At 44.2% G+C, this 141,614-nt stretch overlaps 1 long non-coding RNA gene and 1 other non-coding gene across 3 annotated transcripts; both read left to right on the top strand.

Annotated features, from left to right (window-relative positions):
- Positions 1–38,054: 38,054 nt before the first annotated feature.
- On the top strand, positions 38,055–111,469 carry LOC120384242. 2 transcript variants are annotated; one of them, XR_005588704.1, is made up of 5 exons: positions 38,055–38,115; positions 70,590–71,292; positions 76,455–78,922; positions 80,280–80,387; positions 111,439–111,469. It is a non-coding gene; the product is annotated as an uncharacterized LOC120384242 (long non-coding RNA). The 2 variants fall into 2 exon arrangements; XR_005588705.1 differs by lacking the exon at positions 111,439–111,469 and adding an exon at positions 83,499–83,784.
- Positions 111,470–125,983: 14,514 nt separating this feature from the next.
- Positions 125,984–126,077, top strand: TRNAR-UCU. Its single transcript has 2 exons — positions 125,984–126,020; positions 126,042–126,077. It is a non-coding gene; the product is annotated as a tRNA-Arg (tRNA).
- The last annotated feature ends 15,537 nt before the right edge of the window (positions 126,078–141,614 follow it).

Raw genomic sequence — 141,614 nt, 5'->3', positions numbered from 1 at the left:
CTATTCCCCTGTCAGACAAGCCACTTCTGCTGTGCTGATTTAGATGGAATAAATTAGTTGAAGGTATTAATAAAATCCCTTCACTGTCTAATGTCAAACAGTTTTAGACAAGAGTCAGGGGTTGGTATACAGAGACCTCAGCCTGCTGAGCATCAGGGCAAATACACCCTTTAAAACAGGGGTTGGCAACCTTTCAGAAGTGCTGTGCCGAGTCTTTGTTTATTCACTCTAATTTAAGGTTTTGCGTGCCGGTCATACATTTTAACGTTTTTAGAAGGTCTCTTTCTATAAGACTATAATATATAACTAAACTATTGTTGTATGTAAAGTAAATGAGGTTTTAAAAATGTTTAAGAGGCTTCATTTAAAATTAAATTAAAATGCAGAGCCCCCCGGACCGGTGGCCAGGAGCTGGGCAGTGAGAGTGCCACTGAAAATCAGCTCGTGTGCCACCTTCGGCACGCGTGCCACAGGTTGCCTACCCCTGCTTTAAAATCTCTTTAGCCTTTTATTAAGGACACAGGAAAGAAGGAAAAAACAGTTGAAATGTAAAGCATTAAATCAGATTGTCATTTCAACAACATCCAGCGTTAACTTTCCTTTTGGCTGGAAAGAGCATTTTATAAAGACCCCCCCCCCCCGATTTAGCAGTCTTGTAGGTGGTACTGAAGATGGTAATAACTATCCTTTTAGTGAAACGAGAAGAAGTTAGTTGAGATGGGCTGAAGTGGTTGTTAAAGTCCGATCCCGTTTCCTAGATGACCAAGACAGAGACACACGAAAGGGGAAAAAAGAGTACAGCAAAGATAGAAAATGCTGCTTCTGTCTCTGGTGCTGCCTCTCACTTGCAGTCTGACTGCTGGAAAGATACAGGCCCAGCACACAGTCTTATCAGCCACTCTGAGACCTGGCAAAATTGTACGAGGGCATTGATTTTAGCAGCCTCTTTGGTCACAGGGTTACAGCAGTGTTGCAAAATATACGGTGTTGGACTGTTAAGCCAAACTGTTATTAAACAGAAGGCAAAAGGAGAGGGATTGAGTAGAGAAGGAATAAGGTGGGGAAGGAAAAAGATACATTTTGTGTGTGTGACAAAGTCTCACATCCCAAGTGTTATTTGGGATTTAGCCAAGGCAGGTGGAGGTTGCTATGTCATCTGGGAGCCTCTCTCTGGGCTGGGCTGGTCAGCACATCTCTCAGGATCACAATGAAGACCCAATTGTGTTATGATGGATGCTAGGGTCCCAGGAGACAGTGGGTCTAGCAGCCATGGCGGTGAAGCTTGATCTTTCTAGTCCACTCGTCTCCCAGCCGGTAGTGGTTTTCAGGCAGCCCTGGTTCTCCTCCCAAGTCTCATTTTGAGGACCCCAAAGGGAGTGATGGGTGGAATGGTCCATCTGCTTATTATTTTGTTCACCACTTAATTTCCAAGATGCCAATTTTGCTCCATTGATTTCTGGTCCCACACCTCCTTTGTCTACCAAGCATGATCTTAACACAGTCCTTGAGTTATATCTGGAGGCCTTTTTGTTTGGACTAATTCAGTCTCTCTCTCTCCCTTTTGCACCTTTTCCATGAGCATTTATTATTATAGATTATTGGACCATTTCATAAACTTTTATCGCCTTTCCCACAATTGGGATTACAATTAGGGTAAATGTCTCCTCTCTGCAGCTGTTTCCCTCTCCCAAGCCTTGTCTATTTAGAAGGTAAATTCTCTGGAGCATGGACTGTTTCTTACGATGGACACTGGTGGCTCTGAGCAGGGGCTTCAAGGGACGACCATACGCCAAATAATAATCTAATCTTTAATTTGATGGTGGGTATTTCCAGTGGCAAAGTAATGTGATAGGGCTGGTTAGAGAATTAGTCATCTTGCAATAGTTTAAAAAGTGAAAAAATGAAGTTGAAAGCTGCAAACCTGTGGCCACTTCCCAAATCCCATCCAAAAGTAACAAGAGACACCTAAAAAGGCATTAAAAAGTAAAAGTCCTGGTGTTTAAAAAAAAATTTATTCAGAGAAAGAGGAAGTGTGCAGGAGCATATTTGGTTGTGTTTTGTCAAAAGCTCATGCCCCTCCATCACCCAAATGTTAATGAACGAACAATCACTGGGGCCAGTTCCTAGCAGGACCTCCACATCTCCGACCCTTGCAGGCACTTGGACTGGCCTCTGACTCCAGTGGCTTTGGGTGAGTGCATCTGCTCCAGGCTGCTGCAGTGTGGCTGGGACCAAGTCATTGCAACACCAATACTGAGGTTTCTGTGGCACTGCTGGTCAGAGAGCGGCCCAGGTGCTGTGGGAAAGGATGCACATGTGCTATAGAGTTGGCGTCTTCATGGAGAAACTTCCACCCCCGATCTGTTTAGCAGCCTGAACAGATGGGGTTGTGCACATGAATGGAAACTGTTGCTTAATAGTTTCACATGCTCCACCTCATGTGTGGCAGCTTCTAGGAGGCCACTTTTGGCTGAGGATGCCAGGTTCCCAGATGTGAACCAAAGTGACATTTTTCATGTTCCCTCCTTTCTTTATTTAATCCTCCCCAACCCCAATATTTAATAGCCACTTCCACATTTCCACTCACTATGATATAATAGGCCTGGCAACATCTGAATGCCTCCCTGCTGTATTGCTATGCTCAATACAGATGTATAAACCACATGGGAGTTGTCCCATCCCTGGCCACCCAGCCCCTTTTGCAGATGGACTTTGGTAAAAATAATACCCCACCGCACCCTGTTTGAAACCAGTTTCCATTTGGTTAAGGAGGGTCTCTTGTGCTGAGAGCAGCTGGTAACATGGAGAGCGGTTAAAAACAGGGAAACTGTTCGGGTTTCAAAAGATCCCCAACACAAGGAGAAATTGAAGTCAAACTCAAAGAGGGTTATAGTACATTTAACAATTTATTTCTATTCCTAGAGGGCCGAACATGCTCCCTGTATGGACTAGGGAGCAGACCCTGCGCAGACAAAATTTCCACTGCATGCAAGGCTGAGCTTTAGGGTTGGTATCAGAGTTTAAGTATAATGTATCAACACAGCATCTTTAAATGGAACATTGACCCTTTGGAGACTGCAGAGGTGATGCATTGTCATATACAACCATGACATCTTAAACAGTTGTTTGGCTGGCAAGGAGGAAAATGCCAAAATGTTGAGGATTAAAATGCCACTGGGCCAGGTCTAAACCAGCTTTGTTTCTTTGAAGTCAAGAATCCGGCCTCATGGTTATTGGGAGTATCACTGAGGACCTCCAACAAAATCCTGTCTTATTTGCAATACTCTGAGTTTCTGATCTGAAGGACCCAAATAGACATATAATATAAAAATACAGAATCAATTTTAGAAAGACAATTGAAATCAATGAATTCAGATTGATAGCTGCTCTAACTAGCTAGTAGATTTACCATGTGCACCAGCAGGTAACATTCACTTTATTATTTATTGGTTTCCTTAGTCTCCACCATCTTGAGACATTCTTGTCCATTAATGAAGCATAAATCTACAGCAGCCTCAGTGAAATTTATTGCTTGCAATAGTGTCTCAAGTCCTGAAATTCCACTTGCAATTAAATTCCTCACAAATCTCCCACCTCAGAAATAATTGCCTGTTTGTTCAACTAAACACCACAGGCTTGGTACCCCACTCCACCTGAGCTCTGCTGGGATGGAATGCAGAGAGATGGCTACAGGGCACTGGTTGTGGTTCATGGAGTCCAAGGCCAGAAGGTAGCCTGACCTCCTGTATAAGAGAACCGGGAACGTGCACAACACACAGTCTCTAAAAACTGCTTAAGGTAGGGCTCAAACTCTCAGTACAGGGATATAGCACAGGTTTAAAGACACAGAACATAATCTTGAGCCATCTAGCTATCATAACTCCCTGAGTCAAAGCTGAGGGGCCTTGGTGCATGTCAGGGTTGCACTGAGGCTGCTCTAACTTATGCCACTACTCCCTCAGTGTATGTGATACAAAGTGGCCTTAGCAGACTGGAGGATCCTGCCTGACAACTCAAAAAATGCATGTACATGTGGCAATGACCGGTAAAGCAAAGGTTCTGCTTGGCCATTAAAGATCTTTTTATAAGGATATGTGAGTTGCTTTGATATCTTCTATTGAAATTTCCTTTCCCTCCACTTGTATACAATGTGCTATGCACTGGTTGGTTGCCACCCTCTACCCCAGAAGTAGCTGCATTTCAGTGTCACTGCGCGTTGCTAGTTGGGGAGGCATTTGGGGGTCTCTGGAGAGGAAAAGACGAAGTATCAAAGGAAAACATTTGTTGGAATGTGTTCTCTTCTTCAGGGCTTAGGGGCACCTTCAATTCCAACTGATTTCAAAGCCTTTTTAGTAGGGGCTCAGCATTTCACAGGATCAGGTCCAATGTGCTTCAGGTTCTGCTGTCTCCCATTCTCTCATGCTCAGTTAATTCACGGGCCATGAGAAAGAAAGAGCATTTGAGAACTGACAAAACTCTCCATACATTCAAACAGCTTTAATGCAGAGCTCTCTTCACCGTCACAGAAAAGAGAACTATATCGCTTGATGGACAGCTTTGGGATGCTATCTAAATAGGGATGGGCAAACCTCCCAAAATGTGGAGGTGCAGTTGGGACAAGCACTCAGAAGTCTGGATGCTTAAGTGTGGATAACTGAGCTGAGACTCTCACAAAAACCTTAATTTGGTGCTCCAAATCTTTCAATTCCTCTTTAATGCTGGTTCCCAAATAGCCCAATAGCTCCCTGGTGCCTCAGCTGACAGCCCACTGAGAATTTGGTTTCAGCGGTAAGTAGCGTATGGGCTGATTTTACAAACACACAAATGTATAAATGGAGTTTAGAAACACAAGTGAATAAAACAAGTCTGACTTAGGAAAAGGTGAATATTAAAATAACCCCATCCTGGCTGGCTACATGTATGTACAATATCCCAGTGGCTGAAAACCTTGCCACAATGTCTGAAAGATGCCACAGAGGAGGCAAACCTCATGCCATCACCTTCAGGAATCATAGCTGGTTGGACCTCCAGGAGAGACATTCTGTATTATGATGGCACCTCAATATGTCAGAGGTACTTGCTGTTTGTCTGGGTGAGTCTGGTTGATTGTATGAGTTCTCCCATCAGCCCACATAGTCCCATCCAGGGGCCAGATTCTCCGGGAGGTTTAAGCAGATTTATGGCTGCTTTTGCATCACCTGCGTGGTATAAACAACTGGAATATACCAGTGAATTGGGCCCCATAAATTCAGATTTAATCCTGATATTGGCACTGATTTGCCATCTCATGACATCACTTTTATAACCATTTAACTCAGTTTCCTTCAGTGAAGTTGAACTGTCATTTGACTGGTGAAATTAGACCTGCTATTTCAAAGGGATTTGTGATTTCCCTCATTAGTGAAAATTGCAAGGCACAAAGACACTCAAAATGGTTCAAATCAGAGGTAGCTAAAATAGCCGCCATAATAGAAAAGAACAATAGAAAACAAAAGTTGTCTGTTTTCCTTCTATATCCTTTATACCAGGGGTCGGCAACCTTTCAGAAGCGGTGTGCCGAGTCTTCATTTATTCATTCTGATTTAAGGTTTCGCGTGCCAGTCATACATTTTAACATTTTTAGAAGGTCTCTCTCTATAAGTCTATAATATATAACTAAACTATTGTTGTATGTAAAGTAACTAAGGTTTTTAAAGAGTTTAAGAAGCTTCATTTAAAATTAAATTAAAATGTAGAGCCCTCAGACCAGTGGCCAGGACCCAGGCAGTGTGAGTGCCACTGAAAATCAGCTTGTGTGCCGCCTTTGGCACCCATGCCATAGGTTGCCTACCCCTGCTTTATACCCTCGAGGTTTTTTATTTCTTCAAACAAGGAGCAAGGCAATAAGGTTTTCTGCTGCGCTGTGCAAAAATAATTTAGAAAATGTCCTGTATTTATGCTGAAGCAGCTTGTGTTTGTTGGTTTCTTTGCATAATAAACACGAGTTGAAGAAAAAAACCTCGGAACTTCTGAAACAAAGGTCAACAGAAAAACTAGAGAAACTGGTTCCTTCTGAGCAAGGGTTATACTCTAGGTAAAGAGGTTTTGCACTGGTGGAACTGAGAGCAGAATTTAACTGTTGTCTTGCCATTTTAGCTTTTCCATACATTAGTCTTATTACATGGATCTGTAAATCTACTATATACCTGTTGGGAAGCTGCTGCACATGGTTAGGCATTGACCAATCAGGGCATGAAAGAAGTAGTCACAAGTAGTATTAGCATAGTCCTACCTTACTTGTTTGTTTACCTCTATGTAGGGTTGGATTCAATACAAATATACATACATTTGGTACAATATAGAAAAGTCCCAAGCTAAGCCATGAGAGATCTGATTACTTACCAGACCCCGGTAGCCAAAATTCATGTCAGCCCCCCCCAAAAACATGAGATTATTTTAAAAATCATGAGATTAAAAAAAAATACTTGGAGTCTGTGTAGGCTTTAAACCTTTAGGCTTCATGTTTTCCAGCTTTTTTCTGCAACCAGGATGGCTAAATTATACATATATCTATACTGGATGTGAAATGGAAGCTGAAATTCTCATATAATCACATGACTCTAAGAGCTGGGGATTTAGGAAAAACACTAACTACTGTGAGACTTGAGGTAAAATCACAAGTTGGTAACACTCCCCCCTGAGTTCATCACTCTGCTTTTTGAGCTTCTCATAAACTTTACAAGAAACCCAGCATTTTCTAGTTTCCCATTCTTTACCTTGCCAAGGAGAATATTTTCCTCAGATTATTTCCCCTCAGACTGACTGATGGGAGCCCTTGCACAGTGAAGAAACTGGACAACAGTCCTAAGAAATGACAAAGCATTAGTTAAGCCTGCTACCATGCACTTGACTTGTTTTCATTAAATCAAATCTTTGCAGCAACCCAGCAGTTATTTAGACATTTATTAACAATTATTTATTTCCTTCCTCATTGACTGTTTATGGTGCAATTTTCCAAAAAGTAGAGTTACTCAATAATAACCTCTGCAAAAATGCAATTATGAAATGTGAAGAAGTCTATTGCAAAGGCTGTATGAAATGAGCTGAAAAACCCTGGATTCCAGGCATGATGTCCTTGAAGTCAGTCCTCAATCAATCAATCAAATCTGCCATTGACTTCAGGAACTAGCTCAGAGAGCCTGATCTAAAGCCAAATGAAGGCAATGGAAAGATTCCCACTGACTGTAGAGGGCTTTGGAGTGGCTCAGAACGAAGACACCGAGTTAGTTATATTCAGTTACAGTAATTGCAAAGCAGATAATAGAAGCTATTGGGGAGGCAGTGTGATCTAGTAGGTAGGGTGCTCCATGTGGACTCAGGAGACCTGGAATCTATTCCCAGCTCTGTCATAGACTTGCTGTCTGACCTTGGGCAAATCACTTCACTTCTGGGTGCTTCTGCTTCCTCTCCCCACCCTTTGTCTGTCTTGACTGTTGGCACAAGGGCCTGTGGTTGTTAATGTAATCCAAATAGTGTCAATATTATTACTAAGCTTACTCATTTTTCGGAATCACACATGTAGATAAATAGTGGCATGGGATCAGAAGCCAGGGCTGAAAACCTGCCAGGTCTAACCATTTTGATGGCAGCTCTGCTTTCTTTACTGTATGCTGTGACAAAAGGTTATCATGCAAACCCCATGTCCAACCTGTATTGTATTTCTCTCAGTGTTATTTATACCTGTGAAACACAACCCTGATGGAGGCATATTTATTGCATAAAAAAAATTCTGCCTGAGTCTTTTAAGTACAGCAATTATTAGTCATCCAGTCTAGACTCCACCAGGTGTCAATTGCTAAAATAAATGAACAGGATTAATGAGGGCTATGTAGTTTATAAGCCCTCTAGGGCAGGGGCTGTGTTTTTGTTGTGTGTGTGTACAGTGCCTCGTACAATTGGATCCTGGTCCATGACTGTGGCTCCTGGTCACTACCGCAATAGAAACAAATAAATAACACTATTAATAATGATTACTGTGGAGGTGGGTTTCTCTGCCAACAGCCTGCAAGCTGGATTCGGCCCATGGGAGACTTCCACCAGCCCCCAAATGCATCTGCCCCACCAGCAGACCTGCTTTACAAAATGGTGTCCTCCATGCAAGCTCACAAAATGGCGTCCTCTGCACAGCGTGACCTTGCATGCACTGTATGTATGAGGTCATGCCACATGGAGGACGCCATTTTGTACAGCACATATTTCTGTATGTGGCCCATGAACGTGCCCCAAAACTAGCATCAATCCCACAGCACTGAAAAGGTTGGACCACCCATTCTAGGGTGCGATTTCTTTTCAAAAGCATTTAAGAGATTTAGGCCTTCAACTGCCATTGGTTTTCAATGAGAAATGGGTGCTGCCTTCCTCTAGGTGCTTTTCAAAATCGCTCCCATAAATGCTAATTTGGGTGCATTGAAGCCCACTTTAGGTTTCAAAGTGCCCATCTTTGGAGGCCTAAATGGAGATGCAGGGTCTAACTTTAGACATCCACATATGAATTCTGGGCTCCCAACTGGCTGTTAAAGCATACATTGTGTATTTCTCAGCAACATCTAGAACTCAATACATTTCCTAATAGTTTGATAGACCCTGGGCTTGTCTAGTTTATCACCATCATGTTTCAGTCACATTTGCTTCGAAGAATCAGCCACTTGAGTAATTCAAGGCAAATAGTTGATGAAGAGGGCTTGGCTGTAGTGCCCTCCTATAACATCACTGTCCATGCAACAGGTAATCCCTGTGCCATATGAGAATCTGGGGTGAAATCTTGACCCCACTGAAGTCAATGTGAGCTTTGTCATTGATGTCAATGGGACCAGAATTGACCCAATGGTCTTTATAAAAGGCTTCTGACATCACAAGGAAAACACTGAAAAACATGTTATTCAAAAACAACCCTTTCTCACACCCGCTGTGTTCTTGCTTCCCTCGGGTTTTGTCTATGAGGAACGTCTGTGTGAAAAGAGCATTTTTGTTCCTTAATGAAAATGTTCCTATCTGAAAACCTCCCCCAACCTCCTTCTCAGTCACGAGGGAGTACAAAACAAGAAATTACCCTTTAAAAATGGAATTTAAAGACTATTTCCCATTTCGGGGTGCACATTAAGACCATTAGACAGACCCCCCACCTTTCTAAAACCACTGGAACAAATCAAGGAATTGGAGGTGTTTCCGTACATTCATCGTGGCCTATTTTGGGCCTTCAACCATGACGTGATGCAGAAGAAACTGCATTTAAATAGTAAAGTTTTTTAGATTAAAAAAAATAAAACCACCTCCCACTAGGCAGAACAATTAGCTCAGTTTCACTTGGCACCCTATTCTGATACCCTTATGCTTACTTTGAATAGTTTCATGAACTTCAGTAGGACTACTCGGAGTAAAGTGCCGGTTGAAATGAGTAAGTGCTACTAGACCATCTCACCTTTAATTGTAGCTATTAAAGTTAACACCCAGCCCTCATGGAACAAGAAAACATTCTAGAAATATGTCTCTATTCTTTAGAATACCATAGCAGTGAGAGAAAAAAACATTGCCCTCTTGGGAAACATTTGTGGGCTGTCTTTGACAATAGCACTTAAACAAGGTGAAGACAGGAAGCACGCTAGAGAAGTGTGAGATAACAATGTGTGCTGCTCGAAGGTGGGGACAGCCCGTGATTAGTTCTGCTTGATTGGAGAAATCACCTAAAATATCAACTTTTCTGCAGTATTTTTGCTGTCTAGATCACTTAATTTTTATTTTCTGACTGGCTCCCTGATCAGGACTCAGTACTGCATGTTAAAGAGCCTTTCTCTGCTGTATTATCTGTTCAGTAGACCTAGTATAATATATGGGGGGTTATTAAGCATTAAGCACTGGTGATCTGAAATGCCGATTTATTTTTCCATACAAAGTTGGTGCCACACTTTAGGAAAGATGTGGACAAACTGGTGAGAGTCCAGAGGAGACTGACAAAAATGACGAAACCTTTAGAAAATTGGACCTATGAGGAAAAGTTAAAACAATGGGGCAAGTTTATTCTTGAGAAAAGAAGACTGAGGGCAGGGGCGGCTCTAGCAATTTTGCCGCCCCAAGCACGGCGGCACACCACGGGGGGCGCTCTGCCGGTCGCCGGTCCCGCGGCTCCGGTGGACCTCCTGCAGACTTGCCTGCAGAGGGTCCGCTGGTCCCGCGGCTCCGGTGGAGCATCCACTGGCATGCCTGCGGGAGGTCCACTGGAGCCGCCTGCCACCCTCCCGGCGACAGGCAGAGCGCCCCTCGCAGCATGTCGCCCCAAGCACGCGCTTGGCGCGCTGGGGTCTGGAGCCGGCCCTGACTAAGGGGGAACCTGGTAACTGTCTTCAGATATGTTATAAAGAGGATGATGATCAATTGTTCTTCCTGTCCACTGAAGGTAGGACAAGAAGTAATGGGCTTAATCTGCGGCAAAAGAGATTTAGCTTAGATGTTTGGTAAAACTTTCTAACGCTAAAGATAGTTAAGCACTGTGTAACGGGGGTCACACTGCACCCCTCCGGATTCAGCCCCTTGGCCCCTCTTCTCCGTAAATCAGGGACACTTCAGTCTGGTGCAAGACCCGTGTTCTTTATTCGTGATCAGTTTCCCACCGCCAGTTTCCAACTATAGACAGGCTTTACAACTGCTTGGCCTACCACAGGCCTGGCCAGCAACAGGCTAGGAGGCTCCTACTCCCTCTGAGCCTGACCTCCCGCCCTCAGTCTTCACCCCCCCTTTCTCTCACTTCCTTCCAGCCTTATACTCCTGCTACTGAGGCTGGCAGGTGTGGTCAGTTACTAGGCAAACATAGGGCGCTTCACCCAGCCCCAGTCCATGCTCCCTAATTGGGGCTGGAGTGGCAGGAGCTAACTGAGGCCTTCTCCAGCAGAACCCTGCCACACACTGGAACAGGTTGTCAAGCTGTCTGGAGTGGTTCATGAACGTGGGTGCCAACCTCGGGGCAGACTGTTACAAACCAGGGCCCAACCCCCAAACTGGTTGTGTGCTCTGTGCTTAGATTTCACCAACCAAGTATCAAGTGAACTCCTCAAACACTAACAGCTTTACCATGGAGTCACAGACAGTCCCCTTGGGCACTCCGGTCTATCTTGCCACCCAGGCAAGCCTGCCTTTGCAATAGATGGTCCAAAAATCACAGCAAGATTCAGGTTACTCCCAGTCCCAAAGGACCAGTCACTTATCCCAGGTCACTCAGACCCTAGATCTCTTATCAAAGACAATGCTTGTAGCCAATCCTGCAATAAACTAACTAAAGATTTATTAAGTAGGAAAAATAAAATGAGTGAAAGCAGGTAAACATACCCACACAAATGAGCTACAGGCTTAGGTTCCAAAAGATAATAGGATCTGCTGTAATATGCAAGCTCCATATGTTCTCTAGGGCTAACGCAAGCTAAGCTGCTTGGGGATCAAGGGATCTTAAGGGTAGAAACATTGCCCTTTCCAAATTCGAAGCATCACAGTGGTACAGATCCTTCTGGTCAGGGATTTTTATCCCCTTCCCCCAGAGTTCAAACTGTGATGGGAGGAGGGTTTGTGCACATCCCCTCTTCATGGGTGTAGGGGGAACAATCAACAAAGCTTTTTGTCCCTTGATGTTACACAATGATTCGTCTGGTGTCTATAGGCCTTCGTTTGTGGTACAAGAGGTGACACCTCTTGTGGTAAGCTAGTATCTCACACTGGGTAATGCTTCACTCCTGACTGGGGGTGGGTGGGAGGGGCTCCAGTTTCATAGCAAACACTTTTATAGGTACAGAGCAAACACTGAAATATTACCATATAACGTGAGATACAGATATTGCAAGTGAGATTAACGCAGGCAGCAACTCACAAGCATCTCATGAAGGCTGAACATGAAACACAGCTAATAGCTATTTGAACAATGCTAACACACGGGAGAGTCAGACTGGTCTCCAGCTGTGCATTTGTTAGTGTTCAGTGATGCCTCGGGGCTTTGGCATGAGCTGGCACCTAGTCTGTCAGCGTCACAAAGGTTACCAAGGGAGGCTGTGGAAGGCCTATCATTGCTGGTTTTTAAGAAGCACCTGCCAGCACAAGGGGATGAATTAGATGACCCTGAGGTCCCTTCCAGTCCTACATTTCAATAATTCTATATTTCCACCTAGTGCCCATTGCCGTGTGAGATTCAAGCAATTTAATGGGCAAATCCCAAGGTCCTTACTCCCTCCCTTGCAAAATACAGCAAGTGGTTATAGCATAAGGCAGATACTCTACAGCAGCCTGCAGCCTCGGCACGACGCATTTCAGCTTCTCCAGGTACACACACTATTGCCACTCTGAAGCTACTCAGGATAGAATTAAATAGGTCTTTTTTCTCCTATACAAGTGTCGAGCAAAAGGCTTCATAAGCCAGGGGTACCAAGGGTAAGCTGGGTCCCCCATATGGACAGGGAATATCAACACCATTTAATGTCCATATTAGTCCTGGTAGCAAATGTTTCGTCTCGCATTGCAGAAACCATGTCTAAGTTTCTAAAGATCCTGGCCTCCTGGACCTTTCCAGACACCCCCATTAATATTAGTGAACCTGCCATAGTCATCAAGCAGGCTTTGTTGCACCATGGAGAAATATCCCTGTTTATTAATTCTGAGGCCTGGTGTCTGAGGCAAAGACTAGGAACATGAGCTCCAGCTATGGCCCGGATATGATTTGGGAACCCCAGCCATGCAAACCCATCCTTAACATCCTGTGCATTGCCAAGCTTTATGACCTAGGGTATCAGCACCCTCTTTATGGTGGCACACACCTTCTTGACAGCAGCTCTGACAGTTGATCTACCAACTCCAAAGAACAGGTCATAGCAATTGTGGGTGGCGAGCTTCCAGATGGCAGTGGCCACGTGCTTCTCCATGCTAAGGAGATATCTCATACAAGGGTTCCTCCCTCCCCTGCATCACCCGGTGAGCTCTGCACAGATCTCTAGGAAAGCTGCCTTTGTCATCCTGAAATTCTATCGCCACCCCGATCCTCCCAGTTCTGCATTACTATCCTTTCCCACCTTTTCCCCACGCCCAGAAATGATGCTCCATTGGGTGAAATTGCTCCAGGAAAAGTTCATCCACCAGTAGCTGCTTGATTTCCTCCTCCTCCTTTTCTAAGCCGGGCGGCACAATGGCTGACCTCCACAGTCAAAAGCCATCTGGCTGTAGGACTGCAGATACAAGCGCAGCAGCCTCTGCTTATGAATGATGGCAGGCTCACAGGATACAGCAGTGTTCCCTGCGTGCGGGCTCACAGCAGCTTGGAAGTGGTGCTGGCTCACCAATAAAATAAAATTAAATTAAAAAGATGAATTATTGGATTTCAGGAGAGGAATCGTGGGATTTTGCTTGCTGACCCCAAATCCCAGAAATCCAGTGGCTTCCAGTAGGTATCCCACAACACACTGCGAGAAAAATCCCAGCATGCATAGAGCCAAGCAGCAGGACGATGCACCACAGGAAACTGGCTCAGAATGTTGAGCATTTATTGAAAAAAAAAAAAGCCCTCCGTAGCATGTGGATGCAACGATTCAAAGGGAAGTAGGTTAAAGCTAGCCCGTGGATGCACTTTGTATTTGTTATTTCCCAAAAGCTTCTAAACACAAACATACTACACAAAAACCTCCCCATGTCCATAGCCCCTTCGTTTTTACTCAGTCCTGACTCAGGCAAAGTTCCCATTCACTTCCCTGCCTTCCATTTGGACATCTCACACGCTTAAAATTCAGTGTATTCTAGAGTGTCTTGTCGTGTTGGGATGTCAGCAGCATTGTCTGCCAAGGATTGATGCTGGACTTCATTTGTCATGTTATCTCTCTATACTGTTCTCTTGGCTCCACAAAGATTAGACTGACTTTTGCGCTGTTTGTCCAGCCGTGTAATTCTGTGTCCAAATAAGTCACAAAGGTCTGTCTGTTTATTCATTTTGCTGTGGGATCTGAGTACCTGTGTAGTATGGTCATATGTTTAAATATACAACAAGGTTTTTGAATGAAGTAATAAAAAGCACTAACAAGGTCTGATAAACCTATTAAATCACTCACACCAAAACAGACAATATCATGTAACTTCTGTATAAATATGCATCCGACGAAGTGGGTATTCACCCACGAAAGCTCATGCTCCAAAACGTCTGTTAGTCTATAAAGTGCCACAAGACTCTTTGCTGTATAAACCAAGTGCATCTTGATACAAGAGCAAGTCCACCAATACCAAAGGGGATGCGGCTTTGCCTATTTACATGAACTATTGAGGAATATGGATGGCCCTCAGTATGCTTCTTTTAATACTTTTCATTTAGTGTGCGTTCCTCATGGTTATGCATTCACTAAACTGGATTAGTTCATCTGTTTACATCCAGCACTATTCCTTTGCAACTCAAGGGCTAGAAACATTTTTTAAGAAGCATGGAATCTTTCTGTAAAACTTTCTGAAACCCCCAGAAAACACCTTCCCAGGCCCATGATCCCAAGGGTGAGAAGCACTGACCAATACAATTGATGCTTCAGATAGCAAAGAAAATGATGCTTTTATAACTGCAATTTTTCTAACCTCTATCCATTCCTTGTAGAAGCTGGCATAAGAAGAATGCAAACTGTCCCCGACATTCAATCTGTATAACTCTTAATGAGAGCTAAGCCAAGCACTTATCGCTTCTTGTTCATGTTTATTTTTATCTGTTACATTCTGAATTAGATGATATAGAAGTATGTCCTAATCAGAGTTTTACTGATAGACACTATCAATGGGCTCTCCTTACCTTCCTTTTTCTGTGTGTACAAAACTACAACACATTTTGCAAAAAGGAAAGATGAACTTAAAAAAAAGTTATACAGTTCTTGAAACTTTGAGCTTAAAATACTTCCTAACGGTTTGTGGGAATGTTGTGAAAGAAAACATCTTGGCAGAAACAATAGGGAATTGCAGCATAGGAAACAACAACAACAACAACAAAAACACATGACATCTAACACAAGCCACAGCTAGTGAAATGCTTGGCAATCAAAGGCCATTTTGTTGGACTGACAAAGGGCAGTTCTCTTGCTTCGTAGGATTTTGCAAAGTGCCCAGTGTTGGCCTTTTTCTGCTTCCCGCGGGTTGTCTTCAATGGCAGCACAGTCAGATTAATGGTGACTGCTTTGGAAAGTCCTACTCTGTTATTAATGGAAACAGACAGTGGGTGGAATTTTCAAAAGCAGATGGCAAAATGCCCATTCATAGCCTTTCAGTTGAAAAATCCTACCCAGTTACCTTGTATTAATGTACTTTCCATATGTAAGGAACTAGAGATCACTTCTCAGCTCTGGAGGATCTGACACCAAGGTGCATTTTGGGATGGAAGCAGCCTGAGTTTCGCCTCAAGAGAGGTTATTTGTAAGGCTGTCAAGCAATTAAAAAAATTAATTGCAATTAATCGCGCTGCTAAACAACAATAGAATACCATTTATTTTAAATATTTTTGGATGTTTACTACATTTTCAAATATATTAATTTCAATTACAACACAGAATACAAAGTGTACAGTGCTCACTTTATATGTATTTTTGCTTACAAATATTTGCACTGTAAAAAACAAAAAAATGTATTTTTCAATTCATCTCATACAAGCACTGTAGTGCAATCTCTTTATCATGAAAGTTGAACCTACAAGTGTAGAATTATGTTTAAAAAAACTGCATTCAAAAATAAAACAATGTAAAACTTTACAGCCTACAAGTCCACTCAGTCCTACTTCTTGGACAGCCAGCCACTCAGACAAACAAGGTTGGTTACAATTTGCAGGAGATAATGCTGCCTGCTTCTTGTTTACAATGTCACCTGAAAGTGAGAACAGGTGTTTGTATGGCACTGTTGTAGCTGGCGTTGCAAGATAGTTTCCTTGCCAGGTGTGCTAAAGTTTCATATTTCCCTTCATGCTTCAACTACCATTCCAGAGGACATGCTTCCATGCTGATGATGGATTCTACTTGATAACAATCCAAAGCAGAGCGGACTGATGCATGTTCATTTTTATCATCTGAGTCAGATGCCACCAGCAGAAAGTTGATTTTCTTTTTTGGTGGTTTGGGTTCTGTAGTTTCCACATCAGAGTATTGCTCTTTTAAGAATTCTGAAAACATTCTCCACACCTCGTCTCTCAGATTTTGGAAGGCACTTCAGATTCTTAAACCTTGGGTTGAGTGCTGTACCTATTTTTAGAAATCTCACATTGGTACCTTCTTTGCGTTTTGTCAAATCTGCTGTGAAAGTGTTCTTAAAACGAACATGTGCTGGGTCATCATCCAAAATTGCTGTAAAATGAAACATATGCAGAATGCGGATAAAACAGAGCAGGATACATACAATTCTCCCCCAACAAGGAGTATAGTCACAAATTTAATTGACACGTTTTTTTAACAAGCCTCATCAGTATGGAAGCATGTCCTCTGGAATGGTGGCCGAAGCATGAAGGGGCATACGAATGTTTAGCATATCTGGCATGTAAATTTCTTGCAACGCCAGCTACAAAAGTGCCATGCGAACGCTTGTTCTCACTTTCAGCTGACATTGTAAATAAGACACAGGCAGCGGTACTGCCCGTCAATGTAAACACACTTGTTTGTCTTAGTGAAGTAGGACTGAGTGGACTTGTGGGCTGTAAAGTTTTACACAGTTTTGTTTTTGAATTCAGTTATGTAACCCCCCCCCCCCCCAAAATCTGCATTTGTAAATTACACTTTCATGATAAAGAGATTGTACTTCAGTACTTGTGTGAACTGAAGTGAAAAATACAATTTCTTTTGTTTATCATTTTTACAGTGCATATATTTGTAATAAAAATAATAATATAAAGTGAGCACTGTGAAATTTGTATTCTGTGCTGTAATTGAAATCAATGTTGAAAATGTAGAAAAACATCTAAAATATGTAATAAATTTCAATTGGTATTCTATTGTTATAAGTGCAATTCATTGTGATTAAATTTTTGAATCGTGATTAATTTTTTGAGTTAATCACGTGAGTTAACTGTGATTAATTGACAGCTCCAGTTATTTGTATATTCTCAAGTGCTTCTTACAAGAACTGAGCACGGGCACGTGTAGGGATATGCTTATGAATGCACACTTCTGTTGCTGCCACTACCACTGGGACCCAGATCTTGCTGGGGTAGGATGGGACAATACCCTGAGCACCAGGGGGAATGACTCAGACCTGGTCAATAAGAAGCCTCTTACTTTTTGCTCGACCACTGGCTATTACAGGCCTAATTCTTCCTTCACTTATAAAGGGCTTACATCAGCATGGCTCTGTTAGAATTACTCCCGATTTACACCAGTGTCAGTGAGATGAGGATCAGGCCCTGCCTCCAGTTTTGGGGTCACCAGCGGTGAAAAATCAGAGAACCCCAGCACTAGAGGACATTGCTCGTTGGAGAAAGTTTAGCAAAGTGAAAGCCACTTCCTCAAAATCGTTGCTGCTCTTTCACCATTGGAAATGATCAAGACCGAGCAAAAATAGATACATTCGTGATTTGTTACTGGGTAAAGAAATAAAGAAACAAATGCCATGGGACAAGGCAGAAGCAGCAGGCACGGCTCCTGCCATTGAACATAGGCCCGTAGGGCTGGAAGGGACTTCCTGGGTCATCGAATCCAGGCCAACTTTGTCCTTTAGCTTAAACGGCTCTTCTCCCTCCCTGGTGTTTACCCTCATGTGTTTCCTGAGAGCAATCAGATCCCTTCCTAGCCTTGTTTTGCTAGGCTAAACAAGCCAAGCTCTTTCAGTTGCCTTTTGTAAGACTGGTCTCCATTCCCCTGATCATCCCAGTAGCTCTTCTCTGCATCTGAAGGCCTGGTACCTGGTTGTTGACATGCAGCTCATTAGAAAAACAAACCGAATACAGTGGGTCCAATTCGGTATGGGTTCAACTCCTTGGAAAAAATTAGTCTTGGGGGCAGTTTTTTATACACCCTGGGAGTCATGCGAGCAGATCTCCAGGGAATACTGTATCACCCAGACTTCTGAATATTAGCACAAAAGGTAGCTAGAAGATACCCTTTCCTCGCAGATGTTACGGATGTGAAACAGCCTTTAAAGTGTGCCTTCAGCAGCTTTTTGAAAGTGGAAAGTCCTGAATGCTAAATATGATTAGCATGCATTGAGCAGGTGTTGCTCCTAATCTGCTTCCAAACAGAGTCCACGAGAACTGTGCAGAATCTATAGTCACCCCCATTCAGGCATTTAGCTTTATGAACAAAGGAACGAACAAGGATACAACATAAGCTTTTCCCCAGGCTTGGCTTCTCCTAGGGTTCCTCTCTCAGGACTACTCAGCCCACTCCCTAAATCCTCAATCTTTAAAGAGCTTCTCCCACTTCCCTTAAATCCAGGTGGGGGAATGAGCCAACAGAACCCACTTAACGTTTGTCAGCGTTATCAAAGGAGGGAGTATTCTAGGCAAACATGACCAGCCCTTTAAACCTGCCATTATCCCAATTCTAGCAGTGCTTGTGCTTTGTTAAATGTTGCAGTGTTATAACAACAGTATTTTACAGAAACACAGGTCCTTTTCATCTATAGATTTCAAAGCCCATTACACAGTATTATGTCCCATTTTGCAGAGAGGAAACTGAGGACAGAGCAGTGAAGTAATAATTAAATATTTTTTTTTCTAAAAATATCTGTACAGTGACATCAGCCATATGCACTAATAAATTAGGAACACAGAGATTGTCAGAATCAATCAGTTCAAGATCCATCTAGTCTAATAACCTCTCTCTGACAGTGGTCAGAACCAGATGCTTCCCAGGAAGGGATGAGAACCCCCCAGTAATCAGTTGTGGGGTAATCTGTCCTCCTCATTAGGTTTTATCTTCATTTCTAATAGTTAGAGACTGGCATAAGTCCTGAAGAACAAGATTTAATATCCCTACCACAATGTTTTTCTATCTTTAGTTATGATAACTCTGGATATTCTTGATATTCATATAAATATCTAATCCTTTTTTGAATATCATTAAATTCTAGGTCTGATGGACTTCCCATGGCAATGAGTTCCACAGTCTAATTATACATTGTTTGAAAGTATTTCTATTCATTGAGTTTGGTTTTCCCACCTTTTAATTTAATTGAATGTCTACTTAGTTCTTGTGCTATGAGGGAAAACAGAAGCGCCTGATCTCCCTTCTCTAGACCATTCATATACTTTTATTGTGCCCGCACTTATTCATCTTCTTTCTAAGGCAACAATCCCAACCTTTTCAATCTCTCTTCATTTTTGTCGCCCTTCTCTGAATCCCTTCTAAGTCTATAATATCCTTTTGGAGATGGGGTGACCAGTACCACAACTGGTATGCAGATGAGGCCGCACCACTGATTTAAATAAAGTCATTATAATATTCTCCATCCCATTCCTTATGCAGTCTAACATCTCATTTGATTTTTTGCCCACAACTTCCCACTGAACGGAGGTTTCCATTCAGCTGTCTACAATGACTCCCAGGTCCCTCTCTTGAGTTAATAAAGTTAAGGAAGAACTCTGTAAAATATATAAATAGCTTAAATTTTTCATTTCAAATTTTCATTTCTTTGCATTCACTGACATTGAACTTCCTCTGCATTCGTGGTCCTGACTGTCATCTACCTCGCTACTCACCCCATCCCTTTTCCAGATTATTAATAAATAAATAAATAAATAAATATTAGAAGGAGTCCAGTGGCATCTTAAAGACTAACTGATTTATCTGGCCAAATAAATCGGTTAGTCTTTAAGGTGCCCCTGGACTCTGTTGTTTTTGCGGATACAGGCTAACACGGCTACCCCCTGATAAATAAATATTAAACACCACCTACTACGATCCTTCAGGCATCCACTATAAATCTTTTGCCAAGAAGAAAAGTGACCATTTAATCCTATTCTTTGCTTCCTGTCTCCTGGCCAGCATTTGATCCATGATAATACTTAGCATGTCGCCCCATGCCAATGGAACTTCTTTAGCAGCTCTTGTGCAGGACCTTGTCAAAAGCCTTTTTGGAAGTCTAAATAATTAATACTAAAATCCCGACAAAGCAAAGCGGTTTAGCATGCAGCCCACAGCTGGCTAATTCTGCATTGCTTATGCCGAGAATATGTTTGATAGATGTCAGTATTACCGGCTGACAGTAGGGTATATGCAACCGGTGCAGTTAGCAGAGAGCAACAGCAGGAGAAAATAAGGACAAAACCAACTTCTGATCTGGTTTTAGGCCAAATTCTGTGGTTTTCCATTGAGCAAAACTCCCACTGAAGTGAATAGGAGTTTTGCTTGATCAAGAGCACAAAGTTTCACCCTTTTGCAACAATGGCAGTCAGCAGGCCTTTATTACCACAGAGGTGGCATCATTTCCAAAAAATTGCTTCTTTTTTTCTCATAATCATGAGGTTATCATGCTATTTGCTTTCATATTACAGGCGCTGGTAGACCTCTCCTAGCTTACTTTCATAGGAAGACAGACTTGCCAAATGTAGAGAAATGCCCTGCTTCTCTCACCCTTATTTAAGAACTTCATAGCAACAGAATCGTTAACCTCCTTTTGCTACGAATACCGAGAGAACGCATGCTTTACAAGGTACTTTCCGATGTTAAGGCTTCACCGGAAAGAAACCCAACCTGAATTAATACCGGACCTGAGTAGCAAGAAACAGCAACGATATTGCAGTGGGGAACATTTCTCTTTCATCAAAGTTCTTGCTACACTTTAACTTTATATAGATCATTGCAAATGCACTGATTGACTGGTTTCCTTTTTGTCATTTTAAAATACAGTTTTCTGTTATTCTCTTGAAATAACTGTCTTCCCCCGAGAGTTCTGGGGCCAAGTTGTAATCTCATTCATGCTGATATTCCTCCAGAGAAACTATTTATGTCCACTAGAAACTAGCCCCAGGGCATGCCATGAAACCAAAATTTTTCCCCAATGCACACACAGAGATCAGGGTCTCTCCTCCCAGCTCCAATGCACATGAGTTCCATGGCAACGTGATTTTGCTAATCTAGTGCATTTACAAATTAAGAAACCCAGCCTATTAGTAAGGCCAAGTTTTATTAAAGAATACAAGACACCAGAGAAAATTCAACTCCTCCTCTCCCCCGACGCAGGGATGCAGAGTGCTCACGAGAGCCATTCCTCAATCACTGTTCATCTTCAAGACCCGAAAGGGTTTAGAGACCCGAAAGGGGAGAATTACAAAAAGGCAAATAATCCAAAGCACCCGACAGAAGAGATGGGAGTGAATGAAAAGGAGCAAACCCCAGGGCTAAGGACGGGCCTGAGCCAGCCCTCGAGAACCGAAGGTGGAAGCAGAGCAGCAGTGGAGGTATCGGTGTTACAAAGCCGAGGGGCGGGCGGTGGGGAGTGGGCTAGGTGAGCCAGACAGAGCTGAGCCCAGGTCACGCTGAGACACTGCTGTGGGCAGTCACATGGCCTGCGGGCTTGGAGCGCAGCAACAACAGGAACAATCTGTAGGAGAGGAACTTGGGATGAGCCCAACTTCTCTAAAAGTATAAAAAGACCCTGGGCCACAACGCTGTCCAACTGCACGTCTCTCCTCCCCCTGCTGCTGCCCTGGGGCTCTGACCGTTGATGTGATCCTGACGTTGTGCAATAATCCCCTCTGCACTTGGCATCACCCTCTCCTGCCCCCCTTCCCTCACAGGGAAGGAAATACAACCACACCGATGCGCGAGGGCCCTCTGCAAGAAAACAAATGGTTGCTTGCTGCCCTTCTGGAGGCATCAGCCAAGCCCTGTCTGCATCACGCAGAGGGAGGAGTAGAGATGGAGGGGGAAATAAAAGACTGGGGGCAGATTCTTTTCAGGATACTGGGGGAAACTGCCTGGAATAAAGGTCGCTCCTCAGAACCAAAGGATGCCCATGTAGATTATAAACACTGCTGAGGAGCATGCAATTCCACCTCGCTAAATCAATAAAGGGGGCATTTCCTGCCCTGCAAGACAATAAAAGTGCTTCAGACTTTTTTCAGGAATCCACATAAATAGCACAGTCCCTGGAAAATAGTAACTCAGGAGGTGTAAACCCCAGGATCAGAGAAGAGCAAGTTTACTTTGGCAGGGGTTGGAAAATGAAATCAATACCCACAGTATTTCAGCAATTCTCCAGCTGCAGCCTGTGAGACAATCAGCAGTCAGTGCAGCCCTACCCACTTGGTTTGCAGAATGAATTACACCCCAATATAACACGACCTGATATAACACGAATTTGGATATAACACGGTAAAGCAGTGCTCCCGGGGGTGAGAGGGGGGGCAGGGCTGCGTACTCCAGCAGATCAAAGCAAGTTCAATATAACGGTAAGATTTTTTTGGCTCCCGAGGACAGTGTTATATCGGGGTAGAGATGTATTTTTAAGAGCTCAGCGTGGGGTGTTGAGAAAGCAAGGTGGGTCCACAAGAGGAACACAGCTCATTGTCAGATTACTACTGATTCTTCTGCAATTGGCGTATTTGGTGCCTCGCTGCTATGGTGATAGATAAATCGATAGAAAACATCACCCATGTACATGAAAGAACATTTGGAAGTTCACTTTAGCCTTTTGCTCAGTCAGGGGGACCTGTGGTGCACTAAGGCAGAATTAAGTTATAAAACTTACTATAATTAAACTAATGCTAAACTGAGATTCATTTAAATGATGAGGGCCAGACCCTCAGGTGGTGTTTAGTCCTTGTTGTTCCACTGACCACACTGGAACGACGTCAGTTTATTCCTGGTGAAGATCTGTATAAAAATTACACCTTCCTCAGAAGCATCAGAAGAAATAGTTCTTAAACAAATCTCTGTCATACGCTCAAATATTTGAAAGCCACTTACAGAGTCACTTCTTGAATCAGGTACTGTATTTGGCTTGGGAAGGCACTAGAGCTGCATAAACCTTCATAATGAAAGCAAAGTGTTTGTGTTACAAACCGAGAAAGGGTTTGGTATTTTTTGCTAACCTTTCAGCCTCTCTAGGCAGAGTTTCAAGGGAACTTATGTTGATGTCTGGGTTTGAGTGGGAAGCTCAGTGGTTAAACAATGTGATTTACATTCTGATTTTTGTAAGTGTAAAATTTAAGGTTAATGGCTGTTTCTTCCCAAATGTTTGATGTGTTCAGAAGGCTGCTCAAAAGTGGAATTTAAAGCGACGGTATGTGAAAGTGAAAACCTACATCTAGGCAGGGAGAAAAGGGGACTGTTTCTCAATAGCTGAGATTGTACAATACCAGTTTACTATGGTCTGGATAGCGGTTTCCAGAATTCTATCAAAAGGCCATTGGTGCTATCAGTTCGGAGGGTGAACAAACAAGGCTGGTGAATAAATATACACCTTAAAATGTGCAGGGGAATATGTACTTACAAAAATTGCCTAAGGCCACTGGTATTTATTGGTAAGGCAATTGCGGGCGGGGTGTTACAACACTTCTATTCATTCTAGTGACAGTGAGTCATCTAAAAAACTAGGAGAGATTCCAAGAAGTTTAGTTTACATCTATAAACAGACTCTTGTGATGGGTGAGAGAGAGGGAGGTGGATAGAAGATAGGACATAGGCTTGAGTTGTGTGGACTGAGAGCCGAACATCCTGAGTCTGAGGCTGGACTAGTCTCTCTCAGATGGTCTCTCCTGAAGTTGGGAGAAGAGTGAAAATGGCCAGGAAATAGAAAAGGTTATTCCTCGCTAATGAATGCATGTTTTGCTTAGAAATACTAGCCCATCCTGAGCAGTGGGGGCCATTCAGATATTTCTTGTGGGGACGGGGCAAATTCTAGTCCCTGTCAGCTCCCGTTGGGGACCTCATACCAGTCCCCACTTGCTCTCCTACTGCAGGGACCCCGGGTCTCCCTTGGCAGGAGAGTCTCTCCTCACTCATGAAGTGTGTGAGCTGGTGTTGCCAGGAGGGAAGTTCTTGGTGGACTCCCCTGCACTCTGCTGATGTTGGACATGGACAAACAACCTGTGCACCAGGTTGCATCACCATTTGACCCAGCGGTACTGATTGAGCACAGGAATGCTGCTTAAAAGTGGTAAGGCGTGACCCCCCCCCCCCCCCGGCCCAGCTCGGCAGCCTATGAAACTTTGAGCAAGTGCAAAAACCTTGTGGGGGGGTGTTTGCTCCCCGGCCCCCCATTCCTCCCTAATTGGCACCACTGATCCTGAGCGGATGGGCTGGGTGTTAGGCAGATGCATCCGACGAAGTGGGTATTCATCCACGAAAGCTCATGCTCCAATATGTCTGTTAGTCTATAAGGTGCCACAGGACTCTTTGCTGCATCTGGAGTACTGTGTCCAGTTTTGGGCCCCATACTACAAGAAGGATGTGGAAAAATTGGAAAGAGTCCAGCGGAGGGCAATAAAAATGATTAGGGGGCTGAAGTACGACTTATGAGGAGAGGCTGAGGGAACTGGGATTGTTTAGTGTGCAGAAGAGAAGAATGAGGTTTGATAGCTGCTTTCAGCTACCTGAAAGGGGGTTCCAAAGAGGATGGATCTAGACTGTTCTCAGTGGTGGCAGATGACAGAACAAGGAGTAATGTCTCAAGTTGCAGAGGGGGAGGTTTAGATTGGATAATAGGAAAAACTTTTTCACTAGGAGGGTGGTGAAGCATGGGAATGGGTTACCTAGGGAGGTGGTGGAATCTCCTTCCTTAGAGGTTTTTAAGGCCTGGCTTGACAAAGCCCTGGCTGGGATGATTTAGTTGGGTTTGGTCCTGCTTTGAGCAGGGGGTTGGACTATATGACCTCCTGAGGTCCCTTCCATCCCTGATATTCTATGATTCTAAAAAGTGAGTGGCGGTTCCTAAGACGTCACAATAACCCAGAACAGCAAAGGTTGATGGGAAAAGGTGCAAAAGCGAGACAGAAAAAAATGGTACAAACAAAAAGGCCTCTGGCTATAACTCATGGGCTGTGTTAAGCTCATGTCTGGTAAAAATGTGGAATTAAAAATCAGTGAATCAAAATTGGAAACTAGGCCTAGTTGGTGGACAAAATAATGAGGGAGAATGGGCTATTCCACCCCTCACTCCCTTTTGGGGTCCTTAAAGAAATGGACTTTGGGAGAAAAAATTGGCTACTGGTATGAGCTTCACCATCATGGCTGCCTTCCCCACTGTCTCCTGGAAGGTCTTTCTCCTGATCCTGAAATTCCTGACCAAGCCAGGCCAGAGAGGGGGCACCAGATGACATCACCACCTCCCCCAGCTCTGGCTGAATCCCAAACACCACCTGGGATGCCCGTCTTATGTTCTTTTCTTTCCCTCCCTTATTTCTTCTGTTTCCTAACTCTCTCCTTTCACTTCTAATAAGGGTCTGGCTTAGCCGGGCAAGCCTGCACATTTTGCAATAGTGCTGTGAGCCAGTGGCCAGAAACGCAGCTCAAAGCAATGCCCTCAATAGCCCGAGGCTGGTACAAGTTTGCCAGGTCAGACCATGTGCTGGCCATGTGTTTTTCCAGCAGTGAGGTTGCAGAGACAGAAGCTGCATTTTCTATCTTTACTGTTCTTTTCTCTTCCCTTGTGTGTGTGTGTGGCTTGTTTTGTCAACTTATGAAACTTTAACACCAACAGCAAGGACGACAGCTCCAGCCCACCTCAGCTAACATCTCCCCCCCTCCCCACAAAAGACAGTTATTACCATCAAAGAGACTGTCCATCAAGGGGGTGCTTTCTTCTAAAGCCTCTCTCCAATTAAAGGGAAAGGAAACAAGAGATTGTTGCTGAAACGAAAGCCTTATTTAATACTTCACATTTCAAACATCTGAACAGTTTTTCCTTCGTTTCCGTATCTTTAATAAAAGGTTAGAAGGATTTTTAATAGGGTGTTTGCCACGGTACTAAGCAAACCGAGGTCTCTGTACACGAAAACCCCAAACCTTGTTTCAAACTATTGAGAATTGGACGGTGACTGGGTTATGTTAACATCTTCGACTCTCTGGGCCCATATATTCCATCTGCATTAATACAACAAGGTCTCAGACTTGTCCAACTTGTGCAGGAGATAATGCCCACCGGCCAGTCCCTTTCTTCCCTGCCACAGCTTGGAATGCCCCACTTTGCAAGTTCTGCTAGATAGGAATTCCCTTTGTATAGGGCAAAATCCTCAGCTGTATTTTTAGCCCCAGCGGGACAGAGCAGAGCTGAGGATCTGGCATTCCATGTCTGAAGAGCGTGCATTCACACATGTGGCAAACACAGTGCAAAGCAAATAACTTCTCCTTGATCTAGGAAAGGGGAGATGTTTCCAAGAAGTGAACAAGGAATGTCATAAAACTGCAGCAGCTAGGGCACATTGTAGATATGTAACCTGCCTTCGTATTTACTTAATCTCCATAGTGGAGCACTATCTTATCGGGGTCAATGGGAGATGTACACATCGTTAATACATCGAGAGTGCTTTTCAACTTAGTGACTAAATCAGCAGAAACAAGGGTATGAGTTAAACATTAATCATGCTTATATAAAAATGCACTATTGAATATATACAGCAAAGGTCATCTTTATGGTCCTGTCCTTATAGGGTTTATCCATAATATGTTTTCAGGAAATAGGTGGGCGTCAGCTTAAAAGAGAAATCTGCCATTGCTGCTGAAATGTGAAATGGTCCTTCCTTTCCTGACCCCCCTACAGAGAGTTCCACTAGGGAGAGAAACTTCTAGTTTCTGCACAGGAGAACATGAATTGCCAGATTGGGCCAAACCCATAGTCCATCTAGCCCACTATTATGCCTTTGATAGTGGCTAGCACCCGTTGCTTCAGAGGAAGGTGCAAGAAACCCTATAGCAGGGGAACCAGCTCCCCATGGAGGTCTCATCCTACTCTCTAACTGGATTAAGCCTTGGAATATGAGGTTTTATTTCTCTCCCAATGTTCTTTTTGTTAGCATGGACTATGTGAACCCTGGATACTCCTGTTATCCATATAGCAGTCCAGTCCCTCTTTGAATCTTGTTAAACTCTTGGCCTCAGTGACACCATGTGGCAGTGAGTTCCACAGTCTTAATATGTGTTGTGTGAACAAAGGATTTCCTTTCATGAGGTTTGAATTTCCCGCCTTATAATTTCATTGAATGGCCTCTTGATCTCATATTATGAGACAGGAAGAACAGATGCGCCCAATCTGTCTTCTCTGTTCATTATTATATTGCCTTTCATTACGTTGGTTCTTATTGACCTTCTTCCTAACAATCCCAGTCTTTTCAACCTCTCCTTGTATAAGAATGTTCCGAGGCCTTTGATGGTTCTTGTAGCCTTTCTCTGAACTCCCTTTAGTTCTATAATATACTTGGGGAGGTAGGATGACCTGTACTGCACACAATATCCAGTTGACCCTGCACCACTGATTTATAGAATTTAGTTCCATATAATTCTCCACCCCCTTGCACGTTCAATTGGGTCCTATCTCTTGTTGTTACTGTAGCATCCCTTTAATGTGTGGATACAGAATGGGAGAAATTGTAAGGAGGAGGCTGCAGTGTGAGTTGCTTCATTTTCTCTAACTGCTGGATAGAAGGTCATACGTGGAAATCTTCGGCCAAGATTTTGAAAAATGGGTGGCTAATGCCTAATACCATGGATATTTCACTCCCCCCGCCTCCTGCTTCCCCCAACCAGAAGGTCTCTGAACAGAAAACTGAGTGGTAACCAGGGAGGAAAAGCTCTCTGTGCTGCTAGTTTCTTTTTCTTGCAAGTGAACCACATTTGCCAATTTGTTCCTGAAACCTGCTCTGATCTAATTCAGTACTGAAAGGTCGACTCCTACCTCCAATGGCTCTGTGATGCTGGCCTCAATCACCCACTGGTGACATTTTCAGACAAGTACCTTTGTGCTTTCTCCCAGCTGCCCTTCGCTTTTGGGACACATTCCCTGCAAACATCCACAAGGCCACCTCATTGCTGTCCTTCAAATCCCTCTTTAAAACTCTCCTTTGCCGTGGTGTCTACAGAAAACTTGATAGCAGCGAGGCTGCTGGTGTGCTGAGATCACAGCCTGTCATGCTGACCCAGATTGTCTCCTTGTCGCCTTGTGCTCCCCTAGTCTGTTTGTATCTACCTGTTGTCTCTAGGCTGATACTTTGATTGTAAGCTCTTTAGGGGTAAGGACTGTCTCTTTGTTCTGGGTGTGCACAACAGGGCCTGATCCAGGCTGGGGTTTCTAATGCCTATACTAATACAAATAACAACCTGAAGAGGATGCCATTAATGGTACTCTAAAGAAACAAAATAGTCTTTTTAGCATGATGGCTCCAGCCCAATCACATGGCCATTAAGAAAAACAGATGGGAAAGGAATAACAGAGACTGATTCTGATTCTCATGTTGGTTACACCAGTTGTACACCTGGGTAACTCCATTAGCTCCAATAGAGCTAAGCCTGATAGAAGCTAACTCAGGGCCCAGTGTATCCATTTCCTTGAAAATCTTCCCTAACATGTCTCATTTCTCACCTCTTCATACCTTTCTTGCTCTACCATCAGTCTTACAACCAAATCCTTTAATTTACCCTACATTGAGTGGGTCTCAAATTATGACTGGGCGGATGAATCGCATTGGGGTGTTGGGTTGGTCCATGAAAGGACCGCAAAGCGACCCAAAGACGGAAAAGGCTGGAGAGTCACTGGGCAAACCAGTTCAGGTAAAATAAGAGCGAAGGGAAACTTTGGTCCCAAGAAGGAGCCAAAGTGTTTGAATGACCCTTTTCCTTCCTCCAGTCATTTTTCATTTCCATGTTTCCGGTTTCCATCTGAGAATGGAATTAGAAGATCCAAAATACCATGATGGATTCAATTTCCCATGAGATTTTCAGTCCATTTTTATGGTAAGTCTCATAGAACCATCTGCATTGATGTCCTAATATAGACAGTGGGCCAAATTCTGCATCTGACTCCAATAGGGTTACTCTGGCATGACAGAGACTAGAATGTGGCCCACTCTCTTTATATCACTGCTTTCGATAATTCATTCCATATAACAGGTCAGATTCTCTGCTGAATCCAGCTGCTGTTGCAGATTAGAGTAATGCTTCTGTAATTATTCCATTGACAGGGCAACAGGGTGGGAAGGAGATGACTGTCAGGGTCTCAGTAATGATTCTCCTGTTCTCTGTCCCATCTGTCTTTTTTTTTCCTGTTGTTGTGCACCACCTAACATAACGGGGTGCTGATCCATCGCTGGGCCTCCGAGGTGCTACCCAAACAATAAAGAGTAACAACCATGGTCACGGGCGGCTCCAGGCCCCAGCACGCCAAACGCGTGCTTGGGGCGGCACACTGCGGGGGGCGCTCCGCCGGTCGCCGGGAGGGCGGCAGGCAGGCAGCCAGCCTTCGGCGGCATGCCTGCGGAGAGTCCGCTGGTCCCGCGGCTTCGGTGGAGCCTGCAGGAGGGCCACCGGAGCCACGGGACCGGCGACCGGCAGAGCGCCCCCTGCGGCATGCCACCGTGCTTGGGGCGGCGAAATGTCTAGAGCCGCCCCTGACCATGGTGCCATCAAACACTGTTCTCCTGAGCAGACTTAACAGAATGGACCAAAGGCTCCTAGCGTGTCTCTCTTTGTTACTAAACCTACCAGTGTAATGTCCCAGTCTGTCATTGCCTTTTGGCCTCATGGCTGCCCTAAATGCCATTAAATTTTACACAAACACAGTGGAGTGTCTTAGTCTGTCCTCAGTGACTCTATTGTTGAGGGAGTTGGTATAAGGTGGTATTGATTTGTGAAAGCAGGGATAACATTACGATAACCCACCGGGCAGAGTGAATGAAACCATTGCCTTAAAAGGAAAGGATGGAATACTGAGTGAAGAACTCAAACCTGATTGGTTGGACATTGATCCTTGACTGATTGGATGGAAATAACCCTGTCATTTTTATTCACCCCTCCTCCCTTCGCCACCCACCTCCCATTTGAGTTATTTATAGGAAAAATGTGGTTCATCATTGAAACCAAGGAATGATTTTTTTGGGGGGCCCCTTATTCTTCTTAGTTCCAGCTGCATGAAACTGAAGCAAGCACCCTTGCTGTGTGGGCAACAATGCTCAGCGCCCTCTCTCTTTTATATGAAAAGTTTCCTGGTGTCTTTTTTTTATGCACACCAGCGTCCTAGCAATGCCTTCTAGGGTATGAGTCTTCATAGGCAAAATGGAAAAACCTGGTCAGGGTTGGCAGTGATTCAGAATTGTTTGGTGGCTTTAATGATTTGGCAGGTCCCCAGCCAGTTCCATGTGAACATCTGCCTGCATTTCAAAGCCAGCAGAACAGAAACCTTTGTTGGCAAGCTCAGCAGAGATGCCCATCACTGAATGTGCCCTCCAGGTCAGTGTAGAGGCATTTTCCCTGCCTGTGCCACTTTGGTGGATTCAGTCTTTGGGGATGTGTATCGAGCATTTTTCACCAGCTCTAAATTACAACCACCACAAATGTAAAGCAGGTTTCCTGGGGCCACAGACAACCCTGTCACTTAGCCAGCTGTCTATGGTGCTTCGAATTCCTGTGAATCATAAAGGAGATTTCCTGTTTAATGATTAGCCTTGGAAATGTCATATTAGCACGAAGCATTTCCAATCAGAGCCCATGGAGACGTTAGATATGAGTCCCCTTTTCTTGTAAATGCCACTCCTCTTCAAACACCTTACACACCTTAAGTCTCTGGTGGAAGAAGTACTACAGTTCCCACGTGGTCAGGAGATGCTGCGCTAGAGCAGAGGTTCTCACCACAATTTTTTTGGTGGCCTCAGCATGTGGCCACCAACTCTTGCTGGTGGCCACTATGACAATTTTTCCTAAAATACTTAATTAATTTAGGAAAAATAAATAAATATGCGCACATATATATGTCCAAATCATAGTAATTTATTTAGGTAGAGTTTTCATTTGCAGACTCAATAATAATAATACTGTACAGTTATCTCTAGTCTTTACTGGACCTAAACAGAATAGAAACACAAATAAGGTGTTTTGTATGTTCTTGTCTTTTTCATTGTTGTTGTTTCTTTTGCTTTTCTGGTTGTGGTTTTTTCTTTTACACTTGCTAGCTAGCAAGTCTGCTTTTGTGAAATGTGTTATTTGTATGTTTGTTAATATCACGTTTCACAGCAGCGGACTGGTTAGGTAGCTCTGAGGCAGTGATGAGTGATATTAATAAACAAACATACCACTTTTCACAGCAGACTTACTCAGCGCTGGCAAGCTGGGGGGACAAATTAAGCCCTGGAAGGGGACGTGGGTAGGGAGACAGCGGGGGCCAGGGGTGATGGGGTGGATGGGTGAGGGGTTGGGGGTAGCAGCGGGAGCCAGGGGTGATGAAAAGGGTGGTGAGTCCAGAGGCTGGGAAAACAGAGTCTGCCACCATGCAGCCAAAACCCAGCGCCCAAAGCCCGATGGTTGGAGCCCGTGTCCGGAGCCTGCCGCCTGCCATCCCAGACCTGAAGCCTGAGCCCCACCACCCCCGGGATGGGGGTGAACTCACACCAGCTCTCTGCTGCTCTGGCGCTTGTGGCTGCAGAGCGGGGCAGGGCCCAACCCTTCCTTGCAGCCCAAGGGGAGGAACCGTGCTTTGCCCCCGCCCCCAGTCACTGCCCAGGAGGCTGTGGCCACAAGAAAAACCCCTGGTGGACACACGCGGCCACAGTGGCCGCATTTGAGAAACGCTGCTTTAGTGTACTGCCGTTGCTATTGAAACAAGGGCAACCTCCTGCCCTAGGCTTGCCAAAGCAGTCTGGCAGCAGGGCCGGGGGATTCTACCAAGAGAAGACCCTCTCTTGGAAAATCAGTCCTGTTGGTTCCAGAGCTGAAATGCCAGCCAGCCTGCATCCCTCTGCTGGGGAGTGAACATCGGCATTCATGGCCTCTCAAAAGAAGTGGGAATTATGCCCAATTGTGACCAAAGTGATCCCTCCCCAAATGAGGATGTGTTGATTCTCCAGGAGATATCAAGCTGATTGATCTGTTCGTTTCAGGAATGGCAGACACTCTGGAGACAGAATCGATGTGTTTCTCTGTGAGTGTCACACTCCTTCTCAAGGAGATGGCTGGACAGATACCCCAACACTGGATCCTAAAGTGATTCCCTTTAGTTCTCTCTCTCTCTTGGTTCCTCCCTTTATTCCTCTCTCTCTCTCCATCCCTCCATTTCAGTCTCTCGCCTTCCCTCCAGGAAATCTCAATTATTAGTTGTTTATAATTTGCATGCAGTGTTGTTGTGGTCGCCGTGTTGGTCCAGGATACTGGAGACACAAGGTGGGTGAAGTCATATCTCTTACTGGGCCAACATCCGTTGGTGAGAGGGAAAGTGTCTCTCTCTCATCAACAGAAGCTGGTCTAATAAAAGATATGACATCACCCACCTTCTCTCTCTATTTATTTGTTTATGGTAGTGCCCACTAGCTACTGGCTCACTTGCCCTGCACCATCTCTCCCGTCCGTCAGGGCCCCTCTTGCTTGCTCCTCTCCGGGTCCCCTTTGGCCTTCCCCTACCTCACTGCTCTTGCTTTTCTTCCTGAAGCAATTCATCTCCTCGTTACCACTGCAATTTCTCTGGGGGCAGCCACAGCAGAAATCCTGGGATGTGTTGGGACTGATCCCTTTGTCCCCAGGTGGAGGTGCCTGGCATCATAAGACCAGAGAGGAACCACATCGCTCTGTTCTTTAGTGTTATCTTTCTCCTCGTTGGCTCCGCTATGATGGGTCCAGCCTCCCTTGGTCCCACAAACACTTTCTAATCCATTCAAGAGTAGAGCTTGCTTGGAGCCTCCTTCCCGACATCTGAATTCATCCAGGTTATGTGTAAAGCGCTGGAGGTCCTTGGCTGGAAAGCTGGTAGAAATGCCAAATTTTATTACTCCCAGACAATGTGGATTTACTCACTGTGGATTCATGGAGATCAGTTGTTGTCTGTGCCCGGTGAAGGTAGGACAAGAAGTAATCGGCTTAAATTGGCAGCGAGGGCAATTTAGTTTAGATATTGGGAACCAAAGGTGCCAACTCTGTGGGTGCTCCGGGGCTGGAGCACCCATGGGAAAAAATAGTGGGTGCTCAGCATCCACCGGCAGCCCTGACAATCAGCTCTTCCCCTCCCCGTCCAGCACCTCCTGCCTGTCAGTGATCAGTTGTTCAGCGGCGTGCAGGAGGCACTGTGTGGGGGGGAGGGGTGTAGAGGGACGTGGTTGGGGGAGGGAGTGGAACAGGGTGGGAAGAGTTGGGGGGCAGAGTAGGGGTAGGAAGAGGTGGGGCAGGGGTGAACTGCACCTATAATTGGTTGTCAGTGACAAAATTTTGCTGAAGAGGAAACGACTTCGCCTCTCTTGACAGCTACCTAAAGACATTGTTATAACTCCAGCAAACAGGAAGCACTCAGCACCATTTTGGACACCGTATAAATAATATTAATGAGAATTAACAGTGCATGGTGGGATGATGAAACAGTAGGGAAAAAAATCAGGGATTCAGAAGGCATTTAAAAAAAGTCACTCAAAATCTAAATGTAGGGGCTACACTGATTTGCACCAGCTACATGTGAGCACAATTTGTACCTTCTCCTGTCTACCAAAATCTTAACAACAGTCAGGCTGCTGGTGTGCTGAGACCACCGCCTGTCACTTTGACCAAGACTGTATCATTGTTTCCTAGCACGCCCCACTGTCAGTCTGTATCCATCTGCTGTCTCAGGTCTTATGCGAAGATTGTAAGGTCTTTGGGGCAGGAAATCTTCTATTCTGGGGGTTTTAGCACCTAGGACAATGGGGCCTCGGTCCAATAATAACTAAAAATAATAACGCTTTAAATCCTGTGCTATGTGAACCGCTTGTAAAAACTGGGCAGCATCTTTCCCAGCAGTTAAATAATAATCAATCAAAGGCAATGAAAGGGCTGGTTGGCTTCTTTAGTCGGAAATCTACAACACTAGGAAAAATACAGCCGCTTTCTTCTGGGTGATGGCAGGGTTGCCAGCTCACCGTGACAGTACGCTACCTCCCATCTGCCCTGACACACCAACCCTGGATGACAAAGCAAAGCCAGGCGACAAGTATGCACGGTATCATGCAAATACGATTTGTTTTAAAGATTAAAAATACTTCACAGGTTGACCAGGACTCTGTTCCTTTATTTGCTTACATGGAGGCTATCTTTATAAGGGGCCTTTTTGCCAGATGCGGCTGTCGTTTCAGAATTTGCATAAACTGGATATATAGAGCGATATACAGTGTTAATTGTTGAATGGGTTCCAGGCTAAGATTTACTGCTCAGGATATTTATTGCCCCCTAGTGGTCATGTGTGTCTTTAGAAAAAAATAGCTCTGAAAGAAAAATACAGTATATCAAAGGCTGCTCATAAATAACAGCATTTAGGCAGGAAATGAAAGAGGGCATAAGCCCTCCGTCACTTATCAGTCCATCATCTCTTCATTATCGAATATGTGGGTTGGATTAGGGCTACCCTCTCAAATGTTGCTTTGCTAGGAACACTTCATGGCTATCCACAATATTATTTAATCACATTTGAGCACAACCTCAACTAATGTCCAAGGCTTCAGAATGAAACTCTGGCTGAACCTTATTACATGAGGGCACTGGACGATCCAGGTGCCACAGGAGCACTCAAAGAAGACAAGGCAGTTTGGGAGAAGCTAAATGAATTCGTTGCTTCAGTCTTCGCTGCAGAGCATGGGAGGGAGATTCCCACACCTGAGCCATTCTTTTTTAGGTGACAAATCTGAGTAACTGTCCCATATTGAGGTGACAATAGGGGAGGTTTTGGAACAAATTGATAAACTAAACAGTAATAAGTTACCAGGACCAGAGGATATTCACCCAAGGGTTCTGAAGAAACTCAAACTGTAGTATGTAACCTATCGCTTAAATCAGCCACTGTGCCAGATAACTGGCAGATAGCTAATGAAATGCTGATTTTTTAAAAAGGCTCCAGAAGCTATCCTGGCAATTAAAGGCCAATAATCACGCCTCACCAATCTATTAGAATTGTTTTAGGGTATCAACAAACATGTAGGCAAGGGTGATCCAGTTGATATACTGCACTTGGACTTTCAGAAAGCCTTTGACAAAGTCCCTCACCAAAGGCTCTTAAGCAAACTAGGCAGTCATGGGATAAAAGGGAAGGTCCTTTCATGGACCAGTAACTGGTTAAAAGATAGGAACCAAAAGGATAGGAATAAGTGGTCAGTTTTCACAGTGGAGAGAATTAAATAGTGGAGACCCCAAGGATCTGTACTGGGACCAGTGCTGTTCAACATATAAATGATCTGGAAAATGGGGTAAACAGTGAGGTGGCAAAGTTTGGAGACAATACATAATTACTCAGGATAGAAGTCCAAAGCAGACTGCGAAGCATTACAAAGGGATCTCACAAAACTGGGTGCCAGGGCAGGCCCGCTGACAGCAATTCCGGGCCCCAGGGCAGAACAGTCAATGGACCCCCATGAAAGGTCTGCCTGACATTTGGGTGGTGCTGTGCCTGTGCTGGCTGGTGACCAGAGAGTTGCCGGTTGCATTGCTGGGCACAATCTTCCGGCACGGCCAACTCTTCCACATGCCTGCCTGGCTGCCTTCACCGCCACTGGCACCACCCAACGCACGCCAAGGAGCCCTGCGGCCCACCGGGGAGATTTAAAAGGGCCCAGGGTTCTTGGCTGCCGCTACCACAGCAGTGGTGGTGGCCGGGGGCCTCTGGGCCCTTTTAAATTGCCCGGGCCCGTGGGCAATTTCCCCCTTTGCCCCCGCTGTGGACGGGCCTGTGCCTGTGCAACAAAATGGCCGATGAAATTCAATGTTGATAAATGCAAAGTAATGTACATTGAAAAACATAATCCCAACTATGCACATGAAACAATGAGATCCAAATTAGCTGTTACGACTCAAGAGAGAGATCTTGGAGTCATTGCGGATAGTTCTCTGAAAACATCCACTCAATGTGCAGCGGCAGTCACACAAGTGAACAGAATGCGAGGAGCCATTCGGAAAGGGATAGCTAATGAGACAGAAAATATCATAATGCCTCTGTTTAAATCCAGGGTACGCCCATGCCCTGACTAGGGCGTGCAGTTTTGATCGCCCCATCTCAAAAAAGATATTTTGGAATTGGAAAAATGTACAGAAAAAAAAGGAAACAAAAATGATGAGGGGTCTGGAACCGCTTCCATAGGAGGAGAGATTAAAGAGACTGGGACTGTTCAGCTTAGAAAAGAGACAACTAAGGAAGGATATGATAGAGGGCTATAAAATCGTGATTGGCTTGGAGAAAAGTGTTTTTTATCCCTTCACATAATACAAGAACTGGGGGCCGCCCTGTGAAATTAATAGGCAGTAGTTAAAACAAGCGTAAGGAAGTACTTCACACAGTGCATAGGCAACCTGAGGAACTCATTGCCAGGGTATGTCGTGAAGTTCAAAAGTGTAAGTGGGTTGAAAAAAGGATTAGGTGACCTGATGGAGGACAGGGCCATCAATGGCTATTAGCCAAGAGGGTCAGGGATGCAACCCCATGCTGTGGGTGTCCCTAAACCTCTGACTGTTAGAAGCTGGGACTGGACGACGGGATGGATCACTTGATAAATTGCGCTGTTCTGTTCATTCCCATTGAAGCATGTGGGACAGACCACCATGGGAAGACGGGATACTGGGCTAGGTTGACCTGATCCACTATCGCCATTTTTATGTTCTTATGTTCATGACTGATCAATAGGGCCCTACCAAATTCACGGCCATGAAAAACACATCACGGACCATGAAATCTGGTCTTCTCCTGTGAAATCTGTTTTTTTTTGCGTGCTTTTACCCTATATTATGCAGATTTCACAGGGGAGACCAGCATTTCTCAAATTGGGGGTCCTGACCTAAAAGGGAGTTGGAAGGGGGGGTCACAAAGTTATTTGAGGGGGGTTGTGGTACTGCCACCCTTCCTTCTGTGCTGCCTTCAGAGCTTTACTTCTGCATTGCTGCTGGCGGCGGCTCTGCCTTCAGAGCTGGGATCCTAGCCAGCAGCCACCGCTCTCCAGCAGCAGCGCAGAAGTAAGAGTAGCAGTACTGCAACCCCACCCTAGAATAACCTCACGAACCCCCTTCCCCACAACTCCTTTTTGGGTCAGGACCCCTACAATTATAACACTGTGAAATTTTAGATTTAAATATCTGAAATCATGAAATTGATGATTTTTAAAAGCCCATGACTGTGAAATTGACCAGAATGGACTGTGAATTTGGTAGGGCCCTACAAAGCCAGCCTTTAAACTATCCTTTCAGGAAACCTCAACGAAGTTCTAACGTAGAAGAGAACATTGTTTTGCCAGTCACTGATCCAGTTTCATCTATGCTGATTGTAGCATATCTAAGATAGGCAGTTTCCTTTTCCAGGGAAAGGTCTATTCATAACAGTCACTACAGCAGTTAACTGGCTACTGGTACATATGTTCAAATGTGTGTCATTGGCCCTATACTGCTAAAAGAGATTCTTCTTATGGTCAGGATATAGAAACCAATGCTTTTAGATTGCTGGAGCAGGAAGTTCTGGCTGAACTCTATCCTTTCTGTAGCTTTCAGTTTCTGAGTGCCCATAGCATGCAACACAATGACAAAAATAAAGTTCCTACATAAGCATAAATTTGTTACAGTGCTTAATATGTGTCTAATGCTAACCTATTCAACGATCTGCATTTCATTTTCTACTAATGAGTTTTTTCTCCAAGATACAACTAGCAAGAACTTAACATGGGCAACACCCTTCACTCAACTCATTTCTTAATTAAGAAACTTTAATAATATGGGAAAATCTGCTTCTCTACAGGAAACCTGCTCTGCAAATAGAATCACTCTCATTACCTATACCAAAACTTCAGTATTTATTTTTACACAAGAATCCCCCCCCTTCTTTCTCAACAACTGCCTAACCACTGTCAAAACTCTGCAAATAAGAATCACCCTTTTTATAAGCACCTTTCCCAGCATGCTTGTCTGGTGACCTGGCCCTTTAAATCTGGCCCAGAGAAACAGCTTCAGCCCTATAGTGGCTGTGTAGTGGTGGGTTGCTGGAGCTCTCTTCCAGCTGGTAAGTGTTTTTGCTATGGTTTCCATTGCTTTTGTCCTTGGGGAGTTCATGGACCTTCTAGTCTCCCTAATTTCTGTTCTAGGATTGCAAATGCTTGTAGAGAGGAAGGGTGAGGTTAAATGAATTTAAAGGAAAATAATTAAACTGCGAAGAGCCACATCCTGTCTTTGCTCTACCAGTGCTGCTTCTGTTGGTGGTATTGCGAGCGGTGCCTGGGGCCGCAGGTCAGTATAGGGCATTCAGTCTGAATGAATCATGTCCCACTTTACTCTGTTTTTTGTTATGTAGATGATGATGTAGAGCTCCTAAAGCCCAAATGTGTATTTATATATTGTGGTGGTGCTTCAGAAGTTGCATAATACAATTGGCCATTTCCATCACTACTGCCAGTAGCTACATCACAGATTAATTTGGCCCAGTATGTCTTACTGACAGAAAAATGGTATAAAACATCAGAAGTGTTGTTATAAATGCCTTGTCTCCCGCTTCTATGTACCGTGGGTGAAATGGACTAATGTAGTATCACTGTTTAGCATTTATATTCTGTTAACATGTAAAAATCACAGTCAGGATGGGCCCCACTGTGGTAGGTATTGTACAATATCAATCACCGCCTTCCAAGTGAGTGTTAGTTACTGAATGATTTTAGTGAAGTATTTTGGCCTAAGTCAGCTGGCCACTTACTTCCTGCTTTCTCAGTATAGGTTTCTGGAAACTAAACTTACTCACGGTTCAGTAACTTTTCAAATGCAATTTTTCAAAAAATTCACTCTAGTTTGTTAGAGTGGAGAATTGTAAGTGACAATTTGATCTGAAAATCTCTGATTTTCAAATCAGCATAAGCACAAATTCGGATCTGGGCTGCACCATGCTAAACTTGGAGTCACTCCAGTGAAGTCCACGGTTACAATGGAACTCAACTGAAAATCTGGTCCTCTGAGAACAAGTATGTCTGTAACAGCCAGGACATACTCAGCTCTCCAGTTAGGAGTCTCACACGCTTCTTTTGCAGCATTTACAGGACACCTCCCTCCTGTCTAACTATAATATTCTGCAACAATGGTCCCAAACTGTGCCGCTTCTAATGTTACTACAAAAGCTGGGGGCTAGTACTCTAGACTATTGTAGTATTTTGTGGTAGCAAGGTGATGTGCTTTGCTCAAGGGTCAGAATCTTCCAGCTCAGCATGGGGTGTTTGGGACCCCCTAACTCCTGCAGAAAAGCTTCCCTCTGAGATGGCAGCATTTCGTTTACCCTCTGTGTTTGTTCATTTTAAATTTGTATCGGCTTCCAAACCATTTCCTCTTTCTAAGAGACGCACGCTCTAAAACCAGAAGACGAGCAAAACTTGTCGGTGGGTTCTACAGAACTCTAACCACACTGGGGTGGGGGTGGGGGGGTGTAAGAGGAAAAAGCCCTTTAGTTATATAACAACCTCATGCTGTTATAAATACTTTTTTGTTGAAAGCTGGAGCCAGTTGCTCTGAGGGTGAGAGCCAATGGGAAATATATGCCTGCTGGGATGAGCTAGGATGGCACCTGCAGCATACATGTAAGTCGGACTGGCCATGACGTGAGGGTCGCTTTCAAAGGAGTCTTGGTGCATAAGGTCCCTCTGCAGCAAAAGCCCTTAAGGATGTGCTGAAGTGCCTGGCTGAACAGGGGTAGGTTTATGCACGTAGAATCGGGCCCCACAGGAGTGACACTGCACAAGAGGCAGAGCCGGTGTGTGCAAAACGAGGGTGTGAAAGAGTTTAGTGCTCATGAAAGTGCTCAGCTAAAACCCTAAAGCCTAATGCTGTGGGCAAGCCCTGTGCACGCTTCTACATGCACCTGCCAATCCATATCAATTCTGATGCGTAGCAACCATTCCAGTCCTTGTACGGCCTCCACAAGCAATGCATCTCAATCCTTAGCTGTACAACCCCCCGTCTTTCAGTCCTGAGCGCTGCTCCCTTCCCCAGAGTCCTGCCAATGCACTACAACCCTGAGGAGCAAATCCTGCTACTCCAGCTACTGGCCTTCACTCAACTCTGCCCAAATGCACCTCACTTCTCAGCTGAAGAAATCCATGCTGTTTCAATAGGAGATTTATCTGTGTTATCTATTTTAGGTACATATCTACCCCCTGTTACTGAGTGCCTTATAATGTATTTATCCTCACAGCGTCCCTGTGAGGTAGGGAAGTGTTATTGCCCCCATTTTACAGATGGGGAAACTGAGGCACAAAGCGGCTAAGTGACTTGCCCAAGGAGTGGCTGGCAAAGCCAGGAAGTGAAACTGGGTCTCTTTCTATGTCCCACACTAAGAATCTCTGTAAGAGATGAATCAAAGCTGCAGAATTTAGCCCTTGATTGCTCTTGAACCTAGATTGGCTGTTCCTGGGGGACAGGTAGAAACTCCTTCAAATAATCAATGTTATTTTTGATTGAACCAAGTCTTGTAGAAAGTCCTGCCTTGGGAATTTTTTCTGTCTGTGATTGAGCCACTCAAGAGTGCTGCCATCTCCTTATCTTGCAAAATGCCCTTACTTGGGTGTGAGCTTGCATTCAGGCAAGTTCATTTCCATCTACAGGACAGAAGGCATCAGTCTGGACAAAAATCTCTTTGCACTTTGCAGCGTGTTTATATTTAACACTGTTTGCAATGAATGAGCATTTCAACAGAGTGATTTTGGTGCATATTGTGTTGGATTGACCTGGAATTCAGAAAATGCAGTTCCAATGGGAGATCTTTGAATTTGAAAACTTCCTTGTATACTTTGAATCATATTTTCTTGTTCATGGCTACCTGCAAGTGACAAAACACCCACTGCTGCTGTATGTTTAGATGACATTTTGATGGTACCTTATTATCTGAAACTAGATATGTGATAAACATCAAAACCCTATTATTGCTGCTTCTGGGTGCGTCATTCTGTTGTATGTAAATACATATTTTGTTTTTAACTAACATGTGCACAATGATAGCTCAGTGGCTTGAGCATTGGCCTGCTAAACCCAGGGTTGAGTTCAATCCTTGAGGGGGCCATTTAGGGGTCTGGGACAAAAATCTGTCTGGGGATTGGTCCTGCTTTGAGCAGGGGGTTGGACTAGATGACCTCCTGAGGTCCCTTCCAACCCTGATATTCTATGATTCTATGACCCAGCACTTTACGTTCCACAACCCACTACTGGGTCGTGACCCACAGCTTGAAAACTACTGGATTAGCAGGAGTGTTGTAAGCAAAACACAAGAAGTAATTCTTCTGCTCTACTCCACACTGATTAGGCCTCAGCTGGAGTATTGTGTCCAGTTCTGAGCACCGCATTTCAGGAAAGATGTGGACAGATTGGAGAAAGTCCAGAGAAGAGCAACAAAAATGATTAAAGGTCTAGAAAACATGAATTATGAGGGAAGATTGAAAAAATTGGGTTTGTTTAGTCGGGAAAAGAGAAGACTGAGAGGGGACATAACAGTTTTCAAATACATGAAAGGTTGTTACAAGGAGGAGGGAGAAATATTGTTGATCTTAACCTTTGAGGTTAGGACAAGAAGCAATGGGCTTAAATTGCAGCAAGAGAGGATTAGGTTGGACATTAGGAAAAACTTCCTACCTATCACGGTGGTTAAGCACTGGAATAAATTATCTAGGGAGGTTGTGGAATCACCATCATTGGGGATTTTTAAGAGCAGGTTAGACAAACACCTGTCAGGGATGGTCTAGATAATTCTTAGTTCTGCCATGAGTGCAAGGGACTGGCCTAACTGACCTCTCTAGGTCTCTTCCAGTCCTATGATTCTATGATATTTCTATGATAATATCCTACAGGCATTGAATTCAGTGGCACAATTCTATTGACCTCAGTCAGACCATGACTTGGTCCTAACTTAACAATTGCTGTACGTTTTGCCAACTTGTATAGTTAATTTCAATATCTTGTCATTTTATGGGGACTTTGAAAAGGACACAAATGAACCCAAACAAGATAAGTGGCAAAATAACAAAATAAAAAAACCCTTCAAGTCTAAAGAGTAATCAGAAACTGCCTTTTCCTGTAAATCAGCCTACAGAAGTGACGCTGGTTTCAAAATCTTCTAACCTTTTGAGACTTCCTTAAACATTGAGTTTAAGCGTTCACAGGACTCAATTTTTTCCTTTTGGGGAAAATAAATAATGCACCCACTTGGGTAAAAATCCTCCTTTTTTGCAGACATTTTACAAAATATCTGAAAATACAGTATTTGCATGAAAAAGTACAATATAAATTAAGAAAAGATGCAACCTAGAGTAGTGGTCTGTTTAGAAAAGGCTTTTTTGAGACACACCCCTTTCCAACTCTTTATACCATATTCCTCAGGTTATTTACATATATAACAGTGGAGAGGCAGACTGTATATAGTTATATTATATCCTACTGTTTAACAGCCAATTATTCTAAATGCTTTATAAGCCACATGCATTTTCAGATTGTATTGAAAATTACTGCATTGTCAGCATCTGGACTAGATTTAATGGTGCTAATTTGAAGTCATTTGGTCAAGTGGTTACAAGGTCTCTCTCTCTCAGTATATTAAGGAAGAAATAAAAGGAGCCTTTTATCCCTCTTGTCCTGCTATCACACTGTATCTGATTGATCAAAGAGCATAAGAACGGCCATACTGGGTCAGACCAAAGGTCCATCCAGCCCAGTATTCTGTCCTCCGACAGTGGCCAGTGAAAGATGCCTCAGAGGGAATGAACAGAACAGGGGATCATCAAGTGATCCATCCCCTGTCGCCCATTTCCAGCTTCTGGCAAACAGAGGCTAGGGACACCATCCCTGCCCATCCTGGCTAATAGCCATTGGAGGACCTATCCTCCATTATTTAGCTAGTTCTTTTTTGAACCCTGTTATAGTCTTGGCCTTCACAACATCCTCTGGCAGAGAGTCATGTTCTTATAAATAGGCCTAATTGTTCTTAACAGAGCATGTATATCAGGGAGGAATTTACAGTAACTTTTCACTTTGTTCCTGAAAAATGTGACTTTAAGCTAAGCGATGTTAAGCGAATCCAATTTCCCCATAAGAATTAATGTAAATGAGGGAGTTAGGTTCCAGGGAAATTTTTTTCACCAGACAAAAGACTATATTTTACACACACACACACACACACACACATAAAAAATAAATTTTTAACAAACAATTTAATACTGGTACACAGTGATGATGATTGTCAAGATGGAGGAGTCAGAGGGTGGGATATTTCCCTTACTGCTAAATGATGAACTAGCAATTGGCTGAGCCCTCAAGGGTTAACTCTCTCTCTACACAAGGCAGCAGGAATGGAGGGAGATATGCACATTTCCCTTAAGTACACTGCCTTGTTAATTAGATCAGCTTGCTGAGACCGCAGCTGCTAAAAGCTCCCTCCTTCCTGAGCCCTGCTCTATGGAAGATGGGGTAAGCGGGGTGCAGGAGAAGGGGGGAGGGGGACACCATGACATTAGCCCCCCTCTTCCTTCCCTCCCCCCGCACAGGAAGCAGGAGTCTCGGTGAGCAGCTCCAAGGCAGAGGGCAGGAGCAGCACATGGCAGTTGGGGGAGGGACACAGCTGAACTGCAGGCAGCTGCTGCACAGGGAACTTAGGTGAGCGGGGAGCTGATAGGGGGCTGCTGGTCCACCCTAGTTCCAAGCCCCCACCAGCTAGCTGCAACGGGCTGCTCTTCCTGCAAGCAGCAGACAAAGCAGGCGGCTGCCAAACGACGTTAGAAGGGAGCATTGCACAACTTTAAACAAGCCACGAAACAATGTTAACCAGGACGACTTTAAGTGAGGAGTTACTGTATTAACAAAGGTACTTTTTGATTTTGTAGTGAGGTTATGAGCTTATTTTTAAGCAGATTATAGCCACCGATTTCTTTGCTCACAAACACTAAAAAACACTACTTTGTGGCTCTCAAAGCACTGTTCAGACAATAGTGAATTCAGCATCACAACAGCCATACAGAAAGATTATTCCTGTTTCACAAACAGGTAAACTGAGGCAAAGAAAGGTGAAATGACTTGGTCACGGTCACAGACTGAGTGAGTATCGGTTTGGAATAGAAATCAATTTCCTGGTCCTCTACGCCAGCCATTTGATGGCAAGATGTAGGGCTTGTTTTACTAACATTTTAAAATAGCCCAGATAATATAATTCACTTGGGCGTTACTTGCCAAAGCATTACCAAGGGGAATTCCTTTGGGTTCAAGGCGAAAGGGTTACTTGATAGGATACTCTTTGGAATTTGGCATGAATTTAACTAGCTCATTATTATTTCAAAAAGTTAATGTTTTATAATGGAGGGAATAGAAGATTTAAATAACAAAAATGATCCCACCTTTTTCTTCTGTTATTTTTACTAAGCAAACCTACCAAAAGAAGACAAATAAGATTAATAATGATGGGCCACATTTGGCTCTTATTTATACCTGTGTAATTCTGGCGTAACTCAACCGAGATCCAGATTGACTCTGGCATAACTGAGCAGAATTTGGCCCACTATTTATAAAAGAATGTTATCAAAGGGAAGAACTGGCAGGATTTCCTACTAAACAGACTGCTCCTGTAGATTGATAGTTAAATACAGCAGTGAAATGACAGCGCAGAGCACAACACACATGCAGTTTAACAGCCTCTCTTGAACAGGCACTGAAAGTTCAAAACCCGCTGGCCTCAGTTAGCAGCGTCCATGCAGCCTGCAATCTCCTAGGGGTTGCCTCCCTCTAGTGAGCATAACTGAGACTGACATGGGCACATCCAGCAGTCCAGACATCTTCCTCTCCACACTGTTCTGCTGTGTTAACTTGCTTGTTGCGCAGGGCCAACCGGGGGGGGGGAATGGGGCAATTTGCCCTGGGGGACCCCCATGAGAGATTTTCGGAGCCCCTGGAGCAGGGTCCTTCACTCACTCCAGGGGCCCCGGAAAACTCTCTTGGGGCCGGGCCCCCGGGGTTTCTTCCGCGGCAATTCGGCGGCGAGGGGTCCTTCCGCTCCGGGACCCGCTGCCGAAGTGCCCCGAAGACCCGTGGCAGAGGGTCCTTCTGCCCCGGGACCCACTGCTGGGCAGAATCCTTTGGGCGGCCCTGTTGTTGCGACCTTCTTATCAGACTAGGAATGGCCGCAACTTCATTTACCCAGCACAGAACTGTACAACCAACCAACTACTCGTTCTGAATGCTGTTCCCAGATGAACATGAGTAAGGTAGAGAACAAATGGGTTCAACAATCCAGAGTATTGGAAAGGTTGGAATGCAGGACTGACCGTCAGAAGGTATCTTTATAATCAACCAAATGAGGAGTTCTGAGCACTCCTAGATGCTGGAAAAGTTTGGAACCAGCTGCACAGATGGGACACGTCTCTAGCTGGAAAGAGCAGCATGCTTGATCTAGCTGGTGAGCAGAACTTTTCCACAACATCCCACTCCAAAGTTAAACACATGGGCACCTCCCCTCACCCACTCTCTATCAGAAAATTAGGGATGTGTCAAACCTGGAGCTTCCAGTATGACATTGGATGAATGTGGATTCAGATGTCCAGATCAGAACCTGCTCCTTTCGCTTTGGTTCCAGACCAGATCCAAAAAGGGAAAGGGACCTTCTCTTGGTTCCAGTTGCAGATGCGGTGGGAGGGTGTGTGGCTCCATTAAGGCAAAACACTGGTATGTGCTGCAAGAGCTGTTGGGATCCTCCGTGGAGAGGAGGGGTTGAGTGCATTGCTGGGCAGGCTGCATGGGCCGCTGGAAGCAAGTGGGGAACTTGGGTGTCTCTGCCACAGGATGTTAAATGCCCTGTGAGATGCTGGTGCAACGGCCTCGGGGCTGTTAGCAGGGTTTGAACGCCAGGCCTCTGCTATCTGAACTAATGGCCTTAGGGCCTGAGCCAAAGCACATTTGGAATCAGTGGGGGCCTTTACATTGACTTCAGTGGGCTTGGGACCAGGCCCTAAATCCATTAGCTGGAAGCAGCAGGAGGCAGCTATTCTCTGTGGCCCAGCTGCAGATGGGGCTGGGTAATGCCTTACCACTGTGCTGTGTGGGAGAGACTCATGGAAAGCAGGACAGTCAGGTGACATTTAGGACAGGTGGTACCTTCCACCTGCCTGTCTTTGCCCCCAAGTGTACAACACCCATACAGTAGCAGGATGATGTTAGAGAGAATGTCACTGCGTCTCCTGCTGATCAGCGGTTCCCAGCTGCAGGAGTTACCAACCATTCTTCTCATCCGCCAGATGAGTTACGGATGCAGTAAAAGGGGCTGCTATTGAATTCAGCTTGCCCCACACATCACAATTAAACACATCTGCAGCCAGGCTGGGGAAGGGAAGAGAAATCACCCTCTCTCTGTAGCCCTTGCAGTGTGTTTACCAACTTGCTGTAGCAGGAACTCAACAGTTTCTCCAGATTCTCTGCACGTGCTTCCATGTCATTGGCTCTGTCTAGCAGAGTTTAAAATATATCCTTTATCTGGAAATCTAACGCAGAGTCTGTCTTTCCTGGGAAAATAACTGTTCCAGTTCACAAGAAAACTGCTGTGGTCCACAAGGACGCTATGATTACACTGATACTCCAGACCGATGCTCCCTGTTGGTGGGCGGCTTCAAAATAGCACAGGCACATTGCAAATCATATACAAGCTGCAGGGGCTTGGAAAGAAATTCTATGAGGGTCAGCGGGGCTGACACACAAGCTGCAAATCTTCCAGCTGTGTCATGTCTGCAAACACTGCAAGCAAGAGAAACCACATGCATGGTGGGAAAGGGCATGCTGCCTACCTCCGTGGCTGGAGGGCCCTTGCAAATATAGCGTTGCAACTTTTAATGCCTCAAGTGACTCTGTGGAATAATGGCAGGTTTATGCTGGAAGTAAATACCTTTGTGGGAAGGGGAGCGTGTGGGTGGAAGATGGCAGGATGGAGTCTCAAAAGCTGCAGACAAGCCCAAGAAATGGACTGACAGGGAAACATCTACTGTCAAAAAACCCAGCTGATGGCAACAAACTGGAATATGTGCTTAATCCCACTTGAGTACTTACTGCATGATACATAAATACAAGCTAACTGCATCTGCTAGAAATGTGTGCCTGGAGGGAATGATGTAATAAATAATAGACACTCGTGTTGTGTGTATAAAGACTTTCATGCACATGTATGTATAATCTATTTAGCTATCGATAAAAATCTATGATGGGCAAAAACCAGAACCTGGCATCTTAAAACTCATTGGATTGCATGGCAGAATCTGTGTTTTCCTCAGAACAGAGCCCGTCACTGTTTGGTATTGACCCAAGCCAATATGAGTCTAGTTTCTTTTTGGATGCCGTAAAAATGTTACAAGAAAGCTCGTGGGATTTTGATACCATTGAAGCTGACCCTCAGACCTACATCTAATCCAGATGCAGATGTCTTAGACTGTAAGTTTCTTGGGGAAGAGATTGTGTCTTCGTATGTGTACAGCACAGTGGGGCCTTGATCCTGAGTGGGGCCTCTGGCTGCTACTGAAATATAAATATTTGATCATAATTTGGATCTAGATCCTGCCTCCATGCCCCCCTTGTGAATGTATGTATTTAAACTTGGGAGTGAATTCAGGGCTGACGAGAGGGGGCGGAAAAGCTGGTACAAATTACTGGGGCCCGGTGGTCCGGAAGGGGGCCCAGGGCTCGGCTTCCCCGGCTTTGTCGGCCCTGTTTAGTTGGTCCACCCTTGCTGGGGGGCCCGAACCCGCTCTCCCCAGTCCTGAGTGAATTTGGTGCTAACAGTGAGGCGCTGATAGCAAGGTGTGACCTGGAGTAATGCCATTAGGCGCAGGGAACGCTTGTCCTTGTTCCACTGCACTTCTGGCCCAGCCTGTGAGACCCTCTGCCTTTCCAGCTTTCCTGAGCAGACGCTCACCCATGCCAAAGTGTGCACCAAACTGATGTACTCCTTGGGCCTTAAACCAAGATTTCAACTAACGTCTCCCTGAACGAGATCCCAGGTCACATGTCCACTATGCCACCCCAGCATGATTTAATTTATTCACTGTATAACGATTCTCTGATTAATCTAAATTGTTTGTCTAGTGAGCTTTGATTTCAAAGCACTAGGAAAGCCTGTTCTTTCTTGCACTGGTTCTCAGTTTTCTCCCCTCTTGAAGATGCATATCTCCCTCCTGAGCTTAGATTTTTATATAGCACCTATTACACTGGTACCTAAGTGTTGATGAGTTGAGGCACAGATGTGCTGCAGCCACCAGTGACTGTGTGAGCCATATTAAACTCCCAGGGCTCAAGAGCTCTGGTAAGCCGATATCTAAAGTTATTTTGGGGACCATATAACAGCAAGGGGGCTGCTTTCACCAAAGGGTCCCTGACACACAGCAGAGACACAATACATCATCTGGGCAACTTTGATTCTGATAGCGATCTGCACAGCCGTTGCTTTCAGTTGACAGGGATGCAAAGGCTTTTATGGTTTGGCTTCCCCTAGATTATTGCCCCTCTGCCTCAGAGGGAATGGCAGAAGCTCCTATCAGTGCATGCAGTTGTGGGATGGAATGATCTTTGGTTGAGGAGTGTTCTCTCCCAGGCAGGAAATGAGCGGTGGGGGGAAATCAGTGGAGATTTTTCCTGAGAAAAATCCCTTGTTGATTGTATCTGACCCATTCTGTAACAGAGAGCAAAGGTTCCTTGTACCCCATTGCATTTGGAATGGGAGATAAAAGGATAAAATTAAGCAGGGGAAAATGCAGACTGAATATCAGGAAACATTTTGTACGTGCAAATGACTACAGCATAATCTTACTCTTCCGCAGCTGTAGTTTTCACTTGGGCTGGAGCAGAACAGCCCTGCCCACCTCAGAAATGGAATGAAGTGATCCAGTTTAGAATATGCAGATTGTGAATTCTTTGGAACAGGCACAATGGAGTCATGGGGCATAACTGGGGCTTTTAAGTGCTACGGTAACCTACTGGTGAATGTGTCTTACAGGTTCCCGCTCTGTGCTGATTCGCAGAGGATATGAAGTGTTATAGCCCCTATCTAAAGAGGCTGGGTTATTTAGCTCAAGGTGTTGCAGCTTGTGCTTTTTAGCTCAGGAGGTCCCCAGTTCAATCCCTGCTGTGTTGGCCAGGATGGCGATCGTCACACAACCCCAGTATGCAATAATACTTCCAGAGCCAAAACTTTGTTGGGTGTTAAAAATACACAACCACATTATTTCTAGATCAATCAGTTTGCGTGTGCAAATGGACCATTAGCTGAGCACTTTCCTGTTTTTTGTACACACAACATCTCCATGCACATGTAGGTTTTTTTTTTTTTTATGAGAAGTAAAGTTTAAGCAAATCCCTGGGACCAGACAACTTTGGGGAAAGTTTAGTTCGGGATCTTTGAGGCTTTGCTACCAGAACTCTCACCATGTTGGTGACCATCAATAAATATGAAATCCAGTAAAGACAAGTGCAAAGTACTTCACTTAGGAAGGAAAAATCACATGTGCAACTACAAAATGGAAGAATAATTGATTAGGTGGTAGAACTGCTGAAAAGGATCTGGGGTTATAGTGGATCACGAATTGAATACGAGTCAACAATGGGATGCGGTTGTGAAAAAGGCTAATATCCCCCGGGGCTTTGTTAACAGGAGTGTTGTATATAAAGTCTTGGGAGGTAACTGTTCTGCTCTACTTGGCATTAGTGAGGGCTCAGCTGGATTTATGTGTCCTGGTCTGGGTGCCACACTTAGGAAAAATGTGCACAAATTGGAGACAGTCCAGAGGAGAGCAACAAAAATAATAAAAAGTTTAGAAAACCTGACCTATGAGGAAAGGTTTAAAAAAACCTGGGCCTGCTTAGTGTTGAGAAAAGAAGACCGAGGGGGGGACCTGATAAGTCTTCAAATACGTTAAGGGCTGTTATAAATAGGATGGTCATCCATGTCCACTGAAGGTAGGACAAGTAGTTATGGGCTTAATCTGCAGCAAGGGAGACATAGGTTAGATATTGGGAACAATTTTCTAACTCTCAGGATAGTTAAGTTCTGGAAGAGGCTTCCGAGGGAGGTTGTGGAATCCCCGTTATTGGAGGTTGTTAAGAACAGGTTAGGCAAACACCTGTCAGGGATGGTCTAGGATTACTTATGTCCCGCCTCAGTGCAAAGGGTTGGACGTGATGACTTCTCGAGTTCCTTCCGACCCTATGATTCTATAGGCAGCTTGTGAAAATATTCTTTGGCTGAGTCCACCCTGCAGGGGCGAATCCTATCCCACGGGGCTGGGCCCGGCTCCCCGCTCCGGCCCATTGGCTCTTTCCTCTTCCATTACATCACTTGACACGTGTGTCCATATATAGCTTGGGCCCTCCCCATGTGACACCTCACCCTGTCCCCTTCCTGGCCTTGGCACCACTAGCCACGGTGCTTTGCCTGCTAGGCTGGGCATGCACGTGGGTGGCAGGGTGGCTCAGAAAATGACATGGCAGAGATGATTTTGAGGGGGCTGAGCCCCCCCCAGCCCTAGCCATCCAGTGCCCATGCCAACTGAGCCTTTGGCAGGCAGCACACTGTGTTTGCCAGCCTTGAAAATCCTCACATAAACTCCTACATTCCAGTCTTCTCTCCCCCCTGCCCCCGCAGTGAACAATCCTCTGCTGAATAGTAGCTAGGCGAGTTCCCAAACAGTATCTGCTGTTATTACATTAATTACAGTAATCTAACGGGAAATGTAAACAGGAAAACTCGCTGGGGAGATCAAGGGTAAATGTGCTGCATGGCGAGGGAAGGCGGAGAGGCCGTGGCTGCTGCGAGGAATGGAGTTCAGTACACGGGCCGTGTAAAGTTCACTCTTCAGCTTGCGGTTGGCTGCAACTCAAAGGCGTTAATTAGTTTTGACAGATCACCCTCAGGCCAGCATCCCCTATTTGTTTCCCTGCTTGGTGACAATCAAATCCCAGCGAGCGATGGCTTGTGCCTGGAGTTCAACTCCTCTCTGTGGCATCAGGGCCTGGGGCTGAGTGCATTAGAGACTCAGAGTCAAAATGTCGGCGTGCAGTTTTCCAGCATGAAGCTTTTTCGATGGAGTGCATGTCTCCTTCGCTCTCTGGTGCCTGGACTTTGAACCCCACCCAGGAATTCAAACTCACAGGCTAGCGTGACCAGACAGCAAATGTGAAAAATCGGGCTGGGGGTGGGGGTTAATAGGAGCCTATATAAGAAAAAGACCCAAAAATCGGGACTGTCCCTATGAAATCAGGACATCTGGTCACCCTAGGAGACCTCACTGCCTGCCCCCCAATCCCAGGTATGGAAAAAGCAGTAGCACTGAGGGGGAAAAAAATAAGACTCCAATTGCATTAGCCTGGCCTCTGCCAGCAGGTGTCACTCTAAGGCAGAAGCAGTGGGTGATTGGAGAACATGGAGTGGGGGAGGCATGGGCTGACAAGCTAAATCAACAATGAATAGGAGTCAGTGTGATCAGTGGAGGGATCGGGAATTGCTGCATGGTCCTGGGAGTTCTGGAAATGTGCCGGGAGAAAGAAATGATCTGACTGCCAGAGTTGGCTACTGACTTTCAGTCATTTTAAAATATTCTGCCACTGGAACTGCATGGTAGCTTTACACAGGGCCTTCCTTCTGAAGCTTTTGGCACAACTGTGTTTGTATTGCATCTATCGATCATTTCTAACCAGTTGCATGAATTTAAAACACCCACCCAACCCAGAGTAAATCAGAGATGTGATCGGCCAGTTACAAGGATCTGTGGCAAAGGGGATTCCCTGAGTCTGAAATCGATCAGCCACCTCATCATCCCGACTGAGCCCCTCAAGAGAGACACCCCTACAACAGAACAAGGTTCTCCCCCAGCAGCCAAACACATTCCACCCTGCCATGGGCTGGTGGGCCCTTTGAGTCACGCTGGGCATGACTTAGCAGCTAGCCCTCAGCCTCACGAATGCCCTGGCAACATGAAGGCTTATTAGTGACCCCAGCTGGGTGTGAGCGGCTGACCCCAGCAGGGAGACGGCGTAGAGTTACGAGCTCAGTAGAGGAGGAAGACCCTGGAAGGAGGAACAAGGGGTGTTTCCGTGTGGGAAGAGCCAGAGGAAGTCAGTCTCTCTCCCACAGGGAGCAGGGTAGGCTCCCGGCATGGGGAGCCCGGAGATAAGGCCTGAAAGGAGCAGGGAGAGCCTCAGAGGCGAACTGTTGGAGTGCCTGGCGAAGGGAACCAGTAGGGGAATCCTGCTGCGGGAGAAGCGAGATAAGAGACGCTCTGTAGGCGTCGAGAGGCGGAGAACTTCTGCGCAGCCTGAGAGGGGTAGAAGAACTATTAGTCTGGGCATTTGGTTTGGACTTGAAGTTGGGCCTTTTGTTACCTTGGAAGGGGAGTGAACTGTTACATGACTTGGCCAGAGGGCTGAGCCACAGAAAACCCAGAGAAGGAGTCAGGAGAAGACACCAGCTGGGACTGGCCATGGCCACGAGAGGGAGGTGTGAGTATGAGAGCGGAAGGTCCCTGCAATGCCATGTCCAGGCATGAGGGGGCACCCTAGAGATGAGGATGTGTGCATACACTCCCCCTAGTGAATCTCCTTTCCAGGAGAGCAGATGACTTTCACAGCAAGGCCTGGAGATCCCCAAATCCCACCAGGGGATGGGGAGGCAGAATTATTATTATCCCCATTTTACAGAGGAGGAACTGAGGCACAAAGAGTTTGACCTTCCTGAGCTTGCGTGGAATTTGTGGAAGAGCTGGGATTGAACACTGATCCCCAGTAGGGTGACCAGATAGCAAATGTGAAAAATCGGGACGGGGTGCGGGGTAATAGGTGCCTATATCAGAAAAAGACACAAAAATCAGGACTGTCCCTATAAAATCGGGACATCTGGTCACCCTAATCCCCAGCCTCCCAAACCACAAGGAAAAGCAAAATGGCGCTTTGCTGGTATAACTGCAACTACCCTCAGGGCTTCAGCTGGCACTGCTGCATCAGTGAAGGATTACACCTCTTCATATCTGTGACCAGCATTGCTATGCCAGAAGAAGTCTGTAGTGTAGACATAGCCTGGTATAAATGTGCTTGTACTCGTATAGCTATTTCTGTACAGTGGGATAAGGGGAATGAGCTCCCTTTCTATCAGTATAACTAAGTCAACATTAGGGGATGTACCAACTAACTGTTTCTGTAGAAAAACCAAAAGAAATCCCTAACTGAAATAGTTATCAATACAAGAACTGTGTGTAGACCAGGCCTTAAATACAGCAACCTCTGGAAAGGGAAGACTGCAGGCAAAGGCTGGGAGTAAAGGGACTTTTTCAAACATGTGGTGATGACACAGGCACAACCCCTGACTCTTACAGGAAGTGCCACAGAATCCTTAGAGTCCACTCATCCCAAAGAGACCTCCTGCCCAGTAAGGGGACCCCACTTCCTTGGAAGGAGGAAGTGCTAAGTTGAACCTGTTGGGACTGGAGCCTGTGGCCAGCTCCTTCCATACGGAGATGCAGGAGAGCCACAGGTGCTGGAACTAGGGGTGCTGCCGCACCCCCTGGCTTGAAGTGGTTTCCATTCTATACAGGGTTTACAGTGTGGTTCAATGGCTCTCAGCACCCCCACTGTACACATTGTTCCCCTGAGGAGAGTCACCAGGAAATTCCTAACTAAAGCTTTCCTGGATCCCTGGCAAGTTTGTATTAAATTTTGTAAACCCACTCATTCATATTAGAGATGAACCCAAGCCACAAGGTATATACCTGGCTCTCAATTTGAAACACTCCGGAGAATGTAGGTATTTGTGCCGTTCTGCTATTCTAATGCAAACAGAAGAGTAGGGCTGGATATGGAGCGACAAGCAGCACTGGCTGGCATTGGCAGGGTTGTTGCAGATGGTTGGCACGGCAGCAGTAGTAGCTGTAGCTGTTCAGTAGAAGAGAGGATGCCAGAACTGGCAGAGAGGGAGGGGATGAATGAGGGTGATGGGGTGAGACAAGGCAGCCACGAAGACAGCAGAAGTGATTTTTTTTGTTTGGCGCATAGAGGTATTAGTTGGCATGTATGTTCTTTATACGCCAGTCAGTGATGGAAGATATTGCAACAAGTCTGAGGCCAGCTAGGAGTTCACTGTTGTCACTATTATGCAAGCAGGTCATGTTAATCTTCACAGCAACAACTCATTCAGATCCTCCTGCTCCTAATGCATAAACCCTTCCACTTGGGCTAAAGGAGACGCTTCGTTAGCTGGTCGGGGCCTGTGACACACAGTTGAGAAGTTCCGATGGCAGCCATTTGAAGGCAACCCCTCTCCCCCCGGCCTTCACTACTGTGTTATTTTCCCTCCCTTCTGCATGGTCACATTAACAAGCATCTTCTAGTTTTATTTCTTTAATTTTGGCCCAGGAAAAGAGGATACAGCCTCAAAATGTGAGGAAACAGTCGCTGAGATGCACCTTATTCCTCTTCTGGCCCCTTGTTTCATTTCTACAGTTCAGTTTCTTGTGAACTTCCTCCCTCTTCAGAAACTGAGTCTGACCTGGCCAACCCCTGACTGGCGCATGCTCTATAGGTCATAGAGTATACAGATGTGTGATTTCACACTGCACTAGGTGACACAACAGCCTCCCTATCTTGTAATGTACCCCTTTCTCACAGGGACTTTTTATGTTTTGTTTTTTCGAATGACTGTGCCCATAGCATACAGCATAACATCTGAAAAAGCCCTTTCTTAGAGGTTATTTTCAGAATGCCTGGGGTTTCCAAGTCCTGATCCCACCTGGGAGGAATATTCTGTACATAACCTTAGAGTGGGACTTCTTCTAAGGGGCTTTTCTATTGGGGTAACTGGAGAAGGTTTGGTGTTCCCGGAAAACAGCTCAAGCCAGTGTAGGGAGTTTTTCTTAGGTCACTGCTGCAGAATGCTGGGCCTGTTTGATATTTTGGCCTAGCCGCCACCTCTAATAAGGAGCTGGAGGCAATCCAGGAACCAGTTCTCAAAGGGGAATCTGTGAAGATAGCCACCTCCAAGAACATTACAGCTGTATGGCTAGGGGGAGATAACCACTTTATTCTTCCAAACACTCCCAGCCAGAACCACAAAGAGGGCATTGCTTTTCCCCAAACGTAGCACGTCCTCTGATGCTGCAGCTCAGCATCCACACACTGGAGTTTCTCAGGTCTTTTGCTCTGCAGTTACCTAGCAGATAATTCAGCCGTGTGGACTGTCACTGGTTACTGTAGCTTGTCTCCAGAGTTTTCACCCCACCTGCAGTATATGGACCCATGTGGGTTTGATAAAAGGCTTTAATTCCAGTGCATTTGCCTTCTATACTTATTAATTCACATCTCATGGTGGGAATGGGTTTTCTGATTTTCCTCCCCTCTTATTTTGGGTGGGGAGATACCGTTGTGGTTTTATCTTGTGTAGTGCACTCACGGTGCACTTTTTCTGGAGTGCAGGTTGGACTGTGCTTTTATAGCACGTAGGTGCCGGTGCTTGATCATGCTGGGATCTGCAAAGGAGCAGTTAGGCACCCAAGGAAAAATTTCAAAAGTGCCTGCCTAAGTGAGTTGGGCACCTAGGCACCTAAGTCACACTGAAGTCAAGAGGGTTTAAGTCACTTAAGTGTTTTTTGAAAATGTTACCCCAAAGCTCCCCCTTGAATTTCAATGGGATTTGGGCACCTAACTCCTTTGGGCTCCTCTGAAAATCCCTAAGACAGCTCCTGTAGATAGGTGGTGCTGGCAAAAACTACAGGAGTTCTGGGTTCTTTTCCTCACCCTGGTCTGTGACCCTGAGTCATTCACTTCACTTGCTGTAGCTCTGTTTTCCCATTTGTAAAAGGATATGAGTACTTGCCTCGCAAGAGTGTCTGGAGAATTAACTGATAAATAATTGCAGAGATGTTGGAGATCCTCAGCAGAAAGATGCTGCCACAGTGCGAACGATCATTGTCACTGGTATTCATATTGGAATTGTTAAGAAATAAAAGGGGCAGAGCCCAGTTTCCACTCTGGAGGAGACTTTTATATCTCCCTGTAAGGAGACTCACTTGCCATTTTTTCCTCATTGCTGAATTACAAGGAAAGTTAATTTTTGATCTGAGCTCGTTTCTCAACTACAGAGTTTTTCTGCTCTGGCTGCTTCTCGGGCAGAAAAAAAAAAAAAAGGAGACGGATGAAATGACGATTTGCTTCAAAGTAACAACCCTGGCGTGCATTCAAACCGGCAAATCCATTTCTTTTTTATTAAATCCAATTTCCCAGATCTGAAACACACGCCACCTAGAGATGGCCAGTCCTCAGGGTGGTGTCCCTGATCCTGCTGGCTGCTGACCTCTTACCGCTCTCACTGAGCACCTTACAGGATCGGGCCCTTAAAGATCAACCTACATGCACTTTGGCACCAAAAGGTCCTCACCAGAGATTTATGGTTGGAACGCAACTACTAGAAATAAAATAAAACCAGGGTTAGTATTCGGAAAGTGCTTTCACTCACCTCTGTGGACAGCCAGGACAGTCAATCCATTTTGTCCAGCATTTCACCAGGGCTGTGGTCCTGCCAACTGGAAATCAGTGTGCTGTGAAACCTGCTTGCAGCGAATTCATGATTATAAATAAAACTCCACTGAGAACGAAAGTCCCAAATGCTTCCTGTGTAGCTTTTTCAATCCTGATCAGATAGCACCTCTCCTTGGTGTTGAAGTCTGTGGGTGAGGGGTGGAGGGAAGGGCTTCCACCAGCAGTAGGGTTCTCGTGTACTTTTAAAAATAACCCCTGGCCTGTCGGGTTTGCCTTGTAGTTCCTTCTCCAGGAGCGATGACTTGAAAATGAAACGGGGCAAACCACTATGTAACTCAGGACTTCAGCAAGCAAATGAAATGCTCACAAAGGGAAAAAGAAAAAGCTTGAGTTTCGGGGTCAGAAGTTGCTATTTTGCATGCTTCATTTTCAGTTTAGCTAAATAAAGACTAACCCAGGAGCCCCAGAAGATAGTTTTGTTCTGTATGCGCCGGTGCCCAATCTGGGCCTTGTGGAATGGTTTTGATGGAGCTAAATTTATGGAAGTTCCTTCCCCAGGTTTTCCTGGGAACAGTTAAGGGATTTCCAAAGAGATCTGTTTAAGAGCAGGGAAGGGAAAAGACATGGAAAATTTGCCCCAAGATTTTTCTCTCTGCTTGTTCCTGTGAGCATAATAAACGTGTGCACGTGTCCTGTCTAACCTCTTGAGCACATACTGCATTGGCACACAGAATTCCTTTTATTTAAGGGGCAAATCACATCGAGCCATAATTTAGATACAGTTCTTGAATACTAAGGCCCAATCCTGAGAAGAGAATCTCATGGTTCAGTGGGGCTACTCACAGGTTATATATATGCTCATGTAGAGCCTGATTTTATCTGTGCCTATAGTTTATCTGTCTATGTAGTTCGCTTTGCAGGATCGGGGCCTAAGTTAGTATATGAGACTTAGACAGGGGAACGTCTAGAGTCCATGAAGCACAAACAAGAAAAAAAGTTTAGAATTTCTTAGGGACTGGTCACAGGTTATTATTGTTATTTATAGATAAGGTAAACTGAGGCACAGAGTAATGAGTTACCGAACGTCACACGGTGTGTTGGTGGCACAGTCAAGAACTGAGCCATGGAACTGTCTCTCTCAGTTAGGCCATGCTGCCTCCCTGTCAAAGTAATTGAAAGTGGACACAAATAATTAAGAATAGAAAATATTGAATTCGTACTGTGGTGTGTGCACCGGGACCCCATCGTCCTAGGGGTTGTACAAACACAGAACAAAAAGGCAGCCCCTGCCACAACGAGCCAACAATCTAAGTAGTTAAAGAACCTTAGTTAAAACCACTGCACAAATGTGAAAACGTAGCCCCCAAACGTCAAACGTTGTGAGTTCATAGCCTATGTGTGAGGAGGGGGCAGGGAGAGGACTAAAAAATAGTTATAGGCCTTGATCCAAAGCTTGTTGGAGTTAATGAAAAGACTCTCAGTGGGCTTTGGATGAGACCCATAGTGAAAAGCTCTTGGTCAACCTGGTTACGTGAAATCTTTTTCTCAACATAAAAAGGGAATTCATCTCCCACAGCAGATCTCCCTATGTAACTTTCCATGAGCTGTAACTCTGCCCTGCTTGTGCTCTGAAATCACATTCCTTCCTCCTTTCCCTGCCTAATGCAAGTCACATGTGGACGTTGCGCCCTGACTCGTGTGCTGGGAGATGTGAAAATAACCTGCCTTTGCAGACCTTTCCCTTTGGTTTGTTTTTAGTGAACCCTCTGCAAGGACTGATGTGCAAGTATCCTGCTGCTTTATGCATGGGTACCTGATGGTAGGCGAAGGGATGCAGTTGCAGACACGCCACTCCCTGTGCTAAAATGCCCCTCTACCTGTGTGTGTGCATGTGTCTTTAACTGGGTGTCATTTTTCAGTGGTAGTGTGCCAGGCCTGCAAGGCAGCTGTTGCCAAGATAAATGTCCATGCTTCATACAAAGAAAAATTCCTTCTAAGTGGCCAAGTACACGGTAGACTTGCCCCAGGGGCAGGTCTAGCTTTCACACACACATTTTTGGCAGGGGAAGACGAAACGACAGAGCTGGCTTTGTGAAACTTGTTACTGCTGGAGGCTCCCAATCCATGGTGAGCAAGGTCAGGCTGAGGAGAGGGGTCCCCGGAATGGGTCCCAAGCTCGGCTTTTGGTTCTTAAAAAAGAAAACAAAAATAGTCACTGTGTGGGTGTGGCCATTTTTCATTTCTCCAGCGGGGTGACAGAACAGAGCGATTTGGCAGCCTGTCCAATGGGAACGGAACACATAGTCCAAGCATGCAGACTGGCAGAGGGGTTTGCACTTTTAGGGGAATGGAAGTTAGCTGGGGCGCTGGAGGTAATTCGGGGGGTGGGGTGGGAGATGCATAGGGGCTCTCTTTTTGCTCTGTATTTGTACAGCACCTAGCACACTGGGCCCCTGGTCCATAACTAAGGTTCCTAGGTGCTACCCCAAGTGACAAACAATATGATGTCTGTGTGTGGGTATATACCTGTACTCTGTGTATGAGATAGTGTTCCATCTACATTAGAAAGGGTTTGTTGGAATATACCAGCAGAACTGTCTTGGCAGATCTCCCTAGTAGAGATGCAACGTATACTGGTAAGAGTCCTCTTGCGAGCATAGCTTATACATGATGTAAGCTATACCAGCCAAGGGTCCTTTTTCCAGTATAAGTGTGTCTACACTAGGGCTTTTTGCCCGGGATCAGCGTTCACATTGCACTGCCAGTCAGTACCCGGCCCGGGCTGGGGAAGTGAATGATCCCACCAGTGGACCAAAATCGGTGATGAATCCTGGTCACATGCCACTTGAGGCACGTTGTGCATATGCTAAGAAGGGTTTTGTTTGCTGGTATCAAAATGTCGTAAAGACTCCCCTCCCCCAACCTCCATTATTATACCAGCAAAAGCTTCCAGTGTAGACTTGACCCAAAATGGAAGTGGATCAGAACGGCACCTCCTAATGGTGCGAGTTCTCCAGCAGGTGCTGCTCCGGCAGATGAGCTATCTGGTAAGGGGTGCATCGTACAATGAAAATCCTTCTTCTGGAAGGTATGTGAGACACACTAGCAGCTCACGAGGCAAAAAGAAGCCTGGGCACTGTATGCTGTGGGTGGCGCGCCTTCTGCTCCTCTGGCCAAGGAATTGAACTCAAAGGATACGTCTCCACTGTGATTAAAAAAAACCCCGTGACTCCGAGTCTCAGAGCCTGGATCAGCTGACTTGGGCTCACAGGGCTTGGGCTGTGGGGCTATAAAGTTGCAGGGTCGATGTTCAGGCTCTGGCTCTGAGACCCTGTGAGGGAGAAGGGTCTCAAAGCAGAGGCCTGAGTCCAATTTATGCAGCAATTTTATAGCCCTGCAAGCTTGAGTCACCTGACCTGGGCCAGCTGCAGCCATGCTGTGTGTCTTTTAACACAGTGTAGACATCCCCAAAGTCTGTTCTGAGACTGGCCCCAGGGAATCTGGTGCTAGACAGAAGTGTGATCATATGTGCTTGCTGGAAATTGAATGAGACTGGGGGTACGTCTACACTACCCGCCAGATTGGCGGGTAGCGATCGATTTATCGCGTGTAGTGTAGACACGATAAATCGATCCCCGATCACTCCCCCATCGACTGCTGACCTCCAGCTCGGTGAGAAGCGGAAGCAAAGTCAACGGGGGAGCGGCGGCCGTTGATCCCGTGCCGCGAGGATGCAAAGTAAGTGATTCTATGTCAATCTAAGATACGTCGACTTCAGCTACGCTACTCTCATAGCTGAAGTCGCGTATCTTAGATCGATCCCCCTCCAGTGTAGACCAGGCCTGGGAGTTGGGTGCTTAATTCCCCTAGTCTCATTTGAGAATCCCAGCTTGAATCCCCTCTGTAGAGTGCCTGATCCTCTTCTGGCTGGGTGAGTGGGAGGACACGCTGTCTCCCGGACTGAGAGTGTGGCACAGACCTTGCTGCTACCAGCCAGTCCAGAGTAATTGTATCATCAAAGCAAATAAATGAAAATAGAGCCTATGTTCTATTATTTGACAGGCTCAACACAGCTGCACTGAAGGGTGAAGGGCAGCCCTGAGGATTAAAGTCAGTGGGCACGTAACCAAGACTTGTAGTCCTAGGTACAGACGTTTCTATCAACCAAGACGACAGACTATTTATTTGAACAAAAGCTCTTACAAGTGGAGATTTTTTTGTAGCAGATATTCTATATGCTTATGATTTTTACAAGAATTAAACACAGCAAAGAAGAAACATCTTTAAATGGTCTGTATATAATACCCGGTATGTTTTCAAAGTCTTCCATGGAGTGGTGCCGGGAATTAGTCATGCGATTTCCATTAAAGACAATCATGTAGCTGAAACCCCTTCACGATGGTTTGCAAATTCTCCCCAAATGTTCTGTGGAGGGAAGGACAAGGAACAGGATTGAAAGTATTTTGCACACGCATGCACTCGTCCATACATATGTGCATGTGCACATGCTTTGCCTGGGGATGAATTTCACCCCGTTATAGTTTGAGGGCCAGCACCAGGCCCATGATGGCCACTAAATTTTTCAGGATATGCCTGGTCCTATGCACAGGGGTGAATATCACCCATGGTAAGTAGCTTACCAAGGGGATGGAGGACAGAGCTCTATAGACTGTGTCCCTTTTGGGGGTTGGTTGTTAGCCATTTTCCTCCCAGTTTTGCTTTTTGTGAAACCCTCCTGAGTTTCAATCTGAGTTTCAGCTTTGAATCCCCCAAATCCTCAATTTTTGTCTGGTTTCTGGTCAAAGCCATTCAAGACTGAAATGCATAGAACTCTCAGATCTGGCACCTCGCTTGCTCTGAAACCTGGCCTTAGCTCACTAAAACATTTGGAGACCTTTCAGGAATCCATAGCAGATTTTAGGTTTGCTCTTTGGAACGGGTATTTATTCTTTTTTCTTTGTTTATTGTTAGTCATTTCCCAGGATCCATTTGTGCTCGGTGCTGTACAAACACAACAGAAAGACAGTTCCAGCTCCAAAGAGCTGACAATCTAAGGAGTTAAAGAACCTTAGTTAAAATCATTTCACAACTATGAAAACATGACCCCAAAACCTCAAATGCAGCAAGATCATAGAGTAAGGTGTGTGGGGGTGGTATGGTGTGGCAGGGGGAAGAAGCAGGGAAAGGACTAAAAATAGATACAAGCCTTGATCCAAAGCTTGTTGAAATTAGCAAAAAGATTCAGAATGAGCTTTGGGGCAGGGACTATTTTTTTTGTTCGGTGTTTTCTTCTGTGTTTGGAAAGTGCCTGTCTCATTCTGGGTTTTAACATAACCTAAATTACAAATAATAAAACCCCAAACCCAAACAAGCCTTGCGTCTAGTGTGCAGTATTTTCAGATGGAATGTTTTACCATCGAAAAATTCTCCGTTGAAAGGGAAACGTTTTGCATAAGCTTGTTGATTTTGATGAAAGTTTGTTTACAAAGAAAAATGGGGGAAAAAAGCAGTTTGAGATGGTTGAAGCAGAATGGCACCTCTTGATTTACCATTTTGAAATGACTTTTTGTTACCTTTTAAAAAAAATCTGTACTACATAATTAGGCTTGGAAGAATTAGGTTTTTATCAGTAAATGTCAGTAAATGTTGATTTCACGGCACACACACAAACCAACAAAACAATATTTCCACCAATAATGACTGAAATGTACAGCTAGGCAAAGTAAGAAAAATACTGCCCGAGAACTTCTTAGAATTTGATTTAAGGATATTTTGACATGTGATGTTGACAATTTGTATTTGAATGACTATAAAGTTTTTACTTTTTGAATCTCAGCATCTTTAAAAAACTATTGTAATGAAATAATCATCTGTGCAACCTATTTTCTGACCTCACATAATTTTGTACAACTGTGAACATTTAAATTGATAATTTTTAAAAAATGCTTAAAATAATCAATATCTGTTAATTATAACAAAATAAAAATCGAATTCTGTCAAGTTTAAATACGTACATCAAAATTAGAATGAAATCTCTCAATTTTATCAAAACATTTCAAGCAACTCAAAATGATTGATTTCAGAAATTCATTTAATGGGACATTTAAAATTTTTGGCTTTCGTTCCGTTTCAGAATAAAGGAAAAATGTTGAACTCTTGGCATTCTCTGGGAAACAAAATATCTGGTTCTGGCCCAATTCTATTTGCCTTCTTTTATTAGGAGAATTCCGCAGACCTCTCATTAAAACACCCAGATCTAATCCATTTTTTCTTTTTAAAGATGAGTGAACTGGGGAGAATTAGGGCATTTGCACTGGTGCAAAGCCATATGAACTCCCAACGATTTCAGTGGAGTCAATTAATTTGATTTCTGTGGAATTAATCTGGATTTACACTGATGTAACTGAGTATAATTCTGCCCTAAATCTCTTTGAACGCTTCACTATTGTAGAACAGCAAATAACAAGAACATAGCTATTAAAAGGCCTCTCTTCTGGTGCTCTAAAATTTAAAACACATCTGGAACAATAAAAAAGGAGCTCGTGAAAGTCTTGCGTTAGCCAAGCAATTACCTCCATTGTCCTTCCTTCTGCAGCAGCAGAGATTGTCTCGCTTGTAGCACTGTTTTCCTTGCTTTCAAGTAGCTCCTCTTTATAATGAGAGAAAAGTGACGCGTCTGCCAGTCTGCCCTGAAATGCAAGGCTCCCAGAAGGTGAATTTGTGAATGGTTGACTGGTCATTATGCGCCTGAGGGTCATAATTTTTTTTTTCCATGCCAGTGCAGAGAGGAAGTTTGCAGGATGTTATCAGCATCCTGTTTCTGTGACCTGCTGAGCAATAGCATGTAAATATGTCTCCCATTCACCACACCCCAGCGTCAACCTTTTGGCTTCTGTCTGCTAGCCATGTTGGGTAAGATTAATGTGTTTTTCAACTAGAATGTGGACAGAAGTGCATAGATAATTGGGACAGATTTTTTTTTATGGTGTAAATTGTGTGGGTGTGTGGAGAAGATCCTGACAAAACTGGTTCGGAACTAGAGAAATCTATTAATATCCATTCGTATTAAGCCTGTAATGAGTAAGGATACGATTTTGTCCCGAAGGTCCTGGATTTCGTGACTTTAATGGATCTCTGTGACTTCTTTGGTTCAGCCATAGCCACAGGAGCAGCCCCCAAGGGTCAGCCCCACATATTGAGCAGCCTCCGTGGCTGGAGCAGCCCCCAGTGGCTGGAGCAGTGGACGGTGGTCAGCCCCCAGTGGCTGGAGCAGTGGAGGGTGATCAGCCCTCGGTGGTGGGGCTCGGACTGTTAGGCTCCCCCCAGGTATTTTTAGTAAAGGTCAGGGACAGGTCATGGGCTTCCATGAATGGTTGTTTATTGCCTACAACCTGTCCAAGACTTAGTAATAAGTTAATGGAAGCATATTTTGCTGATATTGCATTGGGCAACATTTGGGGCTGTCACTTTGTATTGCATCGCATCGTACCCACTTGTACATATAGGCCCCGATGCAATGAAGCACTTTAGTGTGTTAGTTAGTTCCATTGACTAACAAGATGACTCACCTGCTTAAACTTAAGTACATGCTTAAGTACTCTGCTGAACTGGGACCTTAGGCAATGGAGCAGACAGTTGGGACAGAGAGTGTATGTTTATTATATACAGATTCACCTATTTTATAGCACTATCTATATGAATAATACATGTGTTTTTAAAAATAGGTGTTATTTCTTACATCAGAAGTAAGCACTATGTGGACAAATGGTCTTTTTTTTACCTGTGTTTTGGAAGGTCTCACGTGGAGGAATAAATAGCTCTGAAGCTACCTTGACTTTATTAATTATGTTTATTATTATTTTTATTTATTTATTAATATTCCTAACTCATATTAACATTCCAGATACTGGCCATTATTTAATCATAAGGCCATCATCATTAGAGCCAGCTGAAAAACTTTTGACAGAATATTTGTTGGTAAATGTACCATAAAAGAATCATAGAAGATTAGGGTTGGAAGAGACCTCAGGAGGTCATCCCCTCCAACCCCTGCTCAAAGCAGGACTAACCCCAACTAAATCAAAGTTTTGTTGAAATCTAAGTGTTTTGCGGGAAAGTGTTGATTTCAATGAATTTTTTGATGGAAAAGTCTCAGAATGAATCATTTTGACTTTCACATCTAGTTTCAATCATGTCAAAGCATTTTGTTCAACTTTATTGTTTGTATCTTACTTTAGCATCAATATAATACTATATTTAGATTCCAGTTATATTTATTATATTTCATACTATGTTGCTCTGATATTATAAAAATGAACCGATTAGACATTACCCAATGAATCATTTCAAAGTTCCAAATCAAAATTTTTTTTGAATTTTCATTCCATCAAAGATTCTGGAATTTCAGCTTGTGATTCAGATTAAAAATGACAACAGATTTTGAAATGTCCAAAGTTCCTGTGGGAAGGAAGTTCTGCTTTCCAACCAGTTCTGCCCAGCACTAATGAGTGCCTCCTGGGGATTTTGCAAATAACAATATTTCTCTCCTTTCCCAGTCTTTAGGATAAATAGCTTGATTAGTTCATATTGCATTTCTATAAGTATCATTATCTCCATTTTACTGATGAGGAAACTGACACGCAGGGAGATGAAGTAACTTGCCAAGGTCACCCAGGTCTCCTGAGTCACAGGTGAGTGCCCCTAGCCCAGTGGTTCTTAACCTCTTTACTATTGTGGGCCATATATGCAGCTCTCTGTGTTATGTGGGCCGCATCCGCACAATAGATATACTATCTGTATGGCCCTGAGGATGTCACGTAGGCCCCAGCTGTGTGCTCATTGGGCTGCAAGTGGCCCATGGGTCGCAGGTTGAGAACCACTGCTCCAGCTACTAGACAGCACTGCCTCATTAAACACTGACTGCCCTGCAACTGTTGAGCTTTTGACCCTGGTTGCTGAGGGCAAAGCTTCTAGCACCAAAAAGGAAAGTAGATAAACCCTGTAGTGAAAGTCCTGCCCCTACGGCCTTGTCCAGACACAGCCCTTGGGCTCCTTCATGGCAATATTCTATTATCACAGGTCCTGTCAACAGCAATCTTGAACTGACGGTTCCTAGAGAAAGCAGCATGTGCTTCCCTGTTCTCATTTTTCCTAACCCTTTTTTTTCCTCTCCCAAGACATCTGTCTGCTCAGTGAGAAATTGCTCCCCAAGGCGGTTTGGAAACACAAAAGAGCGTGTAATAGAAACAATAAATTACACTTAATGTCGTCGATTCTGCCAGAAGATGCTATAGATCATGCCATTTTCAAGCTGGATTAATTTAATGTGCTGACAGGCAAACATCTGGAGTTATTGTTATCACAGTGCCCTGGCTGGGCTGTCCTCTAGATCACAACCGTTAGGATGAGACCGCACCTTAAAGGTTATTGTGTCGGGAGCGATCTGTTAATTTCTTGTATCATCACTTTTGGAATCATGCATTCATTCCAGGCCTGTAAACTCTGCCATCCCGTTCTTTGGAGACCCATTTGTTGTGAACAATCAACGATACAGAGATACTATCTCCCTCGGGTGAAATCCTGGCTGCTTCTCTGAACTCAATGGCAAAACTCCCATAGACTTCAATGGGGCTTGGATTTCAGCCCTGCTTTATAAAGGTGCTGAGCACCCACAACAGCAGCTGAAGCCTGAGCATCCATGCCCAGCATCTCTGAAATTCGGACCCTACTAGCTGGATTTTCAGTTAAGGGCACCTAATATGGACCTGAATTCAGGCACTCAGATTTTCATGGAAGCACAAAAGTGGCCATTTTGTGCACCGCTCATTAGCAGTGGAGCTAGGCTGTCACGCTCCTTGACATTGATCGTATTCGTTTTCCTCATTTTCAGTAACATTCCAGAACTGGCCATTATCTGTCTAATCATCATGCTCTCATCATTAGAGCTGGCTGAAAAACTTTCAACAGAACCGTTTTCCGCTTGAAAATGCAGTTTCATTGCAACGGAAATGTTTTGCGGGAACATGTCAATTTCAACAAATGTGTTGCTGGAAAAATGTCTAAAGGAATCATTTGACTTTCTTGTTTCAATAATGTCAAAGCAGTTTATTTTGACTTTATTATTTTGGATTGACTATTATATCATATTTTTCATGTTAATATTATATTACACTTACATATCTTTTATTTAGCAATCCGTTTTGAGCATTCATATGTGGGTTTTAGTCTTCCTATTACGGTGCATAGATTTAAAAGTTGGTCCCACTATATATTATGATAGTCACAGCAGAGGAAGACTTATCATCACCCAAAATTTGGATCTGGAGTCTGAGCACTTTAAGGCTTACAGGCAGTGATGAGCTGCCAAAATCTTAACAACCGGTTCCCTATAAAAAGTTCTGATTTAAGGGTGGGGAGCGGGGTAGGGGCTGGGGCAGGGGGAGATATACTTGTGGGGCCGGGGGCCCCTGCAGGGCCTAGGGCAAATTGCCCCACTTGCCCCCCCCAGGAGCCCTAGAGCTTGCAGCCCCCTCCCGCCTTACCTTGCTGGCAGCTCAAAGCAGCAGGATGACTCCGGAGCTCAGCTGAGCTGCCCAGCTGATGCTGGCGGCTGGCCATGCTGCAGCTGGGGGGGGGGGAAAGCGCCGGGGGGAGCCTCACCCTCCCCAGGTGGGAATCCTGGGAGCAACAGGATGGTCCAGCCTGCGGACCGGAGTTCTTTGCCCACTCCCTGGCCCTTTAACGACTGTTGACAGGAGAGCTGTTGCTGTATTCAGGACATATGATGTCCAAACAGGCACAGAGAGCACTGATTGGTTGGGAGGCACATGGTCCCAGGATCATCACAGCATCCTTCAGAACTAAAATGAAGAGGATTAAGATGAATGTTGTTCAGTGCTACGCTCCAACCAATGACAGTGAAGAGGAGGACAAAGACTACTTTACAACAGACTCCAGAAAATATTAGAGACTCTCCCAGACAAAGACATTACCATCCTTATGGGAGACTTTAATGCCAAAATTGGACCTGATAACACAGGATGAGAATGGAGAGAGATTTGTGGATCTGTGTGCACTTAACAACCTAGTAATAAGAGGCAGCATATTTCCTCACAAGCAGATCCACAAGCAGGCATGACAGAAAACCAGATCGACCATGTCTGCATTAGCAAGAAGTTCAGAAGATCCTTGCAGGACGTTAGAGTTAGAAGAGGAGCACCATCACTTAGTGGTGGCCAGATTGAAGCTGAAGCTGAAGAAGAACTGACAATGTCAACCTTCTGAAGGACCATAAGACCAAGGAAGATTTTGGATTGACGCTGAAGAATAAGTTTTCAGTACTACAGGATCGGTCTGAGGAAGAGGAAGACAGTGTACTCAACAGATGGCAGAAAGTGAGAGACACGCTTAGGTCAGCATGCCAGGAAGTGCTTGGAATTAAGAAACACCAGCAGAAAGAGTGGATCACAGCAGAGTCCTTGACTAAGATAGAAGACAGAAAGAAGAAGAAGGCAGCAGTCAACAACAGCAGGACTAGAGCAGCAAAGGCCAAAGCTCAAAAGAGTATGCTGAAGCCCACAGAGCAGTGAAGAGGAATATTAGGAAGGATAAGAGAGATTATGTGGATGGACTGGCTGCAGAAGCAGAGCAGGCAGCATACAGCGGTAACATGAAACAGCTGGCGACTGTCTGGAAAGTTCAGCAAAAGACAAGCAGGAAAGTCTATAACAGGAATAGAACAACAGATGAACAGATGGGCGGAGCATTTTGAGGAACTCCTGAACAGACCAGCACCACCAAATCCACCAGACATCGACCCAGCCAACGAAGACCTCCCAATCAATTGCGATAAACCAAGCAGAGCCGAGATCAGAAAAGCCATCACCATGATGAAGAACAGTACCTGATGACATCCCAGCAGAGGCCCTGAAAGCAGACCTGGATACTTCAGTGGAAATGCTGTACCCTCTTTGAGAAGATATGGGAAGAAGAAGTGATTCCGGCTGACTGGAAAGAGGGATATCTCATCAAAATCCCCCCAAGAAGAGAGCCAGCACAACTGTGCCAACTAGAGGGATCACACCTCCTGTCGTGCCAGAGGAGGTCTTCAACCGAGTCCTCTGAGAGAGAATGAAGGATGCCGTCGATCCACAGCTACGAGATGAACAGGCAGGTTCACTATGGCATCCCAGCAAAGGTGGTCAACCTGATCAAGAACTCACATACACTGTAGAGTGATCCATGGAAGGCAACTCACAAACAGCTTCGAGTCAGACAAGGATGCTTGTTGTCACCACTTCATTGATTGGATTATGAAGACATCCACTACCTTGCACTCCTTTCACACAGTAAACAGCAGATGCAAGAGAAGACCAAATCACAGGTTGGCCTCAACATCCACAAGGACAAGACCAAGATCCTTAGGATCAATTCCATCAGCAACGACCCAGTCACACTGAATGGACGCCCCTGGAAGAAGTACAGTCCTTCACCTACCTAGGTAGCATCATCGACCAGCAGGACAGCTCAAGAACATCTGGAGCAGAGAGCTGTCTTTGGCAATAAAGATTCGACTGTTCAACTCCAACGTGAAATCAGTCCACTGTATGGGAGCTGAAACCTGGAGGACAACCAAAACAACCGCCAGGAAGATCCAGACCTTCATTAATAGCTGCCTCAGAAGGATTCTCCAGATCCGCTGGCCAGACACCATCAGTAACATCCACCTCTTGAGCAGAGGAAGAAATTAGAAGGAGAAGGTGGGCAGCCAACCAACATCACCAGACAGGCACTCATGAATGAATGAATGGCCCTTTAACAACCGGTTCTCCACGGAGGTCTAATTTTAGCAACCGGTTCTTGGGAACCTGTGGGAACTGGCTCCAGCTCACCACTGCTTACAGGCTGCAGGCATATGTATTCAGAGTTCTGATCTGGGTTGAAGCTGAGGACAGAATGCTCAGTAGAAGGTATTACTCCCCCCCCACAAGTTGTATGCAGTGTAGTTGTAATAATGAGACCCTCTGGATTTATGGTTTATTACAAGAATCTGTTGTAACCCACTAACTCCCCCTGTTTGTCCTATGACAGCAAAGGTATCAACAGAGCACTCTACCTTGAACGGTCCCTTACAGCATGGGCTAACTACTTACGCTGAGCAATCTGTTGCACCTGGCATTGTGCTGTGAGGCTGGGAGTACCTTTCCCAGAGCTGAAGAAGAGCTCTGTGTGGCTGAAAAACTTGTCTCTCTCACCAACAGAAGTTGGTCCAATAAAATATATGACCTCACCCCACCTTGTCTCTCTTTTTTCCCCTGAGGGCAGTTTTCTTTACTTCTTTTGCCATTGGAGAAGTCAGTATTTCATTATCCTTATGGGTTTTTTCCTAATATGCTATGGTCATTCTGTGCTCATAAGGATGGCAGTGTGTAGACAGCTGCTCTGAGGTATGGTGGAGTCACAGCAGCTGACAACTTTTGTGCAGGACCTTTCCTACTCAGTGGATCTCAGAGGAGCTCGCCGGCTCCTGACGCCGTGAACCTCTGGAGAAGCTGACCGCATGATAGAATGTCTACTCAGTTAACCTATCAGCTGTAGATTATCTCCTGCCAGTGTGTAGTACTGCCTAATCAGAGAGATTACAGCACAAATCTGATTTGGCTCATGTAGACTCATTTTAAACCAGTCAGATTGGTTACAAAACTCCAAGGAGTTAGTATGATCTATACATGGAGGTGCCAGGTTTGAATCTCCCTACGCACTGGTTTGAGCTCATCTTATATTTCATAGAAGGTTGAAAAGTAGAGCAGAGCTGGGCAGCATTTCACAAGGGTTGCCAAGTAACGTCAGCTGCCCCTTTGGTTGAACCATGTGCCTGGGGTACAGTAAATCTGCAGACAAACATCAGACCTTCCTGAAAAGTCTTGCGCAGGCGGCAGGATTTTATTGTGTTTCTCCTTATTGTCTTTTTTTATTACCTTTCAGAGTTACTCTGGAGAGCAATATACATCCCACATCAAGCCCTCACCAGACTTCCTGTGCTGCCGCTCTGACCTAAGAAATAAAGGCCAATGCCTTGCCCAGCTAACAGCGCCGACAAAGGCAGTCCCTCGTTATCTGCCCTGGTGGGGATGAATCCCTGGAAACTCTGCCAGGTAGCCCTGGCTGGATTTGCAATTAGGCAAAATGCGACTCGCTCATCTCTGTTTAAGACCTAACCAACCCACCCATCTCCGGTAGCAATGGTATTGTCCATTGTCATTCAAGGTCACAAAGCTACAGTCACGGCACACTTGATGCTTCTGCAAGAAGGATACAAGAGTGGGGCTGTCTTCTGCTCCACTGAAGCCAACAGCAAAAACTAATGGGGCCCTCAAAGGCCCAACTGCTGGGAGTAGTGCTGAGTGGTGAGCAAACCTTCAGGGGTTGTCTGATCAGCTGAACCTGCGGAATCTTCTCAGAAGCTCCTTTGTGCTCAGCTTACACAAGGCCCTGTGGTGGGGAAATTTCTTGAGGTCAGGCTTAAAGTGTCCCTGGTTTCCCACAGAGCTGTGAGCTGTGCAAGGACAGCCCGTCTTATGGAATTTCAATGCACCAGCTTCTGACAGTGGAATTCCCCTCCCCCACCCAGGCATTCACCAGACCAGAGCCATCAAAAGTTAAATATTTTCACGCCTCCGAGATTCAGGTAGGTTACAGCCACGTTTGCAAGCCTGGGGCTGTTGGCGCCAGCCTTGTTTGGAGGGTGGCACCCTCACGTGCACCATCTCGACCTGTCAAATGCACTCACCAGCTGCATACAGACGATAAAGCACTGGCCTGCTAAACCCAGGGTTGTGAGTTCAATCCTTGAGGGGGCCATTTGGGGATTGGTCCTGCTTTGAGCAGGTGGGTTGGACTAGATGACCTCCTGAGGTCCCTTCCAACCTAATAATCTATGATTCAGTGGGACTATAAGGAAGGATCTGTTTCTGATCCCCTCTCCAGCCAAGGCAAAGGAAGAGAGAGGAACTATGGGACGGAGAGGAACAGGAGAGAGAAGCAGTGCTTAATTTGTAATGAAAGAGATGCTGGGGCTCAAGCAAATTTTTTTTTTAACTTTTGTAACTGGTGCAGCAATCCAAGGGTACCAGGGCTGTGTACTGCCAAGCCTAGAGGTGCTGGGGCTCAGCCCTGCCAAGCCGGGCAGAAATTAAGCACCGGAGAGAAGACTGAAATGCAAAGCTAGGAGCCATCTTTTTTTGAACAGGGAAGGGGGGGTGATTCTTTCCCCACAAAGTCTGACCTCCCATGGATGTTATCGATGCCTCACATTTTCTTTTTGAAGAGCTGTTGGGGTCCCAGGCTTAGATAAGAACTCCCGGTAAGATGTGTGACTTCCTCATTGGCTTTGGCTGCCGATTCAGTCTCCACCATTCACCTAGTTGGAGTTGAGAAGTCCTTAGTTGGTGCTGGTAGGTCATCATCCTCACTCAAGAGTTCTGACCAGCAGGTGGCAGAATTTAATCCTAGATCCATGCAGCAAAGATTGCCAGGGCTGCCAATGGCCAGGGAGGCATCTGGGGTGAAATTATGGTCCTATTGAAGTCAGTGGGTGTTTTGCCATTGACTTCAGTGGATCCAGGATTTCTCCCAGGTGCCTTCTTTTGGACCTGGCAGTTTGTTCACATTCATTCCGGTGCGACACCAGGAATGAATGCTCATAGTGTCAATTCTGCTTTGGAGGCTGAAGGTTCTTCATCTTTAGGTCTGGTGCCTTAGTGGGAAACCTCGAAAATCCTTAGCTAATTCTGTTTTCACTCTGAGGGAGGTCTGGCTGTGGGAGTAGCCTGATTCTGGCAAGAATATGGAATTCAGCTGCATGGAGAGACACTTCTTGTATCTAAACTATGTGCTCTTATAATTCATTAAACACTGTCTCCTGCACCCTGTTGGCTCCTTCCTTTAGAAGGGGCAGAAGGGATGGGCAGAATCAGACTGTGTGAGGGAGGAAGGCCAGATTCCAAATTGCAACATTCCCATATCCTTTAAAAGAGGGTATTTAAGTGAGGGCATGATTGCTGAGGTCAGCAGGAGATTATACAGATTCCTCCCTACTTTTATATCTTGGATTAGGAGCTATTGCTTGAGCATGCAGTCTGATCTGTTTCCCTGGGGAATCAGAAGTCAAATAAATGAAGTATATTGACCCTCCCTTCCCCAGCTCAAAAAGCCACTTGCTTTGATCGTTTGTGTAACCATTGCCAAACTCTGCAGGCTGCGCTAAATTCCTTTTTAAGCATTAGCATTGGCTTGACAATATTGTAGGAGTACATGATATGGGACATCACCCTTCGTCAATGACTCCCTCCCTCCCAGCTGGAATACGGTGTGCCCTGAGGTTAGTGGTGAATGTGCTGACTTGGTCGTATTTCAATCACAAATGAATCCTGCTCTCAGGTGAGGCTTGCCCATTAAACTGGAGCTTTGCAATAGTGAGGGCCTGTTCCTAAGCCAGATGACGTCAATGGAAGCATTTCCATTGACTTGACTGGACCGTGAATCATAGATAAACTAGAATATTTCTTCAGATTAGATCTTCTTTGCTAACACTGATCTGAAGTCAGACACCCTTGTGTATATGATTCATAGTATGATTAATTATTAATACTGTTAATTATTTTTACCGGGCCATAAAATGTGCCTGGTGCTTTGCAGGCAGATATAAGAAGACCAGGGTGCCTGTCCTGGAAGTTTACAATGCAAGTTTACAATTACATATTTGCATCTATACTTACTCCTATGCAGGAGATTTTGTTTACAGGATTGGCCCTTAATATTATTCCTACTGTATAGCACATTATACTCCATGTAGTTAATTGTTTAACAGTATTTGATATGTTATATACATAATGCGCATACAGAGAGAGCTTGCCAAAATATATTAGTTTTGTGAAAAAGGCTAGGAAAACTGAAAATTTGTCATTTCCTTTGAAAATTCTCAGGACTTTTGTCACAGAAATTCCATCTGAAATGCAACAATTTCTGTTTTGTTTCAATTTTTTTTTCAGTCTGTTTTTTCCCCCTTTGATGTCATTTCCCTCCCCCTTCCTCAGTCCACTGAAGGGAAAAAAGTGCTAGAAAAGATGGGGATAACCTTAAAAAAACAAAGACAATTTTTTTCATTTTTCAAATGAAAAAAATGGTCTAACACCAAAACATTTCACCAAAATTTTGTTTTTTGTCCAAGTTTTTGATGATTTTTTGTTTGACCAGCTCTATACTTTGTAGTGCCTGCTGTAGTTACGGCTGTTTGTCATTACTCTATTTCCACATTCTCATAATGTCACAGATTCTGTTTTTTTCTGAGCACTGTGACAGTCCTAGGCCCCATCCTACAACCACTTACATGTGTACTTTACTACCACAACTAGTCTCATTTAAATGAATAGGACTACACACTGCAGTAAAGTTAAACATATATGTAAGTGTTTGCAGGATCTGGGTCTTACATGCTAATTTCCATCTTACGTTCTTGTGCATCTTCATCTATTTGGAATCTCCTCTGCAAATTAATAAATTGAACACACATTCCTCCTCCCTAGTCATGTGTTTTAAACGTCTCCTCTTGTAAATGCACTTGGTTGAAAAATGTATTTATTTTCCTAGAAAAAAAATTATTGGAATTTGTCCTCCCCCCCCAAAAAAACCCCTCAATACTAAAATTCTCTTGGTTTTGGGGGGGAAAAGTGAAATGGAAGGGGGGGTTGTTTTTTATAAAAAACTGAAAATTTCTGTTAGATGGAAAGTTTCTAACAAAAATTTGTTTAGTCCAAAGATGATTTCTCAGCCCCCCGCAAAAAAATTCTTGAAATATTTTTGACCAAATCTATCTGTGAGATGCTGCACAGCTTCGTTCTCATTGACGAGTGGGTGTGGGCTAATTAAGCAATAAGGCAGACACTTGGCTATTCATAAACAAGCACGATTGTTACCACTGAACTTACAGAATCCCTCAAACAGTGACTGCAGAATAATCAACAGGGTGGGTTTGTGCACATGCTGCATATCTCAGCTGCATGAGAAAGCAGTCTGCTATGGATTGTGAAGGGAATGGAGTGGGAAAAGAGATGCAGTTTCTGCTGAAATATTGTCTTCACTGAAAAGGTGTGTTTTTACAGTGAGACAGGAACTTGTAAATCTTAGTAGAGAGAAATTTCAGGTAGCTTTTACCTCTCTGTAGCTAGTCAAGGTGATTAACCGTACACCCCACCCTACTTGGGTTTACCTTAACTTGCTAAATCAATGTAAAAACTACCTGTGCCTTGTCTAACTCAGGTCAGCTATCTCAGTGTAAAATACTCCTTTTTTTTTTCCGTTAGTGAAGACAAAGCCATACTACTCTGAAAGTGAAATATCCTTAAATCCAGATCCAGGATCATGGATTCCTTAGCACGTTGCCTCATTTAAAAACATTTTCCTCCAAAAAATCCTGCAATACGCTCATTTTGCATTTTAAAATCTCATTCCTGTAGTGCCGAAGCACTGGATTCCAAGCGGTTCCATGGGAAACTTTAATCCCTTCCAGCTGCCCTTTTAAAACCACTCGCCTGACTCCCACACAAGACTGGCAGCTGGACTGAACCAAAAGGGAAAGTGGTGTCAGAGAGATCCATTGACAGAGGGGAAACTTTAGAGGTGAAGTTAGAGACATGGCACCGTTTAGAGACAGCGATAGTTTTCAGTAGTGGAATTGAAAGGAACTGTCTCTCTGGCTTTCCAGCCGTCTTCCCTGGCTCTCCAGAGAACTTGAGAAATCTGGCTAATCATTTCTGTATGTGTCCTTCTAAGAGAAGAGAACCATTTTCAGCTGTTTAACCAAGCCTTGCCTGTGGTATCTATAACAGTATATTCTGGTGGTCATTGGCAAAAGTGAATAAAATGTTTTGAATGGAAAGGTAGAACTTAAGCAATAGTCCAAGTAATTTGAATCAGTTCTTGCTTTCACTCATCATCTGTGTTATTGGGAAAAAAACCACACTTTTGTCTTACAGCTTTTATAAAGGAATCTGATTTTTGTCGCTTTTTGAAGGTATACTCAACCTAGCACTGACACATTGAAAAAATTCCTTATTTATGCCCCTTAGAACATAAAAATGGGAAAAATAATTTATTTCTGACTGTTTAGGGCCAGCTCAAACACCCAGTTATGCAGAAGTTGTTTAAGCACTTGAACAATCACACTGAACTCCGTGAGGCAACTGAACTGATAAAGTTATTCACATGCATAAGGATCAGGCTATTAGGTTTGTTTACTTTTTCCATATCATTCAGTCTGCACATTGAAACTAGGATGGTCATTTTCACTTTTATTTATAATTACTTTCACTGGCAGATTTCAACCTGTGAGAGCTGCCGTTCATCTTGGCTGATTTTAGCGGCATTGAACTGGGGACTTTGAGATAAAAAGCATTAGCTGCTAGTGCTTGAGCTAAAGGCTCTGTAGTTGGGGGGCTGTAACATCTCATGTCATCATCTGCCGATTAGCACAGAAGGGGCTCAGTTACACACACTCACCAGTGGGTTATGCACACACTAACCAGTACAGAGTTTGGGCTCACATACACAGCACAACAGGGAAATGTTTAAATCCCCCAAATACCTATTTAAAAAAAAGCTTGACAACATATTTCTGCTTCTCTTGGGCCCACTTTTCAAAACTCTTCTCTTTGGATACATGCACGAGCTTTCATTTGTGGGTACACCACCATTAGCTGGGCAGTCCAGAATATAGACTATAGTAGCACCTAAGCCTGGGAAGGTTTGAGCTGATGGCTGTGATAGTGAAGTCTGTTTTTCCCTTCTTTGCAGAATAACTGCACTGGGTCAAATGTTGGTCCCTACCTACTGAGGGGTATAAGTCATGAAAGATGGTGGAAGTTGTACAGTGCCAGCATACAGCAAGAAGATCAGACTGTGGAATGGCCATGCAAAGGGAAGTATTGCCTGCCACACCCATTCAGAACATCACTATGGTTCAAAACATCATGACTGGCTTAAAAATGAGATTTTAAAAAAAGTTAAAATTGGGATGAATTTAGTTTCTTCTTTGGTTCTGACGCTTGCCCTCAGCTATGGTTTTCTCTGCAGTCCTGAGAGTTAAAAATGGAAGCTGAGATTCTCACATAATCACATGACTCGAAGTGCTGGGGCTTTAAGAAAATGGCAAAAATGGTGAGACTTGGCAACACTGGACAAAAAAGCACCCATCTATCTTATGTATTTAGTTGGTTCTCATCATTGTGATATACGTTGATCTTCTCACAAGTGTTTAATGCACAGAGCCTCACAACCCCTCTGTGAGTTAAGGAAATTCTATTCTCCCCCAGTGTATAGTTAAGTGATTTGCCTAGGGTCTCACAGGAGGTCTGGAGTACAGCAAGGGATTGAACCCACATCTCCCAGATCCGAGGCATCTGGCCTAACTACTGGATCATCCTTCCTCCTGTAGCCATTGTTGACTCTCTCCAAGGACCTGCTGATAGGGCTTGTGTGGGAGGGCAGGGGCACAACTAGTGGATCTATTAAATCCATTAGCTCAGATGATGAATGAGGGCATCTGCTCCTACTACATCCAGTGGGTAGACTCCCGTGTCATCATCATACAAGGTTTTTCCAAGTCCTGTACTGGACTATGGGAAGGAACTGGGTTGGCTACACTGTAACATAGACCACAATTGCAGCACAGAGCCTCTGCGTGAATGTTGAAGTTGCTGCTTCTGGGGCAGGAGAGAAGATTCCATCTTCTGAGCCACTGTGCAAGGCCTATTTTCTTGGATGTGAAGAAAGAATCCTCATTCCCTCCTCTCCAACTCAGATTCACTGTCACAAAAATTGCAGTTTGCAAATTGCACCTCCATTGAAACAATCTGAGGCTTTCACTCTTCTTTACTGTAAATGCAATTTGACTTAGTCCAAATTTGCTCTAAGTGGGTTCTGCACAGAGCCAGCTAAAAACCAAGGAGGTCTATTCCCTTGGCAGCGGTAGAAATTGACTGGTGCCCATTCATTACTGGAGGTAGCTGACAGAACGTCAAGAGTGGACAGGAAAAAAACATTTAGCCAAGGCATCTGCTGGTTGCGTGCAGCCGCTGCAGGCAGGAACTGCTTCCTCTGTTTCCAGGCTTTTTGGGGAAAGTGGAGCTAAATTAGAACGAAGTGAAAAAATGTTGCTGTGAACAACAGAATGCATTTAGCTGCTTTAAAAAAACAAAACCAACAACACAAAACCTTGGAGTGATTTACATGGGAAAGGGGAGGCGGAAAGGATATTTTAGAGGCTGTTTTCCAAAACTGATGACTAACAGAAGATACAATGGTTAAAGCAAATGGTCTAAATTTCCTGGCCTTTTAAACAGCTGAATAGATACTGACAACAAGGGTACCCTGTTTTTCTCCTTGCATAGCCACTAGAAAAAATTCTTCTTGTTGTTTTTTTTAAGTGCTTGGTGCTGTACAAGACAAAAAAGACTGCCTCAAAGAGCTTGCAATGTAAGGGCCCTACCTTGGAATCAGATCCTTAAAGAAACATGGAGTCCCAGTGAAGTCAATGGGCCTCTATGTGGTTGTGCCCCCAACAAGACAGATGTAGAGAAGGCAGGAATCAGTGGGAATTGTGGCAGTGGGGAACAAGTCAGACAACTTTAAATACATTGTTTTATTAATCTTGACTCATTTCTTGTGGAGGCATTTGAAAATTTGTCAGTCTTTCTACTTTCTGCAGTGTCTTTGGGTTACTTAGACTTAGTAGGGTTGCCAACTTTGGTTGGACATATTCCTGGAAGTTCTGTCACATAACATAATCTTTAATCATTAATAGAGAAGGCAGGAATCAGTGGGAATTGTGGTGGTGGGGAACAAGTCAGACAACTTTAAATACATTGTTTTATTAATCTTGACTCATTTCTTGTGGAGGCATTTGAAAATTTGTCAGTCTTTCTACTTTCTGCAGTGTCTTTGGGTTACTTAGACTTCGTACGGTTGCCAACTTTGGTTCGACATATTCCTGGAAGTTCTGTCACATAACGTAATCTTTAATCATCAATTCCTGGAGACTTCTGGACAATCCTGGAGGGTCAGTAATGCTAAGACTTAGGCATCTAAGTCCAGCATTGAGGCACCACTCAGCTGCTGCCTAACCGTGGAGGCTCCTAAGTTTCCACTGGTGGACATCAGCGAAGCCACCTGCATCCTGACGCTGCTGCGCTGCTTGGCACCCAAGCTCATGCCTAAGTCCTGGCAGGATTCTTACCCTAGGTGGACCCCCCACCTGTGAGCCGGTAGGCATGCTCTGAGCATGCCTAGCTGGACAAGAGTGAGCTGGGAGTGAGGAGGTCAGGAAGTTTACATGTAACCAACAGCTCACTGAGGTGGGCACTTACCTGGGATGTGCGAGACTCAGGTTTGAACCCTTACTTTACCTGGGGCAGAGCAGGAGCTTGGGCGCAGGTCTCTCACAGCCTCGGTGAGTGACGTAACCCCTCGGCTAGCGTGGTGTGGGGTTCACTTTCCTATTGAATCTGTCTGACTTCCTATAAATAGTCACCAGAGCAGTGGCCTGAACCCGGCGCTCTCACATCCCGGCTGAGTGCCCAAACCACTAGGCTATAGAGACAGTCCCTCATTTTTATGAGAGGACTGAGCTGGTTTAGGAACCTCATGCTGGGAGCAGATTTATGGCTGTGATTCCTGAGGGGAGACAGACGCTTCCCTCTGGCCCATCAGCCAGGCGCCTAAGGCCCAGCTCAAGAGGAGTTAGGTTCCTAACGGCTCGTCTACACGACAAGCTGGTGCAGCTGTAGCACATCTGGTCAAGGTGCCCGATGCTGACAGGAAAGGAGCTAATAAATCCACCTCCGCGACATAGCTCTGTCCACACCGGCGCTTAGGTCCGTGTAACTTACGTCATGCGGGGGTGCAGCTTATTCACACCCTTGAGTGCAGGGCCAGCTCCAGGCACCAGCGCAGTAAGCAGGTGCTTGGGGCGGCCAACGGAAAGGGGCAGCACATCCGGGTCTTTGGCGCGGGTCCCTCAGTCCCTCTCGGAGGGAAGGATCTGCCGCCGAATTGCCGCCGAAGGATGAAGCATCAGTGGTAGAGCTGCCGCCGATGTGCTGCCAATCACAGCTTTTTTTTTTTCCACTGCTTGGGGCGGCAAAAACACTGGAGCTGCCCCTGCTTGAGTGACGTAAGTTATAGTGAAGTAAGTGGTAGTGTAGACCCGGCCTTAGAGCCCTCAACCCCACTCCTTTCCTCTGCATTTCACGACTGGCTGGCTAGCTTCCCACTCAGCTCCAAACTCTCCCTGGACAATGTGTGGGGAACGCAGGTGCATAACTTGGGGCTGTGGATTCCCTTGGTGACAGGACAATGTTGTATTAATTTAGATGGAATAAGTGGGCCAATGGTGTTAACATAAACCAGTAACTGTCCAACATTCAACAGCATTAAAGAAGGTTTGGGGTTTGGCTTACAGAGACCTCAGCCTGCTTAGTATCGTGGCTAACACACCATTAAAATCCTTTAAAATGCTTATTAAAGATACTGAAAAGAAGAAAAAAGAGTTAAAGCCTTTAAAATGTAAAGTACTAAACAAGCTTTCATCTTAACAACATCCCTTATTCCCTTTCCCTTTAGATGGAGAGAATTTTTAGAAGGAAAAACCCGCTGGTCTGACAGTCCCTTAGATGATATCAAAGATGGTAATAACTGTTCTGCTGGGGAGAAGAGAAGAAGTTAGTTGAGGTGGGCACAGGTGCAGACTTTCCAAAGTGCTGGGGGGGGGGGTGCTTGACCCTTGGCTCTGTCCCAGGCCGTGCCCCCACTCCACCCCTTCCCCAAGGCCCCACCCCCACCCTGCCTCTTCCTGCCCCTGCTCAATCCATACCCACCTTTTCCTGCCCCCTCTCCGTCCCTGTCCCGTCTCCTCCCCTGAGTGCACAGTGAAACAGCTGATCACAGTGGGTGGGAGGCGTGTGTGTGGGGGGGATGTTAAGCGCTGATCTGCGGGGCCAGCTGGCGAGTGGGAGGCACTGGGGGCTGGGAGGGAGCTGATAGGGGGCCGCTGCTGGGTGCTCAGCACCGACCATTTTTTCCCTGTTGGCACCTATGGAGGTGGGCTGGAACTGTTGTTGAAGTCCGATCCCATTTCATCCCAGGTAGCGTCTGAGGAGGAGTTGTTTTATTCACTTTTGCCATCTGGGTCCCTCTTTCTGGTCCAGTCTGGTCAGGATCAGGATGATGAAGGCCCAGGGTCTCAAGAGGTGTTGGCGATTGCAGCGATGATGATGAAATGCACACCAGTAGATACTTTTTCTCCCTGAAGTCTCTTTCTAAAAGGACTCCCAAAGGGAATGGTGGGCAGAATACCCCAGACCCTCATTATTTTTTCCACCAGTTTGGCCTAGTTTCCAACACGCCAGTTTTGCTTCATTAATTTCTGGTTCTTCACTTTTCTAGTTTACCAGGCATGATCTTAACACAGTCCTGGAGTTACAGCTGTAGGCCTTTTTGTTTGGACTAATTCGGACTCTCTCTTTCTTTTGCACCTTTTCCCCATAGGTCACTGTGACATTGTGTGAACTTGCATGTACCTTTTACAGCTGTATTCACAATTAGGGTAAATTTGTAGGCCCAATTATTAGAACAGAACCAAAGTCCCCTTTGTTAAACTAGTAGCTATTGATATGAATGTATCACATTAGTGCCCCAGACATGGCTAGGCACTGTGCAAACACATGTGAGGGCATGGTCCCAGCCTCGAAAAGTTCCCATCTTAAAAAAGCCTAGTCAATGATATGCACATTTGAGGAGAACTCTTCTTTCCCTTCGGTTTAATGCAATTTCTTGACTCACTCTGAAGCTGCCCTAATTCACGCAAGTCGGTTCATTTCCTTTCTCTAATCCTTCTCTCTGATTAATTCTCAAGCTCCACAGTCCAGTTTTGGTGATGACAATACAGTCAGATTCATGCTAAACATTGGCAGGAACATCTGGTTTGTAGTATCATAAGGCCAGCAGAAGGAAGAAACAACCACTTGGTACAGGGGAGAAAATGTCCATTTACATAGACAAATAGCATGAAAAGAAATGCATGGCGATGGTACAGTCGAGTGGTTAGAACAGCAGCGTAGGAACTGGGTATTCTGGTTCTGCTCCGTGTACAGCTCATTGGGAATTACTGGTCAAAATGAGAGCCATTCATCTCCAGAATAGCCCAGCAGTTGGGGCAGACATGTAGGATGCAGTATAAAGACACTGCTCCCAAGCAGACAAGATACAGACTTGAACCTGCCTCTCCTCCATCCCATACTAGCACTCTACCCACCAGGCTATTAGCTATGCGGGGGGTTTCTTCTTTCATGGACATTTTTGAAAGGTTTTAGTTTTGTTGCCCATTGGACAGGGAACAACTGCCATAAGCTCAAATTTTTCCATGAGATAGAATTCTTGTTTTCCAGCCACACTTAGTTCCCTGCTCTGTCCAACAACTCATTGTGTGATTTGGGGCAAATCAAAAAAAGCCAACCCTCTCCATGCCTCAGTTTACCTATTTATAAATGGGGGGAGCTAATAAATATACCTGCCTAATTCACAGGGGGGTGTGAGGATTCTGAGTTTTCTAAAGCATTTCAGGCTCTTCAAATGAAAGGAGCTTTTGGAAATTTCAAGTAATTACTTGTTTAAAGTTGCTGGAGCACAGCTGGTTGTGGTGCCTTAGGTAACATTTAGGGAAGTAACAAGGAGGAAAGAAAAAAAAAACCAGCCTGCTTATTTGGGAGCTTATTTCCCTCGACGGAATTGGAAACACTAAGAGGTTTACAGATTGTCCATTGCAGCGTATTTCCTATGAGGGGGTATCATCTACTCCCAAAGGAATGTATGGGCGGAAAACACTCCAGTCGGGGAGGATTTTTGGAGGCCAAAACACCAATTAGGTCTGTGCTCCCACTTGGCATAGGCACAAGCCGTTCAGCATTTCTACTGAAAACTGGCCTCCTGTGCTCCTTGCAGCTAGCTTGGACTTTTTTTATTTAGTTTCGTTTACAAGGTTGTTAACATTTCAGTTTCCCTACTCTCTCCTCACTCCTCTTGGTCCCATCCTCCCTACACATGGAAGAACTCTAGATCAGTGGTTCTCATTCAGGGGTACACAATCCTGGGGGTATGCAGAGGTCTTCCGGGGGTACATCAACTCAACTAGATATTTGCCTAGTTTTACAACAGGCTACATAAAAAGCATGAGCGAAGTCAGCACAAACTAAAATTTCATACAGACAAAATTAGAAAGTCAGCATTTTTTCAGTAACAGTGTGCTGTGCCGCTTCTGTATTTTTGTGTCTGATTTTGTAAGCAAGTAATTTTTAAGTGAGGTGAAACCAGGGGTACATAAGACAAATCCTGAAAGGGGTACAGTCATCTGGAATGGTTGAGAACCACTGCTCTAGATGAATGGTTGGACCCACTTTCAAAAACAGTTATGGCCACCCACACAGAGCTAAAACAGCTAACTGCTCATTTCACTTTGGTTTGTTTAAGCCAAAAATGTACCTGTTTTTGGCACATTGTATCCCTCTTCGTTACAGAGGTCTGAACTCCCCTGCCAGAGAAATCCACCCCTCCCTCATTTTAGGATTTATGAATCAGCTAGAATGTGTTCAAACTGTGCAACCAAAAGCAATAGTTTCAGGGTCACTTTCTTGGGTTGTTTCCCATGTGAGCCAAGGCTTGATAAATCATGTCATTTATTTACGGACTCCACTAGCCAATTGCCATTCAAAACGCCACTTGTGGCTTTCAAACCTAAGTGAATTATTGGGTATGTGATACACTCCTCTTCCTTAACAACACATTCAGATGTCAGGGCTCTGAGAAGCACTTTCCTCTTGGAGGCTTGTTCCGGCACAAGGGAAGAAAGGACTAAGGTAGCTTTAACTGATTATCACCCAGCGTGATGCATCTGCGAATGGACCAGAGATTCTGCTGGGACATCACAAAGAGAAAAATGTGACTATTTATTGCTTCTCAGTGTCAGTTAATTTAAAACAGAAAAGTACCCTAGGCACGCAATAGGCCTCATATGGACAAACCTTGAGGCCATGCAGAGCCCCATTGAAATCAGAGACCATTTAGATATGTAAAGTCCAGCACACAAATAAATATTTGCAGAATCAGGGCCTTATATTGTGTATTCTGATTTCAGTTTCTATTCCACAGTGTAATCAGATATAGCTGTGTGTGTAGGCACATATCAATATGTCTGTGCATATATATCCCAGTATCTGTGTGAACTTTACCACATTTTTTCTATTTAATATTTATTTATTCATCTTTGTGATCCCCAATTCTTGTGATATCATCTGAGATTAGACATTCAAACACACCATAAAGAATGGCAGCTTTATTGATCCATTAACTTCTCTAGAACACCTCCAGCTCTAAAAGATTGCTACCAGCAAGCAGGAGATGTGATCAGAGAAATTAACAAGAGTGATTGTGAGCCTAAAACTCACAATCACACATCTCTCTGCAACTGAGGAGGGAGTAACTAATTTGCATTTAGCACATGGGGGAAACGCCACACCTTGCCTTGTCCCAGCTGAAGTGTGTTCTCTAATGAATTTTTCCTCAGGAAATGAGAAGATTTGCATGACACTAATTTGGACTTGATTAGTGAACACTTTTTAGCTGTGGCTAGGGACCAGCCAATCTCTTGCTTAGATCAGCTTTAGTTACTTCCCTGATAGCCAGTGGAGACTCCTTTGTTGAGCCCTCATTCTGCTGTAACATGTAATAGGCAGCATTTTCACTTGCACATTTAACTCTGGAGGCAGTGTTGGAAACAAGCAAGTGAAGTAATAATGCTGGCATTAGTAAAACATATGTAGAGGAATGGACCGTAAAACCTCAAACTTCAGGTACATTGACTGCAGGGTGGCAAAGCTTCTTAGTCCATTGTACCTCTTTGCACCCCTGCAGGGATCTCAAGTGTTCAGCTGGGCTGCAGGTAGACAGCTGTTGTTCTTCCCCCAGCCATGTGGGGTTGCTGTAGCACCCAGTTTCCTGAAGCTAGGTGGGTGCTCTGGCTCCTACCTCTCTGCTCTTCCAGGCTAGAGTGGTGCCCCCAGGAAGGCAGAGATGGAAAAACAGCTGCAGCAGGAGGAGGAGAGATGGAGGGGGACATGATGGAGAAAGCTGCTCCTGCTCCTCCATTTCACAACATGCCTGGGCTGCCCGAGGCGCTTCCCTTGCCACTGACAATCCCTGTCCCACAGCCCTGACTTTTCCTGATACCCTCACCCCTACCTGGTTCCCTCCAAGCCTCTCTTGACTCGGAGGTGCATGTGGAATAGACTCCTGCCTCCCCACCTTGCTACTGATTGAGGTGGCGGGGTGTTCCAGTTGCCAAGGGCTGAACCAGTGACTCTTGCTCACCGGCCAGAGGGGTTGCACCCATGGAGCTGCAGAAGACTTGGAAACTGCATAGGGAAGTGCTGCCCTGAGATTGCACTGAACCCCTCGCTCTATCTCACGCCGATGACAGAGGAGAGGAAACAAGACGAGAGGATGTCGCAATGTAGGTGTCGTGGTTGTGCATTCTCATTAATACAGAAGCTGCTTACGCCAGTGCATTAGGTTGTTGTACCGGGTTCTGGGAAGCAGGACTGCGGGGCAACCATTTAAAATGGGCAGTGAGTGGGGCAAAGATTTGCTTTGTTTAGTACATTTCAGCATTGTCTTTTCCACAGTGGATCGGCTAAAGACCATATTTAAGTTGGTGCACCTGGATTATAGTATGAGACAGTAAGTTCTGGTTGAAGTTTACTCTTACGATTGTTGCTTTGAAATGTTACTTTGTACTGCTTTATGCTGAATTGTTTAAATTGGTATTTGCCAGAAAACAAATTGGTCGGTTTCATAAAAATAAATGACCAATATTTAATGCGACCATTTCTAAGCTAGACTGTTTAAATTGCATTGCCTAAAAGATGCGTTACAGGAGGGAAGCAGTAAATAACTTACCTAGTGAACTTTTACATAATATACTGAGAATCCCTTTTTTAAAAGCTAAATTCAAATACTCTTAGAGGTTACACACTAAAGTACTTAACATGGTTGCTTTGGAATAGAATGAAAGCAAAACCACTTGCCTAGATAGCAGGTTAAGGTAGGGGTAAAATCCTGATGGAGCTGGGAGTCAGGTGAGCATGGAAGGAGTTGAGGTGGCAGGATAGAGTCCTGATGGAGATGGAGCCAGAGGCTTCTCTCCACCTGATCAAACTCTGGTGCCATGACGTGACAGTGACAGTCTGCCAGCCCCCCCATCCCAAATGCTCCAGGTCAGAAAGATTTAATGGGACATGGTTTCTGCCCAGGCTGGTTTGTGGGAGGCATCTCTGCTTCAGTCCAGCCCACGAGAGGCTTGGGTGAGTTCTGATCTGGGTGATTTGGAAAGCAAGAAACTGCAACATTTCTGGGTTGGATGGTAGCTATGGAGGTGATGGAGAAAGACCTGGAGCCACCACCCTCCCCAGCCTGCCAGGAGCTGCATGTCCACTACTGCTTAAAGTGCTGGGGCTGTGTGCCCCTACAGGTATAGTTCAAAAAGGGACTGGGCCCTGGCCCAGGTGGCTCCTCCCTACTCTGGCCCATGCTAGGAAGGTGTGGAATACCTGTGAGGTTTAGATAGGCCATAAGCAAAGCCCTGCCTGGTGAATCATGGGAGATGTGGGTTGTGAGACTATAGGGGTGGGAAGAAATGTGTCTGTAGGTTGAATGCTTATGGCACAGATGTATCCACTCAGTTATAAGTGTGTCCTAATGATACTGCTTAAATTGTTCTATGTTTATTTAGTAGCCATATGCTCTGGAAATGGGTCTAACTTTTCTATACTGCTTTCTGAACGAGCCGGCTGTAGGCTGCGGTGATGGTATTGCACTCTGGAGATGATGTCCTGGGGATATAGCCTGGGGTTCCTAACTGGGATTTTGGATCAAGTAAATAGGCGACTGCCCCTACAGAAATAATCATATTAATGATAAAAACACCTGACTCTTATATGGCACTTTTCATCAGTAGATCTCAAAACGCTTCGTGTAGCCCAGGTTTTACACTGAGCTCTCGGTGGTGGGACAGGACCCTGGGAATGTAGGCCCTGATTCTGCAAGTTATGCTGCATGTAAGGAGGCAGGGTACTGCTTCCCCTGCATGGAACCCCACTGACCTCAATGGGGTAGTGTGTGCACACAAGGGTCTGCTTATAAGATGTAATTTACAGGCTGGGGACTTGAGTTAGTGCTGTGTGCAGCTCTTAATTGCTTATGATATACCGAGCTTTCTACATCAACAGCCCTCACTACTGAATCTCTGTACATTGGTTGAAGGCAGGGACAAGTGGGGCAGGGCCCCCCACGAGAGTTTTTCAGGGCCCCTGGAGCGGGGTCCTTCACTTGCTCCAGGGGCCTCGGAGCTTCTTCCGCTCCGAGTCTTCGGTGGCAATTTGGCGGCGGTGGGGGGGTCCTTCCACCCCAGGACCCACCGCCGAAGTGCTGGGGAAGACACCAGGCCCCCTGAATCCTCTGGGCGGCCCTGGTTGAAGGTGCCTGGGATACCACAGACATGTTGCTGTTGGGAGATTTTGCATTTGATCAGAAATGATCATTTTTGTGATTCTAGTTTGACTGACGAAGTGGGGATTCACCCACGAAAGCTCATGCTCCAATACGTCCGTTAGTCTATAAGGTGCCACGGGACTCTTTGCTGCTTAGTTTGACTGAGGGTTCTTTGGAGTGCTAGTAATTATAATTTCGGATCTACAGGTCTGTGAAGCTCTATGTGAGAGCTAGGTATTATTAAAAGCATTGATGTTTAGAGCGGGGAAAAGATTGAGGCTTGCAAGGTCAGCATGTATTGTATAATAACCCCAAGAGAGGACGTTTCTGACACACAGTTGATACTGCACTTAATTTTAGGACCCACTGTACTGGAATATGCATCCAATTATATGTGCAGTCACTTAATGTACAATGCAGAGCTCAACAGACTGGGTGTCTGTTATGTATATAAGCGAGATCTCTGTTCCACCTGTTGCTGAATGTAAGGAGCCAAATTCTATCCTCATGCTCAGGATGCCCACTCACTTCAGTGGGAGTTGCGTGCACATCTGATGGCAAACTTTGGCATGCAATGAAGGGGCCGACGCTCTGTGATGCACGTGCAGTTTGGTGCAGTGCGTATGGTGGCCAAACGTTACATTAAAGCTTCTATTGTCAGAAACTCAAGGGAAGCTATCAGCTTCGAGCAATTATTTCCTGGCCCAGTGGGAGCGTTCAGATTGCAGTAGGATCTCAGGAGACAGTTTTGGGCCGTGCTATATGTACCTGGTGAGATTATGAAACAGAAACATGCCTGATGCAGATTGGTGGTTGATTGGTTACACAATAATGTGACAAGGAGGGGGGGCAGCATGGTAGTGGAGCAAACTGGAGGTGGAGGAAGAGGGATTCATGGAGGAAGCCTTGCCTTAAGCATTTTCCTGCCCTAGGATGACCAATGTATATCCTGAGAAAAGGGCACTTGTATTGTACAGCTCTTGTGCTCTGCCCATCCTGCCAGAAACAATAGGGCTGCTCTCAAAAAGGCATGTGAGATAGAAAGCCTGGGGCTTTTTAGGGAGGAGTGGGTGAAGAGGAGTTTGCATTGCCTCTCTGGGACTACTTCGGAGTCTGATACAGGAGAAAGCAATGCTGATATTGCTGCCTTCCCACCTTTCCAGCTGCAATGTACTTTGTGCCACCAATCTCTTAATGAATTACAGCACAAGATCCCTGTGATTTGGGAAAGGGAGTCCAGCAAGGAGTAGGGTGGGAACCCAGTAGCCTGTTTTAGACTGGCTGGATAACTAATGCAACAACAGGAGAAATGTAGCAGGCTCAGCAATCCTAGTGGCGAGCTCAGAAATGACCTAGGTTTGTTACAGAACTTGGCCCAGGCTGTTTGAATGGCAGAGATTCATCCCTCTAAGAAAACCCGGGCGCAAGTGGATCTGGAGTGCAAATGTGCATGGCTGTGCTGTAATGAGGAGGACATCACTAGGTTAACAAGGTCCTTTACTTCCCCCTCTCCCTGCAGTGGTTGCGGCTATCTATGTATTAATGGTTCAGTAAACCTGGGTCAGTGGGAGGCTTGGGACTGAAGCCAGGTGAAACTCGGCAGTTTAAACAGTGTTTGTTGTGAGCTTTTGCAACCACTCAGAGAGAAATTCAGGAGTCACTGAGCCTCAGGAATCGAAGCTGAATCCAGCCCTGTGAAGCAAACAAGTCTTTTACACCTTTATCCAAGGGCTCATGTTGGTTTTTGTGCAATGTTCACGACTGATATTGCAGGCCTGAGTCCGATTCCTGCTACATCAGGGTAATTCCACTGATTTGAATGTGGATTGTTAGAACCCCAGCTGGGTGGTTAAGCCACCACGGTCTATGTCTATGCTACGTACATGGATGCTATCTGTTCATTTAATATATGTATGTTCTCATAGGAACTGATTTAGTTACATCTTATAGAAATGGCATCTTGGGACTGGGGCAGTTGCCTCAGAAGAGGAACAAAATCCTCTTCCTTAAGGGATAAGGGAGGGAGGCCGGTGTTTGGCTTGTTTCTGTTTGTGGAGTCCTGTTTGGAAATACGGGAAAGGCTCTCAGGTACTAATAGGGCTATCTGTGGATCCTGCAAGGGTCTTTTAATTTAGCACAAGCAATTTCTGTCTGAAAATGCCAACTGGAAAAAGAGGTGGTTGCCATCCATCACATGGTGCTGTTTTACAAAATTGTAGTCATCTGATAAGAATATGAGAAGATAAGAACAGCCACACTGAGTCAGACAATGGTCCATCTAGCCCAATGTCCTGTCTTTTGACAGTGGCTGGTGTCAAATGCTTCATGGGGACTGAACAGAACAGGGCAATTATTGAATAATCCATCCCCTGTCGTCCAGTCCTAGCTTCTGGCAGTCAGCGGTTTAGGGACACCCAGAGCATGGGGCTGCATCCCTGACCATCTTGGCTAATAACTATTGATGGACCTATCCTCCATGAATTTATCTAGTTCTTTTTTGAACCCATACTTTTTTGAACTTATACTTTTGGCCTTCACAATGTCCCCTGGCAATGAGTTCCACAGGTTGACTGCCTTGTGTGAAGAAATACTTCCTTATATATTTTTTTAAAACCCAGCTGTCTATTAATTTCATTGGATGACCTCTCATTTTTGTGTTATGTGAAGGGGTAAATAACACTTCCTTATTCACTTTCTCCACTCCATTCATGATCTGATAGACCTCTATTATAACCCCCTTTCTCCTCTCTATTCCAAGCGGAAAAGTCCCAGTCTTTTTAATCTCTTCTCATATGGAAGCTCTTCCATACCCCCACCTCATTTTTGTTGTACTTCTCTGTACTTTTTCCAATTCTAATGTATATTTGTTTGAGATTGAGTGACAAGAACTGCACATAGTATTCAAGGTGTGGGCGCACCATGGATTTATGTAGTGGCATTATGATATTTTCTGTCTTGTTAATTATCCCTTTTCTAATGGTTCCTAACATTCTGTTAGCTTGTTTGACTGCTGCTGCACATTGAGCTGATGTTTTCAGAGAACTATCCATGGTGCCTCCAAGATCTTTCTTGAGTGGTAACAGCTAATTTAGTTTCCATCATTTTATATGCATAGTTAGGATTATGTTTTCAAATGTGCATTACTTTGCATTTATCAACATTGAATTTTATCTGCCATTTTATTGTCCAGTCACCCAATTCTGAGATATCCCTTTGTAACTCTTCATGGTCTGCTTAACTGTCTTGTGTAATTTAGTATTGTCTGAGAACTTTGCCGCCCAGAGGGGTGCTTGAGCCCCAACCCGTCTCTTCCTGCCCTGCCTCGCCTCTCTCTGCCCCCTCTCTCCCAGCGCTTCCTGCCCGCCGCTGAACAGCTGATGCTTGGTGGGTGGGAGGCACTGGGTGGAAAGAGAAGAACTGACCAATGGGGCCTGCCAGTGGGTGCTGGGGCCCGGAGCACCCCTGGAGTCAGCACCTAAGTTGCCACCTCACTGTTTACTCTCTTTTCCATGTCATTTACAAATATGTTGAACAGCACTGGTCCCAGTACAGTTCCTTGGGGGAACTCCAATATTTACCTCTCTTCACTGTGAAAACTGATAATTGTTTCCTCCTCTTTGTTCCCTATCTTTTAACCAGCTACTGATCCATGGGAGAACCTTCCCTCTTATCCCAGGACTGCTTACATTGCTTAAGAGCCTTTGGCGAGGGATCTAGTCAAAGGCAATCAGGGTGAAGATAGTGTGACTTTCGTTTCCAATTAATTACTGCAAATAGTAAATACCAAAAAGTCAAAGTGAGCAGTTTTAAGACAACCCATAGGCTGAAATTTGTTGGCACGAACTTCTGAGTAAATACGTATGAGCAATGGACATTTGTAATATTCTGCCTTGGCTTGTGAACCATCCACCAACAGAAAAAGCGCGACTCTCACGTTCAATGCTATTTGTATTGAATAATTTCAGCATCCTGAGCTGTGGCCTTCCTCCCTGAACAGTGCCACGACAGGAATTAATGAGGACCACAGGGATAACCGTCTGAAATGAGAAGGGCTAGGCACTGTTACAGGTGTGCTTTGCTGTTCTGTGTTACTTAACTGCATCAAGGACCCCTAGCCAGAGTTCCCATGAAATGCATTGTGGGAGAGAATTGTATTATGGTCTCAATCCAATTTTAAAGCTACCTTCAGCAAATTTCTTTCAAGTAAAAAGTGCATGTTCTAACCCCATCTGATGCACACAGCTGCAGATGCATAAGTACAGAGCCTCTTAAAACCAGAGACACATAAATAACTGTCTGAGAATAATGTAACTGTTATGACATTACCAGACCCATACGATACAATTTTCATCAGCTTCGACACAAAAGACAATTATGACTCATAATCCGTGAAGCATTTGATTTCCCCCTGGAGTCACTGCTTGACTCAGAGTTCAGTGCATTGTTTGCCTATAGGAAAGAGGGGATGGGAGGGGGAAGACTTCAGGTTATGTGTGAGCATGTCTATAACACTGCTTGCATGAGTGCTGTAGTCATGTTACACTCTCACAGTAGTAAGAAGCACTGGGGTACCGCTTTCTTGGACCTTGGGTAACATGGAGAGGAATAGCTGAGCATGAGCAGGACTAAAAAGTGATTGAAAAGCCATTGTCTTATAATAATAATTAAAAATTGTTGGACTTCTGAGGCTATTAATAATTACTAACGCTCGTATCTAGCACTTTTCATCAGTAGCGCTTTCACCCACGAAAGCTCATGCTCCAATACGTCTGTTAGTCTATAAGGTGCCACAGGACTCTTTGTCGCTTTTCACATTATATTGGCACTTAAACAACTCTCCCCCTTACTGTTTTGCTTGAATAGTAGCACAATGTTTTGATTTTCAGCTGTTAAGTATTGCGCCTTTATTCAGCTGATGCCCTTTCTGTTTCAATAGGCCTCTTTTTGTACATGTTAAATACATTTGATCAGCAATTCTTTCCCAATAAGAATTACAAACCCTCCACTTGCCCAGCAGTAGAATTAGGGATGATTTAGTCAATTAGAGAATCCTGTTTTCACTGACACTAATGACAAAACTTCCATGGTGTTCAAGGAAACCAGTATTTGTCTCGAGAGAGAACTTCTTACGAATGCAGCTATAACTGTAATAACCATGTTGCACTGAGCAACTCTACTTGCTGTATATGAAGGGAACCAGCAAGTATTTGTAATAATTCATAAGAGGCAAATTCCAAAACTAGGCATTTTAGTTTGTTGAAGCATCTAATAGTTCGTATACTTTTTGGTCTGGAAATCGGGTTCTAGCAGACATTTCCTCTGTCTGGTTTTGGTAGCTCCTGAAATACCAGAGTTGTATCTATTTTTTGCAGTATTCTGGCATGTCTGCTTCCAGTCCCGGCTGAAATCAGGATGTGCAGAAGTGAGTAAATATTACAAATAAAAATTAACCAAACCCTTTCAAACCTCCTAAAAGTACGCATGGAAAATCAGATAGGGAGAAAAACAAAGGCTTACATATACATGACACTCCCCCAAGATACCAACCAGCCAATAAGCCCTGTGGGGGAATTTACTTCACAACCCCAAATTCAGCTATTAGCTCAACCCCCTACATGTGAATGTGAATAGTTGATTAAAAATAAATAACCTTTCTGCCCTGTTGACACACTCCTTGGATCCAAGGCCAACATTTTCCTGGTTTTTTTCAGTGCCCAATTTTAGACTCTTTGGGTGAAATCCTGGCCACATGCAAAACAATGGTAAAACTCTCATTAACTTAACTGGATCCGGATGTTATCCCTTGAGTCTGATTATTATTATTTTTTTTAAAAGTGATGAGCAACCACAACTCCTACTTAAAGTTAATGGGATCAACAGGCTCCCAGCAACTCTAAAGATCAGGACCAAGCTGTCTCAAGTTGGACTCCCAAAAAGCAGAGGATGCTTCTTAAAATTTAGACCTGAAGTGATTATCTTTAATTCCAGCATTACGGAGACAAGCCTGGGAAGAGATGGAATCTTGACTCTTCTTTGCTAAAGGGAACTTTCAATTTACAATTTGATGACAGAAGAATGAATCAGAGGGACACTGTCTGTTTGGTTTCTAAAGTTAGTCTTAAGTATTCAGAGGTCATGAAGCATAATAGGTTACAGGACCAGAAATTGTTAGGTACAGCTGGATGCATCATATTAGATTAGTGTGTGGATTTAGCTCTGGCTGATTACCCATTTGTCCTGCGTCATTGTGGGTTGGCATATTAGATACTTCAGTGCTATTTACAAAGCCCCCGCCATTCTTTTTCCTACACCACAAAGGTATGTAACAGCAGTTGTCCACATGGTTCTCTTGAACTTCGAAGGCTGAGCGTATTGCTTTAAAGATTAATTATGAATATGGTTTGAGTTACCATTTGCTATGGCCAGAGCCCTTTCAACCTGCACAACATAAGCAAAAAGTGAGAGCCTTATGCAAGTTTGATCCTGCAGCAGTGGCGGATTAATGATTTTGCTGCCCCTAGGCCCTGAAATAATTGTCGCCCCGCCCACCACTGGCCCTGCCCCAACTCCACCCTTTCCCCGCCCCCATTCCAACCCCTTCCCCAAAGTCCCACCCCAACTCCGCTCCCTCCCTGCCCCTATTGGATCCCTTCCCCAAATCCCCATCCCGGCCCCACCTCTTCCCCGAGCGGGCCGTGTTCCCCCTCTTCCCCCCTCCCTCCCTTCCCCACGAAACAGCTGTTTTGCGGCACAAGAGCAGGGGAGCTTCTCCATGGGTGCTCAAATTTGCCGCCCCTTCAAATTTGCCGCCCTAGGCCTAGGCCTTGTCGGCCTAGGCGATAATATGCCGCTGCCCTGCAGGGAGACAGGTTCTGGTTTTAAAGATCTACTCCAGACTCAGTTAAACTAGCCTCCAACGTAAGTGTTTTTTCTCCAGAAAACCAATCTTTGTTGCAATGGATTGGACCAAATAGCTGACGCTTTGAAATCAAGTTGACATGGAAGTTTTTAGAGCCAATATTCATTCAATTCCCGTGCAGTTGCAGATTGTTGTAATTTGCCGACTGTCACAAACGCTACTTTTTTGCTTCTCTCCTAACTCTCCTCCCCCAGAATTACAATAACTCCTTTAATTTCTGCATCAAGCCTCCCACGCTGCTACTACAAGCAGCCGTCACCAGCTCAAAGAGCAAGAAGGCATATCCCCTCTGCCGTTTCCCTTTACCTCTTAACCTTGACCCACAATATGCTGAAAGTTGTTACTGAAAACCAGCCTGATCAGAAATGACATTAAAAAAACATGCACTACTAGATGCAACAAAAATCCAGCAATGCTAAGAATAAGGTAGCCAACAATTTATCTTTCAAGCTATAGAACGAACCTTTCTCTGAATACTGAATTGGGAGCCAAAAGTGCCAAAGTAGCCGTTTAATTTTGTTCGCTACTTTCCCAAGTAACTGGTTTTTAAAAAGGGCATGACTATTTATTGCGACACATTGGAAGTCTTGAGAACAGACACATGTTTCCTATCTAAAAGTATGCTAGATTGTGAAAAGTAAACACCCTGGGCATGGTTCTATACCATGCCAGTATGAATCGGGAGTAATTGTTGACTTTGGGTGAAATTACTTCTGATTTACAGTGGTGTGAACAAATCAGAGACTGGTTCAGGAGGACATCAAGGTTCAAATGAAAATGAAGTTTGTGAGTCTGACGTAGTCCCTGTTTGTGCCCATCTCACAAGTTGGACCAGTTCAACACTGCTGTCTATGTTCAAGACAACACAGAAGTTTGCAAGTCAGGACTGAGGTTTTTGTGTGCCCCAAGGAAGGAGGACTTCCTTTATTCAAACTGATGCATCCATCCTTAATAAGACTTGATCCAGACCCTTGCTCAGAACCCAGACCGCTCCTCTCGGGCAGGTTTTTAAAAGTTCCGATTATTCCTTTCTCACTCACCCACTCCTTACCCTTTACTTCATTTTTCATTTTATGAGCCCTTTGTAATTCTGGCCTTAAGGCTTTTCTGGTTTAGATGCCAATTTCACAAAACCCAGTTCCTGACCCAAAAGCTTAAGATGGATATCTGAAATACTTGGTCCTAATCCCATCCAGACCACAGAATATTTGTACATGCATCTCACAAAGTAACTTTTAAAATGGACTTCAAGGGACAAGAAGCTGGAAAACTGCACTAGCTTTAAAGGATTATATCTGAGAGTCTTGTCTAGTGACTGTGTACCCAGATAAAGAATTCAGGTTCTAATAAGAATTCAGTGAAGATCCATTGGCTGCAATGGGGACAGGATGAGACCCCTAACTTGTATATATCCTGAACGCAGGCAATGTACAATCAGAAGAGAAAGACATTCAACCTCTGCTCTTCTGGCTCTGGAATGTCTACGATCATGGAAATAAGAATAAATCTTATAAACAGATGTTGTGTCATCCTTGCTTAATTTCTCCATTGAAAACCACAGGGGAAAAAAATTTACATCTCCCTTATCATGGTGACAGGATAAAAAGCCCTGGTTTACTACTAATAAAATCCACCCCCTATATTTAGTGGAAAGATAATAAAGGCCTTTTGAGTAGATCTTCCTGTCCCAATAAACATCATTAGTGGTGGGAAAGTCATTAATTAGTAACATGTTGCTCTGTCCCCTCCTGCAGAACAGGCAGTGCTGTCTAAAGAGGCTGTTCCTTAGTCTGAGAAGTTACTCAAAGTTACTGTGGTACTTTTCATGCCAACCCCCCAGTAATGCAGGAACAAAGCTACAGTCGAAGTAGGAACTACGGTAACTTGCTAATCACACAGCCATGGTGTCCCCCAAGTTGATACTGTCCCTAAATCCTGTTGGTATTTCCCTGTATATTGACTCAAAATCCTATGTCCAGGAAACTTTTTATTTCCCCAATTACTCTCTTCTGTTCCAGACTCTCAACTTCCCTCTCCACCCCTTCACTCTGCTCAAATATGGCTGCAAAAATCCTCTGTATTGCCCATTCTCGGACCCCATCCAGCCCGTTCAGATTCCTTCACTGGCTTCCCATGACTCTCTGCAACTAATTTAAGTTCCTTGTTGCCTTCCTTCCAAGCTCTACCCAACACCCAGCTGCTTCCTCATTCTTGTTGCTGTCTACTGCCCTTTGCCTTCTTCCTTCCACCCAAGTTCCCAAAGTAACCCTTTTCTTTGTCCTTCTCCCACTCTCAGTTCTGGGGCTTCCCCCTGGTAGCCCTTTGACCAGGTGCTCTATTGCTGGGCAAAGAGGACCTTGTGTTACTCAATGTTGACTTCTCCAAAGACTAAGGAGTAGCAGTGGCAGTAAAACTCCAAAAGAAACTCCTGTTTAGTTCTCCTTGGCAAGTAAATAGCACCTGTGACACGCAGTTCTTCAGGACAGATAGAGGTATTCCTATATAAAAGCTCAGACAGTGATGTAAAGTGTACTTGGGTGAAGGAACGTACGTGAACTACATAGTAGATATAACTCAAATATTGAATTGCATTAAATATAGTTTACAGGTCTGTTGCATCTTACGCGCATTTAACATGCGCGATTTCAGCTTTACACGGCCGGCAAAAACAAAAAAAAGAGAAAAATAACAATTTTAATACTGTACCTGTAGTGCAGGCGATTCCGCCCGCCATTACACTCAATGTAATTTTGACGATACGCGATTTCCGCTTTATACGCTGACTGCAGAATGTAACCCCAGCATAAGATGCGACAGACCTATACTGAAATATGTCATCACTATTCCAGCTAGTTGGCATGCTGCTCCCTAGTGAGCTCTTACAAGCTAAATTGTGTTGAGTTGGGTCAGGATTTGGAAGGGAGGTCTCCAAGGAAAGTACCTTTAGGGAAAGGTCCTAAAGACTTTTAATAGAGATAAAAGCAGTTGAGTTCTTTAGACATTTCTCTCAAAACCTATAGAATTTAGTGAAGAATGATCTCCTTGTTATATAGATTGGTTTAAAAAGTCCATGGAAAAGTTAGAGTGTGCTAAGCTCTACAGAACTCTTCCATAGGATGCTTCAGGAAGTGATAGGGCCAGTGATGCTCTTCCCTTTGAATCAATGGCAATCGTGGTGCTGGGGAGCTGCATTTCTTTGCCAGATGCCTTCTTTCAGATGAGCCTTAAAGCCATGGTTTTGACCACTAGTAATTGTTAATCCCTTCACTTGGTAAGAGTAGGAGTGGTGTCCTCACCAAATTCCAACGTAGGTAACTACATTTTGCCTTCCCAAATTGCACTTGTCGTTTCAGCTGTGTATACCGTATTCTCCCCCACCTCTTTTGTTAAACCGGTGTGTAGTGTTGCTGCCTGCAGTCAGACAGCTATGGTGTTTCACCCCAGACGTGTTCCTTTAGTATCTCTGACCTAACACAGGGTGGTGGTCTGAAGTTAATATTTCTAAAGCAGGTTGATAATCTTTGACTGGTGATATATAAAAGGGCAAAATGTTCAGAATAGTAATTGACTGAACATTTGCTGATTAATAAAAGGTGTGCAAACAAGTGGAAACATATGCTTGGCAACGAATGGTCAAGCATCGTTTTGCATCAGTAATTTGGTGTTCGTTACTGTATATTAAATGGAGCTGTGACAAAATGCTGGGAAGCAGCAAATAACCCAACATTCTGGTCACTGTTTAAGCAGTGAGGTTCTGGATTCCCAGCCCCAATCTGATTTGGTTTGCTAATGAGTTAATTAGCACATTTACAAGGCCAATAGAGAAAAGCACAGGAAGGAATTCCAGTGGGGGAGAAGCAGAAGACAGACAGGCTAGTAGGGCTTCACAAGAGAGTTCTCTGGGAGGAGACACCATTTCTCTCCCCCACCTTTGGAGAAGGGGTAGTAAAATTGGAGGACATTGTAAACACTGTGACTGCACTAGTACATAAAAGGTGGTGGAGTGAAACCCTGTAAACAAACTGCACGGTGGTATGTACAGGAGAGAGCGTCTCTGAGGGGGCTGTGCGAAGCATAGGGTGGGTGTCCCATCATAGGAGCCTATATACAAATCCAAGCAGAAAAGGAGTAAAACGTATTAGGTAAACCACAGGACCACCAAGTGAAGAGGGTTTTATGTGTATAATAAGCTGTGCCGTGTGTCATTTATCACAGCTGTCCAGCGACTGCCTGGGGGTGGTGATAGACACCATAAGTTGCAAAAATATAACGACGTGTCATGTAACAGAGCCCAGGTGTCGGAGCTGGGGGCTCAGGGGAAATTAACCTGACAGCCATGAAAGAACTGACTTGTGCTGTCATCTGGACACACACATAGTCATCCCCTGCCTGCTGCTTTGCTGTCCAAATACTCTTGCAGAAGATGGCTCCTCAAATGTCTATTTTAGTATCTAAAACTCCATCTCTTCAGATGGCTTTTATTTTTTAAATGTAAACAGCTGTTAGAGATCTCTTTACTTCCCGTTCTGATGTGGTTGGTCTGTCGTCATTTTGTTAGGTGAATGGCCGTCTCCCTAGCATGCGCATACGGCTGCATGTAGGCTAGGAGAGTGAATGCCTGTGCTGAAAGCTCCTGCCAAGGTTGTACAGCTGGGACTACAATCACCTGCCTCTCCCCAGGGGGGAGTGCAGGTATATAAGCATGTGGTGGCTCCTTCCTCTACTGCTTTGCTCTGTCTTTTGCCACAAGTAGGCTGGTCTAATCTGTGCTTTTGTCAGGAGCAGATGGCCTTGCAGGTCACTTGAATGCTGCTGCCTGTGACTGGTAAAGTCACAGCTCTCAGAAGAGAACCATTGACCTCTGATCCTTACCATGACATTCATGCACCCAATGGCGTGAGTGATTTTTAATTGGGGTGGGGGAAAGTGCCTTTTCTCTGTGTTCTGAGTCCACCTCACATTGGGAATTGTTTTTCTTACGCTCCCTGTAGCACCTATGTTAAAACAAATCTGCCTTCAGAGGGGCAAATGCTTTATCCATTCAGCTTCGCAAGACAGCGTTCACGGTTTTGTTGCAAATGATCGCACTTCTCCATGAAACACGGTGAAATGGCATCTTGTACCCATGAACATTCAAATGTCCAGTGCCAGATTTTGTTTGGAAGTAGGGCTTTCTTAATGATAAGCATCAAAATTTGCTTGAAAGTAGAGCTGGTCAGAGAAATTTTGATGGAGTCATTTTCCATCAGAAAATACAGCTCTATCAAAATCGAAATGCTTCCTAAAATTGTGTTCGTTGTGACAGTGTTTCATTTCAGAGGACGAAAGTTCAAATTTCCCTTTTTGAAATGACTTTTTCTTGTGAATTTTTGAAATAATTATGAATTTGCATAGTATGATACAATACCAAATAAAAAGCAGAAATCAAGACAAATCCCTTTGATTGTTCCAGAACCTTTGGTTTGTTTTTTTTTAAATTTCACAGAAAATCTAAAAACTTCTGGGTTCCATTCCTAACTGGAACAAAAAGTATGAAACCTTGAAATCCACAATGAAAGAGAATTTCCTTTCTCTGTCCAGCTGTGTTTAAAAGATTTGTGCACCTTAGTGAATTTGTGATTGCAGTGGAGCTGGGTTTTGAGTTTGTAACGCATCCTGGTGAGTACTGCCAGATTTCGGGGTTTGTCATGGATGCAATGCACAGCTCTCATAGGAAAGGACCGAGGGAGCTCATTGGCTCTTTCTTCTGCCCCCCCTGCAGAGAAATCTTCTCTAGCATTCCCATTAGTTCTGTCTCTAGTCTTGCTGGTGACCAGATGACCTACCATGATCGGTTATTCCATTGTCTAACTGACCCCACCATTATAAAGTGCTTCCTACTATTTACTCCAGTGTTTTTCTTTCTTAATTTTAGGCCATTAGTGCTTGTTCTACCCAAAATTTACTACTGAAAATTACTCTCCTCCTCCCTTCCTTAGGTTGACAGATGGATTTTTTTTTTATGACACAGTCATGGATTTATATCTCCAGCAGTAGCTGAAAGCAACCCTGGCTATTCAGTTAAGGCAGGGTGATCTAGTATCTCAATCCCTCCAAGGCCATGTAAAAATAATCCTGTTTTAAAACCAGCATCTGTTACAACCACTACCTAGAAGTAGCCACGTTTCTCACATCGCTCTAGCTCAGCCATAAAGAAATCACTTGGCTTTAGAAATATCTCCCTTGAAACTCCATAAATTAGCACTCTGTGGTATTTTGTTGTTCATTATTGCTATAGAAAATGCAGTTGCTCATCACAGTTATTTCCAATAAATGTAACCTCTTTCCTTTTTTTAACCTCTACATGGGGTATGAACTGCATTAATCTCCCAGTTGAATCAAGGAGAGTTTCCTCTTTCTCCACCATTAAAGCTCCCAACTGCGAGGGACAACAGTCATGAGACACTCAGGGCTTAATATAAAGAGCATGTCGTTTGCTCTTTGCACAACAAACGTAATATGAAAAAAACACAAGGGCACAGTGGGGTCAAACTATTCTGTTCCTATACAGTAACTCCTCACTTAACGTTGGAGTTATGTTCCTGAAAAATGCAACTTTAAGTGAAACGATGTTAAGCGAATCCAATTTTCCCATAAGATTTAATGTAAATGCGGGGGTGGGGTGGGGGGGTAGGTTCCAAGGAAATGTTTTTGGGGCAGACAAAAGGCATTATATACTATACAGTACTGTACTGTGGTGGGGAGGTGCCCCTGGGGCTCAGGGCTGGGGATGGAGGATCTGGGAGGGAGTTAGAGTGCCGGAGGGCACTCAGGGTAGGGGTGCGGGGTCTAGGAGGGAGTTAGGGTGCGGGAGGGTGCTCAGGGTGGGGGTGCGGGGTCTGGGAGGGAGTTAGGGTGTGGCAAGGGGCTCGGGGTGTGTGTGCGGGAGGAGGGTCAGGGCTGGGACAGGCGATGCAGAGCACTTACCTGGTTTGGTGCAGGGGGTGTGCAGCGCGGCACCGCCCCCATGGCCACGATTCTGGGAGCTGCCCATCTCCCGTCCCCCCCAGCAGGCAGGGCCACCCGGAACGCAGGGGCTTTAGGGGCTGCAGGGCCCTGGGCTAACGGGGCCCTAGGACCCTGGCCTGCAGCTCCAAAGCCCCTTTCGGAATGCGGCCCTGCGAGCATGGGCCAGAGGACTCAGGAGGAGCAGGGGCAGCCGTGCAGCCAGCAGCCAGAGAGAAGCGCTGCTTTCCCCTTCAAATATAGGTCTGGATTTGATGTCTTCAGCCAATCTCTAAATCAGGCCGTAAACCCATAATTGTTACCAGTTCTCAAAATTTTCCATGAAACACATATATTTATGCCTGCATCTGTAATTTTCACACCATGCATCTGAAGAAGTGGGTTTTTTACCCATGAAAGCTTATGCCCAAATAAATCCCTTAGTCTTTAAGGTGCCACTGGACTCCTTGTTGTTTTTGTGGATACAGACTAACACGGCTACTCCCTGATACTTGATACCATGAAACATGGGCAGCTAATAAAACTCCATATAAAGGAGGGATTGGGTATTGACATAACCACCAAATAGGTTGATGCAGGGAGGCCCTCATGTTCTTTCTGAAGATCTGTTAGTATAAAGTTCAGTCCTGATGTCAGATGATGCATTTTCCAGGGAAGCTAATGGACTCATATGCACCGCGACAGTGTGGCCAGGGAGGTGGGGGTGGATTTTTTTTTCCCCGAAAGACAAATTACTTCCTTTATACAAGCAGCAGTGTTTTAACTAAGCAAATGATGGATGAGTCCCAAGTAAAAACTTGCACAGACGTTAACATGCAAACTTCACGGTCGCTGCTGTCAAGGATCCAAAACCGTAATGGTGAATCAGAACATAAACTGGAACTGGTCTGTACAGGCAACCTTCGGGCCAACTGGCGACGTCACTGGCTAAACAAAAGAATATGTACAGATGCGGAAGGGAAACGCAGAAGTTTTGGATGCATGTTCGGGAACGGGAACATGGAGTCCACTTAAAAAGGATTGGTGTTTAATGTTAAAACCGGAGTCTTCCTGTGGCATAGGGGGCCACAGCCCTGTCCTTCCGATTCTGCCTTCACCCCTCCCAGTCTATTGTTTCTCCTTTCTCTGGAATCCTCAGATGTGGCAGAATAACTTGGCCACCCTGTTCCACCAAATATTTTTCTCACATTTTTCTTCTGCGGCTATCTTAAAAAAAAAAAAACTAAAAAAATAAACACATTCTTTCTTAATACTTGACAAATGCTGGTTCTAGCGGCCGCATCTGGGCTCCCTTCTTCAGCTGGTTCTATGGCCTTCCTGGAAGAGGGTGGAGTGTGGTTGACCGGGGGCTAGCGCATGTGGGTATGGATCGGAGTTGGTGGGTATCGGTGGCTAAGTCATCAAATGAAAAACAATCGGAGGACACTTGATATCTGGAGACCTTCTTTGTTCCTTTCTCCTTCATGTTGACTTTGTGGTAATGGGATGAGAGGGATTCTATTTTCGTCAATTTAAAGAAGCGTGCAGCTACAGGGTAACACGCTCTACTCTGCAGCGTGTCAGACGCAAGGCCTACGCATCACTTAATCTATTTAAACCCAATTTTGAGGGCTGTACTGGTGCATTGGCCTCGTGCTGGCCCTCTGCATGGTGCTGATTTTTCACCCAAGAGTGAGTAATGTCCAGTAACGCTGCTGTCTGATTTTGAAGGATGTGGAGCTGCTATGTAATAATTCACGAATATGATGTCCTGTAGGCTTGGCTATATTATTACAAGGAGTTGATTCAAGCAAGGGTTAGTTGCATGTATGCAGGTAAGCGGCCAAGAGCATTGCATAGCACCCCTTTTGACCAGTACTTAAAGGACAATGTGGGTGGCATTCAGTTAGAAGTTTTACTTCCAACCCTGCTGAGCTCACCGGTCTGTCTTGGTGAGGTGGGATGGGGTGGATGGGTCCCAGCTTGAAACCATGGTGTGTGTGTGGGGGGATCCAAGCAGGGGAAAATGGAACAGAGAACTTTGAGTGAATAAAGAGAGAGTCCCTGAAGGGCAGGGAAGTAGAGATTACTGGGGAGCAGGCTGAACCGCAGTCCCCACAGGCAAAGGGATGTCTGGGATAAGATAGGCCTACGGGTAAAACAGATGTGTAGGTAGAGCTTTTCTCTTATGTTAAGCTTCGTTCCTGCTGTGAGAGATTAAACGGGCTGTTTTTTGGGGTCACTGTTAAACATTAGTCACAGCTGCTGAGAGGGAAGTTTTTCAGGTGCCAATACCAGTGAGAAGTTGCAGGTGGCACACAGGATGTTGTAGCCCGGGGAACCGATCCGAGTAGGAGAATTATGGGGTTTTATCCCCAGGAGATAAAAGCCCAAGGCTTGAAACCTGGAGGTGGACCGAGGAAGGGTCAGAGGAGCAGCTAGTCTTGAAGAGGGACACTGATCACCAGTAACTCTGCCACCTCGGCCTTTCTATAAAGCCAGGGAGCTGGTAGCAGAAAGGGGGAGCTAGAAGGTGAGGAAAGGCTTGGGGGAAAGGCAGCAAGATTTAAGACGGTGCAGACATTGGCTGCTGATTACTCTGGATTCTAGCTCAGGGACCCTCTAGGGCGTGGGCCTGGGTTCTCCTACCAGTCACTGGGGAAATGGCACCATAAAGAGGCAGTGAATGAAAAGACCATCTGAGCCTGTTCGTAAGGGAAGACTTTGATACCCCGGAAGGGGAGGACTATCGTGGCCTGGCGGGAGGGTCAAGCTGTGAAAACAGAGTGCCCTCAGTCGCAAAAAGAGAGATGGCAGGGTGTGCAGTGAGCTGTGGAAGAGGGCACTGAACCTGGAAAGAGCTGATCCCCAGAGTGTCCAGGAGGAGGCACCTCTAGTGTGGACCCCGTGACAGCCCATCATTAGCTGGAAATGGTGGTAGAATTATCAGTAAGAATGCAGAAAAGGCAAAAATGTTAAATATTTCTTTATGGGTTGGAAAGGACCTCAGGAGGTCATCTAGCCTAACCCCCTGCTCAAAGCAGGAGCAATCCTCAGACAGAGTTTTACCCTAGATCCCTCAGTAGCCCCCTCAAGGATTGAACTCACAACTGTGGATTTGCAGGCCAGTGCTCAAACCACTGAGCTATCCCTCTCCCTGATGATGTAGTCATGCCACATAACACTCTTTCTATCAGGGCCGGCTCCAGGGTTTTGCTGCCCCAAGCAGCGGGGAAGAAAAAAAAAAAGCCGGGATTGTGATCAGTGGCAGCTCCACCACGCCGCTTTCTTCTTCAGTGGCACTTCGGCGGCAGGTCCTTCCCTCCCAGAGGGACCGAGGGACCCGCCGCCGCAGAGCCCAACGTGCCGCCCCTTCCCCTTGGACGCCCCAAGCACCTGCTTGCTGAGCTGGTGCCTGGAGGCGGCCCTGCTTTCCATTCCACCCAGTATTTCAGGAGGATGTTAAACAGCTTCTACTAAAGTTAGACCTTTTAAAATCAGCCGGTCTGGACAACTTGGATCCAAGAGTTTTAAAGGAGCTGACAGAGGAGTTCACTGGATCATCAACGTTGTTTTTCAGTAAATCTTTGAACATCAGGGAAGTTCCAGAAGACTGGAAGAAAGCTAATATGTGCCAATATGTGAAAAGAGTAAATGGGATGACCTGAGTAATTATAGACCTGTCAGTCTGACATTGATCCTGGGCAAGATAGTGAAGCAGCTGATATGGGACTCAATTAATAAAGATTCAAAGGAGGGTAATGTTGATTTGCATAATTTACATGTGTTTATGGACTATAGATCCTGTCAAACTAACTCCATTTTTTTTAAGAGATGACAAATTTGGTTGATAACGATAGTAGTGTTGATGTAATTTACTTCTGTAAGGCATTTGACTTGGTAGACATTGAACGGATGAAAAGCTGGCTAACAGCTAGGTCTCAAAATGTAATTGTAAATGGGAATCATCATTGAATGGGTGTTTCTAGTGGGGTCCCGCAGGGAGTGGTTTTTGGCTCCATGCTAGTCAATGTTTTTATTAATGATCTGGAATAAAACATAAAATCATCCCTGATAAAGTTTGAAGATGACCCAAAAATCGTGGGAGAGGTAAATAGTGAAGAGGACAGGTCCCTGATACAGAGCAATTGGGATCTCTTGGTAAGCTGGGCTCAAGCAAACAATATGCGTTTTAATACAATTAAATGTAAATGTATACATCTAGGAACAAAGAATGTAGGCCATGCTTACGCGGCGGGGACTGTATCCAGGGAAGCAGGGACCCTGAAAAAGATTTGGAGTTGTGGTGGATAATCAGCTGAACACGAGTTCCTAGTGCGACACTGTGGCCAAAAGAACTCATGTGATCCTTGGATGCATAAAGAGGGAATCTCGAGCAGGAGTAGAAAGGTTATTTTATCTCGGTATTTGGCACTGGTGTAACTGTTGCTGGAATACTGTGTCCAGGTCTGGTGCCCACAATTCAAGAAGGTTGTTGATAAATTGCAGAGGCTTCAGAGAAGACCCACCAGAACGATTAAAGGGTTAGAAAACCTGCCTTCTAGTGATAGACTCATGGAGCTCCATCAATGAAGCTTAACGAAGAGAAAGTTAAGGGCTAAGTTGATTACAGTCCATAAGTACCTACTCGGGGAACCATATGTTTGATAATGGGTTCTTCAGTCTAGCATAGAAAGATATAGCACTATCCAATGGCCCCTGAAGCTAGACAAATTCAGAGGGGAAATAAGTTGTATGTTTTTAACAGTGAGTAATTAACCATTGGAAAAACTTACTAAGGGTTGTGGTGGATTCTCCATCACTGACTATTCTAAAATCAAGATTGCATATTTGTCTAAAAGCTCTGCTCTAGGAATTGTTTTGGGGCAGTTCCCTGGCCTGTGTTATACAGGAGGCTGGATTAGATGGTCCCTTCTGGCCTTGCAATCTATGAAACTATGGGAAAACTCTGCCTTATGCACAGAAATGCTGCTGATTTTATTATTGTGGATAACGTGTTGAGTTCAATACTTTCATGAAGTGGCTAGTGTGGTGTATGTGTGTGTCACCACTGCCCTATGCCATGGGGAATCAGAACTGCTTAACTGTGTGTCCTAGGCCCTATATTGCTAACATATTCTCCATCAGCTGAAATGCTAGAGCCCTGGCTCTGAACAGCAGGGGTTCTATCCTAGTGGGCACCTTTCCAAGTAGAGGCCTGCATGGTCAGGAAGGGTTTTCCGTCCTCCTCACCATGTATTCTGAAGTGGGGCGGGGGTTGCTCTCCTTTCTCTAAAGCATCAGGGATGGTCCTGGTTGGAGATGAGACAGTAGGAGCTCTGGCCAAGGCTCTGAGGAGGCACCAAGCATTCTTTCTCTCAGGTGCTTGGTTGCCTGGTTCTTGCTCATATGCTTAGGGGCTAATTGATAGTCACGTGTGGGGTTGGAAAGAAATTTCCCCCCAGGCCAGATTGGTGGTGACCTTGGGGTTTTGGGGGTGTTTTTGGCCTTCCTCTGCAGTGAGTGGGTGCAGGTCACTTGCCAGGATTATCTGGGTATATCTCGCTTAATTGTTTCCCTGCCGGGATGTAGGCAGTCTGGCCTAGTAGTTAGATCAAGAGTCCATGTTGGGGAACGAAGCCAAGGGTCAGCACAAGACTACCAGTTACCAGAGCCAGAGGCAAGCCAGAGTCAGAACCAGGAATCGAAGCTGAGCGTGAGAGACGAGGTCAGATGCCAGAGTCAGGGCCAGACGTCGGAGGCTGTGGTCAGAGCAAGGACCGGTCACTGAGGATTGGAGGCTAGGCAAGGATCATGCATGGAGCTGGAGCACAGTGGGAACAGGAGCAAAGGGGGGGAGAAGGCAAGAGCCAGGAGCAGAGGAAGAACAGGATTGGGCACAGGAGGCAGGCACAACGGGAAACCACCCTAGTGCTTGGATAAACTTCCTGTTCCTCTTCCTGGCTTAAAGAGTGTCGCTGGACCAACTGGTGGAGCTGTGCGATTCTCCAGGCAGAGCTCATGTGGGTGGTGCATTGGCTGGGGCTATAGTCGTACTAGCTCCTCAGGATGTGGCAGCTGTCTGGGGACTCCCAGGCCTGGGTTCAAGACTTGGGACATTACATCAGTCTTCTAATTCAGCCCAGGGGGCGAGAGCCCCATCACTTTCTACCTGCCTTAAGGGCGAGTGATAGCGGGAGTGGGTGGAGAGCAGCAAATAGGGGCGGGGCCTCCGGGGAAGAGGTGGCGCGGGGGCGATGCCTTGGGGGAAAGGGTGGAATATTTAGGATGACAGTGCCCCCCCTTCTATGGAGCTTCTCGCATTCCTGGTTCAGCCCCTCTCTGGTTGTAACATATTTAGCAAGTGATGATGCAGATCTAAAACAAAAAACAAAACGGGGGAGGCAGGCAGTGTGTTACCTGGCTGTGAAGGGGACAAAAGCATTCCCTGGAGGTGAAGATACTGAACGTTTTAAGCCAGGGAATAGATGAGCTGAAGGAGGATTCCACATGCAGTCTCCGCTCCCCCTCCTTCCCCTTCACAGCCCCAAATAAAGCACTGGATGTTTATAGAGTTTAATACAATGGTTCCCACAATGGACAGGCAATAAATGAATACGTAAGCAGCCTGGCTGGCTCTTCTTGTATTGGAAAGTTTCCACATTTTAAATCCAGTTGTCAGTTGTGTAGCCCCCTTATTATTTCACTGCTCCAGATCTAGGGATCTGACTTATTTTGCTATGGCTCTGATTTACATGCTTTGTAGGCTGTAAGAAATGGGTCTTAACTAAAAAGTAGGTTGATTTTGCTGTAAAGTCCTGGAATGCCTCTTGTCTGGATAGTCTGTGTGTACAGTAAGCCTGCTCTTTTCATGAATTAGCTGCTGAGTTTAATTATTAAAGATGTTTTCTTCTATGAGTAGTAAGACAAAATGTCAGATACAAGATAAAGGAAGATAGCAGAGTTGAGGCAGCATAGATTGATTTATAGAATAAATATTATAAGAATAGAAGAATAAATATTATAAAAGTTGAAGCTATTTTTTAAATTATTCCATCCTGCTTGGTCCATCATTGAGTCTTATTGAATTGGACTAAACCAGGAATACAAACCAACCGTTACAGCTGTTGAGGAAAAATGAAGGAACGGGTCTTTTCAGCATTCTTAAAACTATTGCATTTCCATTTTGCGGGTTCTACTTTTCTAGTTTCGTACTGGTTTAGTGTTCTTATGCTTTTCATGAGTGGTTTCAAAAATGTTTAAACGGCACCAGCTGAGAAATGAACGTGGAGAAGCGCTGCCAAAGGACCAGCGAGCCAAAGAATTATTAGTGATCAATATTTTCCTACCTCTACTACTTGCTCTACATGTGCAAGGCAATAGCATCTGGCTCATCCCAGCACAAGAAGTTATCACGAAAGAATCAAGGGCACAATGGGGTATTTATTTTAATCTTTCCCATGAATCCAACTTTTAGAAAGCTTTGCATGTGCTCTCTTTTTAAAAGGGTGTTTTCAGCTTATCTCAAACCTGCCAATCTGCCCTGCTGGCATATCTGTACTCCTGAAAGGTTAAGGAATTGACAGTTCTCAACACAGATGTCTTCTGTTTCAGTTTATCTACAGGCCAGGTATGACAGAAGCAGCCATAATGCAACCTTTCCCCACTGTTGCCCTGTCAGTGACCTCAACCCTGACCTGCAGAGACCACCCTCTCCAGGGATTTGGAGACAATTCAGCCTCCATGCTTGCTTAGCTGTGGGCCCCTCCGCAGCAAGTTTGTGCCAAATTACAAAGCAGTGATTTAAAAATGCAGAGATTTTTTTTTAAACCTGTGGATTTAGCCTGCCTCCTATCAAACACATTTCTCTTTAAAAGCCCAGATTAGTTTAAAATTCTATTAGGACAGAGAAAAATTCAGCCTCTTATCAGCTAAAGGATCCAGCCCCCACACACTCACCATGTTTTGCGTAATCTTACGCTCTGTTACCAATGGGAGCATTGCTCCTTTCCCACCAGAACACAGAATTCATCATTGCTGCAACTTGAAGGGAGAAAACATCATAAATCCTGCAGTGGAAAGTGGTGGGTCGGAGCAGAATTCCCCTGCACTCCTCTGGCTCTGTCGGTCTGTCCAAGCTCTAGTCTTTTTTCCAGAGAGTTCTGGAATTAATTTTTTTTAGCTGTGCTGGCTGAAGGAGATGTTTTACTCCATATAAAGGAATGAAGTCTAATATTTTCTTAATTGCCTGTCTCACCACCATAAAATCTATCCCCATTGTCTTTCTTCGCTTGGGAGAATCTCAAGACCAGAACAGTAATATTAGAACATCCTTAGTATGCCTATTGAAATAGCAGCAGCCACTGCAGATTGAGAATTCTGATACCTAGAAGCTAAGGTGTCTGTTTTATAAGTACTTATAATAAAGAACTTGGATTTTAGGGAGAATTGCAAGCTGAGGTAAAGGAGCCCTGGCAGAGCTGTGGAAGCATGCCCAGCACTCAGTGGGAGCCAGATCCTCCGCTGAAAGTCAGTATAGCTGTACCGAAGTAATTGGAGCTACTCTAATTTACATCTGCCGAGGGTCCGTCTTGGTATTTCAGGCTCTTGCCAGAGTTAGTCTCTTGTAGTCATTGAATTTGCTTGCAATTAGTAGAAAAACAAACTTAAAAAAATCCAGCCCACCACACAACTAGTGGTAAATTTGATAAAATAAGTACACTGGAGTTTATTACAGGAGTTTTTGCAGTATATGAATATTTTCTGGTACAATATGGTGTTTCTAATAAATCAAGACCACACTCTGGATTGGGAAAAGAAATAATGGGTAAATATTCTTTAGAGTCCAATCCTTAAATCAGTCAAGCTCTCTTATAGGATCAGGCTCTTACCTTGGTTGAATGAATGTCTGAATATTTTAATACATAATTATAGCAGTAAATATTGAATTCATGTCACTGTAGACTCAAGGTATATCACACCACACAACCACACCATTTTTATTGTTGGGTGGAATTCTACTATGAAAAATTGTTCACTGATAGAAATGTCAAATTTCTGCCCTGCTTCAAATTCAGATGTATTGGTTTTCAGGTATATATTATCTGCTAAGCAAAACCGATAATTTCACAATAGCTGTACTTACCAGCACATACCACTGTGTTGTAAGAGAGAGAAATCTTTTCTCAAGGATGGGACTGGAGGAGGGATGGTTTTATTGTCAGATCACATCTAAACATTCCAGGGCCTCGTTGCCTTATGCCTGGTATAGTCATTTACACTAATGTATATGGGGTGTAAAATGGAGAATCAGGCCCTAACTCTTCAAGGAAATTCTTATTTTTTTCTCTTGCATCCCAGAAAATACTAAGATGCATGTATTTTTTCCAAAGCACAAAAGAATCAGGCATGCCTTATAGGTACATTCCCAAACCCAACTAGTTCATACATTTTTTTAAAAAATGCAGCGATCTCTTTTCTAACTGCTAACATGAGCCATAGATTTAGTACCTTTATCAATAAACAACAGCAGACGATATTAAGTCCAGCTGAGGTATGTCACTGAGGTTATCAGAGGACAGACAGTAGTTCCTTTTGCCAGAACAGCTAAGGTCTTTGGGTTAAAAGCCAAGGGTCATCAGCCACCAGAGCCTCATGTGGCATGGATTAAATCAAAAATTATCTTGAGTGGCATTACAGCAAACTACACAGAACATTAATCTGAGATCTCAGCCACTCCGTGTATAAATCACTTCACTCGTAATGTAGGTTTCAGTTTTACTGGAGCTGACTTGTTTTTCTCGCAGAGAAGCCAGTGGTTCATCCGAACCTGATCACTTTTGTTGTTGTTAATCCGCTGCAGAAAGTCAAAGCAAGGTCCACAGTACAATAATGAAGAAAATTCTTTTTCTTTGTTGACTTCATTTTGCTGGCGCTGTGCTTAGGAGGAGGAGATCAACCTAAACTACTGTTTAAAAGCCTGGCAACTCTATCACATGGAATAATCCATTTACCAAGCCAGCTCAGAACTTTTTGATGAATATTTGGTACATTTCCTAAAAAACTAATTGCAAAACAGATTGGAACAGGTCATCCAACATCTGTTTGAAACAATTTCCCCGGATTGCACAATCTTTCGTAGATCATGCAAATATTGGGGTGAGTGGGAATTCATTAGGCCATGGCCCTCTAAATTCTCCTCTCTCATTCATTGTTAAAATGGTTTAAACTGGGAAATTATTGCTTAGGTGATTTTTTGTTTGTTTGTTTCTTTGTGTACAGCTTGGCTCAGCTGATGGTACCTAGAAGAAGCCAACTCTTCCTAAAGTGTATCAAATCTCTGTGACTCCAAGGATGTGCTCACTTATCTGTCCTCTGCTTCAGACAAAATAAAAGGGCCAAGAATTAAAAGCCTGTTATTTTGTACATGCGTCTTCTTTTGCCCTGCAGTTTGCAGTGTTGCTATTTTGAGCTATTTCCATAAAGGCCCAGGTGGTGGCAGCAGAATTTTTTTTTCTGGAAAGCAAGTTCCAGAGGAAACTGAAAGAAAAAGCTAATGTAACTTTTACAGCACCTCCCAGTAACTTGCTGGAAATCCTACACGTGCAAAATTGATATCTTTAAAATAAAAGCATGGAAACATCATAACAATATCCTGTCCCTGAAAGGATATTTGTGGGATCCAAGCAATGTATGGGTTATATAGAGATGACTTGTGCAATAAAAGCACTTGGAAAATGCTTGCTTGGAGTTGTCAAGCACTATTAGAATATAATCGTAATACCTTGCACTTAGCAGGTGAGATTTTTCCAAAGAGTTCTGCACCTAGCAGCCCCCACTCTGACCGTTTCATTAAGGTGCCTGAGTTTAAAAAATGCTCATCTCCCACCATATGGCACTTTCATTTTTGAAAATCTTGTCCAGAGGATCTTTCATCTAAGGATCTTATAGGACTTCGTAAGCATCAACTCCTGAAATTTTCAAAACCTGTGTGGTAGTTCAGTATAATCATAACTTTTACATACTTACGGAAACTGAGGCGCATACATCGAGCAACTTGTCCGAGCTCACATAGTGACTTAGTGGCAGAGCTGAGAATACTCCCCAGGATTCCTGACTGAGAATCCATTCCTCTAACAATTAGTTCATTTACATGGGGACTTTTATTGCACACACAGATTCTTGGGAGTTTTCTGTGGCTTTATCTGGTGAACTGTAATATTAAATCACTTTCTAATGTTGAAATAATAAGCCCTCTTTGTGCAGGATAGTCTGTATTTTTGTGTATCATGCAGCACACACTTCACCCTACACAGATAATAAATTGTGTAATTTCAATAATGATACAATTCAAGAGTGTGTAATATTGCTTTGGGCTCATCACCAAGCTAGCAACTTTTGCATGCCTTCTGAAAATGATTTTTACTGGTCATTGAGAGAGCACTCTAGGAGCTCCATCAGCGGTGGTTATAGATCTGGTGATCCCATCTGGAGGAACAGACCTCGAAAAAGGCTAAAAGAAGGGAGTGAAGTTAAAGATGGGAGTCCAGTTGGATGTGCTGAAGCTAATCCAGAATTAGGAATGTAGGAATTACTATAATGGATCAGAGCCAAGGTTCATCTACTCCAGTATCTTGTGTCTAATAGTAGCCATTTGCTTTATAGGAAAGTGTAAGAACCTTGCAGTAGACAGACATGGGGGGTAATCCTGGTCCTTACTTGTTAGTTTGGTTTAAAAACCAATTTTAATATCCCTTCCAAAAACTTTGTTGTCACTTATTATGACAACTCTGGATAGTCTGGATAACTCCACAAATATCTTGTGCTACTGTAATGCCTGGGAACCCGGTGATAAACCAGCCCCCCCTCCCATGAGGCTGGGTGCTATACAAACAGAACAAAAAGCCAGTCCCTGCCCCAGAGATGTAACCATTGGGAGTTGGGAGCATGATTGTCAGAGGCTGCCAGAAGCACTGGAGAGCGCTGGAGTTAACAAAATGAAAAGCTTGGGGGATGTTTAACTGGGGCAGGCTAACCCAATGTAAGCCAGATTTAAACTGATGTGGAGTAGCCCCCCCCACACACAGCTGCCTCAGGTTAACTAAATTGGTGCCACAGCACACATTAGTTCAACCAGAGTAGCTTGTATGTGTAGTTAAATCCCAACAGGGATCCTGGGAAAGCCTAAAATAGATAGGAGGAAGAAAAAATTAACCCCTCATTTCCCCCCCCCCTCAAACCCGCATCTTCTCTATGAAATCACCTTATTCTCCAAGGTAGCATAAACCAGGCATGAAAACCACCTGGAAATGCTGAAAATCATGTTGCAGTGTGAAATTAAAAGTTGCCAAAACCTGACATTGTGCTGGCTGCATTTGACAATGGGCATCCACAATAGGCTTTGCAAACAGGTGTGACTGGCCTTGGCCCTCTGCTGAATCCACCTGCTCCTCTGTGCACCTTGATTTTGGAGGGGGAGATGTGAGTGTTTTCACCCACTTTTCATGGTCAGGTGATGCAGGTGGTAACACTCCATAACCCCTTTTAAAAAAAAAAAGTAAGCAAAAATATAAGCTCTGATATTGCATATCTTTCTGTGCCAAATATTCCACTAAAGCAATTTGTGTGTGTGTGTGTGTACACTCCCCTGAACTTCCTTCTAAAACAGGGGTTCTCAAACTGGGTGTCGGGACCCCTAAGGGGGTCACAAGGTCATTACATGGGGGGTTGCGAGCTGTCAGCCTCCACCCCAAACCCTGCTTTGCCTCCAGCATTTATAATGGTATTAAATATATTTAAAAAGTGTTTTTAATGTATAAGGGGGGTCGCACTCAGAGGCTTGCTGTGTGAAAGGGGTCACCAGTACAAAAGTTGGAGAACCACTGTTCTAAAGAACCCAGATTCCCCTCCATCCCTTGTTCTTTTGAGGCTCTGCTTTGAGGTCAACCTCCTTTTGTCAGTGGAGGACTGGTTAGGATCCTTTCAGTCCTTTAACTGTATGGAGGAGGTTTCTTTATTCACTAGGATGAAGCACTCCTCCACCCCATGAAGGGGGTATGTTACTGCTGCAATATTCCCAACATCTGCCAACTCAATAGAAGGACCCAGGGAATGGAAGTGCTCGGGAAAGCAAAAGGTGGGGGTTACTGAAAGCTCTGGAGACTGAAATCCTGTAATTATCCACAATCTAGGATCAAGCTCCATCAACAGTGCAAGCTTCTTCCATGCTGTTGAGGCAATGCACTTAAGCCCGGCCTTGGAGGGACCATTTCAATGGGTAAGAGGAGCATTCATTCTCCATGTGCCATTCAGTCCTTTGCCAAGGCTGCCAATAAGGGGGCCAATTAGTAGGAAACATTTGCGGTTGGTTTTGTGATGTTTACCAGCTTGCCACAGATGGGAGCCACCAAGCTCCTTTCATGCAAGCTACTGAACAGCCGTCAGACTCAATCACTGCTGACCTGGGGTACATTCAAACCGGCAACCTGAGGTGAGGGACGCTCTCCATGGTCTGTCTCTGGAGCGAGCCAGGCTTCTACAACTTTAATTTCCTGACAATGCTGAGTTAGTCCAAAAGGCTTACGTTGGTGGTTCTTCTGTTGCAAAAAGTCAGGGAGGCTGCCCCTCCTTGGGCTGGATTCTTTCCTGGTGTAACACGACTGCATTCAGGGGGATGAATATGACCCATAACCAGTTTCTGACTAGCTGAAAGGCAGCATGGTTTAGAGGCAGTCCACTGAACTGGGACTCTGTAGACCAGCATTTCTGTTCCTGGCTCAGTCACTGTCCTGCCGTGCGATCCTCAGCAAGTTGCTTCACATGTGTCCTGTTTCCCCTCCCACCCACTGTCTGTCTTGGCTATTTACATTGTAAGTTCTATGGGTCAGAAACTCTCTCTTACTATATTTATGTACAGTGCCTAGCACAATGGAGCCCTGCTCTCATTGGGGCATCTCACTGCTACCATTCTTTTAATTACTAGTTTGTATTGTCTTCCTATCCAGGCTGCCGTTTGGGAAGTGCTTTCATTTACTGCTGTAATAGTGACATCTCTTGGAAAGATCTCTTTGGAAAATTGTTGCTGTACAGTTGGCATTGTTGCCCTCCCAGAGGAGCTTTGATATAGTTGTAGAGCATTCGAGCATTCACTCACAATCACAGCTTCTGCGACTGAGTCGTTTTCCTCTAACTAGGTAAATTAACTCTAATACCCTTATTTGCTATCAACCTTATAAAACATAATAAAAAACAGATGTCTCTTCTTTAACCTGATGTGCTATGAAAGCTTGATGACCTATTCCCCCCCCCCCCCCCCAGATGTTATGACAATGCTTTTGCTCTTGTGAATTCATTGTAGAGTCTGATGAAAAGGAATTTGGAAATACATAAATATGGAAAGATCTTGTATTGTATGGATTTAGGATTTTAGCTTCGAGAAAGTAAACCATCTCCATGTCTTTCTCTGTGCTGGAAGTGGGTTGATCGGAGTGAGCTTGATATGCCAGTCCTGCTTTATAACTGGCAGTTAATATTGAAGTGATTCACTTCAAGCTGACAAGCACCCTGCGTGTGCAAATGGAACCACAGTATCCATTTTATGGTGATGCTACTTTAGACGCTAGAGCCTACTCCTGAAAACCTCCTGAAAGTGCTGAGTGTCCTTAACTTCCATTGCATTCAGAGGGATTTGAGGTTATGTAATACCTGGCAGGATTTGGGCCAAAATCTGGTGTCCTGAAGAAACACATCCTGAAGAAACACATTTTGCTTCTCATCTTGGATCAATTCAACAAAAGTCACAAATTCTAAGTTCTTTACAGAAACAGGCGACATGATGCACATGTATGACTTCTGCATTCTTCCAACGGGACTTGCTTTATGCCGCTATTTCAGGCACTAGTCCAGTCATGTCACCTTATTGGCTCTTTGATGTACCAGCTGATCAAGTGTCAATGCTCTGTTTATTACCAGGCGCGTATGCAACGTTTCTGCATTGATACAGTACTATGAGATTTCAATGTATACATGTGGCTACCTCACTCCCCCACCCAAATATAAGAATAATTCTGCAAGAGGAGAGCATGCAAAAATTGTAATTGCACGTAACTCAATTCCAAACAGCGCTTTTATGTGCCCAAGGAATATTATCGGAAAGAGACTGGAGGACAGTTAAGCCAAGGAAATATTGGGGATGTGTCCTATGAGATCTAAAGAGATGGGGGGTAGAAGCAACGCAATAACTGCAAACCTCAGCAGGAGAGAGAGAGAAGGAAGCGTTCAGTGGTTGAGAAGACTTCTAGAACATAGTGGGTGGTGTATGTGGAGACTGTGTAATCATGGGTGTAATGGCTGATAACACCTGATAAATGTACCAAGGGTGATCAAATAAGGGAACCTAGGACTGTGTGATTAGACAGGAAGGAATGGCTCAAATGCACGGGGTGTATAATATACACATGTGAGGGTTGGAACAGAGTAGCCGTAGAATTCATTATTAGTCAGTCATCTTGTAAGAGCCTGGCTAAAGAAAAGGCCCCAGTCTGGAGTCCCGCTCCCATGGAGTCCCGCTCCCATGGGCAATGATTCTTAGTAATTTTGACTTCCAGTTGAACAACATGTTGTTTCTGCTGAAATAATTTGTTTTCCAGCTTGGGTGGCAACATTATTGTGGTGGTTGGTTGAGGTTTCTAGGGCAGTGATTTGATTTAACTTGTCATTTATTAAGCAACAGAGTAGTTCCTCATACAAAATCCTAACAAACAGGCAGCTCATACCAAGTGGCAGTTCTCCCAGGTATAGGCAGCATTCAGTAGATACCTTTCTTCCGGAGTTCACTCTTATGTGGCTTTTACTTTTAGGGTTGTCTCTTTCTGGGGCTGACTGTCTCTCCTAAATACCTCCTTGCGCAGAGCCAGGCATCCAAGGGTACATTGCGAAGTGTGAGCAATTGATGCTGGGGCAAAACATTAACTAAGCATTCTGGGTTTGACCGGACTGTACTCTCCTCCTTAAATTGCACACTGTGAACCTCCCCTACTGTTGTTAGCCAGGGCCACCCAGAGGATTCACGGGGCCTGGGGTCTTTGGCGGCGGGGAGCCCTCACTGCCGAAGTGCTGCCGAAGACCCGGAGTGAAAGAAGCTCCAGGGGCCCGGGCCCCACGAGAGTTTTTTGGGGCCCCCGGAGCGAGTGAAGAACCCTGCTCCAGGGGCCCCAAAAAACTCTCGTGGGGGCCCCTGCGGGGCCTGGGGCAAATTGCCCCACTTGCCCCACCTCTGGGCGGCCCTATTGTTAGCACTGGGGAACTAGCCCTACTCCTCTGCAGTCCTGTTTTAGCAGAGTTTAGATTGGCACCCGGCCATGTTACAATAGGTTGATGTTAAAACACCTGTTAGCTGGTTAGGCAGTTTCCTGTTGAATCTTTCATCAGTTCTAAGTAATGAAAATGTGTACAGATCAGCAAGCCTCTGTACAGTGATACGTGTAATTTTTATCATGGGCTTGGCTCAGACCCTGTAGACCCTTATTCACGTGCACAGCGTGTAACACACACACACACACACACACACACACACACACACACACACACACACACACACACACACACACACACACACACACATACATCTCATTCAGGTTCAGTTACAAAAACTCTGCAACAGTAAAATGTCATATTAGTAAGAATTCATTATTTTTACAAAATACACCATAGCGCACTTACTGGTGCATCAGATTGTTGCTCTCTTTGGAAGAGAAATCCTAAATCAAAAACCATGCATTAGCAAGTTGCAGGCTTTTCAAGAAGGTTAGTACCAGAATGCTTGCAAAATGTGCAATCTGCGTAAAAATATAACTATATCCCATATGTATAACTATATATAACTACATTCATCATATAACTATATATAACTATATCCCATATATATAACTATAATCATCAAGGGCTGAATCCTATCCATGTTCCAGTGCATAAAGCTCCCATTGAAATCAATGGAAATTTTTGCTCAATGGAATGATACGGCCCTAAATCTTCTAATGCAAAAAATACAATGCAAAATAGTATGTAAATACAATGCAAATCCAGTCTACATAAAAATTACAAATTAACATCCCATACATGTCCTGCTGGTAAAACTTTGGTCCTTTCTCTGCATTAGAGAAAATCAGTTGTTTTAAGCCATGACCCCTTTCGTTCAGCATATGCTACTGTCTTACTTGAACCATGCAAAGATTCATCCATGCCTATGGCTTTTAAACACAACATTTATTATACTTAGTCCATCGATTATAGGAGAACCCTCCAATCCTCATGGACAGCACAGAGCACGGCACACACGCAGCATCTGGTTTTCATGTTCAATCTCATCCCTTTTACTTAACCGTTGAGGGCAGGCTCGAGTGACAACCGAGCAATGCTCTCATTGCAGACTGACTAATTAGCCTGCATCTGGAGCTAATTAAACGTGGAGTCGCCTGCAGAGGAGAGTGCTGTCCTTATCATACCAGCAGCAGGACCTACACAGAAGAAAAATCGCTGGTGATATGCCCAGTGTTCTTGCAAGCAATTTAAATGAGGCAACTAAGGACTTGAGCTTGCTCCCATTGAAATCAATGGGATTTTTTGCTACTGACTTTAATGGGAGCAGGCGCAGGCCCTAAAATGATGGAGTGATTTTAGGGGCTAAAGATATTTCAAGTGCAAGAGTAATTAAATTACTACACAGTTGTGTTTGAACTGCTGCTTGAGTATATAACGTATGATCATGAAGATACCTCCTATGCGTTAATATCATTTAATACTCTAGCTTCTGATATTTAGTGACACATTTAACTAAAGCATCCTGACCTTTACCAGATGAAATATGTTCCAGTAGTATCTTTTTTTACTGTAAAAATGAGGTTTAGTTGTTAAATGTTCTAATCTTAGTTTCATTTGGCCATGCTGGGAGAAATTCATCTTCCACTGCTAGATCAGCTACTAATTATTATGAGGCTGCCCATTTTTAATTACTGGACAATTTTATTTCATGACCCTGACAAACAAGTGCATTCCTTGGGAGGTTTGCAAAGACCAGTGCAGCGAGGCATATGAATCGAAAGATTAAGCAGAAGTATGGTTTTATTTTTATGTTTTTTTATGCCTGAAGTTCTCATCATAACACTTAAAATGTTAATAAAGGAAGAGGAAAAAAACTCAACTTTTGGCGGTAAGTTTGTTACGTGAATCATTATTCATAGTCCATTCTTTAGCTCCTGTTTCATGCCCTCAAAAAGTCTGGCTTTGATGTCTGATGTTGATTTGAGAGTGAATTCTCACCCAGTGTAGGTCCTTGGACTTTTTTTCAAAAAGTTTCTGTTTGAATCAAAAATAACCTTGCAAGGCTGGAATTGTCTGGTGGCTATCCTGCATGAAGTAGTCATTGAACCTACATAGGCAGTGTGCAAAACACCACTCTGCAGGTGGGTGCGTTACCAGATGTTACCCTCTGCATGCTGCCCACCCTTCCATTTTATGCATTTAAGATTTATATGCTTGGTGCTGCATGATTCACAAACAGAGAGAGAGAGAGTGCCCCTGCGTGGCAATATTTGCTGTCTAAGAAGCAGACATGTGGAAGACAGGATAGACTGTGACGCTAAGGGGCTGGGATCTGCTCAATGGGAGTCTTTTCATTGACTTCAGCAGGCTTTGAATTAGGCTCCTGGGGGATGATTTAGGATTTTTTTTCATAATTCTACTGAACCCTCTCTTTTGGTGGGCATCACAGCAGAAGTGTTTTTCAGGAGCGATTCGAGTGATGTATTTCTCTGTTTTTTTTTAGCTTTTCTCACTGTATTCAGTCACCCATCCTAGCATTTGGGCTGAAATCAGAGTTAACTATGTGACCGTTCTCTGGTGCCACAAGGCAGGAAAGTGCCTCTACAGGTATCTCTTCTTTTGACGGGAAGTGGAATCCTAAAACTTCCATTTTGTCTCCAGCCAACTTTCTCCTTGCCCTCCTCTCTATCGATGGCACTGGGCAATCTCATCTCTGGTTTGAATGGTACAAGCCATTTTTTCCCCATCCTGCAAAGAACTTCTTGTTTGGCACTGGGACAACACCGAGGCCTTTTGAATTTTTTTGTGAAAGGCCAGAGAGATAGCTTAGCCAATAGTTTAGAGGTTAAGATATTTGGCTAGCCTGTGGGAGCTGCAGATTCAAGTCCCTTCTCTCTCTGCCTTTCTCCCACATCCCTGGCGAGTGTCCTAACCACCAGGCTCTTCTGGGGTGGGGATCTTTCTCTCTCCTGTTGGAATGGTTTCACTTTTATATAACTAATTCAATATGAATTGGAGCAAGAACTTTGAGACTCCTATGGTTTAGTTGAGTGCCTTAGCCCTTGGGCTACTGGTTATTCTGGGATGGGGGGGGGTGTCTCTCTGGTTTTGACCAGAAATTCCAACCCAGTCTTGAGGAAAGTTTCATCAAAATAGGAACGTTCAGAAAAGTTTCCGTTTTTGTTGAAAAATCCGCTGCCACTGTTCTGAATGCATTAAGATCTCTGTTTGGTTTGGTGAATGATACTGATGGGAAGAGTGCAAACACTTGCAAGAAAAAAAATGCAACAAGCCCTATGGAAAAATAATATTATTTAATTTTATTTTTAGTATTTTAACCATCTACTTGGCCATTTCATCTTTCCCCTTTTCCTCCCTCTAGAGATGAAACCATAAACAAGGATCTTAATGCCCCAGGTATCTTGGGTCCATCTCTACTCGTCTCTGTCCCTCAACTGTTTTCCCTGATATCTCATGGCTTTGGATATTTTTTCCCCTGAACATTAGTGAGTGTTATTAATGGGATGATACATGTATCCCCATCAGACGCACAAAAAACTGGCAGTTGGAGGGCCTGTGGGGTCATTGAGAAATCAGAAAATGCACAGAGTAGCTTTGGAGATGAGGAAAAAATCTTTTGTCAAGCTGAACTCTTTCAAGATAAGTACTGGAAGTTAGTCCATTGCTACCAGCAATGACAATGGATAAGAGTATGGGCAGAGCTCTATTTTCAGAGGAAAATGGAACTCTCTTTGAATAAATAAAACTTTTCCAAAACGAAACCAGCGATGAGCCTTAATCAAACCCACAAATCTCTTCACCTCCAGAGTTTGGGGGTTCAGAAGTGAATATGAATTTTATAAATGAAAGAGCCACATGTAACTAGAGATTGCCTGAACCAGAAAATCCAGATTGCCAAAGGCTGATGCAACTGAAATCTGGATCCAGATACTTTCTTTTCAGTGTGTGCCCATCTCTAAATAAATCCAAATGCATTAAAAACTAGGATGTATTTGTCCTATTCCATCTGAGGCTGGCCAATCAGTAGGGGTGGCTTTTTTTCACACACAAATGTTCCTCACTGGAGCATGAATTCTCAAATATTAGCTTTCTACCTAATGAGACTAGACAGGAGCAGGGAAAAGACTTGTCTGTTTCTTGTACTCGATGCAGGGAAATGATTTAAATCTGTTAATTTTGTTTTAATGCAGCATATGAATGTTTACTTTATTGGGGAGGATTTTTTTTTCCTAATGAATACAGGCTTTTGTAAAGCCCTGTTCATTGTAGTTTTCACAAACTCCATCCAAACATCCCTTTCTCTCTGTCGCTTAAAAGAGAACGCCTCCCCACCCACCCCTATTTTACATGTTGTGATTTCACTGAGGCTTCCAATTGGTCTTCAACAGTTCATTTATGTCAGGCGCCTTCCATAAACTCTACAGCTATGGTCTCCTTGCATGACCACCCACTGAATCAGGCTGTCTAAACAGCATCTGTCAAAGTCTCAGACACATCTAGTGAGTAAAAAATGGATTCAGTCCAGTTTTTTTTTTTTTTTTTTGGTGAAAGTGGGGGTCAAAAAGGAACTGAAGAAGATTTTGCGCCAGAATCATCAGAAGATCTTGTTGTAATCAAGATGAAACTGACAGGTGATTCTCCTTTGGTTAAACGCTTTTTGTGCCTCATGACATTTCCTCCTTTCATTAATTCATTTCGCAAGACATAGAAGGCACTTTATCCCTCAGTGCCTAGGTTAGTCGTTCCAAATCTCTGGATTGCTAACAGACGCATTGTTAGTGATTGGAGCCTGTTTCACCCTAATCCCAAATGCATTACCTAGCGAGTTTTACTTGGCTTTTCGATTTAAGGTGGTTATTACCTGTGGTATGTAGGCCTTGTTCTGAAGAATCCCCCCACCTAATTTTGTCATTTTGTGAGTGTGTATGCATTGAAGGGGAGGGTTTCCTCAGTCTGCACTTTTTTTTTTCTGCTTGTGTAATTTGGAGACATTTTTGAAAGATTAAGTTAGATTACCTACTTGAAACTTGCCATTGTCTGCTGGGATTGCCATCTCTTGAGTGTGACAGCATGAAGCAGGTTCTCTCTTTAAAGGGCATCATGATGTTAATGTGCTTGTGTGCTGTACTTAGTTCTAAAACTTAAAAGGTAGATTAATTTTCTTGGCGGCAACTTGGAAATGTTGCATTACTTTATTTCTCTGTGTGGTGACCGAGTGCTGAACCGCAATGGAAGTGCATCAGAAAAATACATTTTTATGGCAGACAAAACTGAGGACTGCAGTTAACAAAAATACTCATGAGCTGAATTCAGGGAATCCCCATGCATTTCTATACTGTGAATGCAGTGAAAATCACATTTCCACGAGTTTGTTTAGACTTCATTCCTGCAGAGGCCAGATGTCTCTTTATTGTTGAATCTGGCCCTAAAATGGGTTCCTACTAAAACTGAACAGTGTCTTGGCGATGAAGGCCACATTTCTGTCCGCTGTCAAATGTCAGGCTCAAACATAGGCATAAGGTATTATGTAAAACTCATGGATGAAATCCTGGTCCCATTATGAAATCCTGTTGACTTCACTGGAGCCACGATCTCACCCCCTGTGTTCTGAAAATCATCTTAAATGTCTTTTGATCTTCTTTGAGGACTTACTTTAAGCAAAAAGTATAAATAAGTGGTGTTGATGATCATCATGTATGTCACTTTTTTGTCTTTTTTTTTATTAATTAAATATTGTAATTCTGAGGGCTCCAAAGGGGTCCAATAACACTAATAATAAATTACGTTATCCTCTCATATATCCCATTGGACTGAATAAGACAAACCAGAGAGAGAAGGGGGGAGGAGACCCAACAAAATAAGAAACTAATCATTCTTATAAATAGCAATGCACAAAAAAGGGAAGAAATGAAACAAACATGAATATTGTTTTGGAAAGCCCTCAGAAAATAACCAGAAACAACGCCCCCCTCACCCCCGGAAGACTCAATTAAACACTTAAAAGTTTCTTAATAAAAGGGGAGAGGGGGAGGAAAACAACTGCAAACAAATGGAGAAGTCCAAAGCAAACCCAGTGAATGGTATGGAAGATGAACAAAGCAAGTTACTTATTATTCAATACCAATATGTGCTCTCAGGTAGGATCTCCAGGATGGAGCCAATGACTGTCCCCTTTAAAGGGGTGAGCTTCCTTAATAACATGTGCATTTCTCTTTTTGGTTAGCAGTAAATGGTGTTGGTACAAATCTCAAAATACCCTCCAGCTGAGCGTTTGTGAATGGGCTGGTCACAGGCATGGGATGATTTTGTGGGGTATTGTCACCAACTGGTTGCTGGACAATGGTCATGTGGCCAGACAGAGACAGTTAGGGTTAATACACAAATCATGTAACACACCCATGCTCATCCAGGGCTTCAGGGTGACGGCAGGCCTTGGATAGACCTTGGATCCTTCTGTACAACAGCACCACCCCTGCAACTTGGACTGAAGGAGAAGCTGCAGCTAGTAGAAAACTGTATAACATAGATCCCAGCTAGTTCACCATAATGTACCGGCACTAGAGGTCAGTGTTCAGGGCAGGTGTGGGGTTACCGGGTTGCTAGGATTTGGTGAAATATTTGCAAGCAATTTGTTGGCATGGTTCATTTAGTAGCACTTGTGCATTGGGCCAAGTTTTCAAGTCCTTGTCCTCCAGTGAATATTTAGTTATTTATATAAAGTGGAACAGTTCTAGCAGGAGAGACTGAAAGCATCACTATGCCAATATTCTAGTGGTTAGAGCACTCACGTGGAGGTGGGAGAGGAACTGGAGTTCAAATCCCTGCTCCAGAGTGGATCTGAACCCAGATGAGTGCTCTAACCACTGGGATAAAAGCTTTAAGGTGGGTCCCACCATCATTTCCCTTTGTCTGGTCATCTTAGGAACATAGCAGCACAGATTTTTTTGAGAATATTCAGCAAATTCATGGCAAATTCACAAATAGTTTTGGGTCAAACGAAGGGGCATTTGGCAAATAAACTGTTCAGTCAAACAATTTCATGGCATTATTTTGTGTATTAATGTACGGGATGGGAACCTTCACCTATGTTTTGTAAATTCAAAGAAATAAATAAAATGACTGCATGGGCAAATGACTAGAATTGACCACCCACACGTGTAGTTACTTACTTAGTCCTGGCAACTGCAGTAATTGCTTGCAGAGGGTTGGCATGCTGTAGCCCATAAAGTCCTGACATTTAACTCGAACCTCATTATGTTCTGGGCAAGATCTGATCTTGCGACACACTTAGCTAGATTTTTTACACGCATGCAGAATATTGCATGCTACACTATATGCAAATTCACTTATATAATGGGGGTGTTTTAATAACAATTTCTAGTGCCTTAATATATATATATATGTGTGTGTGTGTGTGTGTGTTTAATCACAAACAAATCACTTGATCAAAACTGAGTAAAATTGAATACAAAAATGATCTATTAAAAAAAGAACATATGGTCTCCTCTCCAAAGTTCGAGCTGCACTTTGTCATCCCTTTACCTCCTTTAAACCCAATTCAGATTAGAGCCGCTATCTTTCACGATTATGTAAAAGAAGTGATAAAACGTGGCTTTTCAAAAAAATCATGTTTGTACAAGAATTTGCTGACATTTTGTGGAGTGATAACTTGATAGTGAAAATATCCAGATCCCCCCAGACCTGGAGTCTGGAATGAGTAAAAAAAAAAAAAAAAAAAAAAAAAAGCCTTTCAGGCATATTCAAAACTAACTTCTGTTCCTTTTCCAGCACTAAATCGGATCCTTTTATTATTTTTTGGTAAACCGACCTATACAATTTTAAATAAGTATTTGCCAGATTACTGGGGTTTGGCGCCTGCCTGAACTGTGCTCTAATCATTTTACACTTTTTTTTTAAACAGGTAAAAGGAAGAAATATTCCAGTTTAAATGTAACTTGCTAGTCACACTTGCCAATAAATACGCAACCAGATGAAATGAGGAGGTTGGAATGTAATCAGTGCTCAGAGAGGGCTATCGGTGCTGTAGCAGCAACAGAAAAATGACATTTTGCTTCTTGTTGAAAACTAGCAAACTGATTTGGCAGTGCCAGTGTAATGCCAACAGACCCTGATTGCTGGTGGACAGGATTGAACCAAGGACTTCCGGAGCTTAGTGTATGAGCCTCTTCTGTATGAGTTACTGGCTGTTAGCTAATGCTGCAGAGCAGACTTATTTTCTCTCCCTCTCTCAGTGGTCTTGGTGCCACTAGATGGGACAGAGCACCACACCCAGGAGGTGTGTGGGTTACACCAGTGTAAGGTGTCTCAACCCCAGCTCTCCTTAGAGAGGCCTGGTGGCCTAACAACAGTTAGAGCTGCTTAACTGAAATTGTTTGTGTTTTAGTGCCCATGGTAGAGTCATGCATTATAGTGGAGTTTTCAATACACTGTACCTAGGTGATTGCAGTATATCAGTTTACTGTAAGATGGCTCTGTGGCATAATGGATAGTGCATTGGCCTTCTAGTGTGGTACTAGATCAAAGTCATTCAAAGGTTGTGGGTTCAAGTCCCACCAGAGTCACATTTTGCACCATCCAAGGTAATATGCAAACTTGGGTGTTGAAAACAGGGCAGAAAAGCTGGTTGATTAATCCATTTGTCAGCAATCTTAGCAGTGAGTGTTTTCTGTGGGCCAGACTATGATGCTCTTATTCATACAGAATAATACCTTACTCCACAAATCACCTCAGGTCCTTATGGGGCTCAGCCATGTGAGGTATTAAAATGCTACCACCCATGGAAGTCAACCATTGGTTTTCAAAAAATATTGAAGGCACCTCAGTGCCTTGCAGAATCGCAGCCTTTCTTCCAGATAGAAGGCCAAATCTTCAGCTGGTGCCAATTAGTGAGGTTATCACACTATGCCAGCTGAAGGTGTGGCCATAATTTTCTTCTGGATAGGTTCTGTATGGGGTGGGGGGGACAGGGTAACTTTCAAGATCACGCATGTTCTATTGTAATGTAAGTATTAGCTTATATTCTAAAGGAATTGGAACAAAATACACCCTGCATCTAGCAAATGTTCTCTGTAGAGGCACTCGTCAAACAGATGGCTGTAAGAGGAATAACAAATAAAGTTTGTGATTAACATAAACTTACGATTCAGTTTAGTGGCCAAGTTTTAGACTCTGTGACTTTTTAAACCATTTGTTTCAGTGCTGTCCAAACTGAAAGGTTATTTAGTGGTCCCATCCCTGCCTCGTGTGGAGATTGTCATCTGGACACTAAACCATCCCAGTTGGGATGACGTTTATGCCAGCTTCATGAAGACTTCTCTCTCCAGAGTATGCTTGGTGTACGCCAGACTGTGTCAAATTACACTCATTCTTCGTAGGAAAGGATCCCTCTGAAACTTTTCTCCCCACCAGGAAATTACTCAGTTGAAACACTACTTCAGATGCACAATCTGCTTCTTCTTAATGCTGTTTAGGTATTTACAAGTGAAAGCTGTAAAATTATGGATCATTAATTGGTTCTCTTAATTGGTTGCTGTTATCTTCTTAAAGCAACTTCTCTGTAATGCTTCTATACTAACAGATTTGGGCATCCAATGTAATTTTTTAGCTTCGTAAAGAAGCAGCAAATCATGACAGTAATGTGAGACCAATTAATATAATTTCCCATTTCGCATATAATGAGCTATACCAGGCCATTTGACTTTTAAGAACTCCTTGTAGCAGGGTGGACCCTGCTCCTGCCCTGAGGGGTTTAAAAGCGGCCTGGCAGGGCTTGAGAGCAGCGGCTCTAAAAGCTGGGCTGATTGGGGAAGTGGCTACAGCTGGGCCACACCCCAATCAGGCCACAGCTGGCCCCTATAAAAGGCCAGGGAAGCCAGAAACAGACAGTCTTCCTCTGCCTGAAGAGGAAGAAGGGCCTGGCTGCAGGGGCTATAGGCAAGATACCTAGGGTGAAGCAGGGCTGGGGAAAGGCTGAGGAGCTGGGGAGCTCCAGCCTAGAAAGCCCCAGGCTGTGGCCTAGCAGAGGGCTAACAACAGGTACGGGGGGGTGCAGAGGGCAGCCCAGGGGTAGGCCAAGGCAGCAGGTCCAAACCTCTTTGCCTGTGATGAGTAGGCTGATACTGCAGTCTGCCCCAGAGTGTGGGGCTAGACAATGACTGGCAGTAGCCAATACTGAGGCAAGGTGGGGCTAGAGGGTGGGGGTTCCCCAAGGAGGGGAAACCCAGAGAGAAAGGGGTTACTGCCAGGGGGCAGCACCCCCAATAAAAGGGCACCGGGTCCAGGGAGGGACACGGGGGCCAGAGGACAGGCGGATCACCAGCCTGCAGAGGGCGCTCCAGCACTGGAAAAGAGCTAATTCCTGGAGTCACCAGCAGGAGGCGCCGCAGGGGTGAGGCCGACCCCTCTACACTCCTCTTCATTGAAGTCAATGGGGAGTTTTGCTTAAACACCAATTGCATGTTATAGACTCAGGAGTCATGCCCAGAGCAGGGCAAATACTTGAAAAAAACCCTGAATTTTGAATAAAAGCACCCAGTTTTGTTTGCTGCGATTGACGGTATCTTAGTAGTAGTAGTATTTTATTACTGTCACAAGTATTTGCATAACAGTGGTGTGACAGTTCAGGAACCCATGGAGTTCCTTGAGTTTTAGCACAAATTTGTTCACCCAAAATATCATTAGTATCTGAAAGAACAGTTAATTTACAATTCAAGGGCTCAAAGTTGTTTGTCCAAACTAGGAGGATTTTTCCGACATCATTATCATTAGGCTCTTATCTTTATTTTTCACTGCTTACTAATAAAATAGTTCTGTTGAAATCCGTGTGTTTTTGTGCAGAGACCTTTTGTCTAGTTCATAGAACAGTGCAAAACCCTGAGCCAGGTCACACGTCTCTGTTTGATTTTTAAATCTGAAGTTATAATTTTGGATGGTTGTTTTATAACGTGCTATATGGAAGCTAAAGTTGGTATTTTTAGCCCCAGCCAGTTACAGTTTCTCTCTAGATAGCTAGAAAAATATAACAGATAACTCTTGACAAGAAAAGGGTCAGTAATAAACCAAAACCAATGAAGTTACATTGCTAGTCACTTTTTCTTTGCTTTGGATTCTCTATTTTCAGTTGATCTCTTTAGGGACAATATTGAGGAAATTCTGTAATGGAAAACAGACATTTTTATACTATTGGAAAAGTAAAGAGAGTATTGTGCTGGGTATTTATTCCTGGCTTTCTTGCCCAAACCTCTGGCTTGAACTTGTACTATACTCCCCTGGCCTATCAATAATCATAGAAATAAGAAATGAAAATTACTTATTAGGTCATCTACATCCCTCTGCCAATGCGGGGCTGCTCCAGTGATTTGCTGAATATTAAATATCTTGAGCAATGAAGCTTCCATCACCTCCCTTGGGAGACCATTGCATGCTCTGATAGATCTTGCCATTAGGGCAGTTTTTCCTCATACTCGGCCTAATTTTCTCTTTACTTAATTTCCTCCTATTACTCCTAGTTTGCATCCCATGGTATCACCCTAAACAATTACTCCCTTCCTGTGGGTTACAGCCATTAGATATTTGTATGATTGTCATTCTGGCCCTCTTCTCCTTGCTTCCACCCTGAGTTGTCATTTGGCTAAGCTAGTCAGGTCTGGTTTTTAATTTTTTTTAATAACTAAGTCCTGACAGTATCTTAATTCCTATTCTTTTTATGGCCCGTGGGACAGAATGTGTCTCAAAATGAATTCCTTTTTAAAAGGTAAAATATATTCATAAATCCTATGAAATTATGGTGACCCTTCTGCTCCTGGGAGAATCTCCAATGTCACGATGGGTCTCGGTAAATATTTATACCTGATGAATTAGCAGCTGGCTACTAAGTGCCATGATTACTCCAGTAATTTTGTAAGCAAATGGAGATCTGGCATTTGGTATTCAATGGATGCAGCACAATTTGTTCTGCTGGACTTTCAGAGAATTTACTCAGTGCTGATGACATCATTGTTAAAACATCCGACTCTCCCAGCGTTTCCATCTGCAAATCACTGAAGGATTCCCACCCCCCCATGAAACTGGAGAAAACAAGAGCAGGGAACAGCAGAAGTGGATTGTCTTTCAGCTCTACATAAAATAGGCTGAATTGTGGCAGTCATCAGTATCTGATTGCGACTAAAACCTTCCCTCTGGTTTTGGTGGTACCTCAAGCTCAGTGAGTAGCAGAGCAGTTCTATTTCTTGTCCTCTGTCGGGGATCTAACTGAGCTGCGTTTCAGAACGGCCTGGCATTGGATACACTCCAGTCCACTGAGCCGCTCTGACCTCTAAATGTTGCGGTAACTCTATATGACTCACTTGTGACATCGATCTGAACGCTACAAACCCTTTCCTGTTGGTTTGTGGTAAAAAATCTTAACCCGCTGATGGCTAATGACATGGTGCAGAATGGAATAGAATTTATGGCGGTAGCGTAAGAGCACCAAAGCACTTCACAAAGCAAACAAGTTAGTAACTGAGAGAGCTGAGTAACCCATATGTGCTTCGTAATAGCATGCATACAGTGGAGTCTGCCTGGTTGAAAGAGGGAATGTTGGCCTGGACAAAAGGCTACTCATCTATTCCTTTTGAAAGGTGCCTCTATTTATAGTTATCTGCACTTTGACTAAAGGAACCAGTGCAACTCCACCTGGCAAGCTATAGGAACGGTAGGAGTCAAGCATCTATACCCCTGAGCTATCTAACCATATTGCAAATGGGGTTAGATGAAATGATAAAAATGTTTACCCCACCGTTACCAAGGTTGCTTATGTGATCATATGAATTTATAACTATACATATATATCATTATATATACACACATAATCATGAGTACAACTTCACTGCCTTATGACGGGAAAAATGGTTAGAGTAATTTTTTAGTGGAACTATTCACAAGAACCTTCTCCTTTCTCTCATTTGCTGGATGTACTGTGCTTATGCTTTCATGTAGTTTTTTCTCCCTTTGTTCTTTGTCTTGAAGTATAACAATGGGATTGAAGTACAGTAATAGGATGAATTTAGTTGACTGGGGTTTCCAAGAATCAGCATTCCATGCTGTGCTCCGTGGAAGGTTCACGAAATTAGGATACATACACATTTATCTCTAAGACCTTTCAACTTGGAAAGGAAACAAACTTATGTAAAACATCACAGCTTAGATTTTAAACAAAGAGGATGTGCTCTGACCTGTGTAAGTAGAGTATTTACAGTTATAAGCCAGTATGATATATGTCTCTTACAAATAATAAATAGAGGTTGAGTGTTGAGCTATAGGATTCATAAGGCTAAACTAATAAAAGTAATAGTCTTTATTGACTAAAATGAGAGTTTTATACTTGGGCCATATTCCCAAAATAAATTTACTGGAAAATAAATGCAAAGTGATTCAGATATTGTTATAAAACCATTTTTATGTGTGCAGAAGATACAGGAGAATTAGGCTGTTCCTGCTTTCCTAGAAATTCCAACTCCCATTTTGAGTAGTTAGTCATAGTGAGACCCAAACAGCTTTTTAATAAGCCTTTTAATAAGCTTCTCTTATTTCAAATAAAAATAATGGGAAAATCTGTAAAAACAAAACCAACTTTAAAACTGAAACCAGCCTGGTATCTTAGCAGAAGTCCCCCCCACATTGCTGTCTGGGAGATCAAGGTTTAAATTCATATCCACGTATGTTTTCAAGCCAATACCAGCAGGAGCCACAAGTAGAACTTTTGAACTTTGCATCGTAAAACAGCAGAGCTGATGGAGACATGCTGCTAATTTTGCATGCGGAGATGTTCCAGGATTTCTCAGAGAAAGAGGCAGGTTCCTAAGCTAACAGGTTGTAGCATTCCTAAGTCCCCACTAGTGATCTTTATTAGCTCTGCCAATTAATGATGTGGTCTTTAACCTCGTTATTAGTAGTAACGTGGCTTACACCAGCTAGCAGAAAAACAGAAGCATCCCCTCCCACCCCCCGTGCTATTACTTGCTACAATAGAATTTGAGACGTTCAGTATTGGTAATAGAGAAACTAATGCATCAAATGAAAACTCAAGGGATATAAAAAGCCAACAAATATTGGACTTCCTTGTACTCAGAAGAGGTGCACTTGCCAATTGTAAAACTGAAATACTTAGGTAATTGGAGGATGGAATAAGATGTTGATTGTGAAGAGGACCATCTTATCGAGAAATACAGAATTGTATATATGCCTCCTTGGGGAAAAAGAAGAAAGAAACTACTTAAGACGGGATCCAAAGATTATTGCCAGCTAATTTACCAGTAATCAGCAAAGAAAAGTAAATTACCTGAGACTAACTTTATAAGACTTTGTAATGGAAAATACTGGTAATTGGAGGATGGAATAAGATGTTGATTGTGAAGAGGACCATCTTATCGAGAAATACAGAATTGTATATATGCCTCCTTGGGGAAAAAGAAGAAAGAAACTACTTAAGACGGGATCCAAAGATTATTGCCAGCTAATTTACCAGTAATCAGCAAAGAAAAGTAAATTACCTGAGACTAACTTTATAAGACTTTGTAATGGAAAATACTGCTCTCATTCAAGCATTGAAGAAATAGTGTGACATGTTTTATTTGCATTGTTGTTTTTTCCCCCAAGAAAAACAATTATATATAGACAAATGTCACCATTTGGCATCATTTACTACAGTATAAAGTTGCTAGCATTTTGTTTGCTCTGTATAAATACCAGGTATTTCAGATCAACCAGTTTCCTGCTATATTTAGAATAGGCCACATCAGTGGTAGCTGAGTAGTAATGGTTGGCACATGTTCACCTTTTAAACAAATTTGATCTTGTATATTAGCTCTATTTACAGATAGGGCACAGGATGTTTCAATGACTTACCATAGTATTACACAGTGAATTGGCAGCAGAGCTCGTAATGGAAACCAGATCCCCTGAATCCCAGTCTTTCCAAGGATTAATAACTTTTTAAAAACTCAAGTGCGAGGGGAGCGAGGGGTGGAGAGTTAGCTGTATCTAAGGGGACCAAAAAAAAAGAAAAAAAGTCACCATGGCTAAACAACAAAGTAAAAAGAGCAATTAGAGACAAAGACATCTTTTAAAAATTGGAAGTCGAATCCTACTGAAAATAGAAAGAAACATAAGCTCTGGCAAGTCAAATGTAAAAGTATAATTAGGCAGGCCAAAAAAAAAAAAGAATTTAAAGAGCACCTAGCAAAACCCACAAAAATTAATAGCGTTGTTTTTAAAGTACATCAGAAGCAGGAATCCTGCCAACATTCAGTGGGGTCACTGGATAATCAAGCTGCAAAGACGCACTCAAGGAAAACACAGCCCTTGTGGGGAAACTAAATGAATTCTTTTCATCTGCCTTCACTGCAGAGGATGTGAGGGAGATTGGCCCAGGTGTGACATTCTTTTTAGGTGACAAGTCTGAGGAACTGTCCCAGATTGAGATGTCCGTACAGGAGGTTTTGGAACAAATTGATAAATTAAACAGCAATAAGTCACCAGGACCAGATGGAATTCACCCAAGAGTTCTGAAGGTACTCAAATATGAAACTGCAAAACTACTAACCTATGTAACCTATCACTTAAATCAGCCTCTGTATCAGATGACTGGAGGATAGCTCATTGATTTAAAAAAAAAAAAAAAAAAGGCCAAGGGGATCCTGGCAGTTATAAGCCAGTAAGACCAACTTCAGTGTCAGGCAGATTGGTTGAAGCTGAAGTAAAGAATGGAATTAGAGACACAGATGTATGCGATATGTTGGGGAAGAGTCAACATGGCTTTTGTAAAGGGAAATCATGACTCACCAATCTATTAGAATTCTTGGTGGCGGTGGTGGTGGGGGGTGTCAACAAACATGTGGACAAGGGTGATCCAGTTGATATAGTATACTTGGATTTTCAGAAAACCTTTGACAAGGTTCCTTGCCAAAGGCTCTTAAGCAAAATAGGCAGTCCTGGGATGAGAGGGAAGGTCCTTTCATGGATCAGTAGCTGGTTAAAGGACAGGAAACAAAGGGTAGGAATAAATGGTCAGTTTTCACAGTGGAGAGAGGTATACAGGGGGTCCCCTAAGAATCTGTACTGAGACCAGTGCTGTTCAACATTCTCAAAAATGATCTGGAAAAAGGGGCAAACAGTGAGTTGGCAAAATTTGCAGATAAGACAAAATTACTCAAGATAGTTAAGTCTGAAGCCAACAGCGGAAAGTTACAAAGGGATCTCACAAAATTGGGTGACTGGGCAAAAAAATGACAGATTAAATTCAATGTTGATAAATGCAAAGTACTGCACATTGGACAACATTATCCCAACTATACTTACAAAATGATGGGGTCTAAATTAGGTGTTGCCACTCACGAAAGAGATTTTGGAGTGATCGTGGATAGTTCTCTGAAAACATCTGCTCTATGTGCATCAGCAGTCCAAAAAAGCTAACTATGTTATGAGCCATTAGGAAAGGGAGATTTTCTATTTTATTACCTATCAGAATGGCACTATATCAATCTATGGCATGCCCACCCCTTGAATGCAGTGTGCAATTCTGGTTTCCCCCATCTCTAAAAAGAGACGATAGAATTGGAAAAGGTACAGAGAAGGGCAACAAAAATGATTACGGGTATAGAACAGCTTCCATATGAGGAGATTAAAAAGATTGGGACTGTTCAGCTTAGAAAAGAGACAAGTAAGGGGGGATATGATATGTCTATAGCCGGGGTGGCCAAACTTACTGACCCTCCGAGCTGCACATGACAATCTTCATTAGTTCGAGAGCCAGGGTGCACCTGCTGGGGCTTGCGGCTTCAGCCCTCAGGGTTGAAGCCATGAGACCCACCCACCCACACACTGACCAGAGGTGATGTGTGGGGGAGCCTCCCAGATTTTTGCCAGGATTTGCTGGCCCTGCTCAGACACACGGTTCTGCCCAGTCCCCTGCCTACACAGCAGCTGCTAGAGCCGGGAAGCTGGGAGCTGCAGCCATGGGGAGAGGCAGCGGCAAACAGCTGGGAGCTGCTACCTCTCCCCACAAAGCTAAAGCAGTGGCCCCTCCCTTCAGCTCCCAACTGTTTGCCACAGCTAACACCCCGAAGCTCCAAGGAGGGGCCGCTGAAAGTAAGGGGTGGGGGGCATGCCTGGAGGGATGTGACTTGAGATGTTGGGAGGGGCTGAACCTTTAAATTGTGTGTCCCCCACTCTCAGCAGGCACCAGTCATCTCTGGCAGAAGCCCCTAATCCCACCACAGGGCAGAAGCCTCAAGCTCCCTGCTCCCAGTCTGGTAGGTGGAGAATGGGGCTCGATGAGCAGCACTTTAACTGTAAAGGAGACACAGGTGGCTCGAGAGCCGTGATTTGGCCACCCCTGGCCTATAGACTCATGACTGGTGCAGAGAAAGCGAATAGGGATGTGTTATTTACCCCTTCCCATAACGCAAGAACCAGGGATCACCCAGTGAAATGAATAGGAAGCAGGTTTAAAACAAATGAAAGGAAGTATTTCTTCACACAGCGCACAGTCAGCCTGCGGAACTCATTGCAAGGGGATGTTAAGGCCAAACGTATAAGTGGGTTCAGAGAAGAACTAGATAAGTTCATGGAGGATAGATCCGTCAATGGCTATGAAGGGTTAAAATCCATGTGCATTTTATATAACAACCTGGTATATGGATTGTGCCGGACCCAAAGTCCAGAGTATGGTCAAGGGACCAGAGGCCTAGCAAATAGCGATCAGCTAAAAGAAACCTGGGGTAAACAGATAATATTGCCTTTGCTAAAGATAGACCTGGTCAGCAAATTGCCAGGTGTTGGAGCTAAGAACTAAATAATTGTGTCTTATTCAGAGTTGCAGATTAAACAAAGAATCCTTGTTCCTGTTGTGTTTGTTTCTTCTGTAGGGAGACGTTACTTCCCACAGATCCAACCATGAGTTCATGAAAAGTTGGCACATGTCAGTATAAGATATGGCATCCTTCCACCTCCCTTCCAAGGGACCAATGCCTTGCCTTTAGACACACAAAAAACAATCTTTATTGCCATATACTTTCACTGTTTCTTTGCTTTAACCGCTAAAAATGTACCTGTTGGACAATCAAAAAAGTTGCTCCACCCCAAATCAAAATTCAATATGTATATTTTATACTAATAACATTTTATCAAAGTATTAATTAAATGTCAACTTGCTAACTTAAAACCATGAGCTGAGACATTATGTAACCTGTTAACCATTGGCTAATGTGCTTATCTCGTCTTGCTGCAAAACCTATCCCGGGGTGTGGAACTGCCTACCCCGTCACTTTCCCCCGCCCAGAAAAAACCTATATATTCTATTGTAATCAAATTAGCAGTGTCTCTGAGCCTAATAAGCAAGGTAACACTCCGCCAGCGCTGTGTGTAATAAACTCCTATGCTTGACCTCTACACGGTGTGGATTTATGTCCTTCAGTTATTAGCCAAGATGGTCAGGGTTGCAACCCCATGCTCCAAGTGTCCCTAAGCCTCTGCCACAAACCATTTAAAACAGACGTAGATGGAAGTACTAGAGAACAGTAGGCAGCCATTCTACAATGAGTGGGTTAGATAGGGGAAGCCAAACTAGATAACTTACCTCTTTTCCTGCTCTAATTTCTGTTGTTCTTCATATTGGATACACTCTGTAATTTCACACAAGTGCACATTTCAGCTGGTTTGTTCTTCTTGAAATTGAGCCCATCGGCAACAAATGCAGTTTGGGAGCAATCCCTCACTGTTAATATTCATAAAATATTATTTATCCGATTCCTAGTGCCAGAGGTGTTCTTCGTACTTAGAAAATTACAAGTTATTTATATTGCTAAAGTAGCTCTTTAGGGACCCCAGCTGGGACCAAGGCCCCATTGTGGTAGATAATGTACAAACATAGATAGAATCAGAGCAGTTCCTGCCCTGAAGAGTTTATAATCTAAACAGACAAGAGAGACAAAGGGATTGGGAAGAAGAGGTAGAAAATAGAGTGACAATGAAAATGTTTGTAAATGTCACGCTGGTTCCATAATTTCATACTGAAAGTCCCTTGTGGTTGAAATCTAGCTACAGCAAGGGATGATGCTCACCAGAGAAGCAACCAGGGCATTGTCTGTTCCCGGACTGCTGATGAGGCTGCATCTCTCCATATGCCCAGCCTCTCCTGGCCCAGAGAATAGGAGTCAGAGATCGGTCTTGCCACAAAGTGGCTATGCTCTGCACAAGTAGGCAATTAGTTAGACCGAAGAGAGTTCCTCTCCACTGTAATTTCTCTCTCTGATTTAGTCCCCCACCTTCTTAAACTCAGATGTATTTCAGCATTTGGGTTTCCTTAACTCTGCCACTGTTGTTATTGCTATCTTATTCTATTCTCTTTTGGTTACCCTGTCCTGCTCTCTAGCTCTGCCCCCAAGCCAAACCATCACTGGCGTGCTCTCGGTGGCTATTGTACTGGCCAGCTATGAGCCATTATTAGTCTTGTCTTCGAGCTTATTGGAAAATGCATTTTGCCTTTGGGCTGGGTCAGAACAGTACTGCCACGCTGAGCTGTTATGGCTACTGCTCTGTCTTTCGGCTACTGATTATAGATGGAAGACATTTTAAAAAGATTTTTGTGGCATCTACTGTGAATTTAATTTCCCCTGACCTCTCATTATATACTCATAGCAAGGCCATCATTACAGAAGAAGAAAAAAATCCAATTAGTCTGTCTGCTGAAGATTCCCCGTCTGCAGAAACTTCTCTTGACCGTGAAACCTCAGCATATTCATGGCATTGACACTAAGATGGTGAGTCACCACCCAGATGGCAAAGCCCTGTATGAAGGGAAGAGGGATAAGGTGGAATGGCAGGGTTTGTTAGGCGTATGCTCCATACGTGATCAGCAGGGAGCAAGGTGGTGGTGGGTGTATAATGGTATGAAAACCACTTCCATAGGGAAGATTCTTCTGGCTAAAGCACAAGCCTGAGTTGTCAGCCCAGGGCCCTGTTTTTGTTGCAGACTTTCTTTGTGACTTAGGTAATAATTGGAGATATACCAATCTCCTAGAACTGGAAGGGACCTTGAAAGGTCATCAAGTCCAGCCCCCTGCTTTCACTAGTAGGACTAATTTCTGCCCCTGATCCCTAAGTGGCCCCCTCAAGGATTGAACTCACAATGCTGGGTTTAGCAGGCCAATGCTCAAACCACTGAGCTATCCCTCCCCCCTTCAGGTAAGTTGTCGAAGTGCTCTGTGTCTTAGTTCCCCAGTCTGTAAAGTGGTGGTGTTCACTTTACCTACCTCCTTAGGGGTAGTGAGGGGCTTAATCCATTAATGGTAAAGTGCTTTGAGAGACTAGAGTGGCAGGTGCTACAGACATGCACAGTATTATTAAGTAGGAAAGTTGCTTGAACCAAAAGCTGGATCCAGACGGCCCCCAAATTTTGGGAGTATTTTATATATTAAAAATACCCCTTCCCCCCAAAAAAATATTTTCCCAGTTCTGCAGCTTGAACCCTGTCTCTGCTTTTACAGTTAGGCTCTGCACTTCAATGAGATTTTGTTCATATTATACGCACACACTGAGTAGCTAGGAAAAATTCCTCCATACAGTGCGGCACAGCACTATAGGGCTTGTGCATCGATGGGGGCAGTCTTCTGGGGCGCCCAAATGAATACACTGCAGGGGAAAGGAAACCTCAGGCAGCAATAAACCTCAGAGCACCTAGGATGAAATTCAGCCCTTTGCAGAAGGCCAGCCAAAGGCCTATGCACCACTTAAAACCTATTTTGAGGGTTTAAGTGAGACTTAAGTATTGCACAAGTCTTGTGCTTGGTCTTCTGCCCGGGGTGAATTTTACCCTGACTACATAATTCAGCTCAGCACAACACGTACAAATTAGCAAAGAATGTGGCCGCCTTCTAATGCTACATCGCCCAGCACCACTGCTAAAAGCAGAGTTTAAGCTATTAGACATGAACAGAAATCTGATCCCTGTTTTGGAAAGTGTATTTGCTCACAAGGAAGCCTGGAACAACTTATGGTACAGCAAGCCAGCTGAACACGGTAACTGCACACAAAAACTGAAATGGCCCATGTTTGAATGGGGAGAAATAAAACTGGATACAGTTGATACAGATATCTTTAGAGTCCCATACTTTCTGCAATTCCACATTCAGTGTTATAGCTGTTGGCCAAAAACGGGATGAACAGTGAAGCCAAAAATGATGTGGACGGACAGATCCACACAAAATGAAGTTAGCATTTCAAATGGAGGACAAGGAGGTTCAGCATTAACTTTAGTAGTTGGTTGATGGCATTGTCTTGCATATTTCGTTACTAGTGGTGGCATGAATCCTGCACCCAGGAGCAGCCAAAATGCTAATAAACCTAGCCATCATAAACAGGGCCGGCTCCAGGTTTTTTGCTGCCCCAAGCAAAAAAAAAATTAAAAAAAAATGGGAGTGCCGCCCCTTGAAAAGTGCCGCCCCAAGTACACGCTTGGGACGCCGGTGTCTAGAGCTGGCCCTGATCATAAATGAGCTTTGAAGAGAGGACTTATTGTAAGATTGCTCTCTCTCTGCCACACTGCCTCCTCTTCCTCATTTGTAAGCTTCCCATTTTTGTTTTATTTCAACATTCTATTCCAGTCTTCAGCTAAAACCCCAAATCTCTAGATCTCACAGTGGCACATAGGCATATCTGCAATGCTGCCAATTCTTGCAATTTGATCACGAGTCTTGCAATATTTGGAGTCTTTCTGAAAGCACCAGCCGCTGGAATCAAGGAATTGCATCTCAGCTTTATTTAAAAAAATAAAATAAAATAAAAAATCTAGCCTTCATGGTTGCCGAGAAAAGCTTGCAAAGCTAGATCGCCCTAATGGTTCAGAAGCCAAAAGTCAAGGAAAAAGAACCCAAAATGTATTATTTTGTAACAATCCCATGATTTTTAAACCAATCTCATGATTTCTTAGGACCTTACTCATGATTTTTGAATGCTTGGGATTGGCAGTACTACATCTGGATGAAAGCCCAGTGGACTCGGTCCTAGATTAAGCAAACACGGGGAAGATCTGATCCTCCTCTTGAACTTGAATCAACCCTTTTCCTTATAGCTTCCCGAGTAGCTGCTGTAGCCTGCTGCTGCAGGCCTTTGTTTCAATGCAACATGCTTTCAATGCTTTTCCAGGGCTGGATTAGGGTTTGGGTGATGCAGCCATTGTTTGGGGATCTCAGACTGTGTAGGGTGCCCCTTGCAATATTATTTAACAGAGAAACATCCCTAGCTGAAACTGCACATAGTATTTTTATAAGTCTTAAATTTCTATGGCTGTGGGGCTCTACACACCCTTTATTTGGCTTTGAGTGTCTCCTGCCCTTATTCATTTCTTCATGAGAGGCAATGGGCAACTCTGCCTCTTCACACTCCCGTAGTGTGTGTTTGCATGGTAGGTCTATCTGCATTAGGATACTGGGCCCTACACCTTGTATGTAGCGTACGCTGCAGTCCTGCTGCTGCTATAACATGTCCCAAGCCAGGTTGACTACTAAGATGTCCTGGTGAGCTTTATATATTTGACCTAAGTTTTGTAAAGTGACTTTGCTGCAACACGGTTCCCTTCCTCCATTAAATTACTGCTACTTCAGTATGCAGATTTCTGAGGCATGCGAAATAGACTGCCGTGGGAGGAGAGAAGAATAGGAGATTACAGGCATCAGTGGTAGCAGCAGCAGAATGGGTGGGAATCCATGAGGAAGACAGAGTGCAGACAGTGCTGTGGAGAAGAGGAGGATGACAGCTGGCTTGGGAGAGGTTGTCAAACCCTAGAACACCCTCCAAATTGCTGCCTACGATGCAATGCAATATTCTGCCTATGCAGCAATGATACAATGGTGTGAAGCCAAATCTTAGTATAGGAGTTTTTTTAGTTAATGAAGTTCGTGGCTGAAAAAATTATAGATTAAGTCTTTATCAGTTGCTAAAACTGTGCTATTTCCTCCCTTTAAACCTTTGAGCAAGAGAGATAAAATGTGAGTGTTATTTATGGTACTGGGAGAAGGAATGCAATTTTATATCTGTTACTGTTGGTCTGAGTCCCTATTGCTTCACCTACTATTTTCTCTCTCATTCCTGTACACATCTACCTACAAGGGGGTGGCCAGACCCTTTTTGTGTTTTAGCGATTGTTCCTGTCTCCTGGCATTCAGTTTCCTTTGGACAGGTTTCTGTCAAGCTGCAAAAATGACCAACAGCCAGTAGTTCCAAACTTAAACTAAACATGGAAACCTACAGTAAGAATATGACAAGCGGCATGATGCAGTACTTGAGGATTGGATTCGTTTCACCAAATTGTTAATTTATGTGGAAGTCTCCCCTTTGCCCCTTTAGTGTTAAGACTCTTCTTCCTTTGGTGGGGTGGTTAAACCGGGGACCCTTCCAGGGCAGATAAAAGCAGATCTGTCTTTTGTGAGGCCAAAGATGCGCAGCCAGCATCCCCGCTCGGGATCGAGGATTAGGAGAATACGAAGAATTTCCAAATTTAGAGCTGAGGACTCGCTTCCTATAAACAACGCCTGCTTTTTAAAATGAGATGTTAGCAAGATAATGCCAAAAAAGTTCGCCTTTGTGACTAAATTCTGTTATTTTGCAGCCAACCTTCAAATGGCCTGTTGGTGCAAGTGAACAAATGCTTCCTGCCTGTCCACCCTCATGGGTGGTCGAGTTTTAAAATGAAATATACAGGCTGACAAATGCCTTTACAAAGGCCAGATTATACACTGTAAACCTACTGTCAGCTGGGTAGAAGAAAAAAATCCAAATGCCTCTTATACCATTTAAAGATTTAGTTTGGCTTCAACACTAAAGCACTTCATCTTGAGGGAGAAAAGGAGCTTAGAGTTTATAAATTGTTGTTTGGGCTCCAGTAAGCTCTGGATAAGGGAATCTATCTGCTAGGAAACAAATGACCTTCCCAATATTTAGGGAGCTCTGGGTATTGTTACAAAGACAAAATACCTTGGAAAAATGTCCCCAGAATACAGAGAGTAGATGGTTTCATTACTCTTAACGTACAGTTCATACAGCTGCAAAAGGCCAATCTTACA

Source organism: Mauremys reevesii, linkage group 16 (genome assembly GCF_016161935.1).
Source record: "Mauremys reevesii isolate NIE-2019 linkage group 16, ASM1616193v1, whole genome shotgun sequence".
Taxonomy (NCBI): Eukaryota; Metazoa; Chordata; order Testudines; family Geoemydidae; genus Mauremys; species Mauremys reevesii.
The sequence above is the reverse complement of the archived record's forward strand: the minus strand, read 5'-3'. Positions and strand labels throughout refer to the sequence as shown.